At 47.5% G+C, this 144,179-nt stretch overlaps 1 long non-coding RNA gene across 3 annotated transcripts; it reads right to left on the reverse strand.

The window, feature by feature from the left end:
• Window positions 1–17,564: 17,564 nt before the first annotated feature.
• On the reverse strand, window positions 17,565–104,531 carry LOC119977835. 3 transcript variants are annotated; one of them, XR_005463288.1, is made up of 3 exons: window positions 104,436–104,531; window positions 38,558–38,710; window positions 17,565–17,981 (listed from the first exon to the last, which is right to left on the reverse strand). It is a non-coding gene; the product is annotated as an uncharacterized LOC119977835 (long non-coding RNA). The 3 variants fall into 3 exon arrangements; XR_005463289.1 differs by lacking the exon at window positions 104,436–104,531 and adding an exon at window positions 72,177–72,229; XR_005463290.1 differs by lacking the exon at window positions 104,436–104,531 and adding an exon at window positions 40,231–40,266.
• Between the last annotated feature and the right edge of the window lie 39,648 nt (window positions 104,532–144,179).

The following is a 144,179-nucleotide window of genomic DNA, read 5'->3' on the forward strand; positions in this document are numbered from 1 at the left end:
CCTGTAACCTCACTTAACCTGCACACCTTTGGACTGTGGTAGGAAATCGGAGCACCTGGAGGTAACCCACGCAGACACAGGGAGAACGTATCTCGCCATTGACGTGTCAACCACATCTGCAGTAAAAGAGCCATAAAATAATCGAATGATTTCAGCACAAAAGGAGGCCATTAGGCGTATCTGTCAGGTTGTCAGCAAGAGCAACTCAACTTGTCCCACACCTGCCTTTTCACCATATCCCTGCTTTTTTTCCTTTCCAGATTACTAACCAATTCTCTATTGAAGGCTTTGGTTAAATATGTCTTCAACACATTCTCAGGAAGAGTATTCTAGATTTTAACCACTCACTGCATAATAGCATTCCCCACCCCCCTATGTTACTGTTGTTTTTTTGCCCATCATTTTAAATCAACATCCTCTGGCTCTCAATCTGTCTGCCAATGGGAACAGTTTCTTCTTATCTACTCTGAGCCGGCCGCTCATGACTTTGAATGAAAAAAGAGCATCCTGAGGGCTTTGAAAAAATTTAAATTAGGCAGCAAACATGGACCATAAAGGGAAAAAATGGGAAGGTGTCTAAAAGGCTGGTTTGAGTGTGGATTTTGAGGAAACTATTAAAGGAAGTGGGGGAGAGGTAACGAGATAAAGACATTTTCAGAGAGATTCAGAGAGCGAAGCCTTTAATGATCAGGAGAAGGCAGGGATTGCACAAAAGGGCTAGGATCAGAGGAGCAAAATGTGCTGACAATGGGGCATCAAAGCCTCGAAGAGGCAATGGCTAGAGACCATGAAGGGATTTGAGAAAGACGACAGGAGAGGATAGGGAGCCAGTCCAGGTCGGGGTAATCATAGGATAGAAGGTTAGGAGGGTGAGACAACTTTCATTTTTGATGAGTTGGAGTGGGAGATGAGAGATGTGAAGGCAGTGGAACAATCCAAGTCAGGGCAAAGATTTTGGTGGCAGTGGAGGAGTCTACGTGAAGTATGTTATGCAGGTGGAAATAGGCAGTGATGGTTAGTGTGTTTGAAGATTAACTTAGGTTTCAACAAGTTGTTAACATTATGCACAAGCTGTTCAGACAAAGCAAGCACCTGAAAGGAGGTGGAATGCAGCTTGGCGGTAGGGTCTGGACTCTTTGGGCCATGCTTTGTTCTCAGCAAGAAATAAACAGTGTTAGCTGTTCACTACTCACTTGCACAAATACGTTTGGTGGGATTTTGCACGAGAATGTGCTGCAAATTAAAGTGGCAGAATAGAACAGAATCCTCCACAAGTGATCTGTGTGACCAGAGCAAGCAACTGTAGATCTTCTTCGTGAACCAGATTGGAGAATTGTTACTGGGCGACACAGAGTCTGAAACATGAAGTGCCAGTTCGAATATTTAATTTAACATCAAATCAGTTTCAACAAATCAGACAGAGAGAAAGAAATTTTTAGAGTTTCAGATAAAAGTGACAAAAATTTTTTTTAAAGTCTTTTTGAAAAGCGTGGGTGGGATTCTCCATTTGCCGACACCTAAATCGGGAAAGGCAATTGATTTTGATGGTGAAATTGTGGCGGGCGCCGGGTTCAAGCCAAATCGCAATTCTCCGGTGCCTTGACAGCGGTGTAGATGCATTGCATTCCGCACTTACAGTAAATACGGTTGTCCCCGTATCTAAGGAAAGATGTGCTGGCCTTGGAAAGGGTCCAGAGGAGGTTCACAAGAATGATCCCTGGAATGAAGAGCTTGTCGTATGAGGAACGGTTGAGGACTCTGGGTATGGGCTCATTGGGGTTTAGAAGGATGAGGGGGATCTCATTGAAACTTGCAGGATACTGTGAGACCTGGATAGTGTGGAAGTGGAGAGGATGTTTTCACTAGTAGGAAAAACTAGAACCAGAGGGCACAATCTCAGACTAAAGGGGCTATCCTTTAAAACAGAGATGAAGAGTAATTTCTTCAGCCAGGAAATGATGAATCTGTGGAACTCTTTGCCGCAGAAAGCTGTGGAGGCCAAATCACTGAGTGTCTTTAAGACAGAGATAGAAAGGTTCTTGATCAGTAAGGGGATCAGGGGGTTATCGTGAAAAGGCAGGAGAATGGGATGAGAAAAATATCAGCTGTGATTATATGGCGGAGTGGACTAATTCTGCTCCTATGTCTTATGGTCCTATTAGTGGGCCTGACCCGGTGTTTTCCGGGTCCTCCACGATTGTCCACCGGGGGGAATTCCCAGCGGCAAAAATCGGAAAACTGGTACCGGGTCTGCTGAGGGGGAAAAAGGGGGTACGGAAAGTGTCCACTGGCCGGGGCATCTGCTGCCAGGGTTGCCGGCGGCGGGGGGGGGGGAGGGGGGGGGAATAGAAGTTGGTGGCCAGAGGTGGACTGTTGGGTCGGGATGCACAGGCATGGAACAACATTGCTGCAGGCTGCAAGGCAGCCATGCAGCTGCGAACATCGTCGATAGCCCACTGTGAACCTGATGCCACTGGTCGTGTGGCTGTCCCTCCACCCCACCCCACTGGATGCTCTCTGGCCATGCTGACCCATCAACAGGATGGGTGTGCTCCAGCACAACCAGTGCCATCTTGTTGGCTGGGATGAGTGAGTGTGGGGAACAGAGTGTGTATATGCAGCTGCAGCTTGTCAATTCCTGGGTGTCAATCTCGAACCCGCCAAATCTGGCACCATTCTTCATTAGAATCGATTGTGTCCTACATGGCACCGGTGCTAGCCCCATAACAGTCGCTGAATCGGTCCAGATGTAGCACCAGTTTTGCTGTCGTAGAAGTCCACAAGCACTGCCCCGGCATCAACACTTGGGGTGGAATTCTCTGCACCGTCACACCCGTTTTCTGGTGCGGCGTGCCCCCACCGGCAACGGGATCCTCCCTCCCAGCAGCCAGCTAATAGGGGTTTCCCCATTGTGGGCACCACGCTGTCAGGAAATCTGTGGGCACGAGTACGCTACCGGCGAAATGGACAATCCCGCCAACGGAGAATTCAGTTTTTCGTCTCAGTAACAGAGAATCCCGCCCCATATTTTTAACAATCTCCAACAATGATTAAAATGTGAAAGAATGAGACTTGTTGGAATTAATTTTCAGTGCAGGTGACGATGTTTGGCAGTAATTCAAACTTAGCTTTCTGTTCAAAGGATAGTTACAGCAGAATGGACAGGATTTGATTTTTCTGGCAATTTAGTATCAAGCTGTTCAATGTATTTGAACAATTAATCAGATGTGCGATAGTGTTACAGTTCATGGAGGAGTTGGGCCTGTCAGAGAGCAATATCCAGATTTCTGCATTTGTCAGAACTGCTGGTCTGACTCACTGCTTGATAACAATGAGCGCTAATAACATTAATGCTATTTCTACAGCAGATTTGACATATGATTGGCTGGGGTTCGGCAGGGAGGCTGAAAATTGTGGTTTTGATTTCCTGGTACGGGAACTGGAATCTCAAATTCACAAACCACAATGGCGTCAAATAATCGTGAGCTTTGCAGTCAAACATGAGGCCATTCATTCCATTGGATCGTGTGCAGACACTTTGCTCAAGCAATGCAAAGCTAACCTCACCATCCCTCTGTCTCTCCCATATGTTCTTATTTAAATATTTGTTTGCTGCTGCCTTGAATAATAATAAAGGCTTTTGCCAACAGAGGTAGGATTGACAAACCTGGACAGTTGGATCTTCAGTTGGATTTTGATTAGTCGCAGTGTTTATCAATCAAAAAATTGTGAATCCTCAGTTCTGAAAGATGTGTTGAATTTTCTCCAAGTTTAATTATTTGGGTTGTTCAAGCTAATGGGGGTTTCCCATTGTGGGCACCACGCTGTCAGGAAATCCATGGGCATGAGTGCGCTACCGGCAAAATGGACAATCCCGCCAACGGAGAATTCAGTTTTTCGCCTCAGTAACAGAGACTACTATAAAGGCGGCTAATGAGATAGGACCAACATACTTATACACTTCTGACACTATTACTGCAAATTCACAAAGTGCTTGAAAGAAATATGTTGTTTTGAGGGACTATAAAGAAAGGTTTATTTTGAATAAAAGGATTTCATTGTTGCTGAACACACCAAGGACTATATTTGCATCTCTTTGATATGATTCATAAAAAAGTAGATACAAGATTTTTAAAAGTGTCATACTGTCAGTTGAAAACTCAAGGCTGTGTGCTTGGTGTTCTCTGAACATTTCCCCTCATCAAAAACGGATTCCTAAACTGCAATGAAATGTGCAGAAGAAAAGCAACATTTTACTTGCCATGACCTGGGTAAAAGTCATTTCTTAAAAACTCATCCAGAATAATGAAGGACGGCAAATAATCAGAAAGAGTATATTCAGTCTGCAGTTCGACTCCAATGTTGTTGACTTTTAATTACTCTCTGAAGTGGGCAAGAAAGCCATTCAGTTGTGTTAAACTACTACAACCCGCAGACGATCCACCTAACGTCTTCCAGGAGAAACTAGGGCTGGGTAATAAATACTGGCCTTTCTCGTGACACCCACATTCCAAGAATTAATTTTTGAATAAAGCTCCAGGGCAGACCTGGAGTTTAATATGCCCAGATTTTTAAGTATGATCATAGCAATGACTGAAGTGAATATGACCAAGGAGTTCTTTTTTGTCTCAGCTAATGGGCGTAGCAACCATTGCGAATATCGTGCAATAGGAGGAGTTACGGGCAGGCTGAGTGTACAGGAAGCACAGGAGAAACTGGGCTCACAGCCAAGAGTTGTATTGCAAGAGTCAATTAACTAGGTGTGGGAGAGACGTAGATGCAGGCTTAGGTAAGAGGTTGGGACTGAGAGGTGCTGTTTGATTGAAGACAACTGCAGGGAGAATGTGTCATTTGTACTGCACAAAAGTAGCAGGGAAGATCACCTCAATCCTCCACTTTCTTTCCTCAGATTTCCTTTAGACACCAACAGGGGGCAGCTCAGGAACCAGTTGCATTGCTCGGCATGAATCTATTATGCAGGTGATGGAAGCCTTATGTCGCATTGCACTGAGTTACATTAAGCCCTGAAATACCCAATCAGGTCGTAGGCACCTAAAGCGCCACCAAATTTGTAAATTCTTCATTGAGTGGAGTAAAATCAAAGGAGGCCTTTGGCATATCTTTTAAGTAGACCCAGCATTTTGCAAAGGATAGAAGAATGGAAATGCTGAATCCTCAGTTATCTATGCTGAATAATGCAACCAGAGCCAAGGATATTTCTGCATAGCCCCTATGCCTTTGTGGAAAATAATCACAAAGATGTACATGGCCAAAACCTTGCTGGACGAACATTTTGGCAAATATTTTAGATGCGTGGAGAGGGAAGAGTGGATGGCCATCCAGAGAAGATTTTTGAAATGATTACATGCAGTGCTCAACTTTGTTACAAGGCACGGCGCTGAGGACCCGGGTTCGAATCCCGGCCCTGGGTCACTGTCCGTGTGGAGTTTGCACATTCTCCCCGTGTCTGTGTGGGTTTCGCCCCCACAACCCAAAAGATGTGCAGGATAGGTGGATTGGCCACGCTAAATTGCCCCTTAATTGGAAAAAATAATTGGGTACTCTAAATTTATTTTTAAAAACTTTGTTACAAGGCCTCATCATGGGCTTACCCGTTGAAAGGTCATCAACCTGAAACATTAACTCTGTTTCTCTCTCTACAGATGAGTGTTTCCAGCATATTCGTCTTTATTTCAGATTTCCAGCATCTGCAGTATTTTGCTCCTGTCTTAAACTGAGGTCCGTGATTGCCTCTGCCAGAGATCCAATGGCACTGGTCAAAGAGGAGCAGGGAGGTCTCTCTTGGTCTCCTGGGCAATACTCATCCCTCAGTCAATACCCCAGAAATTGAATATTTGATCATTTGAATAATTTTCTATTCTGGAACACATAGGGCTGGATTCTCCACCGGCAGGATTCTCTGTTTTGCCGGCGCCCAGGGCTTTACCGACGGCGTGGGCCTGCCACAATGGGAAACACCGTTGACTGGCTTGCGTAAAGGAGAATCTCGCCGGTGGGTCGGGGCAGAAATGTGACGCGGCGGGGCGGGGAATTCAGCCCATTGAAATGAAATGAAATGAATGAAATGAAAATCGCTTATTGTCACGAGTAGGCTCCAAACGAAGTTACTGTGAAAAGCCCCTAGTCACCACATTCCGGCGCCTGTTCGGGGAGGCTGTTACGGGACTGTTACCTGCTGTACGAGGCTTACGAGGCTGTTGCCTGCTTCATTTATGTAAATGATAATTATGACTGTTGCCTAAATCTTCTGGTCCCACCCATCATGGGAATCATCATGGGTGGGATGGACAATTCGACAGATGAGCGAAAGATCCACTGGCTTCGGGCAAGTATTTCTGGTCCCAGGACGGGTGGTACCGAAAAATCCCACCCTCTATTTCAAAAGACTATTCAGTGGAGGGGAAAGATTGTGGGCGAGATTCTCCCTTTTGGGGACTAAGTCCGCCGGCCGGAAAACGGGCTTGAATCATTCCGGACTATTTCCTGGAAAGTCTGGGGTGATTCGCCATTCGCCATGGGGCTAGCACAGCCCGGCGTGCATCCCGCAGATCTGTCTGCTGGCGGGGCCTGCTGCCCAGGCTGCGCATGTGCACGGCTGGCAGCCGATTCTCGGTCCATGGAAAATCGCTTCCCTGCGTCGGAGCGGCGTGGCGGGATTCTCACGCCGCCCTGGCGATTCTCCGACCTGGCGCGGGCTCGGAGAATCCCGGCCGTTACATGAATGCAAAGCATTTTTTGAATCTTTCTCACACTAAAGCCCATCAAGCTTTGCATTTGTGTGTAACTTGGGGGTAGCTATCAACAAGTTGAACTTAAACCCTCTTCACTTTGGCCCCTCATCAACCATTCCAGTGTCATCCTTCCATTACTGGAAGGGTATGTTAAAAGCTTTAGGTGCAGTAGGGAGTTGCATAAGCTCTGGCATTGCTAATTTGGTTCAAATGGGCTATTTTTGTTTTGCAAATACTATGTAATACTTTATGCTAGACTTTGTGCTTCCTCCACAACCTCATTAGTATCAGAATTTCTGAGCTGGCGTCTGAGTCAAATATGAATGGTTGGCAGTTGCTGCTGCTGTGAGTCTATGCCCTGACCTGTTTAACAACATATATAATGAATTTCAAAATTTGTCTATTGTAGGCTGGAAACGCCTGTCGGTTTGACTTTCATCTACAAATGTAGCTCTTCCACTTTGCGTCTGTACAACACTACAAATAAGTCCTAAGTAAGGAGGAAAACATAAGCCTACCGCTTCTCTTTCATTGCCCAGCCCAGTGTGACTGCATTCGCTTGGTTCCACACTTGTTTGGCAAATGTTTCCCAAACCAATTCCAGCAATGTTGTCTCTCCATGTCTCAGTTACAGCTCGACATCCAAGGACCTTTGCCACTTCCTCTTCTTCAGTCACACGATGCCCCTTGGTGACACCATCCAAATTAATGGGTTCAGCTTTGGCATACGCACTGGCAACGCTCTACCTCAATTGGGTGTGCCACGAATTCATTCAGTTAAACATTGAAATGACTTCTTTGACCTCCAGTCTCAAGCTTTGTGCCCTTGCCACCAATTTCATCTTTCTCTCCAGTCACTGTCTCAGGCTGAACCACACTTCAGTGTCATATTTGACTCCAAGGTATAGACATAGACATAGAACATACAGTGCAGAAGGAGGCCATTCGGCCCATCGAGTCTGCACTGACCCACTTAAGCCCTCACTTCCAGCCTATCCCCATAACCCAATAACCATAACACACCTACCCTGCACGTCTTTTGGACTGTGGGAGGAAACCGGAGCACCTGGAGGAAACCCATGCAGACATGGGGAGAACGTGCAGACTCCACACAGACAGTGACCCAGCGGAGAATCGAACCTGGGACTCTGGCACTGTGAAGACATAGTGCTATCCATTTGTGCTACCGTATGCATCCAAACTCAAATTCTCTGTATCACACAGATCACTTACTTCCACCCCCTTGATTTTGCCTGTTTCTCAGCCAACCTGCTTCTAGATTTGACTATTCCACTACTGTGAATTGCACTTTCACATAGCCGTCCGTCAGTCCAGAAGTAAAACACTCGAACACGTTGGTAACGAATATTCGTTTATTCACGGCCGGGACAAATCTCTAAGTAGTCGGGGAACCACCTTCGAGAAGTGCCAAAGTCCCAGAGTACGGACTGTCCCTTTATACAATCACAGCTTAGAGGTGGTCCCCTTAAATTCCTAAATACACCAATGATTTGGCAAGGATCCAGAACATGTACTTATATGGAATTATTATCCTCGAGGTAGGCTGGTTACTATGACATAATCATTAGCATGTTCACTAATACTGCTGCTGCTAACGGTTTTCTTATCCTATCTGTCCATCAGGTCCAACTTCCTTATCTCCTTCCCTCTCGTGCTCCTGAGTCAGCTCTTTCACATTCCAATGTCCATTGTCTCAGTTGACAAGGTTTTACACACTCATCTTTGCTGTCTCTGCACTAACAGACACTAACAGACACAGAGATCTGCTCCCATTTCATTCCCTCAACCTTTTAACCTCTTTTTCACAGATACAGTAATATAAGAAATGATAGTAAAAGTTTCTTTCAATACATAAGAAACAAACGTCAGGCCAAAGTAGACATTGGGCCAATTCAAACTGATTCTGGAAGGCTAGTGATGGGAGATGAGGAAATGGCTGGAGAACTTAATAAGTACTTTGCGTCTGTCTTCACAGTGGAAGACGTTAGTAATATCCCAAAAATTATAAAGGGTCAGGGGGCTGAGTTGAGTATGGTTGCCATTACAAAAGAGATGGTGCTAAAAAAGCTAAAAGGTCTTAAAATTGACAAATCTCCTGGCCCCGATGGGCTACATCCTAGAGTTCTGAGGGAGGTGGCTGAAGAAATAGCGGAAGCGTTGGTTGAGATCTTTCAAAAATCACTGGAGTCAGGGAAAGTCCCGGACGATTGGAAGATCGCTGTTGTAACCCCCTTGTTCAAGAAAGGATCAAGACAAAAGATGGAAAATTATAGGCCAATTAGCCTAACCTCGGTTGTTGGTAAAATTCTAGAATCGATCGTTAAGGATGAGATTTCTAATTTCTTGGAAGAGCAGGGTCGGATTAGAACAAGTCAACATGGATTTAGTAAGGGGAGGTCGTGCCTGACGAACCTGTTAGAATTCTTTGAGGAGGTGACAAGTAGGTTAGACCAGGGAAACCCAGTGGATGTGGTCTATCTGGATTTCCAAAAGGCCTTTGATAAGGTGCCACACAGGAGGCTGCTGAGTAAGGTGAGGGCCCATGGTGTTCGAGGTGAGCTACTGGCATGGGTTGAGGATTGGCTGTCTGACAGAAGGCAGAGAGTTGGGATAAAAGGTTCTTTTTCGGAATGGCAGCCGGTGACCAGCGGTGTCCCACAGGGTTCAGTGTTGGGGCCGCAGCTGTTCACCATATATATTAATGATCTGGATGAAGGGACTGGGGGCATTCTAGCGAAGTTTGCTGATGATACGAAGTTAGGTGGTCAGGCAGGTAGTGCTGAGGAAGTGGGGAGGCTGCAGAAGGATCTAGACAGTTTGGGAGAGTGGTGCAGGAAATGGCTGATGCATTTCAACGTGAGAAAATGTGAGGTCTTGCACTTTGGAAAAAAGAATCCAAGCATAGACTACTTTCTAAACGGTGAGAAAATTCATAATGCCAAAGTACAAAGGGATCTGGGAGTGCTAGTCGAGGATTCCCTAAAGGTAAACATGCAGGTTGAATCCGTGATTAAGAAAGCGAATGCTATGTTGTCATTTATCTCAAGAGGGTTGGAATATAAAAGCAGCGATGTGCTACTGAGCCTTTATAAGGCTCTGGTTAGGCCCCATTTGGAGTACTGTGTCCAGTTTTGGGCCCCACATCTCAGGAAGGACATACTGGCACTGGAGCGTGTCCAGCGGAGATTCACACGGATGATCCCTGGAATGGCGGGTCTAGCATATGAGGAACGGCTGGCGTTCCTGGGATTGTATTCATTGGAGTTCAGAAGGTTAAGGGGAGATCTAATAGAAACTTACAAGATAATACATGGCTTAGAAAGGATGGACGCAAAGAAACTGTTTCCGTTAGGCGAGGAGTCGAGGACCCGTGGGCACAGCCTTAGAATTAGAGGGGGTAAATTCAAAACAGAAATGCGGAGACATTTCTTCAGCCAGAGAGTGGTGGGCCTGTGGAATTCATTGCCGCAGAGTGCAGTGGAGGCCGGGACGCTAAATGGCTTCAAGGCAGAGATAGATAAATTCTTGATGTCGCGAGGAATTAAGGGCTATGGGGAGAATGCTGGGAGGTGGAGTTGAAATGCCCATCAGTCATGATTGAATGGCGGAGTGGACTCGATGGGCCGAATGGCCTTACTTCCACTCCTATGTCTTATGGTCTTATGGTCTAATCCACTTCCACACTACTCTCGCGGCAGATCTCCCACCCTCCATAAGCTTCAGCCCAAAAAACCTTTGCAGTACATATCCTATCCGCACAGGATCTGTTCACCTATCACCAGTTCCAGGGAGTGGGTTGTTCAGGGGATCCTTTGACTTGACTGCCTGCCACCCAACTGGCCTTATGTCCTGTGGCTGGGTGTTCCTGGAGAGTGAGCATGTGATTTCCATCAGTACACTTGAGGCCTCTTCAATGACGAGTGGACACTGGAGGTGGGTTGGGGGGGGGGGGGGGTTGGGGGGGGGGGGGGTTGGAGAGTGGGACGGTGGCTGCGGTGCACTATCAAATACAGGAACAACATTTCAATTTAAGCTATTACGTTTCCTTTCAAGTTTTGGTTTGTTTCTGTCTTGTTTTTGTGACAGTGGGGCAGTAGTGCCCCTTTCAAATGGGGCACTTTATTGGTAATGGGTTTACTAAAGGGTTACCATCGAGGAGGTCCATATTTGAGTCCAGTCAGGACCCCCTGTATGGTTAGCAATGTTATTAATGAGGGCGAAGCCTTTCCAATTGGAAAAACCAAGAGTGCAGTTACATGAACTAGATCCTAACACGTGGGTTCCGGGGGTTTTTTACTTCCCGGAGTAAGCAGACTGATCCGGTCTGGGGGTTCTGAATATAAAAGAACGGGGGTGTGTGATCTGATGGGTAGGGTGGCTGTCGCCCAGCAGTAAAAGCACGTAACTTGTAACCGGCGCTTTGCCAGTCCTGGGCTGCATTCCTGTGGTTAACAGAGGAGGACTTGGAGAACCTGGTTGGTAAGGCAAAGTGATTAGATACTGTCCTGTTCTGGTATATAACCCATTCAGCCGTCTGCTCTAATGAAAAAGGAACAGGCACCAAGGGAACGCCTCCATGGGAATGGGTTTACAAAAGGGGAGTCATTCAATCCTTGCTGAGCTGCTTTGATTTTCAGTAACCCAATGCGTCTTCCATAAAATTCTCAATTTTGGATTTGAATCTCTTCATGGTTTTGGCCTTTTCCATCCCTGTAACCTTGTTCTGTCGTGCCAGTCTATGAGAACTCTGTGTTCCTCTAGCTTTTTCCTTTTGTGCATCGCCAGCATTTGGTCATATCAGTTGTCTAGCACCTACACTGTGGAATTCCCACTTTGAAACTTTCCACCTCCTTAAAGCCCATCTTTTCCTCCAAGCTCAACTCGCCTGCTATTTGGTTCTTTTGTTTGGTATCCACGTTTGTCAGTTTGTACCTTGCTGAACAGCTTTTGGGCTATTTGCCTTCATTAAAGGTGCTTGAGAAATGCAAGCTGTTGTTGTATAGCTGCTCCCTCACATGTTTATACGGAAAACTGGTACAAGCCCAAGCAGTAATTAGACGAGAAAGAGAAAATGCACTGCGCTTCCAACTGCTTTGAAGACAAACACTTTCGCACGTGATGAAATGGATACTGTAATTTTAATTTATGTCACTTCAAGTGTCTTCTTTTGATCTGACAAGCTTCTGACAGAAACAATAAAGAACTTGAGTTTAACAGGCCAGGTAACCGTGGCAGGGTCTGAAGCAGCCTTGTTTCCCTAATTTCCTCTGTCTTTCTCTTGTTTACTTTTCTCACTTCAGTTCACTCCTGTTTTTTGTTCCCCCTCCCAGGTCTCCCTTAATCCCTTTCTCCCATCCCCTTCCCATCTGTAGTACCCTGGCTGAAGTAACCAGCCAAGTGTAACTTCCTTAGCGACCTGCGTTTCAATGGAATCTTAATGCAACAGTTTTAACAAAGAGATCAAGGGACACCTTAATGCTGTATGGAGCATCCTCAAAAGACACAAACAGTCCATATTTCCTCTTCCACAGCTAAACGGGGTTTAATGCAAAAAGGGCCGGGGGATGGCTGGTGGGGGAGGGGACAGGGAGGTGGTGGTGATGGGGGGAGGGGGGAACAGGTGCGTTCTTTATTACCTAGTAGAACAACAAGCCCCTGTATTCAGTTAGCTCACTGCAATGCGAGATAAGCAGACCTCCTACTGTTGAATTATGACCTAGCTTTCAAAGAGATGCCCTCAGGATCTGTGGCGATCCTTCAAACAGCTTGAAAAAAATGAAGCATTTCAAAAGAAAGCCTCACCGCTGCTGGGCTTGTCAGATTACAAGGACTTTATTTTATTCGGACCTTTAAGTGGGTCAGCAATAGGAAAAAGTTCAATGTCAGCTGTCGCCAAAAAAGTGCTACTGTTATTCATAATTTTTACTCTGTGTTTAGTCATTGGTGGGAAAAGTAGGTAGTTGGATTTGGGAAATTGGAGCTGGCCAGGCAGTTGTATAAGGAAGGAATAGTGTATAAGGAAGCCTCTATAGTGTCACCCTGCCCTGCCTCAGCTGTTCTGCTGCTGGAGTCCTCATCCTTGCCTTCTTTATCTCTGAATGACTATTCTAACACACTCCTGGGCAGCATCCCTTGTTCTACTCTCTATAAGCTTCAGGTGATCTAAATCACTGCTGCTCATGTTCCAACTTACACCAAGTACCATTCACACATTGCCCCTCTGCTTGCTGACCTCCTACTGGTTCCTGGTTAAAAATTCTCGTCCTTGTTTACAAACTTTTCCGTGGCCAGGCTCCTTCTGATCCACCCAAATCTCCTCCAGCCTTACAATCTTCCGAGATAACTGTGTTACGCTAATTTTGACTCCTTGGGCATCACTATCTCCAGCATTTGTGGCCATGCTTCAGCTGCCCTAAGCTGTGGAATTCTCATTGTAAAATTCTCTGCCTCTCTACCTGTTTCGCTCCTTTAAGATATTCCTCAACCCCTACCTTCTTGACCAAGCTTCTGGTCCTAATGGGCCTAATATCTTCTATGTGTCTCGGTGTCATATTATTCTTTTAAAGTCTTCCAATTAAGGGGTAATTTAGCGCGGCCAATCCACCTAACCTGTAGGGGTAAGACCCACACAGACATGGGCAGAATGTGCAAACTCCACACAGACAGTGACCCGGGGCTGGGATTGAACCCAAGTCCTCAGCGCCATGAGGCAGCAGTGCTAACCACTGCAGAACCATACCGCCTGTCTCAGTGCCACATTTAAGTCTCTGTCGAATAACTTTGGGAAATTTTATTACAGTTGCTATATGAATACAAGTTGTTGGTAAGGGCATGCGCAAAGTTCTCATCTACCTTCCTCATTAAGGGTACTTAAATAATCCTTGAATCCATAGATTGTAAAAGGAACATAGGGACAAGAGTAGGCCATTCAGCCTCTTGAGCCTGCTCTATCATTCAACCAGATCATGGTTAATGTTTTTCCTTAATACCATTTTCCTGCACTATTTGTATATACCTTGATATATGTCCCTTGATATATGGTGGGGATTGCGGTGTTGTCGTGACATGCTCATACTGATGGAAGGGGGGGTTGACCCAGAAAACCCCAGTGGGAGGAGCTGAATTGCATTGCGGAGGGGGGCTCAGCTGCTGGACCTTGCCATTGGGCCTCCTGCTCAAAATTGCAGGTCAATAGCAGGATTCAGTCGGGAATCCCTCACAATCCCCGCAACAAAAATTTGCATGGCGAAGGATGGTGACTACCCCACGGATTTATTCCAGTGTGAGCACAAAGCGGGTGCGATTCAGTTTCGATGGGAGAACATAGGGCGAGATTCTCCATTTCCCGCCGCCGATTTCATAATCGGCTATTGAGCGGAGAATCCATTTTTACGACCGAATCGGGGCTGGCGGCTGTTTGGCACAGATTGCGCATGCTCCACCCACTCCAAAACAGCATCATCGCAGCACGCGCTGCCTGCCGTTGAGACAGCCTCAGGATCTGACCTGAAGGCCCTCCCCCGAATTTCCGCCACCCGATGGGCCAAGTTCCTGACCGGTTGATGTGTGGTCTCAGCAGTCAGGAACTGGCATGGCGGCTGTGGACTGTGTCTAGCGCCGCCATAATTGTGGAGGAGCCGTGCTACTGGCTGGGGGGGGGGGGGCTTTGGCGAGGGCTGGGGGGACTGGTGGCGGTGGTCAGGGGGTGGAGACGTGGTGCTTGGGGAGCACTATCTGGGAGGTCAGGTCCGTGCATAGCTGACGCCATGTTGTACGGTACGACCGCTGCAGGTCGTTGCCGCCGCATGTGCGGCCATGCACATGGCAATTCTCCGGCCGTTTATTTCATGGAGGCCGGGCGTTTTCCATGGAGTGGCTGCTAGCCCCTCACCGGTCGATGGATTGGTGCTGGGTTTGGCACCGATTTTTCCCCCAAAAATGCCACAGATCCTCCGGACATAGTCTCAAAATCAGAAAATCCAGCCCATAGTCTCCCAAAGGGAGAATTCTGGCCCAGATGTAGTCTCACCAATGAAAAATGAAATGAAAATTGCTTATTGTCACAAGTAGGCTTCAATGAAGTTACTGTGAAAAGCCCCTAGTCGCCACATTCCGGCGCCTGTTCGGGGAGGCTGTTACGGGAATTGAACCGTTTTGCTGGCCTGCCTTGCTCTGCTTTCAAAGCCAGCGATTTAGCCCTGTGTTAAACAGCCCCGTAGTGCTCTATACAACTGCAGAAAGACTTCTTTACAGCTGAACTCACACCCCCTTGCAATAAAAGTCAACATACCATTGACCTTCCTAATTGCTTGTTGCATCTCTAAGTTAGCTTTGAGTGACTTATGAACAAGAGCGCCCAGGTCCCTTTGAACATCAACACTTCACAATCTCTCACCATTTAAGAAACACTCTTGCCGGGATTCGGCAGGATCATTCAGTCCTGCCGAAATCAATGAACCTTTGAATGGCTGCAGTGGGGCGGAAAAATTCTGCCATCTGAATTTCCTGCCAAAGTGATAACTTCACATTTTTTCACATGATATTCCATCTGCAATGTTCTCTCAGTCCGTCTAAGTCCCCTCAAAGTATCTTTGCATCGTCCTCACAACTCACATTCCCACCTAGTTTTGTGTCATCTGTGAACATGGAGATATTGTCCTCGCCTCCAAATCATTGAACAGCTGGATGCCCAAGCACTGATCCTCATGCTACCCCACTAATCACAGTTTGCCAACCTGAGAGTGATCTATTTATTTCTACTCTCTGGCTGGGAGATTCTGCCCTTCCACGACAGGTCCCATCACAGCAGATGCAGCATGCCAACCAAAAGGCTTTGGCGGCACTGGTAAATCCCGCCGGCCTGTGAGCTTAGAGTATCCCACCCTCTGTTTTCTGTGTGTTAATCAATTCTCAATCCATGCCAATCCCATGTTCTTTAATTTTGTTTACTAATCTTGTGTGATCTTATCAAAAGCTTTCTGAAATCTAAATACACAACATCCACTGGTTCTCCCTTATCTATGCTGCGAGGTGCATCCTCAAAAAACACTAACAGGTTTATCAAACATGATTTATTTTTCATAAATCTATGTTGACTCTGCCCAATACTACCATTATTTTCTAGGTGTCCAGTTATCACATCCTTTATAATGGATTCTGGCATTTTCCATATACTGATGTCAGGCTTACTGATCTGTAGTTCCTTTGTTAAATCATGAGGGTACATTTGTTATCTTACAATCTGCAGGAACTGTTTGCAATCTATAAATCTCTATCCATCTCCACTTCCTCTTTCAAAGCATAATGATGTACGAATAGTGGTTTAGTAGTCCAGAACTTGCATGTTGCTGAAAAATGACATTTTGTTAAAACTATTTGTCTTGCACCCATCAGAACAATCGTAAGAATACCAATGTTGGGGGAAAGAAGAACTTTATACTGCATGGGAAGCATCGCTTGAAAATTTAAACCAGGCAGCTTGACTGTGACTGGTCAAGGCATTGCCCTCAGGGCATTCGGAGTCAAGGGTGGGATTCTCTGTCACGCTGCACCTGCTTTCTGATGTGGCAGGCCCCCAAGATTCTTCATCTCGCCAGCCAGCCAATGGAGGTTCCCATTGTAGGCAGTCCCACACAGTGGGGAAATCCCCGGGCTGCCGGCGAAATGGAGAATCCTGACAGTGGAGAATCCAGCTCAAGGTGCCTGGTTTAAATTTTAAAGCAGTGTTTGGCAGTTGACTGTCAGTCACCATTAACTGGTACATTCCCCATGGCAATGTCTCTACCAATCAGGGCCCACTTGCCAACCAATCCACACTCACTTCTCATACAATATAAAGCTTTTGCTTCTCCCGACACTGTTTTTCTTGTGATTGTCCTGATGAATGCAAGATGAACAGCTTCGACAAAATGTCTTCTTTCAGCAATACACATGATGGTGTGCACTATGATAAAGAGGAAAGGGAGGCAATGAGGTTTGGCCTTCAGTTTTAGTGTTATCTTTCTGGAACTGCAGGTGTTAAATATAAAGATGTCCAATATCGGGATGCATAGTGGTATTTGGTTTTACAATCATGGTGGGTAGTTGGAAGTACATTCATCAAGGTTTAAATCTGCTTTTCAGTAAAATAATCCATTGAGAGTGTTAAATCACAAACATAAATATATCCTTCTTTTCCTCATTGAAGAGTCTGTTTGTTCCCCTTATGACTCAACATCTCACACTTCTGTTCCAGTCAATCACTTTCAATCATGCAGGGTCCTCAAAGGTCCTCACTAATAGCTCGCTATTCAGTGTCAAAGAATGTGGAACAGCGACATGTTGACATTTTTTAAGCATCTCCTTTGAATCCCAAAATATCCATGGATTTTCTTTGCTGTTTTAGTGAAATTGCTGCCTTGCATCTTGATGAATTGCCTCAGGATATTATTGTGACAAAAGAAAAATAACCTTTAAAAGTTTCTGTGACTTTAATTAACTATCAGATTGGTAAAATTCAGCAACTGTAGCAGGTGGAGACATTTAGATAAATGAGACCAAAAATTTCCTGATCTTAATCACAGAAAATATAGGTAATACTAGTGAGACAGAATTCACTGTGTGTTTACAGAACAGATAATTGATCTTCACTGAAGTTTTCGGCTTTGCGATAAGACCGCAAGGGCTGGGTATAAAACTGAAATATTGATATTTTAACTTTTCAAGAACTGGAGTAATGTTTCTGCATTACAAATAATGACAAGTAATGCTTTGTTCATAGTTGTTTTTTGCATTTACTGACACATGAAATACTCTTCAATGTTAAGTCTTTCTTCAATCTTCCCAATTTCATAATGACATATTTTAGAACTTGTTTTATTGTTTTTCATATCATATACATACATTAATAATCCAAAAAGTTACATTTATCCAATTATCACCCACCTCTAATGCCAGCCAGATAATGGCGCATTCTGATAAGTTCCATTGGGTCATCCATAAGATTAAGATTGTATCTGATTGACATCTATGCTATTCTACACTTTAACAAGGACCGCACAGCTGAGGGTGAGTTCTGAGTTTCCAGTCTGATGAGACTGTAGTATTCCAAAGACCTCAAAGCAGTGATGAGCAACCTTGGCTAGTGAATCGAACCTTGGCACATGAATCGCCCTCCTTCATCCTAGTTGACCGCAAGATTGAAATCAGGTTTGCTGACTAACCATGACCCTATGAATAAGATAGCAAGTTGTAGAAAATGCTCAGTTATTCATACATTAATAGAACTGTCATGAACTTTAAATGATGCAAACAAAATAAATATTTATGCTTCTCACAATATTGTGTGTAATCAGCATGTACCTCACTTCCCGTGCCCTTGCTTTACATGTACATCAATTCAGTCATACCGGTAGGAAGAAAAACGACGCCGACAGAAATCAGCAGAATATGGCAACCCTGCGCGTGGGCAACGGTCAACAAAATGTTTTGTGGGCCGCACTCAGGACCCAGGTGGGCTGCATGTGACCCCTGGGCTGCAGGTTGACCACCACTGCTTTACACCCTGAAAGATTGAAGCTGCAGATCGCAAATAAACATTTCAGTTATCAGAAAGTATAACACTTGGGCCTGGATCATCATCTCTGAGGCCTGGATATTCATCACTGAGGTAGATAGCGAGGGTTGGAAAATTCCCACTTGCCTTGGGAGAATATCCCCGCAAAGGCGGAATCTGCATTACCGGAGTGGATGTGGGATGCAGTCAGTCCAGCTGATGTAGGAAAGAGGTAGCTATCGCTGCTGCTGGGTATGGATGGCCGCTGTTTAATAGGCCTGCCTTGATGTTGTAGGATTTTATCACAGCTGGAATGAAAGCAGCAAGCCTCCCAGCCCTTACCCTTCAAACCCCCTCACCCCCATACACACCTCATCCATGCCACCTCATGCCCATAATTCTGAATCTGTTGCCCCATCCACTTCTCATGGCCCTTCATGCCCCAATTGGAAATTATGGCACTTCCATGCCCATTGAAAGCAGATATCAGAGAGCCAGAGCTGTCATTCTAACAATGTTTTCCCCGGGGCTCAGGTTCTTCATTTGAGTAATGGACTTCTGGACACCCTGCCAAGCCTCATTATATATTCATTATATATTCTTTGCTGAGAGCCACTCACCTTTTAAAAGATCCCCTCTTACACACTATGGTTCACCCTGAGGTGCCATGAACCACGACTCATTAAATACCTGCTCTGGCTCCATGATAATTGTGGAAGACTAGGACACAACTATTGCTGCAATGGGGCTGGCTAGGTCAGGAGTGCTTAGTGCAGCTCATGACTCGGATCAATCCACACCCTTAAAAGGCACCCCTAATAATCACATAGCCCAGGAATTGGCTTGAGAATTCCAGAATCAGGACCTACCTGCTATTTTTAAAGGGCTCCTGTGTTGTCCCAAATTGGCATAAACCCAGGCCTTGAGGCCTGTCAAATCTTCACACTTATTTGGGCATCCAAATGTAAGTATTTTGGCCAAATCAAATCATATTTTCCTATGATTATCACTCCCAATTATATACAAGACCAAATTTAACATGTGATTTCATTTTTATCGAATGAATGGGCCAGACTGAATAACATGCATGATCATCAAATGAGATATATGTCTATTGATCCCAAGGCCAAGATTTCCTGGCTCTAACACCATTGCCATGGGTGGGATGGGAGAATTTGGAGTTGGTGTTGGGGCCGGATGATCCCTACCCATGCATCTGGGATCTAGCCACTGTACAAAGTTAAGTTTTTTTTAAAGAATCAAGAATGTGACTAAATGACCGAGTGGGGAGATGTTTCTTGAAGTTGTTAAGTCACGCTGGGGTTATGGCAGGGTCTGATATTTTAGATTTTAACCCAAGAACTCTAAATCTTGCTTTGAACTAGTGAAACCACGTTTTGGGAATTCTCAATTTGCCCATTTCAGCCATGTGGCTGAAATGTGGCTCATTAATGTGTTATTTCAGGATCTGATGATGTAATTCATATTTCAACAAGATTCTAACCTAGGATCATGGTAATATGTAAAGCTGGTGGCAGACAGAATGCAGGATTAAAACAAACCTATGTAAGTCATCTTCTAATTAATAAAACGTTTTGTGTGTACTAAAAGAAGTAGGAGCATTTCCTTCCTTCCTTTCCATAACCATGGTCACCACAGATCCTGCCCAGTCTTGCTGAGGCCTATTTCCTTGAGCCACCAGTGCTAGTCTCCAAACGGATGATTTTCCACTCCGACCCATTGACCTCCAGCCATGGGTATGAGCCAATATGGCATTATTCAACTGAGGTTGATGAGTTATTATTACCCGGAAACCTCACTGACACCATCTTGGGAGCTTCCCACCTGGTGGTACAGTGCCACCACTAGTATGAGTTGCAGTTACAGAGTGACGAGTTTATCAGAGAATACAATCACAGGGTGGAGTTCACTCCAGCCTGCTGTCGCAAGGCTTGATGCTGTAAATTACGTGGGAAGGATATCAGCCTGCTGGCAGTTGGAAATCCTCCTGGGTTAAGTCAGAGGTGAGAAGGGGGTCCATGCTCACAACTCCTCTGCTCCAGGCAGGATGTCAATTGGGCTCATTAATGGGCCATTTGACACCAAGTAACCCTGAGCCCACCGAAATTCAGTTGCACAGCTCTCTCAAGCCTCTGATGGCCACTTGGCAAACCCTGTTGGGTTCGTGGTGGTGGTTGGGGTGGGGATAATGGGGTCCCTCTAGCACTCAGTACCTGATTGAGGCATCTGTTATTGAGAAGGGGTGGGGCACTGAAATCCACCCTCCTGCCGCGGCCTCTGATCCCCCTGCAACCCTGCGCACCCCGCCATTCCCCCCCCCCCACCCCAATTTCCGGCAACCCCATCTGTACAGCCGCCATCCGGTTCAATTTTTCTGCATTCAGGGATCCGGTGACGGTTTCTGGTCAATGCCTGAGATCATTTCTGGCAGCAACCACCGCTCCCAGTGCCACTGCTATTAATGGAGAGCTGCCCACCTCTGATTGGCTGGCAGCTCTTTGGGGTGGAATTGCCTGCAGCGGAGTGCAAAATTCTCTGGGAAGGGCTGACGCAAGTCAGTCAAATACCTGACAGGCACTTAATTTCCTCAGGCCTCTCCCACAGAAGGTGTGCAGGCTTCCCAGCAGTTCTCCAGCCAGTGGACGAGACCGCCGCCACCTCCCCCTTACCCAGTTTAAATCCTGGCTCTAAGAGCAGAATCTTCTGCACGTTAATCCCTACCAGAAATGCAGGACCATATGCAGGTTGGAACCCAGTTTCTTACATGGAGAGACTCTCCTTGCTCCAGAGCCATGGATTGGATTGGATTTTGTTTATTGTCATGTGTACCGAGGTACAGTGAAAAGTATTTTTCTACGAGCAGCTCAACAGATCATTAAGTACATTAAAAGAAAAGGAAATAAAAGAAAATACATAATAGGGCAACACAAGGTACACAATGTAACTACATAACACTAGCATCGGGTGAAGCATACGGGGGCGTAGTGTTAATGAGGTCTGTGCACATGAGGGTGGTTTAGAAGTCTGGTAACAGCAGGGAAGAAGCTGTTTTTAAGTCTGTTCATGCGTGTTCACAGACTTTTATATATCCTGCCCAGTGGAAGAAGTTGGAAGAGTGAGTAAGCCGGGTGGGAGGGGTCTTTGATTATGCCGCCTGCTTTCCCCAGGCAGCGGGAGGTATAGATGGAGTCAATGGATGGCAAGCAGGTTGGTGTGATGGACTGCGCTGTGTTCACGACTCTCTGAAGTATCCTGCGGTCTTGGGCCAAGCAGTTGCCATACCAGGCTGTGATACAGCCAGATAGGATTCTTTCTATGGTGCATCAGTAAAAGTTGGTAATGGTTAATGTGGACATACCGAATTTCCTCAGTTTCCTGAGGAAGTATAGGCACTGTTGTGCTTTCTTGGTGGTAGCGTCAATGTGGGTGGACCAGGACAGATTTTTGGAGATGTGCACCCTGAGGAATTTGAAACTGCTAACCATCTCCACCTCGGCCCCCTTGATGCTGACAGGGGTGTGTACAGTACTTTGCTTCCTGAAGTCAATCACCAGCTCTTTAGTTTGCTTGCATTGAGGGATAGATTGTTGTCGCTGCACCACTCCACTAGGTTCTCTGGGGTTTAACATCCTGCCCCCGCATTCCCTGATCAGTCACTGAGAGCAGGCGGGCTGTCATGCTGGATCTGATAAAGGAAGGATTTCTAAATAAAGATGCCCCATCATGATTTGCGCAGACTCAGCAGCATTTGGATTGTTGACGTTGCAGCAAGCACAGGAAGACAGAGGAAAATTGGAAAGCTTGCCTCCTGAGTCTATCTGTCAGCCGTGGGCATGATTATCTAAACAAAACGAATTGCTACCACCGGCGGGAAAATCGGTTACGTTTTCCACTGGCCTTGGCAGTGCTAATGAAGCGTGATTCAACCACTCTTTGGCTGAAAAACATATCACCCACAGGAAGCACACTGGGCCAAACTCTCCAGGCATGTAAATCGCCCAAATCAGGGTGAGCTGTTCACAGCTGACAAGCGGGAACATCATTTAAACATTCCCTTCAGCAGTGCCAGCAGCCTCACTAGGAGGATCGTAGTACAATGTCATAAGAAGATGAATGACCTCCTGAGAGCTGCAAGGGTGAGTACCCACTTGTCTCCTCCTGGCATCCCTCCTGTCTCTTACCCCTGGTATATTATCATTAACTCCCTATCTGCTATCTCACAGTCTCCTGATACTCAACCTCCCAGCACTATCCTTAGAACCCCCCCCCCCCACCCCGAGTACTCCCCATCATAACCCCTCTCCAACTTGCAACTGTGCCCACACATGCCACCTACTATAAACTTCTGAACCTATCAGTATTCCGCCTCACAATGTCCTCTTTGTGTCCCCACAGGAGAAGATAGCCCATAAGATGGGAGAGCAGAGAAGTCAGGCGGAGGTTGCCCAAGATACAAGTCCTTAACCTCGATGAGGAAAAGGGTGATGGAGATTGCAGAGGAACGAGCAGTGAAATATAGGAAGGTTGGCCTGCACTGGGGGATCCACTGCTCCTTACTCCTGATTACCTGTCTCAAGGGAATCTCTTATTTCCAACACCGTTGTTCTTCCTCACCGCTGACCCCATGTACCTTGTCTTACAGGGTCACCATCAGATGAAGCTGGGCCATCCGGGGCTTCCCCCTCCTCCCTGCAACTCTGCAGACCACCCAGAAGCAGAACTCCAGGGACGACACAGATTTTTTGTCACAACTTTCATCTGTATCATCCACCAGCACTGAGACACACAGGTCGGTGGGACATGGTAGTGTACGGCTTCTGGGTCATTATCTGGTGCACACCACACAGCTGCTGTCGCACATCAACTGGAGGCGGGATCTTCCAAGGGAGCGGGCAGTCGGAGGTCTGCTGGATGGACACAGTTGAACATGAGCTAGATGCTGGGACTCTGAAAAGGTCATCCCAGCACTGATGAAGATGTAAAGGCAGAGCCGGGATATCTAGGAGGGGGTATCAACGACATCCGGCAATTGCAAGGACATCTGGAGGAGCCCCGAAGCCTTGAGGCACAAGAAATGGTGCTGACATTCTGTGGCACCCAGGCCAACGCTGCAAGGGTGGCATCCGCAGTGGAAAGCTTGGAGGAGATGCTGGTGTCGAAGACTTGCTCCACTCTCTGATTGCCGCGGCTAGTTCCCATGCCAGTGCAACCCAGGCACAAATGGGCATGTCCCAAATGCAGATAGTCATAGCTTAGCTACTTCAAAGTATGGTTGAAGGCATCGAGAACATGGCCCATTCACTGAGGGATATGTCCCAGATACAGAAAGGCATTGCTGAGTAGCATCGAAGCTCGGCCTAGTCACAGAGGACCACGGCTGAGGGCTTCAGAACCATGCTGCAGACATTGGCAGGCCTCCAGGACCAGCAGCGCCAGGTGCCATTGAGCATCTGGAGCTCACTTCAGCTGCCCTCTGACTCATGGAGTAGCCCATGGGACAAAGAGCACGCCACAGAAGGAGGAAGTATTTGAACCCATCCCGGGGCCTTCGACCAAAGAGTCTCTGGCAGTCTCCAGTCCGTCTTAAACCTCTGCTCCTGCCACTGGCACATCTCCTGGGCAGCAGGCAGAACAGGGTAACATGACCACACCTGTGGCACCAAGAAGTCGGTTAGGACTCTCCAGGCCCATATACTCCAGAGGACACCAGCCACTAGCAGCACAGGCCGAAGGGCTCAGAATGCAGCAGTCTGCCCCCAAAGCTTACATTCTGGGGAGGTAGAGGTAGCACGGGGCAAAGAAAAATGAAGTTAGAGGACCACTGAGTTTGCATGGGTGAAAATCACACATTTTTAGTTAGGAATTTAAGATAAGCACTGCAAAGGATCCACATGAAAGATTTAACACATCAATCTGGCAAGCCTCTGACTTTCTCTGCTTTCTCACAGGGGAAGGATTATCAGCCCATCAGACCGGTGAACCTCCCACAGGCCCTCCAGCCTCAGTCAGAAGTGACAGCCCATGAGATCACTAGAATCTGGCATTTTGAAATGAGAGCAGCAGCACTTCATGAGCCCAAAACGCACACCCTTTCCCCACCACCCTTAACAGTCACCATAAAGATTGTGACCCCATTCGACACTCGGGCATGAGCTGGGGAGTCAGTGCGCTGTCATCAGAAAGACAGGAGGCAGGCTTAAACAGAATCTGAGGAGCACTACAGCCTTCCTCACAGCGAGTCATCATCACTCTCCTGCCTTGAGAAGAGACCCGCTGACAGTGCCAACCCAGGCCCATTACCCTGGTAAGATTTCAAATAGACCCTTGCGATGGGGGCGGTGGAGGACGTGTCATGGGAGGGAGGGAAAAGCTTTGAAGGAAATGGGGGACAATGGTCGGAGGAAGGGGAGGAACATGGGTCTGGGAAGGGGAGAACAAGGGTTGTGGGAAGTGGGATAACGGGATCAGGCAAGGCTGGGATTGAAGGTAAGTGGGTGAGATGTTTTGAGCTGCTGGATACAAAGCATCCCAGCCTTTAAATCTGGAGACGATAAGGTTTTCCATGGTCTTCCAGCCCTGTCGACCTTGGCCATCGGCTTTCCTCACAGGATAGAATAAATATAGTTCAGAAGGAGGCTATTGGGGCCATCGAGTCTGCACCAACCCTCCTAAAGAGCACCCTACCTAGACCCACTCCCCTGCCCTCTCCCCGTAACCCCATCTAACTGTTTGGACACGAAGGGACAATTTAGCGTGGCCAATTCACCTAACCTGCACATCTTTGGACTGTGGGAAGAAACCGGAGCACCCGGAGGAAACCCAGACAGACACGGGGAGATTGAGCAAACTTCACACAGACTGTCACCCGAGGCCGGAATTGAACCCAGGTTCCTGGCGCTGCGAGGCAACATGATAATCACTGTGCCAACATGCCGCCTCGACAGCAGTGACTAAGATTATAGCCAACTTGACTGACTATCTGAAAATTCATCATGAATCTGTGAGGAAGTTGAGAAGGACAGAAAGAGATGTCCAGCAAGGACATCGATCGTTAGACCCTCTAGTCCTCCCAAAACTCCTACTACTCTTGAGCCTGAAGGCTAACCAACCATCGCCATTCCCAATGCCCAGCGCAGCCTTAAATAGCAGCTTACACCTTGCTTACATGGTCATGGAAAATGCCCCATACTCCTTTGCATTCATCCATGGCCCCCCTGCATAGCTGACACTTCCATTCACATCATCAGGAACGTTGTACCCTCATTTGCTGCTGAGAATAGACACCCCTCTGAGGCTTCATGGCTCCTGGATCCAAAAATGCAGTTGTAAGGTCGATGGGCAGGGAAACCAACCCACCCCTCACTATGCCTGGCCCGCGACCCTCAGACCCTGCCTATTACAGCTTCTTCCCCTGACCCTTACTTGGAGATTGAGGCAGCTTAGATGAATGATCAATGGTGAATGGATCTGGAAAGAGGTACTTAACTAGCAGGAATGTGGAAGGGCACAGGTGCTTACAGAGGACGCTCAGACCTGAACATCACAACACTTTATCCCTGTCAAGTAGCCACATTCCATACAGTGGGGCAGTCAGTGTTCGATCTTTGACTAATAATAGGAACAATAACCTTTTATTGTCACAAGTATGAAGTTACTGTGAAAAGCCCCTAGTCACCACATTCCGGCGCCTGTTCGGGTAAGCTGGTATGGGAATTGAACCCTCGTTGCTGGCCTTGTTCTGCATCACAAACCAGCTGTATAGCCCACTGAGCTAAACCAGTCCTCCCAGACAAACAGCGATTGGAAACCCCCGGACTGAGGAATTAGTTAATTCAGCGATGAACATTATGTCAACGTCATATTTGATAGTTATCTTGACTTCCTCACATCTCATGTTTACCAACCTTTAGCCTATCCAATATCTTCACTACCTCCTCCTTTACTATGATTTTGGCAGTATCTTCTTCCTTGGTAAAGACAAAAGCAAAATACTTATTCAATGCTTCAGCCACGTGTCTTCCTTCATACATAAGGCTTCATTTTTGGTCTTCAATCAGCCTCATCCTTACTCTGACTAACCTTTTAATAGTTACATGCCTCTTGAAGACTTTTGGATTCTATTTTATGTTAGCTACCAGTATCTTCTCATACTCTCTCTTTGCCCCTCCATTCGTTCTCTCTAATCCTTTTGCTCATTCCTTTTTTGCTTCCACTCTGACCTTTCTATATTCAGCTAATTCTCACTTGTACTATCATAGAATTTATAGTGCTGAAGGAGGCCATTCGGCCATCGATTCTGCACCGGCCCTTGGAAAGAGCTCATGACTTAAGCCCATACTTCCACCCTATCCCCGTAACCCAGTCTAACCTATTTGGACACAAAGGGCAATTTAGCATGGCCAACCTACCTAACCTGCACATCTTTGGACTGTGGGAGGAAACCGCAGCACCTGGAGGAAACTCACGCAGGCACGGGGAGGACGTGCAGACTCTGCACAGACAGTGACCCAAGCCGGGAATGAAACCTGGGACCCTGGAGCTGTGAAGCAACAGTGCTAACCACTGTCCTACCGTGCCACCCCCCCCCCCATCAACTCGACATCTGTCATATGAATCCCTGTTCGCTTTATCTTTACTCTCTTTTGTCTTTCAGCGAGATCTGTCTTTGAGCAACCTCCCTTTCCCATTCATATGAATGGATCTTGACTGTGCCCGAACCACCTTCTCTTTAAGGTAGCCCATTGTTTAATGACAATTTTGCTTGCTGATCTTTGATCCCAATTTACCAAAGGCAGATCTGTTCTCATTCCATGGAAATCAGTCTTCATCCAATCAAGTACATCTATTCTAGATTTATCCCTGCCTTTTCCCACAGTCAATCTAAACCTTTATTTTGTTCTTTTCTCCTTATGGTATTATGATCTCAGTTCCCTAAATGCTCCCCTCCTGACATTTGCCCAACTGACTCACCTCAGTTTGCAGAGCCAACAATATCTCCTTCCTCACTGGGCCAGCAACACGTTGATCAAGAAGATTCTCCTGAGTACAATTTTCAGAAACTCGCCCCACTGTCTGGTACAATATTGACACTATTATTATCCCAGTATATATAAGGATATACTGGGTGAGATTCTCCGCTCCGCCAGCCGCGTTTACTGACACATGGCATCCCCACCGGCAGCAGGATTCTCCATTCCTGCAGCCGGCCAATGGGGTTCCCCGTTGTGGCCACCCCACGCCGTCGGGAAAGCCGTGGGGGTGCACTGCCAGTGTGCCGGAGGATCCCACCACCAGAGAATTTCACTGGGTGTCTTCCATTTTCACTATGCTATAGTTTTTGTACTTTTCTATACGTTTCCTGCAAATCTGCTCATCCATATCTTTTCTGTTTTCTTGCTTTCTTTCTTTCTTTCTTTTTCTTTCTTTCTTTCTTTCTTTCTGTCTCTCTTTCTTTCTGTCTTTCCATATGTTTCCTGAATGCTTTATACACAGGAATATTTAGTAACCAGTCCTGACCTTTTCTGGGGTGGTGGGAGCGCAGGTCTCTGTAAACCACAATATCATGGGTGGGATTTTCCAGCAGGTCCCTCCAGCGAGATCTTCCTGTCCCACTGACAGCGACCCCACCACAATAGATACCTGTAAACTATGGTGAAAATATTGAGAATATAGATTTATTTTGTCTAATTATTCTGCTATGAAGTGCCTTATTATGTTAAATGCACCATATTAATGAGAGTTGTGATTAATTTATAAAATTGCTGCTTTGTACATCAGTAGTGGTACAGTCATATTTTGTCCTTTTTACTTAGATTGTCACATGTTGCTTTAATTTCTGTCTTCCAAAAATCTTAAAGGATAAAAATATCTAGGTCTCATGACAACACATTTTAATTATCCATTTTAATCCCCATTTTCACACCAGCTGCTTAGGAACCTTGCTGTTGTCCTGCTGTGCAGCCCTTTTCTCATTGAGGGGGTGGAGGCGAGGGGAGGGGCGATGGGCTTGTCCTCATGGGATCGATGGTGCTGACCACTGCAGTGTCTCTCCCTCTCTTTCATATTTCCTGTGGGTTTCTGCCTAATCAAGCAAGTGTGAGTAAACATGGTGCTGTTTTCACTGCAACCCCTAAGGAATAATGATCATGATTAAAAGAGTGAGTCACTAAGATTATAAAACCTTACAACCTGCTAATCATAGTGATGTAGGTTTCAGATCTATTTTCCCTTAAGAGGTGGATTTAAGTTGACAAAAATATGAAGCTTACAATGGATGTTCAACGTACAAACCATATTTAAATACAAGTATTCCTTTCCAGGTGCGATTGATTAATCGGAAAGGATCTTATTGCTCGGCTAGATGTCGTAATCAAGAAGTTTAATTTTTACCGACTGATCTTGTGTGGGCATAGCATTCATGAATGTGGATTTAGTTTACAGGATAATCAACTAGATTGCTGACTAACAAAGGGCAGAATGAATGGGTTGGTGAAAGAACAGGAAAGGACATTGTCTACTGAAATGCTCAGCAGATCCAGCAAGTGATTTGTAGTGGAGTGCTATAAACTGCGTTTCGATTGTGATTTTCATTTTCTCTAGTCCCAAATAAAATAATGAATGAGACATCATGACTGTCTGTCTGCACTGGAAAGTTTGTTTGTTCCAAATTTTGTTTACCAAAAAAGGTGAGACCTAATGTAGAACTATGTCAATGTATAAACTAAGGTGGCGGTGACAGAAGTGGGGTTAATACAATTTTCTGAATGTTATTTTTTTTTGGATTATCATAGATTATCATAGAATTTACAGTCCAGAAGGAGGCCATTTGGTCCATCGAGTCTGCACCAGCCCTTGGAAAGAGCACCCCACTTAAGCCCATGCCTCCACCCTATCCCCGTAGCCTCACCGAACCTTTTGGACACTAAGGAGTAATTTAGCATAATCAATCCACCCAACCTGCACATCTTTGGACTGTGGAAGGAAACCAGAGCACCCAGAGGAAACCCACGGAGACACGGGGAGAAAGTGCAAACTCCACACAGACAGTGAACCGAGGCCAGAATTGAACCTGGGACTCTGGAGCTGTGAGGCAGCAGTACTAACCACTGTGCCACCGTGCCGCCCTTCTTCCATTAGCAATACTCTATAGTTTTAATAATAATAATCGCTTATTGTCACAAGTAGGCTTCAATGAAGTGACTGGGAAAAGCCCTTGGTCGCCAAATTCTGGCGCCTGTTCGGGGAGGCTCCGGTACGGGAATTGAACCCGCGCTGGTGGCCTTGCTCTGCATTACAAGCCAGCTATTTAGCCCACTGTGTTAAAACACCCTTTCCCTATTCAGTTTTCTGTCATAACATAATGTTCATGGCTGAATGAAATCATTCCGCAGTCCGGGGGGTTTCCAATCACTTTCAGCCCTCTTTGGCTAAAGGACGCTGTAGAGCCCTCAATATTCGAATGTTACAGAATGAAAGTAAGCCTTTCAGTGCATCACGTTTGTGCCAGTGTTTTTCTTTGCATGAACCACCTAAACTGATATTGCCAGATTCAGCACAGAGCAGGGTTCTTTGCCTCACCCAGTATGTTTTAGAGCTATAAAGATCACTTGGTAATTAGGAAGCTTCCATGCAGTGCACTTTGAGCATCATAATTTTCAAAGGGAATTTTCCAGGTCAGTAAATTTAATAAATTTAGCATGTATTATGCTGTAAAGACTGAAGGAATTAAAGAGTCTCTTGAGGCCCCAGAATGATGGACAGGAAGTGCGTGCAAATATTCAACCAGAAGTGAGCTCATCACCATATTTGGTAAGGACAAACCAGAAGCATTTTCTGTTCTTGCCTGAAGCCGGCATTAATTTATTTCCAAATGCAAATAATGGTCCTTGCTGCAATGCCGGTTTGCTTTGAGGCAGCCAATTCAACCCTTAAACATTGAATATATATGAGAAGGTAAGCACAGAGCTTCACAATCCTGATTGCTGCCAGTCCCAAGATCTGTGACTTCCAGGCTTAGCATTCACACCCGATCCCTTATTCTGCACCTCCCACAATTCTCTGATACCAACTTTGATTTCCCCTATCCTCCTACTTCTAATGCTGAACTAATGATCTCTGCCGTCTAGCACAGTGGCACTAGCCCTACCTCCTCCTTCAGTACTGTTTTCATGATGATGAAATCTGAGGGTTGATATCCAGGCTCCTTAGACTGCACATATTTTGCTCAACAGTACAATGCTGGGCTGTGGGGAGCCCAAATGTGAGCAGTCCCAAAATTCATTCTATGAGGCATAGTGCCTGAGATGTTGTCACTATTTTTAATATAAGCCAGGCTGACCAGATCTCCTCGGCCTCAGGAATTCTGGTACCTGAAAGAAGGAGAGTGCTGCTACATAGTGGAGTGCTTTTACAGCCTTGCTTGTGGGCATGGAGGAGCAGGTGTGCTTCTTCCCAATTTCAATTTCACCAGCTTCCATTCCCACTATTGAATTCCTCCATAGCAGCATAGGAAATAGGAGCAGAGTAGGCCACTATCCATTGAACCTGCTCCGCCATTCAAATAGACCATGGCTGGTCATGTGATCACTGATCAGTTCCCCACAATCAGATCCCTTCCTGCAATCACTAATATCTATTCAATCATCCAACTCTGTCCCGATATGCCTTTGAACACCTGCAACCTTACACAACATTCTTTGACAGCCCCCGCCCCACCTCCCCAATTCCACAAAGGGCAATACGCCCTTGCCTTCTTCTGTGTCGTGTACTCTTCCACAGTCTTCTTCTTCTTCGGCGATTCCTCGCTAACAGGTATGATTGTCCACCTAAGAAACTCCTTGTTACTGGTCATGGGTTCCGTGGATCCTTGCGTGACTGGTGAGCCCCATCTTAGAGCTGCATCTGGGACTGCACGCTTGGCAGGTGTTTCTGGGAGGTGAAATTGGTCCCTGGACTCTAGGTTACCGGTATTCTTTTCCCAGGCCCCTTTTCCAGGTCTCCTCTTGCTGTCAGGTGTCCTTGCAGAATTGTGTCCCTTCAATCAAGAGGTTTCTCCAAGTAGGTCTCTTCTGAGCAAGGATCCCCCAGGCATTGACATCGGTGTTGAGGTAAGTCTTCAGGGTGTTTTTGAAATGGTTCCTTTGTCTTCCTGTTTTTCAGAAACCTTCCTTGAGCTGAGCAAAGATGATATGCTTTGGAAATTGGGACTATCCTAAGCACATGACTGCCCCAACAGAGTTGATTTTGGATGATTATGGCCTCGATTTTGGTGCTCTTGGCTCCTTCAAGGACACTGATGTTAACACACCTGTCCTCACAACTGATGCGGAAAACCCGTCTCAGACAGTGTTGACGGTACATCTCCAGGGCCTTGAGGTGGTGCCTGTACATGTTGGAGAATCATTTAATTGAGCTGAGCCAAAGTAGCTGGAGTTCGCCCATCGTGTTAGTACTTGAGCCCGATTTGACAACTCAATCCTATACAGACTACCTGAAGGTCAACGCCATCTCCAAAACAGATTTGTATCCATTTCCCAAGTTGGAGGATTGTATGGACAGCATAGGCAGTGCCTCGTGCCTTTCAAAAATACCTTCAACACCCAGGGCTAAAGAGATATCCACCTTTGTGACTCCAAAGGGATTATATCAGTGTAAAAAGATCTGTTCGGCTATGACAATACACAAGTTATATTTCAATGACTCATGATTCAAGTAGTGGCTATGGTGCCCAACTGCGTGGTCTATTTGGACAATGTGGTAGTTCACAGTGGCACATGGAAGGAGCATGTAGAACAATTGGAACAGTTATTTAAACAACGCCTGTTGGCCAATTTAGACATCAATCTGGCTAAAGGCAAGTTTGGCAGAGGAGAGGTGACCTACCTGGGGCACGTTGTGGGACAGGGATGAGTGGTATCCAGAACAACCAAGGTACGGGAGCTATTAGATTTCCCCGTTCCCAAAGCAGAACCGGAGATTACTATTTAAAAAAAATTTAGTGTTGTCAATTGATTTTTTCCAATTAAGGGGCAGTTTAGTGTGACCAATCCACCTAACCTGCAAATTTTTGGGTTGTGGGGGCGAAACCCACACAAACACGGGGAGAATGTGAAAACTCCATACGGACAGTGACCCAAAGCCGGGATCAAACCTGGGACCTCGGCGCCGTGGGGCAGCAATGTTAACCACTGTGCCACTGTACAGTCCAAAGATGTGCGGGTTAGGTGGATTGGCCATGCTAAATTGCCCATAGTGTAAGGTTAATGGGGGGATTGTTGGGTTACGGGTATACGGGTTACGTGGGTTTAAGTAGGGTGATCATTGCTCGGCACAACATCGAGGGCCGAAGGGCCTGTTCTGTGCTGTACTGTTCTATGTTCTATGTTCTATGTACTGCCTGAAACGGGAGATCATGAGGTTATGAGAAAATCTGTACCTAACTTCAGTATAATAGCGTTATCTTTTACCAACAGAATGCCAAACACCTTTTGAGAAATTGAGGGCCATATTGGTAAGTGAACCAGTGTTGGTCACCCCTGATTTTTTCAAACACTTTAAAATGGCCACGGATGCCAGGGACCTGGGGGTTGTGGTAGTGTTCCTACAGGATGATGAGTCTGGAATAGAGAGGCTGGTAGGATACTTTTCAAAGAGACTGGACTGGATTCTCCGATAGCTGACCCCAAAATCGCGTTCATCGATCGGCCGGAGGATCAACGTTCACGCCAAAATTGAGGGCGGCACCGCTTTTGCGATGCTCCGCTCCCTCCAAAGCGGCGTATTCTAGAAGTATGCCGCATGCTGTATCAGTGGCCTCAGGACATTGCCTGGTACTCTGCCCCCGATGCTCCGCCCCTGACCGGCCGAGTGCCTTACGGTTTAGGTAGCTCATGCTATTATTTGTCGGGAACTCGAGTGGCGGCTGCGGACTCAATCCAGCACCGCCACAGTCAGAGGAGAGCCGATTCGAGGGCAGGGGGGACTTTGTCAGGGGCTACAGGCACTGTTGGGGGGTGGTCCGGGTGTCGCAAGCCGGCTAAAGGGGGGACACTGTTTGGCAGGCCGGATCCGCATGCGGCCGGCGCCATGTTGCACGGCGCGGCTGCTGCAGGCTGCCACCTTGTGCATGCGCGGCCATGGACCTGCCAATTCTCCAGCAGTATCGGCAGCTAGAGTCGGGTGCTCAACACCGCCTGTCTGCTTGCCTCCCTCCAAACGAAGATCGGTTGCCGTTTTGCGCCGGTTGTAAAACGTCACCGTTCCCACGCTGGCGTAAGGACATAGCCTGAATAGCGGAGAACCCAGCCCACTAAGTTTCCTCAGGGCGGCATGGTGGCACAGTAGTTAGCACTGCTGCCTCACAGCTCCCGGGACCTTGGTTCAATTCCATCCTTGGGTGACTGTGTGGAGTTTTCACTTTCTCCCCATGTCTGCGTGGGTTTCCTTTGAGTGATCTGGTTTCCTCCCATAGTCCAAAGAGGTGCAGGTTAGGTGGATTTGCCCTTAGTGTCAAAAAAGGGGTTTACTGGGTTATGGGGTAGGGTGGAGGGGTAGGCTTAAGTAGGGTGCTCTTTCCAAGGGCCGGTGCAACCCGATGGGCCGAATGGCCTCCTTCTGCACTGTAATGATTCTATAAGTTTGTGCCAAAAAAAGTACTTCACCATTGAGAAGGAAGCCTTACAAATACTACTAGCCCTTCAGCATTTTGAAGTTTATGTCCAACATTTTAATAAGCAATTCCTAGTCGATACTGGCCATAATTGGCTTGTGTTTGCTGAAACATATAAAACTTGGAATGTAAAACTGTTCTGCTGATGTTTATTGTTGCAACTTTTCAACATGAAAATTGCACATATTCCTGGAAAGGACAATATTATTGCAGATGCATTGTAATGAGTTTAAGTGCAGATAAGGGGCAGATGAAAAATTGGGGGAACACATGTCGTGGGAAAGGAAGGACGAATTGATGTGTCTATTGTGTTTCGCCAACCTGGAACCTGGGTGCCTTGGCACTGACAGCCTGGCAGCTGGACTATGCCCCTGGCACCCTGACAGTGCCAACTGGGCACCCTGGCAGTACCAGGTTGGCACTAGCAGGGTGCCCAGGTGCCAGAGGAGTGCCTGGGTACTACCCTGCCCTGTTCCCGACAACCTGTCAGGCTCTAAAGGACTCTGAGAACCCGCGGGTTGCCATCACGTCTGGTCCATGCTTGTGGAAACCTGTACTAATCAGCGTCCAGTTTTGGCCTCACAGGTGTTGCCATTGACACCCGGTCATCAGCCTAATGGTTCACTTAAATATCATTATCTGGCTTGCGCCTAGTGTGGGCATGATCCAGATCACTACGGGCATAGTAAGTCAGGTGACGTGCGATCGGTCTGGTGACCAGGATGAAGCCCGAATTGTGGCACTCGCAGGATTCAACCGTCACACCCGATTCCGCACCGGGAGCAACATGGTGGCTGAATCGTGCCCTCTGTTGGAACAGCCTGTTTGCCAGACTGTGTTTCCAGGTTTTGTTTTTGGAAGGGAGAAGCCAGACTCTTGAAAATGAAAATGAAAATCGCTTATTGTCACGAGTAGGCTTCAATGAAGTTACTGTGAAAAGCCCCTAGTCGCCACATTCCGGCGCCTGTCCGGGGAGGCCGGTACGGGGAATCGAACCGTGCTGCTGGCCTGCTTGGTCTGCTTTAAAAGCCAGCGATTTAGCCCAGTGAGTTAAACCAGCCTCTGTCACTGAGTGGATCGTAGGAACCAGCTTTGTAGGGACTCAGTTCGATCGATGTATTAGAAACTGGGTGGTTGACCAGAGACAGTGTTCTGCCTGACAAAAATTAGTGATTGGTTCCTGCATGATTCTTTCTGAGACAACTTGGCAGACGTGTTTAAATCTTGGAAGTGAAAGTGACTCTCTCGTTCCTGCTTGCTGAAGTGAAATAACTGCTCTATTGCTCTGAAAGCAGTGACTGCCTAGCACACCCTTTGCTGTAAACCTGAAATGATGTTAAGTCGGTAGAGAAAGTAGACAACCTTAGAACATAGAACGGTACAGCACAGTACAGGCCCTTCGGCCCATGATGTTGTGCCGACCATTTATCCTAATCTAAGATCAACCTAACCTACATCCCTTCAATATACTGCTGTTCACGTGCCTGTCCAAGAGTCGCTTAAATGTCCCTAATGACTCTGACTTCAACACCTCCGCTGGCAGTGCATTCCACGCACCCACCACTCTCTGTGTAAAGAACCTACCTCTGACATCTTCCCTATACCTTCCTCCAATCACCATAAAATTATATCCCCTCGTGACAGCCATTTCCCCCCAGGGGAAAAGTCTCTGGCTATCCATTCTACCCATGCCTCTCATCACCTTGTACATTTCTATCAAATCACCTCTCTTCCTTCTTCGCTCCAGTGAGAAAAGTCCTAGCTCCCTCAACCTTTCTTCATAAGACATGCCCTCCAGTCTAGGCAGCATCCTGGTAAATCTCCTCTGCACCCTCTCCAAAGCATCCACATCCTTCCTATAATGAGGGGACCAGAACTGGGCACAATATTCCAAGTGTGGTCTAACCAGGGTTTTATAAAGCTGCAGCAAAACCTCGCAACTCTTAAAATCAATCCCCCTCTTAATAAAAGCCAACACACCATACACCTTCTTAATAACCCTATCGACCTGGGTGGCAACTTTGAGGGATCTATGTACGTGGGCCCCAAAATCCCTCTGTTCCTCCACACTTCCACGAATCCTGCCGTTAACCGTATATTCGGCATTCAAATTTGACTTTCCAAAATTAATCACTTCACATTTATCAAGGTTGAACTCCATCTGCCACTTCTCAGCCCAATGCTGCATCCTGTCACTATCTACAACCCCACCAACATTTGTGTCATCGGCAAATTTACTAACCCCCCCTTCGACTTCCTCATCCAAGTCATTTAGAAAAACCACAAAGAGCAGAGGTTCTAGAACAGATCCTTGCAGGACACCACGGGTCACTGACCTCCAGGTGGAATACTTTCCATCCACTACCACTCATTGTCTTCTTTCGGCCAACCAATTCTGTATTCAGACAGCCAAATTTCCCAGCAACCCATGCCCCTGACATTCTGAATGAGCCTACCACGGGGAACCTTATCAAATGCCTTACTGAAATCCATATACACCACATCCACTGCCCGATTTTCATCAATGTGTCTTGTCACATCCTCAAAGAATTCAATGAGGCCCCTCACAAAGCCATGCTGACTATCTTTAATCAAACTATGTTTCTCTAAATAATCATAAACCTACCTCTCAGAATTCTTTCCAGTATTTTTCTCATCACAGATGACTGACTAAGACTGACTGGGATTTCCCAGGGAATTCCCTATTCCCTTTCTTGAACAGAGGAAAACATTCGCCTCCCTCCAATCATCCGGTACTGCTCCAGTGGAGAGTGAGGACGCAAAGATCATCCCAACGGTGCAGCAATCTCCTCCCTCACTTCCCGTAGTAATCTTTGGTAAATCCCATCTGGTCCAGGGGACTTATCTATCCTGATGCTTTTCAAAATTTCCAGCACATCCTCCTTATTAATATCAACCTGTTTGAGCCTATTAACCTGGTTCACGCTGTTCTCACGAGCAACACGTTCCCTCTCTCTTGGGAATACTGAAGCAAAATATTCATTTAGGGCCTCCCCCACCTCCTCAGATTCTAGGCACAAGTTCCCTCCACTATCCCTGATCGGCCTTACTCTCACTCTGATCATCCTCTTATTTCTCACATAAGTGTAGAACGCCTTGGGGTTCCCCCTAATTCTTCCCGCCAGGGCTTTTTCATGCCCTCTTCTCACTCCCCTAAGTCTATTTTTGAGTTCCTTTCTTTTTAAAAATAAATTTAGAGTACCCAATTAATTTTTTCCAATTAAGGGGCAATTTAGCGTGACCAATCCACCTACTCTGCACATCTTTTGGGTTTAGGGGCAAAACCCACACAAACATGGGGAGAATGTGCAAACTCCACACGGAGAGTGACCCAGAGCCGGAATCGAACTTGGGACCTCGGCGCCATGAGACAGCACTGCTAACCACTGCGTCACTGTGCTGCCCCTTGAGTTCCTTCCTGCCTACCTTGTAACCCTCTAGAACCATGCCAGATCCTTGCTTCATCAACCTTACATAAGCTTCTTTCTTCCTCTTGACGAGAAGCTCCACTTCTCTTGTCATCCAAGGCTCCTTCACCTCACCATTCCTTCCTTGTCTTAGTGGGTCAAAACTTTCCAGCACTCGCAGCAAGTGCTTCTTAAACAACCCCCTATTACTGTTGTGCATTTCCCTGAGAACATCTGTTCCCAATTTATGCTCCTCAGCTAATGTCTAGTAGCAGTATAATTTCCTCTCCCCCAATTAAATACGTTCCCATACTGTCTGTTCCTATCCCTCTCCACGACTATGGTAAAGTTCAAGGAGTTATGGTCACTGTCTCCGAAATGCTCTCCCACTGAGAAATCTGACATCTGGCCTGGTTTGTTGCCCAGCACCAAATCCAATATGGCCTCCCACCTCGTCGGCCTATCAACAAATTGAATCAGAAATCCTTCCTGGACACACCTGACAAAATCTGCTCCATTCGAACCATTTGCACTAAGGAGGTTCCAGTTAATATTAGGGAAGTTGAAGTCACCCATGACAACAACTCTGTTACTTCTGCACCTTTCCAAGATCTGCTGCCCAATTTGTTCCTCCATCTCTCTGCTGCTATTGGGGGTTCTATAGAAAACTCCCAATAAGGTGACTGCTCCTTTCAGAGAAAATCATCTCAAGTCTAAAAGAAGTATTAAAACAAAAGCCTGAACGTCAGAAAGATATTGACTGCCAGAGAAAACCATCTCAAGCCTAGAAGGAAGAAGTACCAAAACAGAAGCCTGAAAGACATTGCCTGGAAGTCATCCCAATGCATCAGAGCTCCTTATCTTTTTATTTTCATTAATATTTCCTTTCCCTTTTCACCACCCTTTCCCCTTTGTCTTGTTTGTCTGTGTGTGTGTGTGTGTGTGAGTGGGGCGAGCTTGGAAGGGGAAAGGTTGGCAAAGGGGTAGGAGACAGTCAGTTACATTTTCTTTCCTTTTAATTATAGTAGAATATATAATAAAATGATACTTGCGTTTTGAAGTTACACGCCTGGTTACAGTAGTTTATTGGACTCAACCGAGGACCTCAAATATTTTAAATAAAATCATATTTCACCTGTGTTGTGATGCCGGATCAAGTGGGCCTGGAATTGACCATGCAGTAGCCCAGGGTGTCACGACACAGTGAAGAGGAAAAACCAAACTCTGGGCCATTTCCATGATCACAAAATGGGTATTGATTTGGCTCACAGAATGAATCTGCTGTACTCTGCAACAAAAAAAAAATGATTGTTCCAAAGTCAAGATGCTAATGTACATTTAATGCATCAGTAATGAGGCTAAATCCTGCATGCAATGCAATAGGGATTAGCTCAGTTGTTGGCGGCAGGGTTTGGATGCAGAATGAGATCGTACGAACCAATTTTATTAATGAACTTGTAATTGAACTGATGCAGACAGGGTTTAGCAGCACTGACAATCTATATAAGCTGTTAGTTTAAGATTTTAAAACCATCTCTAATGTTACGTTTCTCTGACTTATTTGTACATATTTCTGCCACTCCCACTGACTGGTAAATGAATTTACTGTAAGTTAAATACTGCAGTCATTATATTATCATGCCATTGCCCTCAATGGAGGATAAATCACCAACCCTGTCATTGTCAAAGTGTTCAATGCATGTATTTGTATTGCAAAATAGTGCACGAACTGAAGAATGCCTTGATCACAATAATTTCTGACATTGCATTGATGCCCTGTTGTCTTTCACAACTGACAGTCAGTACAAACTGGGATTGCACTTAATTTATTGCCATGGTTTGGGGCTAGATTCCCTGTTCAGTCTCTAGTGGAACATCACCCTGCTCTAAAAGCTTATGTTGGCATGTGGCCGAGATAGCACTTCACTTTGGCATCTCTTCCTCAACACCCTGGCATCCCTTGTTCTTCATATCAAAGGCAAGTTTATGAATCCGCTCCAACTCTGTGTGCCATCAAAACATTTTGTGGATTAATTCCAGAGTAGAACAACCTCCAGATGTTTGAACTGAAATATATATCCCATTTGTGACTTTATTACATTTTTAGCAATTGACTGCTCGAAAATATGAAGCAAATAAGGAGTCATTTAAGGCATGGTGCTTATAAACTCCTCAATTTACCCTAATTTGGCATCATCCAATGATCTGTACCAAATTAAAAGAAATAATTTAAAATTGTGATTGGATTTTTTTTTGAACGACATTACATTACTTTGCTGACTATTGACATGGGTTGTACATTGAGTGCATCTTTTCAATGTATGATAAATAAACTCCAATAAATCCCTTTTCTTTTTTGACTTTTGCTAATGGAGATTTCTTCTTTGTGCCAGAGTGACAAGGTTCCCACCAGTATCTTTCTCCTTCCTGAATTCCAGTTGTATTTAACTGGGTGCCTGCAGATTTTCCAGATAAGTTCCTTGACCAATGGCCATTGCACAAATCATCTGTTTTCCTAACCCTTGAATCTACTCTGTGGGCGGAAATTTAATTGTTAATGCCAAAATCAGCTTCTCGGGTCATTTATTTAATTATTGATTATGGAATCTTGCAGTGCGCACATCTCATACATAACTGTGACTTACACTCCAAAAGCTTTTCATTGGTGGTGAAGCATTTCAGTTGATCCTGAGGTTGGGAAAGGTGCTAAATACATTCAAACCTCCTTCCTCTTTTCCTTCCTTCCTGTCTTTCTTCTGCTTCTGATTCTCCCTCTATTCCAACCAAGAATTTGTGAGGGGTCCTCACCTTAAAAAGGGATAACTGGAAAGTTCTCCTTCAGTTCACACTTATTCCAGACTACTAGGCATGGCTTTTCCCTGCCAACAGACAAAAAAAATATTATTTTTTTAATGGTTTATCCATGCGATATCAGCATCGCTTGCGTGACCTCCATTTGTTGCCTATCCTTAATTTTCTTTGAGGATGTGCTGAAGAAATATATAGATACATAGAAGATAGTTCTTATGTTATAGTTATGTTCTTATATTCTTATGTTCTTATAGGAGCAGGAGGAGGCCTTTTGACTCTTCGAGCCTGCTCCGCCATTTATCATGATCATGGCTGATCATCAAACTTAATGGCCTAATCCTGTTTTCTCCCCATAACCTTTGATCCCATTCTCCCCAGTGCTATATCTAGCCGTCTCTTGAATATATTCAATGTTTTAGCATCAACTACTTCCTGTGGTAATGAATTTCACAGGCTCACCACTCTTTTGGTGACAAAATCCGAAATGGTTTACCCTGAATCCTCGGACTGTGACACCTGGGGTGCGATTCTCCGCTCCCGGGAAAAATCGTGAAGGCTGTCGTGAACTCGGCCGAGTTTCACGACGGCCTCGGAGCCCGCTCCTCTCACCGAATTCACCCCCACCTGGGGGGCTAGGAGCGGCACTCCGTTATTCTCGGCCGCCGGGCCTTGACGCTTGCGTCAAGGCGGCGCGCCAAGAATGACCCAACGGCGGCGCGCCTATGTGACGTCAGATGTGGTGGCTTGATCTTGCGGGGTGGCAGAGGGGAAATAGTGCGACCGATTGAGACGCCGGCCCGCGATCGGTGCCCACCGACCGCGGGCCTGTCCCCTCCCGAGCACAGTCGTGGTGCTCATTCCCCACCAGGCCCCCTACAAGCCCCAAAACGGGAATCTCACGGCGATTTCACGAAGGCAGCCGTCGTGAAACGGTCGCGAACGGCAGGCCGCTCGGCCCATCCGGGTCGGAGAATCACCGGTCGCTGTGAAAAACGGCGAGCGCCGATTCTTCCGAGCGGGGGCTGGGAGAATCGCGGGGGGGCGCCAGGGGGTTGTGAAATTAGTCGGGGGGCCCTCCCGCGATTCTCCCACCTGGCGAGGGGAGCGGAGAATCACGCCCCTGGTTCTGGACACACCTAATATTGGAAACATCTTCCCTGCATCTACCCTGTCCAGTCCTGTTAGAACTTTATAAGTCTCGATGAGATCCTTCCTCATTCTTCTGAACTGCAGTGAGAACAATCCTAACCTAGTCAATCTCTCCTCATATGACATCTCGCCATTGCTGGAATCAATAAACCTGGGAATCAGTCTGGTAAACCTGCAATGGACTGTTGCCACTTTCTGGGCAGTGGTGGCTGGTGGAGAGAACGAATGTTTTAGCTGGTGGACGGGGTGCTTTGTCCTGGACGGTGTCAAACTTCCTGAGTGTTAGATATATTTAGAATTTAGAAGAACAAGCACAGTGATATTCAAGCACCCAGTCAAAATACTAATTTGTAGGAGTCCTTGAACAAGCAGCATGCACGTAACTTAGTTAGTAGTGTATTCGCTAATCTAAATTTACAAGATTTATATACAGCATAAGAGGTATATTTTGAAAAGGAACAAAATGGATCGAGTAGCAACATCCTGTAACTGAATACTTTGCCGACTGTCTCAACGAATTGCATGAGATTGTGTGTGATTTTGTTCTTCACTCAAATACCAAATGTTAAAATTAGGCAAAGTTTGGATGCTCAAACCGTGGCAAAATTCATGACTGAAGAAAATGTATTATGTACTTTCTTGCACAATCTATGGACATAAGATTTTGCTTGGACTTGCTTGGCCACCTTCGTGTAATCATTTCAAAAGGTAGGACGTGATCAAATTGCCTCTTCTTCCCTGGCTCAGTGATGGGACAAGGCCGTTAAGTTTCATGAGAGGCCTCTCGCGGGATTTGCGACACTTGGAATGCCTAATGAGATCTAACGAGATGTCATGATCTGGATCTTGCCCTAGCTGGATGAGATCCAGATTAACATAATTAAGTGAGCCATTGGGCTCATTTAAGTATGTCAGCGCCCGATTCTCCCAAGGCCCAGTTACTAATGCCTGCCCCTGGGAGACCTCACCATAGCGCTGTTTAGCACTGGTCCACATAAACATGGGTGCTCCGGTTTCCTCCCACAGTCCAAAGATGTGCAGGTTAGGTGGATTGGCCATGATAAATTTCCCTTAGTATCCAAAATTGCCCTTAGTGTTGGGTGGGGTTACTGGGTTATGGGGATAGGGTGGAGGTGTTGACCTTGGGTAGGGTGCTCTTTCCAAGAGGCGGTGCAGACTCGATGGGCCGAATGGCCTCCTTCTGCATTGTAAATTCTGTTACCAGGTGTAATTGCACTTGGGGGAGGGAGGAGGAGGGGTAGCCCAGGCCATCGGAGGCCGACGGGTGGTTGAGCTCTGGGCAGGGTGGTACCCTGGCACTCCTCCTGGCACCTGAGAACATTGGCATTGCCAGCATGGCACCTTGGCATGTCAGGGTGCCAATGGCACGATCAGGATGCGGTGCTGGCAGTGTCAAGGTGCCCAGGCACCAGGTTGCCAGTGCCAGGAATTGGGTCTGGGTGCCCTGCAATTAAGACGTGATGCGAGGGGGTCTCCAGGACCCCCGAAGAGGTAGGTTGGGGCAGTGGGGGTTCCAGAGGCCATGGTGGGTGTCCGAGGGGATATTGAACAATCGGACAATATTTTAAAATGGTGCTCAGCTCGTCGGTGCAGGAAGTGAGGTAAGTGTGGCCTCGGTGGGCGTTCACGACTGGGGCCAAGAGAAACAACAGCGTCCCATCAGATAGAGTGGTCATTCTCAACGCTGCAGGTTCCAAGGCAGACCCTGCTATACGCACCCAAAACGGGACTCTGTTTTTCAAATGTTAAATCGCGCTCGTAGTCTCAAAACAGAGGGTCTCTCTTTGCTCTCGAGAAGGAAAATTCTCTTTTTCAGCACATTCTTGAGTGCGAACTTCATTCCAACATGGAAATCCCACCCTCTTGCTCCTTGCTACAATCCTGAACTGAAATTGGTTGTATATATAATTGCAAACAGCAACCCTTTAACAGCTGTTGATTCCTGAGATATGTCACGGGGCAGCACGGTAGCATGGTGGTTAGCATAAATGCTTCACAGCTCCAGGGTCCCAGGTTCGATTCCCGGCTGGGTCACTGTCCGTGTGGAGTCTGCACGTCCTCCCCGTGTGTGCGTGGGTTTCCTCCGGGTGCTCCGGTTTCCTCCCACAGTCCAAAGATGTGCGGGTTAGGTGGATTGGCCGTGCTAAATTGCCCGTAGTGTCCTAAAAAAGTAAGGTTAAGGGGGGGGGGGGGGGGTTGTTGGGTTACGGGTATACGGGTTACGTGGGTTTAAGTAGGGTGATCATTGCTCGGCACAACATCGAGGGCCGAAGGGCCTGTTCTGTGCTGTACTTTTCTATGTTCTATGTCACCCATTTGTGTGACATAGATCTGAATTCTCCGGCCGTTGGGACCCTTTCCCACTGGCAGCACACTCCCATCCATGAATTTCCGGTGGCATGGGTTGGCTTCAATCTCATTGAAAAGCAGTGGGAAAGGTGAATTCCGCTGTCAGTGAACGGTGTGCCGCCGAGAAACAGACGACCGGATGACCGGATAATCCCATCCACGTCCCTTGAGCAATCCCTGTCGGACACTTTTAGTGATTATAACAATAGGCAGACTTCAGCAGATGATGCATTGTCCATTGAACATCCAAATTGCATGCCAGGCAAGGCAATTCTGCACAATCAACCCCAAACTATTCAGCTTGACCCATACGTTTCTTCAGAATCTTCAAACTAGCTAAATAAAATACGGTTGGATTCTTTACTGTTTTCTAAGTTCTGTCTTTCCATCTTATTCCAACATGTAGCCCACCAAATGCTCAAATGTTTTGGTTATCTACGCATTTTTTTTGTGTGACACGTGGGCCTTGCGAGAATCTGTTAACGATTATCTTCTAAAAATATTTTTAGCTGTTCAGTTTGTCTTGACTGCCTCATTTGTGGAGATAGTTTGTTTTTATCTCCGCCTGATTTTTAAGAGTTCAATTTGCTTTGTATTTATTCATGTACAAAGGTTGTTTTAAAAAGGAGCAAGGAGAGCCAGAGCCTTTACCAGGGAGGAATCAACAGACTTGCTGCAAAATTGACACAGCTGTAAATTGCAAATTTTACAATTCCATCCTCCAGCTGAATGATAAACTGAACATTTGGCTGATCTTCAGAGTTGGTCTTGATATTTTGGCAGCTCACCATGAGAATAGTTATGCTTTTATCCAGTCCAACACCTGGGCTTTTTATTCCAGCCAATTCAAGTTACCATTGACCACTGTATTAATCTGTATTTAATCACCAAATGCTTGATATTTTTCAAGGGAAATCATTACCCTCCAGGAAATGAAAGAATTTGTGATCTAGCTACAAGTGGATCTAAAAGTTTCACTAGAAAACTAAAAGTATATTTTATGAATCATTTATAGAAAGGATTCTTAAGCAAATTATATATTGAGAGACAAAATACTGACCAGAAGCTATTTTTTGAACACTACCATCTTCCTACAACATCCAGCTGTTTCTTAGCTGTATCATGTTTCCTGGACTCAAGCATATTTCTGAGGAATCTCTTTCTGTTGTCAGAGATTATGGGATGGATTCTCTGTCATCCGCCACCGGTAGCGTGTTGCCGATCCAGTAGAGAATTGGGCATTGGTCAAAAACTGTATCGGCACCCGTCACTGATCCTGTTCAGGTCCACCGCCGATGGGGGCAGCGAGCTACATGCCCTGCATTGGTGGGAGGACACAAGTGGGTCATTTACACCCATTTGCATCCCATTAATGGGCTGGAAGCCCAATTTTCCACATCCCCGTGATGCCGCAAGCCTCTCAGCCAGTATTCATGCGAACGTGGATTGGCCCAGGCATGATGGGTCAAGGGGGGGTAAGTGTGTAGATGCCTCCCAAAGTACATCAGAGCCCCCCTCCAAAAATACCAATCCTGCCCCAGACACCCCCAGACCCCATCAGATCTCCCATCAGAAACCTCATCAGAAACCCCCAGCCGACTCCCCCAGCACCCCATCAGACCCCTTCAGTCCTCCTTCAGAACCCTGCAACCACCATTCAGATCCCCCCATTAGACCTTCCCATCAGGCCCACAATAGAGACCTCCATCAGACCTCAACATGAACCCCTCCGTCAGCCCCCCCAAAAGAGATTCCTAACATAGACCCTCCCATCCCAAACCCTTGCCTGAAGAGCAACCCAGTCACTTAAAAGGGCTTCAAATCCCTTAACAACCTTTGAAATGAAGATCTTCCATTCAACTTCACAAAGCAATACATTGCACTAGCCAGTGGTTGACAGGTTTATTACTCGTGACAGCTGCTTGGTGTATTGTTCATTGATCTTTCCTCTCATGCTTCAAATGCATCTCCATTACCCTGCTTTTATGCAATCAATATTTATAAACACTCTTGCTATGATTGACAGCCCCTCAACACATCAACGGCATCCTACTCTGAGAAAGAGGAAGGGATTTCATGTGCTTTGAGGTGTACAGTATTGAACTTTCGAGGAAGCCTCTGACATTTGTAACAGCTGCTGCTTAAAACACATCTGTCTGAGGGAGCAGATGTTAGGAAATGGTAAGTGAAAATGCAGTGATGTTTCAACCTACCGCCTGGACTGGTCTTCTGCTTTCAAGCAGGGGTCTCTGGAGGGTGGGGGAAGGCAGAGAAAGGTCCTGATGACGGTCTCTGATGGGGGTTTCTGATGGGGGGGGGGGTCTGATGGGGAGTGTCGCTGTTGGGGGTCCGAAGGGGGGTAGGCAGAGAGAGGGTCTAATGGGAAGATCTGATGGGGGTCTCTGATTGGATCTCTGATAGGGGGTCTGATAGGGGTCTGAAGGTGAGTCTGATAAGAGGTCTTAGTTGGTGTCTGCTGAAGGTTGTCTGTTGGGAGTCTCTGTTAGAGTGGGCCAGATGGGGGGTTGATGGAACTCTCTGTTGGGGGGATCTGATAGGGGATCTGATGTGGCGATATGAAGAGGAGCTGGAGGATCTAATTGGGGGGGTCTGATGGGGAGATGGTAGGTGGGGGTTGGGTCACACTTATACGTGTATGCTGTTGGGGGGGGGGGGCGTAATTCCCATGGTGGTGGGGAGAAAGATGCCCCTTCCTGTCAGTGGGAGGGATGGCTGTATTTGCATGGTGGGGGAGGGGGTTAGTGCTCGGCCCCGTTGGTGGGCTGCCCGCTCAAAATGGCAGCCTGATACTGGCATTCAGAAGGAATCCAATGTTCTCCGATCCATGCGTAAATTTGCAAGTAGAAGGGAAGTGAATCACCCCTGGGTGCCACCCATAGCTCCAATGAAGATCAGGAGCAATTCTACTCCGGCGGAAGCACTTAAGGCGGGATTCTCCGTGGCCCGACGCCGATATCGTAATCGCTGATTGGGCGGAGAATTCCTGCTTACGACTGAATCGTTTGCGCCGCCTGTTTTCGGATGCTCCGTCCTCTCCAAAGCGGCGTCATCGAAGAGTACGCCGCACGCCGTTGGGGGCGGCCTCAGGACATTACCTGAAGGCGCTCCCCCGATGTTCCAAGTTCTCGACCACGCGGGGCACGTGTGCTCCCAGTTTTTGGGAAACTGGCTGCGAACTGCGCCCAGCGTCACCAAAGTCGGACGGGTGCCATGCTGCTGGCCGGGGGGGGGAGGGGGGGGGGTTTCGTGAGGGCTAGGGGGACGGGTCAGGGGGGAACCGGGGGTCGCCAGGGGGTGTCCAGGCGGGCACTATTTGGCGCTACTCACTGTTCACACTGTTGTCAATGGAATTTTTCCATTAATGTCAACTCACACTGTGGGTGTGCACTGCCGGCTGTTCCAGAGAATTAAAACTCCAGTTAACTGACAGAGAATTCTGAGGCACTTACATTGGTCCTTCATTTATCCTATTTACCTCGTCACTGCTCTTATTCATTCAACAAAAGTTAGTCGACCTTCACATTTACCTTCAGTTGCTCTGCACCTTCACATTTATACTCAGTTACTCTGCACCTGTACATTTACCCTCAGTTGCTCTGCACCTTCACATTTACCCTCAGTTACTCTGCACCTTCACATTTACCCTCAGTTACTCTGCAGCTTCACGTTTACCCTCAGTTACTCGGCACCTTCACACTTGGTTGAGGGAAGGGCAGAACTGGCAACTGAATATCCCAGGGTATAGATGCTTCAGGAGGGATAGAGAGGGAGGTAGAAGAGGTGGAGGAGTTGCATTACCCATCAGAGATGATATCACAGCTGTGATTAAGGAGGGCATGATGGAGGATTCGAGCACTGAGGCAATATGGGTGGAGCTGAGAAATAGGAAGGGTGCAGTAACATTGTTGGGACTTTACTACAGGCCTCCCAAAAGCGAGCATGAAGTAGAGATACAAATATGCAGACAGATTAAAGAAAAATGTAGGAACAATAGGGTGGTTGTGATGGGAGATTTTAACTTCCCCAACATTGAATGGGATTCGTGTCGTGTTGGAGGCGTAGATGGAGCAGTTTGTAAGGAGCATCCAGGAGAGTTTTTTAGAGCAGTATGTAAATAGTCCAACTCGGGAAGGGGCCATACTGGACCTGGTATTTGGGAATGATCCCGGCCATGTGGCTGATGTTTCAGTCGGTGATTACTTTGGGAATAGCGATCACAATTCCGTAAGTTTTAGAATACTCATGGACAAGGACAAGAGTGGTCCAAAAGGAAGACTACTAAATTGGGGAACGGCAGAGTATAACAAAATTCGGCAGGAGCTAGGGAATGTGGATTGGGAGCAGCTGTTTAAGGGTAAATCCACGTTTGAAATGTGGGAGTCTTTTAAGGAAAGGTTGATTAGAGTGCAGGACAGACATGTTCCTGTGAAAATGAAAGATAGAAATGGCAAGATTAGGGAACTATGGATGACGGGTGAAATTGTGAGACTAGCTAAGATGAAAAAGGAAGCATACATAGGATCGAGGCAACTCAAAACTGATGAAGCTTTGGAGGAATATCGGGAAAGTAAGATGAATCTCAAACGCGCAATAAAGAGGGCTAAAAGGGGTCATGAAATATCTTTGGCAAACAGGGTTAAGGAAAGTCCCAAAGCCTTTTATTCGTATGTAAGGAGCAAGAGGGTAACTAGAGAAAGGATTGGCCCACTCAAAGACAAAAGAGAGAATTTATGCGTGGACTCAGAGGAAATGGGTGAGATTCTTAATGAGTACTTTGCATCGGTATTCACAAAGGAGAAGGACAAGACGGATGTTGAGGCTAGGGATGGATGTTTAAATGCTCTAGGTCAAGTTGTCATACGGAAGGGGGAAGTTTTGGGTATTCTAAAAGACATTAAGGTGGATAAGTCCCCAGGACCGGATGGGATCTATCCCAGGTAACTGAGGGAACCGAGGATTGAAATAGTTGGGGCCTTAACAGACATCTTTGCAGCATCCTTGAGCACGGGTGAGGTCCCGGAGGACTAGAGAATTGTTAATGTAGTCCCTTTGTTTAAGAAGGGTAGCAGGGATAATCTAGGGAATTATAGACCTGTGAGCTTGACGTCAGTGGTAGGCAAACTGTTGGAGAAGATACTGAGGATAGGATCTATTCACATCTGGAAGAAAATAGACTTATCAGTGATAGGCAGCATGGTTTTGTGCAGGGAAGGTCATGTCTTACAAACCTAATAGAATTCTTTGAGGAAATGACGAAGTTAATTCATGAGGGAAGGGCTGTAGATGTCATATACATGGACTTTAGTAAGGCGTTTGATAAGGTTTCCCATGGTAATTTGATGGAAAAAGTGAAGTCGTATGGGGTTCAGGGTGTACTAGCTAGATGGATAAAGAACTGGCTGGGCAACAGGAGACAGAGAGTAGTGGTGGAAGGGAGTGTCTCAAAACAGAGAAGGGTGACTAGTGGTGTTCCACAGGGATCCGTGCTCGGACCACTGCTGTTTGTGATCTACATAAATGACCTGGAGGAAGGTATAGGTGGTCTGATTAGCAAATTTGCAGATGATACTAAGATTGGTGGAGTTGCAGAGAGCAAGGAGGACTGTCAGAGAATACAACAAAATATAGATAGATTGGAGAGTTGGGCAGAGAAATGTCAGATGGAGTTCAATCCAGGCAAATGCGAGGTGATGCATTTTGGAAGATCAAATTCAAGAGCGGACTATATGGTCAATGGAAGGGTCTTGGGGAAAATTGATGTACAGAGAGATCTGGGAGTTCAGGTCCATTGTACCCTGAAGGTGGCAACGCAGGTTGATAGAGTGGTCAAGAAGGCATACAGCATGCTTGCCTTCATCGGACGGGGTATTGGCAGGTCATGTTACAGTTGTATAGGACTTTGGTTAGGCCACATTTGGGAATACTGCGTGCAGTTCTGGTCGCCACATTACCAGAAAGATGTGGATGCTTTGGAGAGGGTGCAGAGGCGGTTCACCAGGGTGTTGCCTGGTATGGAGGGTGCTAGCTATAAAGAAAGGTTGAGTAGATTAGGATTGTTTTTGTTGGAAAGACGGAGGTTGAGGGGGGACCTGATTGAGGTCTACAAAATTATGAGAGGTATGGACAGGGTGGATAGCAACAAGCTTTTCCCAAGAGTGGGGGTGTCAGTTACAAGGGGTCACAATTTCAAGGTGAGAGGAGGAAAGTTTAAGGGAGATGTGCGTGGAATGTTTTTTACGCAGAGGGTGGTGGGTGCCTGGAACACTTTACCAGCGGAGGTGGTAGAGGCGGGCATGATAGCATCATTTAAGAGGCATCTAGGCAGGTATATGAATGGGCGGGAACAGAGGGAAGTAGACCTTGGAAAATAGGCAACAGGTTTAGATAAAGGATCTGGATCGGCGCAGGCTGGGAGGGCCGAAAGGCCTGTTCCTGTGCTGTAATTTTCTTTGTTCTTCACATTAATCCTGTTACTCTGCACCTTCACATTAATCCTCAGTTACTGCATCTCCACATTCATCTTCAGTTGCTGCACATTTACATTTACCCTCAGTTACTCTGCACCTTCACATTTTCCCTCGGTTACTCTGCACCTTGACATTTACCCTCAGTTACTCTGCACCTTCACGTTAATCCTCAGTTACTCTGCATCTTCACATTCACCCTCAGTTGCTGCATCTTGACATTCACCCTCAGTTACTCTGCACCTTCACATTTACCCTCAGTTGCTGCACCTTCACATTTACCCTCAGTTACTCTGCACCTTGACATTTACCCACAGTTACTCTGCACTTTCACATTTACCCTCAGTTACTTTGCACCTTCACATTTACCCTCAGTTGCTGCACCTTCACATTTACCCTCAGTTACTCTGCACCTTCATATTTACCCTCAGTTACTCTGCACCTTCACATTTACCCTCAGTTACTCTGTACCTTCACATTTACCCTCAGTTACTCTGCACCTTCACATTTACCCTCAGTTAATCTGCACGACATTTACCCTCAGTTACTCTGCACCTTCATATTTACCCTCAGTTACTCTGTACCTTCACATTTACCCTCAGTTACTCTGCACCTTCACATTTACCCTCAGTTACTCTGCACCTTCACATTCACCCTCAGTTACTCTGCACCTTCACATTTACCCTCAGTTACTCTGCACCTTCACATTTACCCTCAGTTACTCCGCCACTTCACATTTACCCTCAGTTACTCTGCACCTTCACATTTACCCTCAGTTAATCTGCACGACATTTACCCTCAGTTACTCTGTACCTTCACATTTACCCTCAGTTACTCTGCACCTTCACATTTACCCTCAGTTACTCTGCACCTTCACATTTACCCTCAGTTAATCTGCACGACATTTACCCTCAGTTACTCTGCACCTTCACATTCACCCTCAGTTACTCTGCACCTTCACATTTACCCTCAGTTACTCTGCACCTTCACATTTACCCTCAGTTACTCTGCACCTTCACATTTACACTCAGTTACTCTGCACCTTCACATTTACCCTCAGTTAATCTGCACGACATTTACCCTCAGTTACTCTGCACCTTCACATTCACCCTCAGTTACTCTGCACCTTCACATTTACCCTCAGTTACTCCGCCACTTCACATTTACCCTCAGTTACTCTGCACCTTCACATTTACCCACAGTTACTCTGCACCTTTTTATTTACCCTCAGTTACTCTGCACCTTCACATTTACCTTCAGTTACTCTGCACCTTCATATTTACCCTCAGTTACTCTGCACCTTGACATTTACCCTGTTACCCTGCACCTTCACATTTACCCTCAGTTACTCTGCACCTTCACATTTACCTTCAGTTACTCTGCACCTTCACATTTACCTTCAGTTACTCTGCACCTTCACATTTACCCTCAGTTCCTCTGCACCTTCACATTTACCCTCAGTTACTCTGCACCTTCACGTTTACCTTCCGTTAATGCAGCTTGTTGCAGATAAGACTGTGATGCTTTTTCTCTCGGGTGCTCGCGAACAGTCTTCTTGCACCCGACTCGGTGATGTGACGAGGCCGTTATATCACACGAGAGGCTCGTCGCTTGATTTGCGATGCCGGAACCCCTCGCAAACGTAACTGGGCGTAATACAGATTTACATATTTATGTAAGTCAGTAGGCTAATTATGTCTGTGCCAGATTCTCCTGTGTCCCTTGAACTAATTCTCGCGCCTGGGGGACCTCACTATGCCGCCGTTTGGCACTTGTCCACACAGACATGGACTAGACATAACATCATCGGGGAGGTCTCCCAGGCCATTGGGTGGGGTTGCTGGGTTACGGCGATAAGGTGGGGGTGTGGGCTGACGTAGGGTGCTCTTTCCAAAGGCCGGTGCAGACTGATGGGCTGAATGGCCTCCTTCTGCACTGTAAATTCTATGATTATGTACCCTGGGGTGGTCAGTGACAAAGCAGGGTGGCACCCTGGCTCACTCTCTGGTGCTGTGGCACCTTGGCACTGCCACCCTGGCACTGCAAATGTGCCTGGGTGGCACCGGCAGGCTGGGAGGGGCACTGCTAGGCTGGAAGTGCCAGGGTGCCTGGTGCCTCTGTGGCACTGCCAAGGGCCCCTGCACTGAACGGGACTCTGACGATGAAAAGTGGGATGTGGGGGGTATGATGTGCGGGGAAGTGAAGACTAGGTATGAAGGAGCCTCCTAAAGTTTGGGGTGGGAAGGGTGGGTGTCCTGAAAGGGGGGGGGAGAGCCCAAATGGAGTGAAGGGAGGCTTGAAAATTGAGGTGGGGGGGGGGGCTTCAGCGACCTCATAGCTGGGTGTCCTCACTTGGGGGTGTGTGGGGTAATGCCCACGTGTGCCTGGGGGTGACATTGCAAGTAGGTGGAAGACCCTCAAGCACACTTAGAGATGGGGGGGCACCCTTTCAAAATGGGGAACCAATCTCTGAGGAGCTCGTCTGGCCAGCAAGGCACCCATCTTCCACACGCGCACACACACACACACACACACACACACACACACCTGATTATAAAATAAATTAAATGCATTTAAGTCTCACAAGTCCACAATTCATTATCACTTTTTCTTCTCTCAAGATGAAGGCCTGAAATATTGCAGGCCTGTGATTTTCTTTTTGGTCCATTGAAGACATAAAAGTTTATGAAGATGGATCCGCCGTGGCTTACTGCTCGCAATGACAGTTTTCTCTGGCTTCACTCAAGATGCAGTCAAACCCCTGAAGCAACAACTTGGGTTGGTTCGTCAAAAAGGTCAGCCCAAAGTCTCTGTCTTTGATGGACCTCTGGAAGATTCCGGTTCCTTTGCTGGTGTGGAACCTTTCTCCTTCTTTTAAAACTGGATCTTATTACATTTCAGAGATCTGTCCCTGTCATGTGACCATAGCATCTGTTTTATAATGTCCTATACAGGTGGGGTGGGATATTCTGTACCACCCTTGGCGTGTTTCGCAGTGGCAGAGGGACCCAAAGTGGCTGGTGGCAGGATCATCTGGTACTGCTGCTGTCAACAAGGTTTCCCATTGTATGTTGCTGGTGCCGAAAGTTCACCATTGGCCGCAGCCGGAAGGTCCCGCTGGCAGGAGTGGCTGGAAAATTCCGGCCAAGGTCTCTGTGCCTTTCCAATAGACATAAAATGGTGTCAAGTTTCACTCATTGACGTATTCTTGTGATGGAAAGGACTTTTTTACACCTTGTTTTAGTTCCACTCCATAGCCTGGGAGAAGTCTATTGTCAATGCGTTTCTGCAACTATTTTGATAAAGGCAGCTAATAATTCACAGGAAACATTTGTTGTATGGTAATGCCTTCTGTATAAATTATCCTGAATGGTTTCTTGAATTTAATTTATTGACCAGACAAGCAGGCTAGATTCCAGGGCCTTGTGCACTTCCATATATATTGACAGAAACCAAAAATGTCACCTGTTCTCTGAACTTTATTTTGTTTCAAGAGCAGAGTGTCTCTTCTCCATTTTGTTTTCAGGTAAAATGTTCAGTTCAAATAAATCAATGAGTCCATAGTGTATGAGTGTGCCAATTTTCCCATTCATCTTTAGCTACTTAACCTTCCCATTCAACTTCAGCCCAACACTTTTGCATTGCACCATTGAACATAGAATCCCTACAGTGCAGAAGGAGGCCATTTGGACCATTAAATCTGCACCAATCATCTGAAAAAGCATCCTATCTCGGCACAATCCCCCACGGTAGCACTGTGGGCGGAATTCTCCGCTCCCGCGATGAATCGGGAAGGCCGTCGTGAACTCGGTCGAGTTTCACGATGGCTCTACACGGCCCGTTTCCCGAACGATTCTGGCCCCGGAAATGGGCTAGGAGCGGGGACACGGGAACCACGTGGGGAATGACGTCAAAAGCCCGCGACTCCTGAATGACGCCAGAATGGCGCACGAGTGACGCCGCTCCGCGTCGTAAAAGGGCGCGAGCGACCAAAACCAGTGAGGGCCTGACAATGACGGAGCCACGGAGGGCCGCGCCGAGGTTCGGGGAGACTGACCTCGAGACCCTCCTCGATGAGGTGGAGCAACGGAGGGGCATCATCTGCCCTAGAAGAGGGCATCGCCACCCTGCCAGCATTGTGCGACGGGCCTGGCGTGAGGTGGGCATGGCAGTCAGTGCTGTGGGGCAGACCCCTCGGTCTAGGGAGCAGTGCCGCAAGAAGCTCCACGACCTCACCAGGGCCCCAGGGTAAGTGCCACGAGGGTGCCCCCGGGTCACAAAAATCCCCCCCCCCCCATGCCCCTCATCACCCACCTCCCCCCCCGGGCACCAGGGGCAGGAGGAGGGGGGAGGCCAGAGTGAGTGGAGGGTGGGGAGGGGAGGGCCAGAGTGAGTGGAGGGTGGTTAACAAAGTTGTCACAGACGCACATGAGCGCTGCGACCCCCTGGAGAGATGCCATGGTGTAGCTGCAACTGTCCCCCCAACCTGTGCCAATATCTGAACGCCCTGATGTTCCCTGCCGAATTGTGATGATCTATCCATGCCCCCCCCCCTCCCAACAGGACAAGACTGCTCACAACAACCAGGAGTGGAACAGGACCGGAGGGGGTTCACCCATCATGCACCCCCTGACAGTCTTTGAAGAGAGGGCACTGGACATTGCTGGGGGACCTGGCACCCGGGAGGTCGCGCAATGCGAGGTTGGAGGTGCAGAACCAAGTGAGACAACCCTGCATGACAACACCACCCCCAGCCCATCCTCTGTCCCCTCACACTCCACCCACTGGACCCCCCATCCTCTGTCCCCTCGCACTCTACCCACTGGACCCCCCATCCTCTGTCCCCTCACACTCTACCCACTGGACCCCACATCCTCTGTCCCCTCTCACTCTACCCCTGGACCATCCTACGCCCGGCCAAGCGTGCCTAACTAACCCCGTATTATTCTCTTCCCTAGGGCGTGCTGACGAACGTCCAGGGCCGTCTAGTGCCACACACAGGCGCCCATCTGCCACGACCACCGCACCCAGGGCCGCACGGCAGAGGGTGGCAGGAGGTCAGCCAGGAGTGCCATCCTCCCAACCCCGGACCCCCGAGCAGGACGCACAAAGGACGGCGACACACTCCACAGAGTCACCTGAGGGAGAACCAGACTTGAGCCGCGTGCAGCCTGCGCTCGAATATGACTGGGACCAGGACACTGTTGGTTTTATGACAGACGAGGACCTAGAGCTTGCGGCAATTCTATCTCCCACACCATCCACCATCCCAGAGACACTCACTTCGGTTGGGCAATTAAGTGATGAGGCTCCTGGGTCACGGTCTGGTGTGCACCACACAGCTGAGCCGGTACAGCAGGTGGAGGTCGGAGCAGCTGAGAGGCTGGACGGTTGGAGGGCAGCCCAGGCCTAGCATTCAGCTGGCTCCCAGATGTTTCCCGGGTTCCTGGATTTACTCGACCCATGTGGATAGCCGATGAATTTCGAAACCCAGGGACAGAATGACGGGATGAGGGCCGTCTTCCAGCAGCTGCAGATGCAGTTAGAGGAGTCAAATCACGTCCAGGAGAAGGGAGTGGTGCCGCTCATGGCAGCCACCCAGGCCGTACCGGATGGGTGGCGTCCACGGTAGAGGCCATGGGTGAAACGGTTTCGGCCATGGGTCAGGTTCTGCAAGGCGTTGGGCTTAATGTGAAAGCGTTATCCTCGGCCCTGGACAGGGTTGCCCTCTCACAGGCAGCAATGTGCCAGAGCCAAAACGACATTGCCGGCGCGCTACGGGCCCTGGCCGAGTCTCACCAGGTCATGGCCCAGTCCCAGCACGCCATGGTACAGTCCCAGCAGGCCATGGCACTGTCACAGCAGTCAATCGCGGAAAGCATCAACCGCCTGGGGGGTCCAGGGGGTGGAGTGTGAGGGGACAGAGGATGGGGGGTCCAGTGGGTGGATGGTGTCGCGCACTCACAGGTTGAGGTCGCACAGGCCCTGGCGGGAATGTCTCACTCCCTGGACTCCATATCAGCGAACCTTCGGACCCTGCTCGATACCGTTGCAGGCCTCCAGGACTGGCAGCGGCAGGTGTCGGTGGGGCGACGGGGCACCTCCCCGCTCGCACCTCCATCCCACAGTGAGGCCCGGGGGCCACCGGGCTCCCCGAGGGAGGAGGAGGTTCTGGGGCCCGTCCCATTAACTCCATCACGGGACATCCCTGAACGCGCGGCCTCCCCCGTCCCATCCCTGGTGCATCGGGTGGGCAGCGGGCAGAGCAGGGTGGCACCACGTCATCCGAAACGCCCGCGGAGCTGCCTGGCTGATCAAGGCCGGGTCGCCCCAGGAAACGGGTGCTGGCGGGGAGCCATGACGCAGGGGGTGATTCTTAGCAGTCCGCCTCCACTCCTGCTGTATCATCTGGGGATTCACTTAGATGTAGTGGTAGGGTCCGTAAGGCAATGAAGAGGGACACATAGTAAGTTGGCACGGGTGAAGGGTACAGTTTAGTTGTTGGGGCCAGGGCATCTGTACATAATATTCACCATTAAACTCACTGTTGCACCTAACTTGTAAGTGTGATTTTTCCGTTGACACAGCGATCGTGATGGTGACCGAGTGTCGCTGGGGTTGACAAGCGGTGAAACTTCGGTGCCAGCTGTGCAGTCCCTTCCCCCCCACCCCCTCCCACAGCTACCCCATGCGGGCACGTGATGGAGTGTTCCTGACGAACTCAGCGACCACCAAGATGGATGGTTCAGCTATTGCCATGAGTCAGACTTTGTCTAACGATTCTGAGCTCACAGCTCATCGCAGAGCAGGCTGTCAACATTCAACAAGGCATTAATCACACCAGCTGACACAGCCATCAATGTCGTGCCATACCGTTGTGCAGCAGTAGTAAGGGTGATCTCGAAGTGGAGCAGTGTACGTGGAGCGGGGGGCCCGGGGGGTGGTGGTGGGAGTTGTGTGCTGACCGTCTGCACGACTGGCGATGCAGGTGGTAGTGGTAGTGTTCAGCGATGCTGTCGCGCTTGACGCGTGAATCTTGCTGCCACCAAGGCATTGCGTGCTCGTTGTCCTCGCTGGTGCCGTCGTGCAGCCTCCTGGACATTACCAGCACCCGGGACGTGTCTGTGTGCTGCGCCCAACGCACCACCAACCTCCTCCACCTCCTCCTCCGTCTCCGTGTTGGCACCACTGCCAGTGGCTTCTCCCTCCGACTCCACCACCAGGGCATCTTCCCTCTGCATCGCGATATTGTGCAGCGCACAGCAGACCACTACAATGCGAGCGACCCTGTCGGGCTGGTACTGCAGGGCCCCTCCGGAACGGGCCAGGCACCTGAACTCATCTTCAGGAGACCAAAGCAGCGCTCCACCACACCCCTGGTTGCTGCATGGGCCTCATTGTAAAGGGTCTCCGCGTTGGGCTGAGGCCTCCATATAGTCGTCATCAGCCACAACCTCAGTGGATAACCCCTGTCACCCAGCAACCAGCCCCTCAGCTGGGGGGGCCATCCCTCAAACATATCAGGGATGAATGACTGCGCATGAATGTACGCATCATGCACACTCCCTGAGAACCTTGTGCACACGTGCATGACCTTCATGTAGGGGTCGCATACCACCTGGATATTCATGGAGTATGTCCCCCTCCTGTTTGTGAACACTTACCTGTTGCCTGCAGGTGGGCGCATGGGGACGTGAACACAATAAATGAGCCCCTGGACCATCGGTATCCCGGCCACGTTGGCAAATGCACGGCTCGTGCGTCTTGACTTGCTCGGTCCTCGGGAAAGATGATGTGGCGGTCGGCGATGCCATAGAGGGCGTCGGTCACATCCCGGATGCACCTGTGCACCGATGACTGTGAAATCCCGGATAGGTCCCCGCTCGGAGACTGGAAGGAGCCAGTCGCATAAAAGTTAAGTGCCACCGTTACCTTGACGGCAACCGGGATCGCATGTCCTCCTCCCGTTCCACGTGGGGCGAGGTGCGCCACGAGGTGACAGATATGTGTCACCGTCTCTCTGCTCAACCGGAGTCTCCTCCTGCAGGTGATGTCCGGCATTGTCTCGAAAGAGATCCGGCCACGGTCCACCCTAGGCCTCGGTCGTCGCCTCTGGCGCCTTGGCTGCACCATCAATGCCTCCTCCTCCTCCTCCTCCTCCTCCCCCCCATGCTGCTCGACGACGGGCAACTCCTCAGCCATTCCCTCTGCTGCTGCAGCAGGCCCTGCATCCACTGTGGGATGTGGCCGTGGACGCGGCTCCATCTCCAACTGCAGTGCAGCGGCCCCAACCACTGCGCTGAACATAGCCGTTCAGTTTGAATACATTTTGCTCACCTACAAAAGGGTGGTGGGGGGGGGGGGGGGGGGGCAGAGAAACGACATGTTAGACGGAGGTTATTCGACACCTCGGCAGCTGCCTGCCACGGGATACCTGTGTGTCCCGGTGGCCTGGTCGCGCTGCTGACACGCGGCCAGCCTAACCCCTGGTCACTTTCTGCATCCAACAGGCAGTTAACAACACGTCCTCCCCACCGGTGCATCAGTGGGCTGTGGCCATCAGCCACAGGGCAATCAGCGGCCGTGTCCTCGTGACCGTCCAGCCATGGCAGGGCGGCTGAGATGTTGCATCCGGGGATGGACGACCCAATACACTCCACTCACCCCCTCTCCCCCCCACTTCTCCCTCTCCTCCCCACTTCTCCCTCTCCCCCTACTTCTCCCTCTTCCCCCCCACTTCTCCCTCTTCCCCCCCACTTCTCCCTCTCCCCTCTCCCCCTCCCACCTCTCCCTCTCCCCTCTGCCCCCCAACTTTCCCCAAATCGCTGGCTTTGAAAGCAGACCAAGCAGGCCAGGAGCACGGTACGATTCCCGTAACAGCCTCCCCGAACAGGCGCCGGAATGTGGCGACTAGGGGCTTTTCACAGTAAATTCATTTGAAGCCTACTCGTGACAATAAGCGATTTTCATTTCATTTCACTTCTCCCTCTCCCCCCCACTTCTCCCTCTCCCCCCCACTTCTCCCTCTTCCCCCCCACTTCTCCCTCTTCCCCCCCCCCCACTTATGCCTCTCCCCTCTCCTCCCCCTCCCACTTCTCCCTCTCCCCTCCCCAATTTCTCCCTCTCCCCTCTCCCCCCCCCCACTTCTCCCTCTCCCCCCCCCCCCCACCCCCACTGGCCGCTGCGTTCTCGGGGATGCCTTCCCCAGTTTGCCGAGACTCCGGGACGGTCCGCTCACCTCCTCACTCCTCGTCAGCCAGCACGACTGGCTGGCGACTTTAAAAAGCAGGTGTGATTGGCGACTTCGTGACCTTGTGTCACGACGTCGGGACTTCGGCCCATCCGGCCCGGAGGATAGCGGTGGTGCCGGGGAATCACCTTTTTGCCTGCATCGGGCGATTCGCCATGGTTTTGCGCGCGAAACACGATTACAAAAATTTGGCCGGTTGGGAGAATAGCGGGAGCGCGTAGGACCGGCGTCACAGGAAAAAACGGCACGGCCCGCTATTCTCCCAACCGGCGTGGGGTCGGAGAATTGCGCCCCGTAACTCCAGAATGCGCAAACTCCACAGACATTCACCCAAGGCCGAAAATGGACCTGGGTCACTGTGAGGCAAGTGTGCTAGCCACTGTGCCACCATGAACGCAGCAGAAGCCAGATTCATGGCACCGTGGCCGGCTCTGCTGTGCAGCAGGGCAGGAAGAAAAATGGCAGGGCTGTAGTGATAAGGGGACTCGATCATAAGGGGAATAGACAGGCGGTTCTGTGGACGCAATCGAGACTCCAGGATGGTATGTTGCCTCCCTGGTGCAAGGGTCAAGGATGTCTCAGAGCGGCTGCAGGACATTCTGGGGGGGGGAGGGTGAACAGCCAGCTGTCGTGGTGCACATAGGCACCAACGATGTAGGTAAAAAACGGGATGAGGTCCTACAAGCTGAATTCAGGGAGTTAGGAGTTAAACTAAAAAGTAGGACCTCAAAGGTAGTAATCTCAGGATTGCTACCAGTGCCACGAGCTAGTCAGAGTAGGAATGTCAGGATAGATAGGATGAATGCGTGGCTCGAGAGATGGTGCAAGAGGGAGGGATTCAAATTCCTGGGGCATTGGGACCGGTTCTGGGGAGGTGGGACCAGTACAAACCGGACGGTCTGCACCTGGGCAGGACTGGAACCGATGTCCTGGGGAGGTGTTTGCTAGAGCTGTTGGGGAGGGTTTAAACTAATCTGGCAGGGGGATGGGAACCGATGCAGGAAGTTAGAAGGTAGTAAAACAGGGACAGAAGCAAAAGGAAGTAAGGGGGAAAGTGCAAGACAGAGAAGACATAGTCAAAAATCAAAAAGGGCAACAGTACAAGGTACAGTGACTGAGGGGAGCTCAGTGAATAGGCCCAGTAATACTAAAAGGAGTAAAACAGAGGTAAAAAAACCAACATAAGTGTACTTTACCTGAATGCTCGTAGTATTCGGAATAAAGTAAATGAGTTGATGGCGCAAATCATTGTGAATGACTATGATTTAGTGGCCATTACTGAAACATGGTTAAAGGATGGTCACGATTGGGAGTTAAATATCCGAGGGTATCAAACTATTCGGAAGGACAGAGTGGATGGTAAGGGAGGTGGTGTAGCTCTGTTATTTAAGGATTACATCCGGGCAATAGTTAGGGATGATATCGGTGCTATGGAGGATAAGGTTGAATCCATTTGGGTGGAAATCAGGAATAGTAAGGCGAAAAAGTCACTGATAGGAGTAGTCTATCGGCCACCAAATAGTAACGTTATGGTGGGGCAGGCAATAAGCAAAGAGATAACTGATGCATGTAGAAATGGTACAGCAGTTATCATGGGGGATTTTAATCTACATGTCGATTGGTTTAACCAGGTCGGTCAAGGCAACCTTGAGGAGGAGGTTATAGAATGTATCCGCAATAGTTTCCTAGAACAGTATGTAATGGAACCTATGAGGGAACAAGCGGTCCTAGATCTTGTCCTGTGTAATGAGACAGGATTGATTCATGATCTCATAGTTAGGGATCCTCTCGGAAGGAGTGATCACAATATGGTGGAATTTAAGATACAGATGGAGGGTGAGAAGGTAAAATCAAATACTAGTGTTTTGTGTTTGAACAAAGGAGATTACAATGGGATGAGAGAAGAACTAGCTAAGGTAGACTGGGAGCAAAGACTTTATGGTGGAACAGTTGAGGAACAGTGGAGAACCTGCCAAGCAATTTTTCAGTGCTCAGCAAAGGTTTATACCCACAAAAAGGAAGGACGGTAGAAAGAGGGAAAATCGACCGTGGATATCTAAGGAAATAAGGGAGAGTATCAAATTGAAGGAAAGAGCATACAAAGTGGCAAAGATTGGTGGGAGACTAGAGGACTGGGAAATATGTAAGGGGCAACAGAAAGCTACTAAAAATGCTCTAAAGAAGAGTAAGATAGAGTATGAGAGTAAACTTGCTCAGAATATAAAAGCACACTGCAAAGGTTTTTACAAATATATAAAGCAAAAAAGAGTGGCTAAGGTAAATATTGGTCCTTTAGAGGATGAGAAGGGAGTTTTAATAATGGGAGATGAGGAAATGGCTGAGGAACTGAACAGGTTGTTTGGGTCGGTCTTCACAGTGGAAGGCACAAATAACATGCCAGTGACTGATAGAAATGATGTTATGACAGGTGATGACCTTGAGAGGATTGTTATCACTAAGGAGGTAGTGATGGGCAAGCTAATGGGGCTAAAGGTAGACAAGTCTCCTGGCCCTGATGGAATGCATCCCAGAGTGCTAAAAGAGATGGCTAGGGAAATTGCAGATGCACTAATGATGATTTACCAAAATTCACTAGACTCTGGGGTGGTCCCGGTGGATTGGAAATTAGCAAACGTGACACCACTGTTTAAAAAAGGAGGTAGGCAGAGAGCGGGAAATTATAGGCCAGTGAGCTTAACTTCGGTAGTAGGGAAGATGCTGGAATCTATCATCAAGGAAGAAATAGCGAGGCATCTGGATAGAAATTGTCCCATTGAGCAGACACAGCATGGGTTCATAAAGGGCAGGTCGTGCCTAACTAATTTAGTGGAATTTTTTGAGGACATTACCAGTGCAGTAGATAACGGTGAGCCAATGGATGTGGTATACCTGGATTTCCAGAAAGCTTTTGACAAGGTGCCACACAAAAGGCTGCTGCATAAGATAAAGATGCATGGCATTAAGGGTAAAGTAGTAGCATGGATCGAGGATTGGTTAATTAATAGAAAGCAAAGAGTGGGGATTAATGGGTTCTTCTCTGGTTGGCGATCAGTAGATAGCGGTGTCCCTCAGGGATTTGTGTTGGGCCCACAATTGTTCTCAATCTACATAGATGATTTGGGACGAAGGCCAATGTGTCCAAGTTTGCAGATGACACTAAGATGAGTGGTAAAGCGAAAAGTGCAGAGGATACTGGAAGTCTGCAGAGGGATTTGGATAGGTTAAGCGAATGGGCTAGGGTCTGGCAAATGGAATACAATGTTGACAAATGTGAGGTTACCATTTTGGTAGGAATAACAGCAAACGGGATTATTATTTAAACAATAAAATATTAAAGCATGCTGCTATGCAGAGAGACCTGGGTGTGCTTGTGCATGAGTCACAGAAAGTTGGTTTACAGGTGCAACAGGTGATTAAGAAGGCAAATGGAATTTTGTCCTTCATTGCTAGAGGGATGGAGTTTAAGACTAGGGAGGTTATGCTGCAATTGTATAAGGTGTTAGTGAGGCCACACCTGGAGTATTGTGTTCAGTTTTGGTCTCCTTACTTGAGAAAGGACGTACTGGCACTGGAGGGTGTGCAGAGGAGATTCACGAGGTTAATCCCAGAGCTGAAGGGGTTGGATTACGAGGAGAGGTTGAGTAGACTGGGACTGTACTCGTTGGAATTTAGAAGGATGAGTGGGGATCTTATCGAAACATTTAAAATTATGAAGGGAATAGATAGGATAGATGCGGGCAGGTTGTTTCCACTGGCGGGTGAAAGCAGAACTAGGGGGCATAGCCTCAAAATAAGGGGAAGTAGATTTAGGACTGAGTTTAGGAGGAACTTCTTCACCCAAAGATTTGTGAATCTATGGAATTCCTTGCCCAGTGAAGCAGTTGAGGCTCCTTCATTAAATGTTTTTAAGGTAAAGATAGATAGTTTTTTGAAGAAAAAAGGGATTAAGGGTTATGGTGTTCGGGCCGGAAAGTGGAGCTGAGTCCACAAAAGATCAGCCATTATCTCATTGAATGGCGGAGCAGGCTCGAGGGGCCAGATGGCCTACTCTTGCTCCTAGTTCTTATGTTCTTATGGTGACCTAACCATCAGTTACGTGTTTTCCTATCACCTGAAGCTTTAGCAGTTGTTATATCATTGTGATTGGAGCAACACTATTAGGACAACCTTGAAAAGAAATACAAACTGGTACCCATGTATCAATCGATTGCTTGCTTGGCAGAAAAGGCTGTGTGGAACAGTTGAATAGCTGCTTTTTTAGGTTCCAAAGATTATTCCCGAAGCTCAAAGGTCAGAGGTGGCTAAGTGTTGACATAATTCTGTGTTATTTAATTGAATAATGAATCAACAGCAGCTTTGAGTTTGGTTAGCAGCCTGCAGGATAAGGGAAACAGATGTATTGCTTGCTGTGACACAGAAAACATCAGCAAGGTGATTCAGAGGCTGATGGGGACAACACCAGTTTCTGAGCAGGAATCGGAACATACAGTTGTAAGTGTGGAAAATGGACAGCTTCCACTTCCCCGACGTTACAACAGTGACTCCACTTTAAAAGTGCTGCATTGACTGTAAAGTAGTTTGAGACGTCTGGTGATTTGGAAAGTGCTAAATAAATGCAAGTTTTTCTTTGTTTTCTTTTCATTTCTGTGGCGAAATGTGGCTTGCGGTAATAGAATCCCAATCATCACATTCACGCGTATTACAGAAAATGTCACCAAGGAAACATCTGTGCTTTGCTGTAGTCCTCACTAATGTATCCATTATCAAATAAATTAGGCATATTGTTGCGGATGCTTCTGGAAGTAAGGAAGAGTGTAACGTCACCGCAAAGGAGCAAGCACATCATGATTTTTTTCATTGTGGCAGGTTTTATATCAGATCATCTGCAGAACAATCGATAAACATGACACAGCATATCTGGAGTCTGTTAGAGTAACATACACAGAAAGATAAATTGAAGTAGCCTGCCAACCAAATTATAGATCTTGGAGTTGGCTACTCCTGTCGGCCTCTCTGGGATGTGTCGATGTGTCTATACCTATATTATATACATGTACATAAGAAAGAAAATCACAGGGTTTTGCGACACTGATGATAGCTTGGGCAATAAGTAATTAAGATTTTCTATTCTTGAAAATAAGCCTTAAGGAAAGGATTGAAATTACTTTGCAAGTGCCTTTTTATCTGTCAGTTTAGTGTATAAATATCCCCAAACCTATATTTATTTACTCAGAGGTGTGTTGGAAGTGGTATATACTTTTCAGGAATATGTGTACATTGAAACTTGAGTATTTCACTCACTGTCACTTTGCGACCGATACAGTACTCAAGCACTCTTTTGATCTCAGGAATTGGAGATGCTTTGTGAGGCATTGGTGATGATACGTATACAAGCATACAAACTATGAGCAGGGGTAGGCCATTCAGCCCCTTGAGCTTGCTCCACCAGTCAATGAGGCATTATCTCCGCATTCCACCGAACCCCAATAACCTTTGACTACCCTGTTAGTCAAGAAACTATCTACCTCTGCCTCAAAAATATTCAATGACCCTGCCTCAGATGCTCTCCTGGGAAGTGAATTATAAAGATTCATGACCGTCGGAGGGAATTTTTTAACCACGTAAGGAGAGACCAACTTAATTTTAAACTGCACCCCCAAGCAATAGACACTGCCACAACATCCTTTAGCATCTGCCTTGTCAAGCCTCTCAGGATCTTATGCGGGGAGTTCTCTGGAGCCGATAGCCAACTGTGGGAATCTCGATGGCTGGAAGAATTGGGCAGGAGTAAACAAAAACCATTGCGGGCAACCCATTGCGAATCTCCCGGCCTTCCCCGCCGCCCCAATGAGGTTCCCGTCCTGATCTGGTGGGAACATGTAAACATCTCACTCAACCTTATTTTAAACATCATTATTGGGCAGTTCACCGGATTCACCTGATTCCTACGCTCCCCCCCCCCCCCCCCCCCCCCCCCCCCCCCCGGCTGGGGGTCCCACTGATGTGAATTGGTATAATGGACGGTGTCAGTGTCCCTGCTGATTTCATCTGTGGGAAGTGCACCCGACTCCAGCTCCTCAAAAACCATGTTAGGGACCTGGAGCTTGAGCTGGATGAACTTCGGATCATTCGGGAGACAGAGGGGGGTCATAGATAGAAGCTTCAGGGAGGTAGTTACGCCAAAGAATAAAGATAGATGGGTGACCGTGAGAGGGGCTGGGGGTAAGCAGTCAGTACAGGGATCCCCTGTGGTCGTTCCCCTTAGTAACAAGTATACCGTTTTGGATACTTGTGGGGGGGGGGACTTACCAGGGGTAAGCCATGGGGTACGGGCCTCTGGCACGGAATCTGTCCCTGTTGCTCAGAAGGGAAGGGGGGAAAGGAGTAGAACATTAGTAATTGGGGACTCAATAGTCAGGGGCACAGATAGGAGATTTTGTGGGAGCGAGAGAGACTCACGTTTGGTATGTTGCCTCCCAGGTGCAAGGGTACGTGATGTCTCGGATCGTGTTTTCCGGGTCCTTAAGGGGGAGGGGGAGCAGCCCCAAGTCGTAGTCCACATTGGCACTAACGACATAGGTAGGAAAGGGGACAAGGATGTCAGGCAGGCCTTTAGGGAGCTAGGATGGAAGCTCAGAGCGAGAACAAACAGAGTTGTTATCTCTGGGTTGTTGCCCGTGCCACGTGATAGTGAGACGAGGAATAGGGAGAGAGAGCAATTAAACACGTGGCTACAGGGATGGTACAGGCGGGAGGGATTCAGATTTCTGGATAACAGGGGCTCTTTCTGGGGAAGGTGGGACCTCTATAGACAGGATGGTTTACATCTGAACCTGAGGGGCACCAATATCCTGGGGGGGAGATTTGTTAGTGCTCTTTGGGGGGGTTATATTATCTTTTTCTTGAGTGAATACTGACGAAAAGTATTCATTTAGTATCTCGCTTATCTCCTCAGCCTCCACACACAACTTCCCACCACTGTCCTTGACTGGCCCTACTCTTACCCTAGTCATTCTTTTATTCCTGACATACCTATAGAAAGCTTTTGGGTTTTCCTTGATCCTACCTGCCAAAGACTTCTCATGTCCCCTCCTTGCTCGTCTCAGCTCTCTCTTTAGATCCTTCCTCGCTTCCTTGTAACTATCAAGCGCCCCAACTGAAACTTCACGCCTCATCTTCACATAGGCCTCCTTCTTCCTCTTAACAAGAGATTCCACTTCTTTGGTAAACCACGGTTCCCTCGCTCTACCCCTTCCTCCCTGCCTGACTGGTACGTACTTATCAAGAACACGCAATAGCTGTTCCTTGAAACAGCTCCACATATCCAGTGTGCCCAACCCTTGCAGCTTACTTCTCCAACCTACACATCCTAAGTCATGTCTAATGGCATCATAATTGCCCTTCCCCCAGCTATAACTCTTGCCCTGCGGGGTATACTTATCCCTTTCCATCACTAACGTAAAGGTCACCGAATTGTGGTCACTGTCTCCAAAGTGCTCACCTACCTCCAGATCTAACACCTGGCCTGGTTCATTACCCAAAACCAAATCCAATGTGGCCTCGCCTCTTGTTGGCCTGTCAACATATTGTGTCAGGAAACCCTCCTGCACACATTGTACAAAGAACGATCCATCTAATGTACTCGAACTATATCTTTTCCAGTCAATATTTGTAAAGTTAAAGTCTCCCATAACAACTACCCTGTTACTTTCGCTCTTTTCCAGAATCATCTTCGCCATCCTTTCCTCTACATCCCTAGAACTATTAGGTGGCCTATAGAAAACTCCCAACAGGGTGACCTCTCCTTTCCTGTTTCTAACCTCAGCCCATACTACCTCGGAAGAAGAGTCCCCATCTAGCATCCTTTCCGCCACCGTAATACTGTCCTTGCCTAGCAGCACCACACCTCCCCCTCTTTTGCCCCCTTCTCTGACCTTACTAAAACACCTAAACCCCGGAACCTGCAACAACCATTCCTGTCACTGCTCTATCCATGTCTCTGAAATGGCCACAACATCAAAGTCCCAGGTACCAACCCATGCTGCCAGTTCCCCTACCTTATTTCGTATACTCCTGGCATTGAAGTAGACACACTTCAAACCACCTACCTGAACACTGGCACCCTCCTGCGAAGTCAAATCTGTGCTCCTGACCTCTATACTCTCAATCTCCCGTACCCCAAAACTACAATCCAGGTTCCCATGCCCCTGCTGAATTAGTTTAAACAGAGGTGCGTAGGGAAGAAGTGTTGGCACTTCTGGACAAGGTGAAAATAGATAAGTCCCCGGGGCCTGATGGGATTTATCCTAGGATTCTCTTGGAAGCCAGGGAAGAGATTGCTGAGCCTTTGGCTTTGATTTTTATGTCATCATTGGCTACAGGAATAGTGCCAGAGGACTGGAGGATAGCAAATGTGGTCCCTTTGTTCAAGAAGGGGAGTAGAGATAACCCGGGTAACTATAGGCCGGTGAGCCTCGCGTCTGTTGTGGGTAAAGTCTTGGAGAGGATTATAAGAGATACGATATATAATCATCTAGATAGGAATAATATGATTAGGGATAGTCAGCATGGTTTTGTGAAGGGTAGGTCATGCCTCACAAACCTTATCGAGTTCTTTGAGAAGGTGACTGAACAGGTAGACGAGGGTAGAGCAGTTGAGGTGGTGTATATGGATTTCAGTAAAGCGTTTGATAACGTTCCCCACGGTCGGCTATTGCAGAAAATACGGAGGCTGGGGATTGAGGGTGATTTAGAGATGTGGATCAGAAATTGGCTAGTTGAAAGAAGACAGAGGGTGGTGGTTGATGGCAAATGTTCAGAATGGAGTTCAGTTACGAGTGGCGTACCACAAGGATCTGTTCTGGGGCCGTTGCTGTTTGTTATTTTTATAAATGACCTAGAGGAGGGCACAGAAGGTTGGGTGAGTAAATTTGCAGACGACACTAAAGTCGGTGGAGTTGTAGACAGTGTGGAAGGATGTTGCAGGTTACAGAGGGACATAGATAAGCTGCAGAGCTGGGCTGAGAGGTGGCAAATGGAGTTTAATGTAGAGAAGTGTGAGGTGATTCACTTTGGAAAGAATAACAGGAATGCGGAATATTTGGCTAATGGTAAAATTCTTGGTAGTGTGGATGAGCAGAGGGATCTCGGTGTCCATGTACATAGATCCCTGAAAGTTGCCACCCAGGTTGGTAGGGTTGTGAAGAAGGCCTATGGTGTGTTGGCCTTTATTGGTAGAGGGATTGAGTTCCGGAGCCATGAGGTCATGCTGCAGCTGTACAAAACTCTGGTACGGCCGCATTTGGAGTATTGCGTACAGTTCTGGTCGCCTCATTATAGGAAGGACGTGGAAGCTTTGGAACGGGTGCAGAGGAGATTTACCAGGATGTTGCCTGGTATGGAGGGAAAATCTTATGAGGAAAGGCTGATGGACTTGAGGTTGTTTTCGTTAGAGAGAAGAAGGTTAAGAGGTGACTTAATAGAGGCATACAAAATGATCCGAGGGTTAGATAGGGTGGACAGTGAGAGCCTTCTCCCTGCGGATGGAGGTGGCTAGCATGAGGGGACATAGCCTTAAATTGAGGGGTAATAGATATAGGACAGAGGCCAGAGGTAGGTTTTTTACGCAAAGAGTGGTGAGGCCGTGGAATGCCCTACCTGCAACAGTAGTGAACTCGCCAACATTGAGGGCATTTAAAAGTTTATTGGATAAGCATATGGATGATAATGGCATAGTGTAGGTTAGATGGCCTTTAGTTTTTGACTTCCCATGTCGGTGCAACATCGTGGGCCGAAGGGCCTGTACTGCGCGGTATCGTTCTATGTTCTATGTTCTATCTGTGAGATGAAAGTAAAAGTCTTCCCTTTACTATGGTTGCAAAAGTTGATGTGTTTTTTTTCACAGTCATTTCATTGCTCTTTACCGCTTTCAAGCCCATATGCATGCCTAGAAGGCTAAAAGCTTTGAACTACATTATTTTCTTTCAATTTCACCGACCATTGCATTTCAAAAACCTTTTTTACAGACCCACACGGTTTCAAAGGAAAAATAGGGCCGCACGGTAGCATAGTGGTTAGCACAGTTGCTTCACAGCTCCAGGGTCTCAGGTTCGATTCCCGCTGGGTCACTGTCTGTGCGGAGTCTGCACATTCTCCCTGTGTCTGCGCGGGTTTCCTCTGGGTGCTCCGGTTTCCTCCCACAGTTCAAAGATGTGCTGGTTAGGTGGATTGTCCATGCTAAGTTGCCCTTAGTGCCCAAAAAATGTTAAGTGGAGGTTACTGGGCTATGGGGATAGAGTAGATACCTGTGCTTCAGTAAGGTGCTCTTTGTAAGGGCCGGTGCAGACTCGATGGGCCGAATGGCCTCCGCCTGCACTGTAAATTCTATGATTCTATTCTATGAAGTATTACTGTTCTTTATTTATAATGCTCTTTAGGGGCCAATTAACTTTAAACTACTCCTCTTTTTGAACAGCTGCTCTTTCTAACCACAGTTTTTTTTTAAAAGTATTTTTTCTGAAGAGCTTCTTAGAAACACCAGGGCCGGAATCTGCGACCCCCGGGGGGCCCCCGCTGCAATTCTCCGGCCCGTGATGGGCCAAAGTCCCACCGCTGACAGGCCGTTCCCGTCGGCGGCAATCAAAGCACGTCTGGTGCCGGCGGGATTGGCGGCACGGGCGGGCGCAGGGGTCCTAGGGGGGCGCAGGTCGATCTGGCACCGGGGGGTGCCCCCAGGGTGGCCTGGCCCTCGATTGGGGCCCACCAATCGGCGGGGGTGCCTGTGTCTTGGGGTCTCTCTTTTTCTTCCGTCCCGCCATGGCCTTCACCATGGCGAGAGCGGAAGAGACCCCCTCCCCTGCGCATGCGCCGGTATGACATCAGCAGCCACTGACCCACCGGCGCATGCGCGGACTTCCGCCGGCTGGCGAAGGCCTTTCGGCTCCATCTGGCGGGGCGCCAAAGGCCGTTCACGCCGGCCAGCGGAGTGGGAACCACTCCTAGCCCCTAAAGGTGCGGAGAATTCCACACTTTGGGGAGGCCCGACACCGGAGTGGTTCACGCCACTCCGTCCCGCCGGGACCCCTCGCCCCGCCGGGTAGGGGAGAATCACGGCCCTGGTTCTCTATCTGAGTACTGCCCCCACACCTCTCATTCATCTCATATAAAATACTGACAGGGTTGGTCAGGCTGGATGCAGAGTTGTTTCCTCTAGCTGTGGGTTCTAGAATAAAGGGTCGCAGTGTCAGGATATGGGGTAAGCCATTTGTGGTGGGTGGCACAGTGGCATAGTGGTTAGCACTGCTGCCTCACCAGAGACCCAGGTTTGATTCTGATTTCAGATGACTGTCTGTTTGGAGTTTGTGCATTCTTCCTGTGTCTTCGCGGTTCCCTCCAGGTGCTCCGTTTGCAACCCATAGATGTGCAGGTTAGGTGGATTGGCCATACTAAATTGTTCCTGGGTGGATTTACGGGCATGGGGGGGGGGGGGGGGGGGGGTGGGGCTAGGTGGGGTGCTCTTTCAGAGGCTGAATAGCCTTTCTATGCAAGTAGGAATTCTATAATTCTATGATTCTATGATTTAGGATTGAGATATGGAGAGATTTTTTCACTCAAAAGGTGAACCTATAGAATTCTGTATCACAGGAGGTTCTGGAGAGCAAATTACTGAATCATTGAATAAATTTAAGAAGGAAATAGATAGATTTCAGGACTCTAAAGGTGTCAATGGGTATGGGGAGAGTGCCGGAGTATGGCATGGAGATAGAAGATCAGCCATGATCATATTGAATGGTGGAGCAGGCTCGAAGGGCAGAATGGCCTAGTCCTGCTCCAATTTTCAATGTTTATATTTCTAGAAGTTGCAATATTTCATGATAATTTAAAGCAGATGAATATTTAAAATGTGTTCATTGGCCCCTTATAGAGCTTTATAAATAAAGAACAGTAATACTTCATAGAATAGAATCATAGAATTTACAGGGCAGATGGAGGCCATTCGGTCCATCAAGTCTGCACCAGCCCTTACAATGCGTACCTTACTGAAGCCCACGTATTGATGACTGATGCCATATTTATTTGCCAAACTGATACTCAGCCGCTGATTACAATATCATACTATTAAAACCTCCCATCAAACTAAGGTTAGCTAATCTGACTGCAGTTTAACCTGAAGTTGTCCTTTAAAATCGATCTGCTTTTATTCTCCTTCCAAGTAAGTTAAATTCTGAATTACTTAATTTTACTTAAGTTAAATCCAAGTAAGTGAATTTTTGCATTCACCATGGAAAAATATATTTTCAGTCAGCATCTTGTGACGCAAGTACATTTTTACACAGTGCTTATTATGTGCTGTTTTGCTTTACGATACAAATTTGCATTGCAGCACCAAGACAGGAATTAAGGCTGTGTTAATGGTTGCTTTAACTGCCTTGCTCTTTTAATCTGTTCTAATTATCAGGTTGAGGCAAAACATTGCACTTAGAAAACGAAATATATACTTGCATTTATAAAGTGCCTTTCACAACTCTATACCCTTTACAGCCAATGAAGTACTTCAAAGAATACTCACTGTGGTGTATAATTACAAATCGTTTCTAAAAGAAAATTAACTTACATATAAGTTACTCGTCCAGCAGGTAAGGATGTTGAATTACTTTAAATTGGGAAAAAATCATTGTTTTTAATCTCACCTTCAGTAAAAAAGGATTCTGTGTTCATTATAACATACGAGCCATGTCACCCTGGTGCTTCAATGAGATTTAGTACTGATGCAAAGTCGGATCAGGGTTGAGTTATAATTGATTTCTTTATGTGTATACATTGGAACAAAATGTTATTTTCTGTTGCCGAATAAAGCATCAAACTAATGTAAATGGTATTTGAAGAACTGCACAAGGGAAGTTCAATATTATCGATTATTTTGACTTTTGCTTGTTTGGGATTGAAGATTTTGTTGTCTGATCTAGCATTAACGTGAAAGACAAACACCCCTAGGGTTGTACTGCTATTCCAAATCAGAACAATGCTCAATTAAATATAAAGGGTGACAAGAAGGGCAACACAGATCCATTAGGAAGCTGTCTGGTCTGAGGGAATCCAAATACAAAGAATGGCTTGAAAATTGGAGCTGCTTTCATGAAAGAGCAGATGATGGGCGATTTGATTTAATTGTTTACAATTATGGTGGGATATGGGAAAGAGTAAACAGAAATGGACTAATGATTGAGGAAGCCAGAATGAGGAAATATAGTGATATGGCTTATGTAAGTGATTTAGGACACAGAGCAGAGAGAAACATTTTACATGGAGGGTTGTGTGCCTGTGAATTGCATATTGGAAGTTCATACAATGGGCTAGAATTTGCGGGGGGGGGGAAACAGCGTGGAATTCTGCCATCGTGCCACGGAGGGTTTGGTGGCAGGCAGGAACGGAGAATCTAGTGGGAGATATTAGACGGCATTTTGACTGTGCCGAGATAGTTGCGCTGCATCTGTATTAAAAAATGGACTTCGGTCGTCCCCACCCTCGGTGCCTGTATGCTTCGCGCTGGAGATTAAGGGCAGGAAAATGTCTGCCCCGAGGGTGTAAAATGACATTGCAATTCTCTCAGTGGCAGGTTAATGGCAGGTCAGTCTTCCCTGGCTGTTGGTGTGAATTCCATTCACATCTCATGCATGTTCAGTAAAACAGCTCCAACATCCCGTCAGGCCTTCAGATCTTGTGTCATGCCTAAATTACATTTATGTGAAACCCGATTGCTAAAGTGTGGCGTGCACAAGGTGACCCTCAGTTCACCAGAGACTTTGAGGTGAATGCAACAAAGCCTTTCAGCTATAGTGCTGGGCTACTCCTGCCCTCCAACTCCATGCTGAGCTGGTCTTTGTACATTGAGAGGCATGCGGACACTGTGGAAGGGAGGGTCGAACTCCATCCTGGTATACAATGCAGCACCACTATCTCGACACACAGGCAATATGGCATCTTACAAAATTGAGAGTTCTGTCTGGGAAGGGTATGATGAAATATGGGAGGACCGCTAAGCGGGGCTCTGGGGCTCCTTCTTGAAACGCATGCTCGCTCGTTGGTGCTGTTACAATGGGCAGGATCCAGGTCAATTACACAGGACACAAGCTTATTGCCAAGGAAGCAAGAGTGAGCCAGAATTCTAATTATGTGCTTTTAAATGCATAGGCATAACTCAATCAGCCTCACATCAGATTTGTAAAAGCTACATAGTGGCAGCCAAGAATGCAGCTTTGCTGAGTGAAGTCTATAACGAAGGGGGCACAGCTGGATCAGAAGGCGAAGGAAGGAAAGGCATCTACACGCACAGCTCCGGCAGGAGGCTGGAGGGCAATGTCAGGGGAAAGGCAGGAGCATCAACAAGAGGCTGAGCATCAGAGTCCCTGGCAGCAGAGACGACCGGCAACATCAAGGGTCTATCATACACAAGTGTATTTTCTACAAATGAGTGAGAGACAGTACAGGACAAGGCTGTGATTGTCCAGCGATCTAGTCCAATGAAATGACACATGCTCTGAGAAGACCTGACACCATGTGCATTTTGGAGGCTTTCCTTCAGCCAGTGGCCTGAAGGTGATGGCAGAACATAATTCCCAGTTCCTGGATTTTTCCAGGGAGCAACAGCGGGCATGTTCAGCATTTCTCAGTCAGGAACACATTGGTGTTGATGACCAATGCCCTTTACAGGAAGGGCCATCATGATGTAAACTTTGCTCTGGACAAGGATCGTCAGGCACAGAGATTCACATGCTTTGCAGCTATCTCTGCGTTCCCAAGAGTGCAGGGAGCAATGGACCGCTTCCATGTGGCTCTACGGGCTCCCTGGCAGCAACCCTTAATGTTCATCAATGCAAGGGTTTCCATTCATCAATGTGCTTTTGATGTGCGACCACCGAAAGCAGATGCTTCACATTTGTGCATGGTTCCCTGGGAGTTGCCATGACTCCTACATCCTCAGGCGCATGGGATCTTCGAGGCACCAGAAACTTTGCACGGATGGTTGCTACCAACTTAAACAGTGGCTCATGGCTCTGGTACGTCACCCTCAGAATCCAGCTGATAAAATCTACCATGCTACCCTCACCACCACACACTCACCCATAGAGCAGACGACAGGTCTTCTAAAGATGCGATTCAGATGCCTGGATGACTCGGGTAGCTCTCTGAACTCCAGATATGATTTGGTGCATCATTGCGGTTGGCTGTGTCCTTCACAGTCTGGCTGTGCAGAGAGGCGAGGCACTGGCAGAAGGTGAACTGGATGAGGAGGAGCCCGCCAAGGACAATGAAGATGAGGAGGTGCAGGAAGCGCAGGAGGGTGCTGAGGGACAAAATTAATGTACTGATGCCATGGAGGAGGTGCGATGTGCCCGTAAAGCCCTCATAATTGAAGGTTCCAAGAGAAGGAAAGTTAAATCCGCTGATCAGGTGCGATCTCTTCTCACCATCCAAGTAATTTTGTGACTTCTGAGAGAATAACCAATCACTCTCTGTGAGGACGGGTTCTGCATTCACACTTCGGAGTTCATGACTTACTAGGGTCCAATCTTAGCTGTGGTCGTCAGTGTCCTACTAATGCACACTCTGTCAACTTAAAGTTCAGCAGGGAAGACCAACAGTGTGAGTTGAGACTGGATACATCCGATGCCATATAAGGAGGCAAACATTTCTGCGAAGGAAATGTGGACCAGCTTAGGGCATTCATTCTATAGTGCATTTGCGTAGATACACTATCAGTTAGAAACCCAGATGCGCAGTCAGATATCTGATGAGCACTCCTCAGCCATTGTTATTCCTTGAGGACATTGTCAAAAAAGACATATCTCCCTGACAACACACAAGGATCTGGTACAAAATAGCATTGCGGTTGACAGACATGAATGCTCATCTTAAAAGGGGAAACTGAGTGCGAGGAAGGATGAAGCTCAGAATAAGAGGATTGCAAAGATCCAAACCAAAATGCTTTCATCTGACTTTCACAGTCAGCACGGTTTAGGGCAGCACGGTAGCATTGTGGATAGCACAATTGCTTCACAGCGCCAGGGTCCCAGGTTCAATTCCGGCTTGGGTCACTGTCTGTGCGGAGTCTGCACATCCTCCCCGTGTGTGCGTGGGTTTCCTCCGGGTGCTCCGGTTTCCTCCCACAGTCCAAAGATGTGCAGGTTAGGTGGATTGGCCATGATAAATTGCCCTTAGTGTCCAAAATTGTCCTTAGTGTTGGGTGGGGTTACTGGGTTATGGGGATGGGGTCGAGGTGTTGACCTTGGGTAGGGTGCTCTTTCCAAGAGCCAGTGCAAACTCGATGGGCCAAATGGCCTCCTTCTGCACTGTAAATTCTATGAATCTATGACATGTCAATGGAATGTTTTTCAAAAATATGCCATTTATTCACAGTGATAGAGCACCCATAACCTTGAGGTTATGTCAAAATTATTTAGTTTGCTTAACCCTACCACTATATCTTGGTTCAACCCTGACATCCACAGCAAGGGGGAAGGCAGCCTGCTGACTGCTACAACTTGATGACTGTGATAATTTTGCCAGATATTCTCTGGTGGCCTGAGCCCTGGAGGTGCTTGGCCTCATAAGGGTTGGTGTTGGATCAGGCAGAGGTGACTCTTAGTGGCTGCACACCCTTGGAGTGTCCTGAGTGGAGGCCCCTACGGTGTCCGGCAGATGCTCATCCTCCGTGTGGGTGCCAGAAAGCACAGGCATAACTCTAGCAGGAGAAGGTGCGCTTGGAGGGAGGTCAAGGTGCCTCGCCTTGGTGCTCACATGTCAGATTATGATATTAGACAGAACACGGAGGGACCTCTCCATCGTGCACTCTACTCTGACAAGTGACTGTCCTGTGTTCCGCAGCCTCCCTTTACATCTCCACCAGTGAATTGTCAGCTGCTTCCACATGTTCATCATCTGACTGGCACTGAGCAGCTGGCTGGTATCCAGCATCATAGAATTTTTTATTTTTTATTTTTTTCCCAGTGTTAGAGACTTGGACTGTTCCTGCCTCCGACTGCTGTGAGGATGTGTCTGTGAAGTGTTCTCTACAGAGTGACCCCGATTCTAACCTTGAGCTGTGCCCTATCGAGGTGTGTGTATCTGCGCTGCTGGAGGGAGCGGGCGAGTGCAATGATGGGTCTTCCTGAGCCACCTCATCCTCAGGATTGCTCCAGGAGCTGGGAGTGCTGCTGGGCTGACTAGCTAGCTGTGGTCTGGTGATGCTTCAAGTGCAGAAAAGGTGGATGAGCTGAAGCTAATTCAGAGTACATTGCATTCACTTTGAATTGCAAAATTTGGTGAAATGAAGGAGCTGAGATCCATAATAAGTTGTTGTGGGAGGCCAAGCTCTTTGTCGTTATGGGAGCGACCCCAGTCCTTGCCACTAAGCTCTGCAGCAACCTGCTCAAACTTGCTGAGGGCAAGTACCTCTGCCATGCCTCCCCCTGTCTGGGCTCCCTCATGTTTGTTGTGCATATGTTTGGCCCGTGTGGAGACAAAAGACAGATGTGATCGGAGGGGACAGTACAGAGGTTGGGTGAAATTAAAATTTTAAATTGAAAACTTGGACACATTGGCAGAGAGGAAGACAATGAATTCTAGAACAGTTAAGAATCATGTGTGGGCAGTATTTGATGGGGCATAGGATGGGAGTAACAAAGTTTTGGAAATTTATGGAGGTTGGAGAGACTAGCCATTGGAGCATTGTGATAGTTTTTTGAAATAAATTTAGAGTACCTAATTCATTTTTTCCAGTTAAGGGGTAAGTTATCATGGCCAATCCACCTACCCTGCACATCTTTTGTGTTGTGGGGGTGAATCCTATGCAAACAGGGGAGAATGTGAAAACTTAAAACGGACAGTGACCAAGAGCCGGGATCGAACCTGGGACCTCTGAATCATGGGGCAGCAATGCTAACCACTGCACCACCGTGCTGCTGAGCATTGTGATACGCGAGTCAAAAGGTGACATTGGCATGGTCAAGAGGCTTCAACAGCGGGGGGGGGGGGGGGGGGGCAAGAAGTTTGGACTCTCTTCTGCAAACGATAATTGATGCTCAATCAAACATTCATTTTAAAACTGAGATAGATAGAATTTTGTTATCCAATGGATATGGGGCAAAGGACGAGCAAATGGATTCAAGTCAGGCACCAGCCTTGATCTCATTGAATGCTGAAATAGGTTGAGGGGTTAAATAGTCTACTCCTGTTTGAATGTTCTTACAAAGAGGTAGAGGTGTATGGTGCTGGTGATGTGCAGGTAGGCTATCTTTCTAATGGTGAAAATGTGGAGTTGGAAGCTCTTTTTACAAAAGGAATTGGATACATGTTTTGTTGGTAATGGGATGAATGTTTATGACCAAATGTTTGAGTGTTGCTGTGATAATGGGAAGAGGGGAGATACTGTTAATCAGCAGCAGAGCAGAATTGAGTAGTTAAAGTACAGGGTTGCAGGAATATTCTTGAATTTCTTTATTAATGTTAATTGTCAATGAATATTAATGCAGGTCTTGCCCTTCGGAAATTAAATGGGTCATGATGGAGTTGATTGTATATTATTAGGGAATGATCAAATTACTGGAATGATATCTATGGTGCCAGGTTTCTCACTGTTCCTCCTTTAGTATAGGGAATGCAGACTATGGACAATGCTGGAAATACTCTGTTGAGCTCAGGACCATTGATGTAGATCAGCCATGATCTAGCTGAATAGCAGAGCTCGCTCAAGGGGGCTGGATGACCTTTCCTGTTTCTACATTCCGAGGTCATTACCCAGTAAAGCGGATGCATTTGCATCAGGAGGTTACACGTACCAGCCTGAATCCTGGATTTGAGCACACAATGCACATACATCCTTCCTTTCTTTCTTCCTATCCTTTCTCCTTCCCTTCTCTGTCACAAAGAGTAAGCAGTCCATGCAATTTGACTGGATGCTTACTTATCAGTAATATTGGAGGTGGTCGAACTCGCAAAACTTTGTACTGCCTCAGCACTACTGTTGACTGAAAGTACACCCCTGAGGCCATCTTTCTCCTTTAATGAAGACACTTACAATAACAAACAAGCCAGTTGGCATCAGTATTGTTTGTTTACTCCATCAAAAATGAACTGTCCATTATACTGGGTGTCTGTCAGAGGTTTTTAAGAGTCCAAAGAAGCAATCAATGAGTTTGAATGAACAGTTTGAGTTTGAGTTAAACTCCTTGATTTGATTATTAGCTAATGATCCACTGACTGCCATACTCTGGATTTATCTTCCTGTTATAGCTTAATGTCAAAAGTTAAGGGGAATTATTGTACCTGTGGAGATGCTATCAATTGAAGGAAGTTAATTTAATGTGGGATATTACAAGTTTCAATGTCTGTTTAAATAAGAACCCATCAAGATGTTCTAAAAATAAATCGGAAGGTAATGGATTTCTTGCTGTGGCAATAAGTTTTAGTGCCTTTGTAATCAGTGCCCTTCTATACTTCAATGACAATTGTGCAGCCCCCATTCTCCTGAGGTTTCTTGCATTTCCTTCATCTGTCACATCACAACACACCCCGAGTTAAAAGGAATGCTTCATTAATTGGCTGAATTAGATGAGAATAGCCTGCAGCTCAACTGTAAGGCTGCCATTGTGCTACGATGGGTATTTAAAAAAAAACTGTTTTCTTTCTCCTGGCAACTCTGCATCACAGGTGAAACTAATTGTGTACAGACTGCTTTGGCTTGCAAATCTTTGCAGGCTGCCTGTTGGGAAGACCCAGGATGTCAGTGCTGCTGTTCACAGCAAAGCTGTGAAAACAAACATTGAGGTATCATAAGTGCTGATGACAGAAACCCCAGCACAACAAACAGACCTTGGTCTAAAGAAAGCAAGAACTCTGCCCTCATCCTCCACATTCCCTCCCCTGCCCCCCCCCAACCAATGTTACTGCCTTCAACCTCTCATGTTCAAGCATCTGCAGTGCTCTGCCACTCCATTGGATCTATGCTTTATTTACTTTAGCTATGACTTGGTTGGCAATAGCTGGTAATGTTTAAGCTGAGTTTCCTTATCTTGACATAGGTGATATTGAACTGGAATTCTGCCCGTATCTGTGCTGCATTTCAGATGCGTTGATCATGGTTTCAGTGCACTGATAACTAACTTTTCTAGTAATGGAATCAAGGATACTGATTATGATTTCCTTTGGAGACAATGGCTGGCTAGTAATTGTACTTGTGCTTGAAACATGGAGCAAATGAGTGCAATGATTAGCACCAGGCTTTGCCTGGATTTGGAGCTGATCAATATGGGCCATCTAAGCTGCCAGTAGCAACCCTCAGGTAGATCCTACAAGAGGAAAGGAGGGAAACACAAGTTTCAAACACAGGCCCACAATGAGAGCCAAAAAATGTAATCAGAGATGCATGGAACCTAATGAAGAAAGCTTTGCACAGTTTGTGTCCAATTTTGCATAAAGGTCCTGATATAATCAGTGGACCCTGATGAGCAGATTCAAATAGCTCCCCATTTGAACTGGGGCAAATGCCTAAAAGTTTTTGATCGAAAATGATGATCGCGGAACTTCAGGTGCAAATCAGGTACGGGAGATTTGATTTCTCCATTCGCCTAAAACACTGGCAAAACAATGTTGCATAGTCCAGGATACCTTGATGTTCATTTTTATTGAGACTATTATAATGCACCTTTGCAGGAAAGCATTATGACATCATTAGAAGGGAAATGTATCATGTCATCCAGTCATAGCTTCACTTTTGCTTTGAGCAGAGCACAGACGCACACAGTTCGGATGCCTCCAAACTTTATCTTTATGTATAACTGTTCTCATGTGCCTAATCTTAATAAATGAACATACAATATGTTTATATTTTTTATGAGCGATTGGTGCCTTGCATCTTGTACAGTAAATAAGCCCAAGGTATTGTTATCATTGTAATAACACGGCATGATGATCAGCCGATGTAAGATAAGTGGCAAGAAGATTAAGTCCAGGTATGACATGGCAAACAGTCTAGGAGTGCACTACATGGCATGCAAAAAACACTTGGCATTTCAGTCAGACTGCATTGAAGTCACAGTATCAGAGAGTGTTGAAAATGCAGTGTGCTGACTGTGAAGAAAAGCTTTGATGACACAGCGCTGAGCTAGTGCTCAGATAAAGAGCTGGAAAGCAGATGGATGCTTCATGTTGAGATTGAATCACATAGCTTGTCAGTTCCATAAGTAGGACAGCTCAGCTAGAAGGAATAGCATCAGGTTAGCTCAGTCAGAAAAGACAAGTGACAAGGGTTTAGGCCGGATTTAGAGCGGGCAAAGGAGGGACAAGCAAAAAAAAAAGTCACAAAACTTGGGCCACAGAAGGTTGTTGCTATAATGGGTGGTTTCAGGAGCTGTTAAGCAATGAATTGAACAAAAAATAAAGACGCCATTACTCTATGGTACGTTCCCATCACAACTTGTCTTCATGGGTGGAGCTTTGGAAAAGTACGTGAAAGCAACACTATTCCAAGGTACTACAGAAGAAGGAAGGTCAAAGGGATATTGTCGCAATGTCTTAAAAATTCCGCAGTTTGAATGGGATGCAGCTGACCTACTATCCAAATATCTAAACACATACAAAGCTATACAATTGGATTCTCCGGTTCGCCAACCCCATTTTCCTGCACGGCATGTTGCTGCCGGCAGCGGGATTCTCCGTTAATGCAGCTGGCCAATGGGGTTTCCCATTGTGGCCCCCCCAAAACCATCAGGAAACCTACGTTGCCGGTGGACCGGAGGATCCCGTTGATGGAGAATTTTGCTGTAGGTTTCTTAATTCAGGTGTGTCTAAACCAGCAAGCAAGACATGAAAATTGTTTTTTTAATTTAAATAATTTTTATTCAAATTTTTCAACAACAAATTTTCTCCCAACAGTTAAAGTAAACAAGGTGTAAAACTAAACAGAAACAGAAATCCCCCCAATACAAAGTAATAAATTAATAACTAATAACAATGCAAGAAAGAAAAAAAAAATAGCAAACACACCGTCGCAAAAACAAACCCACTTAACAAATCCCGAACCCCCACCCCCCGGTTGCTGCTGAAACTTACCACCCTCTATCTCTCCGCCAGGAAATCGAGAAAAGGCTGCCACCGCCGGAAGAACACTTGTACCGACCCCCTCAGGGCAAACGTAATCTTTTCCAGCCTGATGAACCCGGCCATGTCATTGATCCAGGCCTCCGGGCTCGGGGGCTTCACGTCCCTCCACTGTAAGAGAATCCTATGCCGGGCTACTAGAGACGCAAAGGCCAGTGTACCGGTCTCTCTAAGACATGAAAAAATTGTCGCTCCATTTGGAATGGAGGTCTATGCAGTTTGAACACATGTTTAGTAGAAGAGCTGAAGGATGGACCCAAAAGATATAGGCTAGATTGAAAGACAGATTTACAATCAGGTTAAAGTTCCATATTCATTGATTAAATTTCACGTTATTTCAACAACAGCCTGCAAAAAACCATGGATCAATTTGGCAGCAGACGCAGAGGAAAGGGTATCTACTATGATTCATCAAACTCAGAGCTAGCAGACGGAATTGTTGATTTGGTGATTGCAAGCACTCCTATAGAAACATTCTAGAAAGATCTGCTAGACTGCCCCAAAACGTATTGCATCAAAGAGCTGCTCGAAGATGACCTTAAGCACAAAGTGATCCTTATAGGTTGACAAAGCTTACAGGTGCTGAGTACTAAGAGTTCAAAAATTATTGGTAAAACATTTCCGAATATGTGTGAGAAGTGGAATATTGATCACACTACTTCTTCACCCAATTAACTCAGATCTGATGGCGTAGCTGAATGAATGATTCAGATGGTGAAATCCCTAATTCTCAAACATAGGCAAACCAAGCAAGATCTATATATTACAATGTTACATCCGTGAGTGACACATTTAAGTTGAACTACTCCATCGCCATCATCGCTCATGTTTGGCAGACCAGCACATAGCCTAGAACATAGAACATAGAACAGTACAGCACAGAACAGGCCCTTCGGCCCTCGATGTTGTGCCGAGCAATGATCTCCCTACTCAAACCCTATACCCTATCCACCCTATACCCGTAACCCTTAACCTTACTTTTAGGACACTACGGGCAATTTAGCATGGCCAATCCACCTAACCCGCACATCTTTGGACTTTAAGTATTGGACTGTAGCAATTTACCTACTGTTACTCATTCTATTCTCTCAGAAACTAATGATCAACTTTTAAAACTGCAAGACAAGATGAACAATATGCACGACAAAGAAGTAGGTACAGAATTGTCAAATTTACAGTTACGACAACAAATTTGTATCCAGGATCACACAAAAGGGATGTGCAATTACTTCACACTTCTCTGCATTAATTGTCATCTGCCACTTGTCTGCCCATTCTAACAATGGATGCATCTTCTAGTGGCAGACGTTGGCTGCCAACAGGACCAAAGTCAATGGTGTTTTACGTGGCTTGCCCATCCCATTGCTGGGGAACCTGCTGTGGGGGGGTTGCCTTCAGTGGGAGTGAAAGATGCCGTTGGTGAGAAAGGCCCAAAACTCCCATCCAATAGACGGTTCTTCAGTTTCGTCCTTGGCAGGACCCATTGTGAGTGAGAATGGAAAATGTGGCATTTGAGGCCAAAAATCCATTCACTTTCAGCGGCACTGGAAAATCCCAGCGTGAATGTGGTCGGAAGATTTTGGCCAATGTGTCTATGACCTTTTGAATATCTACACTATCCTCCTCATAGTTTACAATACTTCCAAGTTTTGAACTCTGACCTGTACATCAAGGTTTAGATCAGTAAAATTTATCAGGAAAGGAGGTCCTAACACTGATCGCTGTGCAGCTCCACTATTAAACGTCCTCTGGTCCGAGAAACAACCGCTACTCTTTATTTCCTGTCACTCAGTCAATTATGCATCAATTTTGCTACTATCCCTTTATTCCATGAATTCTAACTTTGCTCTCAAGACGTGGACCTACAGCCTGACTCCAAAGAAGAAAACTAATAGCTGTACCATGATGACGGTGGTAGCAATCAAATGAATTTGATGTTAGAAAACGAGTGGACTAAAGAATGTCATTTGGACATTAAGTTGGATGAATTATGCACACAGGATAAGAAACCAAATTAATTGTCCTTATTTTGTATTACCAACTGTAATGATGAACAAGCCTAATCATGTACATTAACAGCAATATTTGCAAAGGTACATCAACTATGTGTACCTCAAAGACACTTGATTATTATAACCTTGTGTGGATCCTTGTAAGGTCATATTTGTAATTCAAGTGTAAATATAATTAACACAGGCTCCTGGTACAGATCATCATTTGCTATTGGAGCATAGCAAAGAAATTATGAATTAGCATGCCACATTTTTCCATCTAATAATTTCTGTACTGGAAGTCATATTTATTGAAATTATTTTGTTCATGTTCTGAAAGAATGTTGATGTGTGGTCATGGGTTCAGAGGAGAGTCGCTTGGATGATTCTGGGACCTGGGAAAGAAAATCTCAGCACTTGAACGTGTTCTTGTTGGAGATAATAAGACTGAGAGAGATTTTGTGCGCCAGGATTTTTATATAGTGAGGAGCATGAATCACGAGTAGAAGAAAGATATATCGTAGATGTCAGCTGAAAAGAACAAAAGAAACCAGCCTTGAGGGACATTGTTTGGTGAATATAGAAACTTTAAAAAAAAATAATTTTTATTGAAAAATGTTGTATTTATATAACAACGAACCGCAATAAAATACCAACAATAACAATAATGATAACAGTCATAAACATTCGCCCATCCTCAATGAACAACAAAACATATTAACAACAACTTAAATTAACACAATATTAAGTTAAATAACCATAGAAAAAAATAGAAACAATACCGAACCCCCCCCCCCCCCCCCCCCCCCCGACCCGGGTTGCTGCTGCTATTGACCAAGATACAGAAAGTCCAGAAAAGGCTGCCACCGTTTATAGAACCCTTGTACCGAACCTCTCAGGGCAAATTTGACCCTCTCCAATTTTATAAATCCCGCCATGTCACTGATCTAGGTCTCCACACGTGGGGCCTCGCATCTTTCCACTGCATCAAGATCCTCCGCCGGGCTACTAGGGACGCAAAGGCCAGGACACCGGCCTCTTTCGCCTCCTGCACTCCCGGCTCCACCGCAACTCCAAAAATCGCGAGTCCCCACCCTGGTTTGACCCTGGATCCAACCACCCTCGACACCGTCCCCGCCACCCCCTTCCAGAATTCTTCCAGTGCCGGGCATGCCCAGAACATATGGGCATGGTTCGCTGGACTCCCCGAACACCTGGTACACCTGTCCTCACCCCCAAAGAACCTACTCATCCGAGTCACAGTCATAGGGGCCCGATGCAGCACCTTAAATTGGATGAGACTAAGCCTCGCACAGGAAGAGGAAGAGTTGACTCTCTCCAAGGCATCCGCCCATGTCCCATCCTCTATCTGCTCCCCTAGTTCCCCCTCCCATTTAGCCTTCAGTTCCTCCACTGATGACTCCTCCACCTCCTGCATTACCTTATAAATGTCAGACACCTTCCCCTCTCCGACCCACACCGCCGAAAGCACTCTGTCCATCGCCCCCCGCGAAGGCAGCAAAGGGAACTCCTCTACCTGTCGCCTGGCAAACGCCTTTACCTGCAAGTATCTGAACATGTTCCCTTGGGGGAGCCCAAATTTATCTTCCAGTTCCCCCAGGCCCTCAAACCTCCCGCCAATAAACAGGTCCCTCAATTTACTGATGCCCACCCTTTGCCACCCCCTAAATCCCCCATCAGTGTTCCCCGGGATGAACCGATGATTTCCACCTAATGGAGCCTCCATCGAGCCCCTTGTTTCCCCCCTATGCCGTCTCCACTGTCCCCAGATTCTTAGGGTCGCTGCCACCACCGGGCTCGTGGTATACCTCTTAGGAGAGAGCGGCAACGGCGCCGTTACCAGGGCACCCAGGCTCGTACCTCTACAAGACGCCATCTCCATTCTTTTCCACCCCCCCCCTCCATCACCCATTTACGCACCACTGACACATTGGCCGCCCAATAGTACCCCAAAAGGTTGGGCAGCGCCAGCCCGCCTCTGTCCCTCCCTCGCTCCAGGAAAATCCTCTTCACTCTCGGAGTTCCATGTGCCCACACGAAGCTCAAAATACTGCTAGTCACCCTCCTAAAGAAGGCCCTGGGGATGAAGATGGGCAGGCACTGAAAGAGGAACAAGAACCTCGGCAGAACCGTCATTTTGACGGACTGCACCCTCCCCGCCAACGACAATGGCAGCATGTCCCACCTCTTGAACTCCTCCTCCATCTGATCCACAAGCCTGGTGAAATTATGCTTGTGAAGAGTCCCCCAGTCCCTGGCCACCTGCACCACTAGGTACCTAAAACTCTCCCCTGCCCTCCTAAGCGGGAGCCTACCAATTCCCTCCTCCTGGTCCCCAGGGTGCACCACAAACACCTTACTCTTGCCTAAATTTAGTTTATAGCCTGAAAAGGTCCCAAACTCAGCCAGCAGCTCCATCACCCCCGGCATCCCCCCCACCGGGTCCGCAACATACAGTAACAGGTCATCGGCATACAACGACACCCTATGTTCCTCCTCACCCCGCACCAAACCCCTCCACCTCCCTGAATCCCTCAACGCCATCGCCAATGGCTCGATTGCCAATGCAAACAACAAGGGGGACAGGGTAAAGCCGGAAGTACTCCGACCTCCTCCCATTCGTGGCCACACACGCCATCGGGGCTTCATATAGCAGCCTCTCCCATCTAATAAACCCTTCACCAAATCCAAACCTCCCATAAGTACCCCCACTCCACTCTATCAAAGGCCTTCTCCGCATCCAGCGCCACCACTATCTCAGCCTCCCCCTCAATCGCCGGCATCATGATGACATTCAACAACCTCCGCACATTCGTGTTCAGATGCCTTCCCTTCACAAAACCTGTCTGGTCCTCGTGTACAACCCCTGGCACACAGTCCTCTATCCTGGTGGCCAGGATCTTTGCCAGCACCTTGGCATCCACATTAAGGAGAGATATGGGTCTGTATGAACCACACTGCTGGGGGTCCTTGTCCCTCTTTAAGATTAAAGAAATCAGCACCCGCGACATCGTCGGGGGCAAAGTACCCCCTTCCCACGCCTCATTAAGTGTCCGCATCAGCAAGGGGCCCACTAGGTCCACAAACGTTTTATAAAACTCCACCGGGAACTCATCCGGCCCCGGCGCCTTCCCTGACTGCATCTGCCCGATCCCCTTAACCAGCTCCTCCAGCTCAATCGGCGCCCCCAACCCCTCCACCTGCTCCTCCTGCACCTTCTGGAAAGATAGCCCGTCGAGAAACCTCTCCATTCCCCTCCTCTCACCGTTGGCTCCGACTGGTACAGTTCCCCGTAAAAGTCCTTGAAGACCTCATTCACCTCTACCCCCTTCCGCACCACATTCCCACTCTTATCTCTCACACCAGCAATTTCCCTAGCCGCATCCCGCTTGCGGAGCTGATGAGCCAGCATCCTACTCGCCTTTTCACAATGTTCATACACTGCCCCTTGTGCCTTCCTCCACTGTGCCTCTGCCTTTCTAGTGGTCAGCAAATCAAATTTAGCCTGTAGGCTGTGCCTCTCCCCCAACAATCCCTCCTCTGGTGCCTCCGCGTACCTTCTATCTACCTCCAGCATCTTCCCCACCAGTCTATCCCTCTCACTCCTCTTGCTCCTCTCCCTGTGTGCCCGGATGGATATCAGCTCCCCACGAATCACTGCCTTCAAGGCTTCCCAGACCATCCCCACCCGGACCTCTCCCGTATCATTCACCTCGAGGTACCCCTCAATACTTGCCCAGACCCTCCTGCACACCTCCTCCTCCGCCAACAACCCCCCATCCAACCGCCACAATGGGCGCTGGTCCCGCACCTTCCCCACCTCCAACTCCATCCAATGCGGAGCGTGGTCGGAGATTGCAATGGCCAAATATTCGGCCTCCTCCACTCTCGGAATCAGTCCCCTCCTAACCACGAAGAAGTCTATCCGAGAATAAACCCTATGTACATGGGAGAAGAAAGAGTACTCCCGTGCCCTCGGCCTCACAAACCTCCATGGGTCCACCCCTCCCATCTGGTCCATAAACCCCCTCAGTACCTTGGCCGCCGCCGGCCTCCTACCGTCCTTGAACTGGACCGATCCAGTGAAGGATCCAACACAGTCTTGAAGTCCCCCCCCCCCCCATAATCAGACCTACCGCCTCTAGATCCGGGACACGTCCCAGCATACGCCTCATAAAGCCCGCATCATCCCAATTCGGGGCATACTCACTAGCAAGTACCACCTTCTCTCCCTGTAGCCTGCCCCTTACCATAACAAACCTACTCCCCTTATTCGCCACCACCTCAGATGCCTCAAACGACACATTTTTCCCCACCAGAATCGCCACTCCCCGGTTCTTCACATCCAACCCGGAGTGGAAAACCTGCCCCACCCACCCCTTCCTCAGACGGACCTGGTCCGCCACCTTAGGTGGGTCTCCTGAAGAATTGCCACATCTGCCTTTAGCCCCCTCAGATGAGCAAGTACCCTAGACCGCTTCACCGGCCCATTCCTCTCGCATTCCAGGTGACCAACCGGATCAGAGGGCGTCCCGCCCCCCTCCCCCGCCAACTAGCCATAGTCCGTCGACTGCCCGCCCCAGGCCAGCACCCCCCGCCCGACCCAGTCCCCACGGCGACAACACCTCACCTCTGTCCCCCCGGCCCACACCAGCTCCTTCCTGACCCTACCAGCAGCAACCCGGTATTCCCCTTTCCCCCCCCCCCCCCCCCCCCCCCCCCAGGCTAGGAACCCTCCTAGCCACAAACCATCCTCCATTGTACTTCCGTGGGTCAGCTAACTTCTGCTGACCCCGGAAACCCCCGCCAAAAATCCGACTCCTCCCAGAGTGGGATCATCCCCCATCCTGTCACTCCTCCATGCATCGCTCCAGCGTGGGGAGGAACCAGTTAAGGCCCCCCCCGTCATCATCTCCACCCCCCAGCCCCGCAATGTGGGAAACCAGAGGAAAGCCCGCGCTTTCGCACTGCCCCACCACACCCTTCTGACGCAGCTCCCAAATACCAGCCCCACTCCATACCCCCAACCCTATACAGAATACAACAAACCCTCCAACCCCCCCCTGCACAATACAAAACTCAAACAATGCCCTCCAACAAAAAACAGAACAACCCCCCAATAATAACCATATCAAAATTACAAAAGTACAGAAAAAACACAGCAACAGCAGAAACCAGCAATAAAGCATTACAACCGACCCCGCAATCACCAACCCCTAGTTTGAGTCCAGCTTCCCCGCCCGCACGAAGGCCCGCGCCTCCTCCAGGGAATCAAAATAATAATGCCGCTCCAAATAAGTTACCCACAAGCGCGCAGGCTGCAACATTCCAAACTTTATTTTCTTCTTATAGAGCACCTCCTTCGTCCGATTAAACCCGGACCGCCGCTTAGCCACCTCCGCACTCCAATCCTGGTAGATCCGTACTACCCCATTCTCCCAATTGCTGCTCTTCACCCTCTTGGCCCAGTGCAGCACACACTCCCGATCACTGAACCGGTGGAACCTCACCAGCAGCGCACGCGGGGGTTCATTTTCCTTAGGCCTCCTGGCCAGTACTCTGTGGGCTCCCTCCAGCTCTCGGGGCAGATGGAAAGATCCTGCCCCCACTAGCGAGTTCAGCATCGTGGCCACGTAGGTTGTCAGATCCGACCCCTCCAGCCCCTCCGCAAGGCCCAAGATCCTCAGATTCTTCCGCCTCATGCGGTGATCAAGCTCCTCGAAGCGGTCTTGCCACTTCTTATGGAGTGCCTCGTGCCCCTCCACCTTACTCACAAGGACCACGACCTCCTCCTCTCATTCAGCGGCCTGCACCTGCAAAGCCTGGATGGCAGCACCCTGGGTCGTCTGAATCTACGAAAGCTTTTTATTCTTTTCCTGCAGAGAGCTCAGCACCTCAGCATTAAAATCTGCAAAACAGCGCAGGAGAGCAGCTTGCTGCTCCTGCGCCCACAGCCTCCACTCCTCTGGTGCTCTGCCGGCTGCCATCTTGGAATCCTTCCCCCATTTTGTCTGGGGAGCTACTGCCGTTTTTTACCCCTTTCCACTCTGAGTTCGAGTCATGAAATGTGGAGAAAGTTGATCACCACACCTTCTCCCACCGGGAGACGTCGGAAAAATTCCGTTTTGGGCTCTAAAAAGAGCCAAAAAGTCCGTTTGAATCGGGAGCTCCCAAATGTGCGGCTTCCTACGTCATCGCCGCCACCCTCAGTCGTGAATATAGAAACTTGATTTGCAGCAAAAGCAAATAGTGCTGTGCCAATCAAATCCATCAGAAAGGAACTAGATCATTACTCGTTTTAAGAAAAGTTTTATACTTTTAAGGATATACGTCAGTAGATAATTAAATACTCCGGGGAGTAAGAGGGCTTTTCTGTTCCTGGGACCATGGAAATAACAAAGTGTCATCCAGACTCGTAACGTTAGCTCTCTTTTTTCTCCACAGCTGCTGTCAGACCCACTGAGATTGTCCAGTACTTTCTGTTTTTGTGCCCTGGAAAAAACACCTTGTCCCTGATTGTTTTGTACAGATTAAAGGAGGTGAAGGGATTGGTAAACATGGGAGAGATGAGCACCTCAAAAGTAATCTGTTAGAGCTGATCAAAACCTCACCCCAATTTACTTTTCATTCAAATTAATGGAATCAGAATCAGGCAGGGAGTGAAGTCAAAAATCTGTCCCTTCTGCTTTTCTGAATTAGCTTTTGTGAACACAGAGATGTTCAATCCTCTGAGGCTCTGTGGACAATAATAGGGTAGATTGTACCTGGTGGGCAGAATTTAATCCGGCCCACATGATTAGGTTGTTGTGGAGGGGGAGGGAGGTTCCATTAGTATGCATAGAGTTGTGAGACGGTGAGGGGCTGAGGCGCATGGTAGTGGTAATGTGGAAGGCAGTGGGCTGCTTTCAAATTGACTCCTTCACTCCCAGCAATTCTGTAAGGAATGGGAAGACATTCCTGCCCAGAGACCCATTGAAGCCCTTTAGTGAGTAATTAAGGGCCACTTAATGGACTTTTTCCCCAACCACTGGAAAGGAGGAGGCCACAAAGCAAGACCCGCCAGTAAATGTAGCTGGACTCATTATGGGCTGGGTAGGGTGGGGAGTGGGTGAGGGGAAGGGAGCGGGGCATTTGGTTCCTTCTTCATCAGGCACTTTGTGCCCCATGGAGGCCCCCATCTCAGTGGCAAGGTCTGCCCCTGTCATCTGCAGTGCATGGAAACAAACATCGAGCGAGGCAGCACGGTGGCACAGTGGTTAGCACTGCTGCCTCACGACGCCGAGGGCCCGGGGTCAATCCAGTCTCTGGGTCACTGTCCGTGTGGAGTTTGCACATTCCCCCTGTGTCTGCGTGGGTCCCACCCCCATAACCAAAGAGATGTGCAGGATAGCTGAATTAGCCACGCTAAATTATCCCTTAATTGGAAAAAAAGAATTGGGTACTCTAAATTAAAAAAAAAAGAAACATACATCGAAAATAGAAGCAGGAGTAGGCTATTAATCTCTTCAAGCCTGCTCCGCCAATGAATATGAGCATGGCTGACCATTAAATTCAATACTCAGATCGCACCTCCCCCCCCCCCCCCCCCCCCCCAAACCATATCCCAGATCCTTTTAGCTCCAAGAGCTATATCTAACTCCCCTTGAAAACACATGTTTTGCCCTCAACTACTGTCTGTGGTCATGAATTGCATGGATTCACCACTCTCCGGATGAAGAAAATTCTCCTCTCCTCAGTCCTAAAAGGTTTACCCCTTAATCTCAAACTATGACCCCTAGCTCTGGACTCCCGCACCATTGGGAACATACTTTCGGAATCTACCCTGTCTAATCCTGTTAGAATTTTATAAGTTTCTGTGAGACCCCTCTCTCACTCTTCTAAAATTCAAAGATATAATTCCAACCGACCTAGTCTCTCTCCCATCCCAGGAATCAGCATGGTAAACCTTCATTGCACCCACTCCACAGCATGAACATCCTTCCTCAGATAAGGACACCAAAATTGCATAAAATACTCCAGATGTGGCCTCACCAATTCCCTATACAATTGCAGTAAAACATGTCTATTCCTATAAAAGCAAATTACTGCGGATGCTGGAATCTGAAACCAAAGAGAAAATGCTGGAAAATCTCAGCAGGTCTGGCAGCATCTGTAGGGAGAGAAAAGAGCCAACATTTTGCATCCAGGTGACTCTTTGTCAAAGCTTTGTGTCTGTGTGAACTGACCCTCTGCAGGAATGTGGCCAAGTAAACCCCATGATGCCTCTGCAAATTGTTATACTCCATCTTAACTAGGATTTATATATTCTTCGTGTAATAGCGAATAATGTGTATTCAACATAATTATAATGCAGGTGCCTCTGCCTTGGACTCATTTGAACAGGGTCCGAGCACATATCCCTGCAATAGTCCATTGGTCGCTGCCTGCCAATCGGAAAAAGACCCATTTATTCCAACTCTTTGTATCCTGTCTTCTCATCAGCTTTCTGAAGACACTACCCACAATGCCATACGCTTTAACTTTACATAATAATCTATGTGAGGTCTAGTCGAAAACCTTCTGAAAGTCTAAATAAACCACAACCATTGGTTCTCCTATGTAAAGCATGATTCCCTTTCATAAATCCATGCTGATTTTGTCTGATTATACCACTGCTTTCCAAATGTTGAGCTATGAAATCCTTGATAACGGACTCAAGCAACTTCCCGACTGCCGACATTAGGCTCACAGGTTTACAGTTCCCTGTTTTCTCTCTATCTTCCTTTTTGAATAGCAGGCTGACATTAGCTACCCTCCAATCTGTAGGAATCATTCAAGAGCCCAAACATTTTTGGAAAATGACCACCGATGGATCTACTATTTCTAAGACCACTTCCTTAAGTGGGATGATTATCAGGCCCTGGAAATTTATCTTCCTTCAATTACATTAAGAATGAAAGACAAGGGCAGCATGGTGGCACAGTGGTTAGCATTGCTGTCTCATGGGACCGAGGTCCCAGGTTTGATCCTGGCTCTGGGTCACTGTCCATGTGAAGTTTGCACATTCACCCTGTGTCTGCGTGGGTTTCGCCCCCACAACCCAAAGATGTGCAGGGTAGGTGGATTGGCCATGCTAAATTGCCCCTTAATTGGAAAAAATGAATTGTGTACTCTAAATTTATTTTAAAAAAGAATGAAAGGCAAGGCCAAAAAACACTGAAAACCCCCCACCAATGGCTTAGAATGAAGCATCAGCACCTGCACCTGCCTTCAGGTGGAGCACACATGAATGTATATGCTAAAGATAGGACTGGAATAACTTCCACTTTGTGGGAGCTGGTTTTGCTTAGATCTATGGCCTACTGCAGTACATACTCTTTGAATTAAGAGTTAATTTAACTTTAATTCCTCCTCAGATTGCTCACTGTCATAACTAACGAGACTGTGGATATGAGCTAAATTTCTATTTGTATTTGGTAATATAAGTAAAATTGCCATGACTACTTTAGTTGGAATGGAATCGAGTAACAGCATGACCAAGTGTTCCTGGAGGATTATTTATATAATAACACACAGGTTACAAATTGTGTTTAAAGCTGTTAAGTAAACACTAGCCTCTGCTGTGAGGTTGTACATTTGATTGTTTTTATGCCATTTAAAATGTAGGCATGTGATGCATAAAATAGTACAACTTTTACTGTGTATATGACCTTATGCAAACAGACTTCTTTCAAGAGGGTATTTATTGTTAAAGGTGTTCAGCTTTGGAAGAATTTCATTGAGAAAAACCTAAGAACATGGTGACGAAGTGCATGATTGCTAACAAAGTCATGTGTTTGCGAATCCTGACTACCCTCCACTTGATTAAGCTAGCTGGAAGGAGAATTTGAAGAATTTGCCAATGTTTAAATGGTCAATAATCATGAGGGGCGGGGTAAAATGGCCAACGTCAAGAGGTGCCTGTGGTAAATTGAATTGTTTGATCATGGAGTGGTTCTGATAGTGATTGTGGATAAATGTAGCATTTAAGCCATGAAAATTATGCAACCGTGAGAAGTTCCACCCAAATGAGGACTATGAATTCAGCCTTGTGTGTGAGCACAGGTTTCTTTTGAAATGAATGGAGTGGGAAGTGTGGGCGAATGACAAGTATTTGCATTTCTCCCTTTGCAGCTCATTCCACATAAAAATTGAATAAGGGATGCTGAGTTCCGTCATCTTTGAATTACTCAACTTTGCCAACGTGGCAGTAACCGGTTGCGTAGGCAGTTACAATTACCTGGGTGATTATCTGTTGCCATCCTGTCTGGATTCAGTCCACTTCAAGTTTAACCTGTTCTTCTGAGGCAACTGCCTTGAAGTCAGAAAGGTCCATATTTAAATGTGTGGATTGGTGTCCTCTAATATTATCAGGATCAAACTTTCAACTTTGGCCTGACCAGCAGAAGGCATTTTTAAAACTTCCTACTGGCTCCTGAAGGAGCTAGAGTGCATCTTTGGGCTCTGTAAGGTATGCTTAGGCCTCCTTCCTTCTCACAGACCCTGTTCAAATCTCATCCATGTGACTTACCCTCTTGCCGAAGACTTTCATTGTGGTGCTAGCTAGAGGTCTTATGTAGCATAAACCTCTAGCCAGTTACCATTTCCTGCCAATTCCAGACCACATTGCTGACCGGCCAAGGTATTTAGATCACCTGTCTGCAGATGTTAAAATATGTAAAAGCATAATGAGGATTGAAGTAAAATCAGACTTAGAGTATCTGCTCTTGTTGAATCAAAGTCTTAGTCACTGAGTAATAGTAAGTAAAGTCGCCATAGTCCCAAATGACCATAGGCTGGTGGTGATTTAACCTGTGGATCACCACACCTCGGGCAAATGGTAAACTTGAGAAGGCGTGGCCTTCATGAATAACCTCAGCTGACACGGGAATTGAACCCGCGCCATTGGCTTCACTCTGCAGCATGAACTAGCTGTCTGGCAAAATGAGTTAACTTGGCCCCCAAAGATACTGAGTAGACCACTGGTATTAGACAAATTCCATTTCCAGTATGATGGTTTGTAAATTGCTATTGAGGAGGGAAAAGCTGGAAGAGACTATTTAAAAAAAGTTTTAAAATTTAGAGTAGCCAATTATTATTTTTTCCAATTAAGGGGCAATTTAGCGTGGCCAATCCACCTCACCTGCACATCTTTGGGTTGTGGGGGTGAAACCCACGTAGACATGGGGAGAATGTGCAAACTTCACACAGGCAGTGGCCCAGAGCTGGGATTCGAACCCGGGTGCTCAGCACCATGAGGCAGCAATGCTAACCATTGCGCCACTGTGCCACCCGTGCCCCCTATTTATATGCACTTTGTGTGAAATTATCTTCCCCCAGCTTTCTTCAACCAGTATTATTGATGAAAGCGTTCTTTTGGTCTGGTTTCATGGATTCTAAAAGATTAAAGGAGGAATAACATGAAGAACTAGGTTTGCTAGCTGTGATTAGTACTGGGGTTCTTATTTTCTTATAAAGCAATTAGAACAACCTAGTTTTATATAACATCTTCAACGTAGAAAAACAGGTCAAGGTGCTTTGGAGATGCAATTAACATTCGTTGTGGAGACACCGAGGTTATTTACACTGTTGACAAAATAAATAACGCTTCAAGGCTCGAAAGCTCCAGATGAATCTGGTCTGTAGCAATGCAGTGAAATCATGGGATGTAAAACAAGAGCAGCAGAACATCTGAGGCATGTAGCATCTCATGTGGGACATGGTCCAAGTGGACATCCTGATAGAAATTTTAGTTGTACTGAGAGATGGAGTAAAAGGATGGACAAAGGGCAAAAATTTGTGTTCACAATCAAGAAAGAGGGAGAAAACTAGGAGGTGAGCCAACAGAATAGGCGTAAGAGAAACCTGGGCTTTAAGTCTTGAAGGCGCTTGTTAATGTTGAAAAATTTTATGACTGATCATTTTGGAAATGGGATTGGTATAACACCAGTGATCTACTCAATTACTAAGCCTTAATAGGATGTTTATTTTGGTTCAATCAGAGCAGATGCTTCTAACACTGTCAATCTGATTCGATTACAGGGTAGTATCCTCTTTACGATTTAGCACTCTCATATATCAATGGCATTGTGGTTAGCACTGCTGCCTCACAGCTCCATGGACCTGGGTTCAATTCCAGCCTGGGGTGACTGTCTGTGTGGAGTTTGCACTTTCTCCCGGTGTCGGCATAGGTTTCTTTCGGATGCTCTGGTTTCATCCCGCTGTCCAAAAATGTGCAGATTTGGTGGACTGGCTGTGCTAAGTTGCCCCTTAGTGTACAAAGGTGTGCCAGTTAGGTGGGGTTACGTGTATAGGACAGGGGAGTGGACCGAGGTAGGGCGCTCTTTCAGAGAGTCAGTGCAGACTCGATGGGTCGAATGGCCTCCTTCTGCACTGCCAGAATTAAATGGTTTTATTCAATCTCGAGCAAGATGAATTTTAATATTATACAGTGTAAGTGAGGATTAAACTGTTATGTAAGTGTGGAAAAGTTAAAAAGTTAAAATAGGAATTGATAAAATGACAAAAGTAACAAAACTGGTTGTACAGTTGATGCTTGTACACATAGTGACAGAAATGAGCACGTAGCTAGTTACTTCACTGAATATAAAAGAAGTTTTCTGGTTGAATGCTAAAAGATACCCTAGTGGATTTGTTAACTAAGAAATCTGTGATTCCCCAGCTATTGGTTATACGGAGTATTACGTGAAATTTATAGGTCGCAAATTTTGGGTTACACTGTTATTCCTCATTCTAAGGGATGCAATGTCATTTGTCTGTTCTGTTTTCATGTCTTTCCATACCTTGTTTCACTTTTGGGTCAGGCCTCAAACAAATGACCTTCAGGAGGAATGCCAGAACCGCCACGCTGGTTTAATTTTCTCTGTTAGGAGGTAAAGTCAAGACCCACCACCGCACCCTGTCCCTGAGAGTGGCAGGCAATGGCCAAACAACTACTGGGGGGAAAAAAACAGACAAGGAAATGGCTCAGAATGAAACATCAGCAGACTACGAACCAAGCATCTGCCTTCAGATTGAGCACACATGAATGAATATGCTAAAGATAAGACTGGAAAATACATCCACTTTATGGGACGTGGTTTAGCATTGATCTATGGCCTATTGCATTACATTGAATTAAGAGTTAATTTTCAATTTAATTCCTCCTCAGATTGCTCACTGTCATAACTAACTTTATGGGCTAAATTCTAATTTATATTTGGTACTGTAAGTAAAAATGCCTTGACTACTTAATCATGGAATGGCATGGAGTGCCAGCAATGGAAGACCAAGGGTGGCATTTTGCAGTTTTTTGGCAGTGTCAGTTGGGTGGGAAAAGCGGATTGTAGCCCACCAGCTGGACTACAGACTTTACCCGCCATATTTTATGACACTTTGCCAACCCAAGAGGCATGTCCCACTAAGTCATGCTGGCTGCATAAATGCCTAATGTGCATATTGAATTTAATATAAATGGTGATCCTGACTTTTAAACTTGGGAACCCCATTACATCATTGACAGGGGACAGGGATAACTTTGTGGAGAAATCCTGCTGGTGTAAAAGCTGCTTTGGGTCTCCCACTTGATTGTCCACCATCTCTGCCATTCCTGTCCACTAGAAACACGGGTGGAAAGTCCCACCTCAAGTGTTCCTGGAGGATTATTTATACAATAGCGTATGGATAACAAATCAGATTTAAAGTTGTTAAGTAAACACTAGCTTATGGTGCAAGGCTGTACATTTGAATGTTTTTGTGCCTTTAAAAATGTCGGCATGTGATGTATAAAATCGTACAACTTTTACTGTGTATCTAAACTTATGCCAACAGACTCTTTCAAGAGGATAAATATACTGTTCAAGGTATTCAGCTTTGTAAGTATTTAATCAAGAAAAACCTGAGAGCATGGTGACAATAACTCCTAACAAAGACATGGGTTTGCGAATTCCTGACTACCCTCCACTTGATTAAACTGCCTGGAAGGAGAATTTGAAGAATTTGCAGATGTTTAAATGACCACTAATCATGAGGGGCGGGGTAAAACGGCCAACGTCAAGAGGTGCCTGTGGTAAATTGAATTGTTTGATAATGGAGTGGTTCCGATAGTGATTGTGGATAAATGTAGCATTTAAACCATGAACATTGTGCAACCGTGAGGAGTACCACCCAAATGAGGAATATGAATTCAGCCTTATGTGTGAGCACAGGTTTCTTTTGAAATGAATGGAGTGGGAAGTGTGGCGAATGACAAATATTTGCATTTCTCCTTTTGCAGCTCATTCCACATAAAAATTGAATAAGGGATGCTGAGTTCCGTCATCTTTGAATTACTCAACTTTGTCAACTTGGCAGTAACCAGTTGCGTAGGCAGTTACAATTACCTGGGCGATTATCTGTTGCCATCCTGTCTGGATATCTGTCCACTTCAAGTTTAACCTGTTCTTCTGAGGCAATTGCCTTGAAGTCAGAAAGGTCCATATTTAAAGATGTGGATTGTTGTCCCCAATATTGTCAGGATCAAACTATTTTAACTCTGGCCTGACCAGTAGAAGACATTTTCCAAAACATCCTTCTGGCGCCTGAGGGGGCAAGAGTGCTTTTCTTGGTCCATAAGGTATGTTTAGGCCGCCTTCCTTCCCCAGAGGCCCTGTTCAAATCTCATCCGTGTGACTTACCCTCTTGCAGGTGACCTTCTCTGTGGTGTTCGTTACAGGCCTTATGTAGCAAAATCCTCCACTGGAATCCTTCAGCCGATTCCAGACCATGCAGCTGACCAGCCAGGATCTTCAGATGTTAGAATGTGTTAAAACAATGAGGTCACAAGCCTTGAAGTAAAATCAGACTTAGAGTATCTACTTTTGTTCTTTCAAAGGTTTAGGGCATGATTTAATGGGACAAAAACAGAGACCCATTTCAGGTGTTTCGTGGTGGCTGCAGCGCCAAAAAACTCCCTACTATTTAACAGTACTTTTTTACTTTTTTTGCCCTCGGCAGGGAATGCCCGTTGAATCCTCACTTACATCCGCTCCTGCACAGATGAGCTTAGCTTGCCAATGCAGGAAGACCAACTCGTGGATCGGGACGCCATTTCTAAATGCCACCCTGATCTTTTCACCACTCCCGCTGCACTCAACTAACCTCTTATGGGTCCTCAAGCCACCCCTCACCCTACCTTTTAAGGGCAAGGCAACTCCAGGCCCGATCCCTGGCCTGGGCAAATTGGCACCTAGGTACCTTGACACTGTCAGCCTGGCAGTGCCCCTGAAAGCTTGGGAGTCCCCCTGCCAGCTCGCAGTGGTACACAGGTACCCTCACAGCGCCAGTGGGAAGGGCCGAAAACCCTTCCCCTCGTTTCACTTAGGGGTAAGGGGTCAAACAGATGACCATCAAGAGATATGCCAGAACAGCCACCCAGGGCCTGGGTCCCTTGTCGTCGATAACTCTCCCTGAGTGCTTTATTGGCAGCTGCCACCACTCCTGATGGCATTACTAACAATGAAGACCTGTTGGCCTCTGAATCGCTGGTAGTAATTGGTGGGCAACATTTCTAACAGTGGGGTTCTGAATCCCAGGGAATTCCCAACGCTGCCCATTTAAATGCCTGATAGGCTCATAATTCTGTTGGAATTTTTCCAATGGTGACCATCACAGGAGGCCCCCATTGGCAAGATTAGATTCTGGCCCTGAGATGTGAATAAAAGAAGAGAGATGTTCAAGTTTGGATGAACATCATACAGCAGATACAGTTCTGTAGCTTTGTTCTTCAATTCACTAGTGAATCTTGATTTTAATTTTCAAAAGAACTAACTCATCCATCCTAGTCATAAACATGGGCCGGGATTCTCCAATCCCGTGGCCAAGTTCTGACGCCGGCGTGGAAAGCGTCGCGAGCCACTCCGGCGTCAACGGGGCTCAAATGGAAGGTATCCACCCCTTCCCAGTGGGCTAGTACGGCGCTTGAGTAGTGTCCGCAGATCCGGCACCCGAAAGCCGGCGCGCCACGGCCGACGCAAGTCCGCGCAAGTTCACTACAGCTGATGCGTGTCCACGCATGCGCGTGGGTTCCCGTCTCTGCACCGCCCCCCGGGCAATATGGCGGAGCCCGACAGGGGCCCGGCACGGAGGAACATAGGCCCTCCATGGAACTAGCCCGCTCTCCGATCTGTAGGCCCCGATCATGGGCCAGGCAACCGTGGAGGCCCCCACCGGGGTTGGATCCCCCCGCCCCCCCCCCCCCCCCCCCCCCCCCCCCCACCAGGACGGCCCGCGCAGCCAGAACTCCGAGGTCCAGCCGGGTGGGACCATACGTAACTCACGCCGGTGGGTCTCGGCCGAACTCGCGGGCACTCGGCCCATCGAGGCCAGGAGAATTGCCGGTGGGGCCTTGGCATGGCGGCGATCCTACGAGCGCCTGAGAATTGGCACCGGAGAATCGGCAGGCCGGCATCGGGGCGGCGTGGTGCGATTCTCGCGCCCCCCGGCGATTCTCCGACCTGGCATGGTGTAGGAGAATCCCGGCCGTGAACGTGGTAAAACTGAGGAAAGGGGATAAAATATCAACTGTAAAATATAAGCAGTAGACATTTCAACAAGATTTTGGAACAGTGTGTGCCGTGTATTGAGGATTTGATTTGGTCCTCAACCATTTTTGATAATAGACAACTGATTTTATAATGCTGCTCTTGTATTTTTGCACTGCAGAAGAATATTTCTGAACCTGGTTTAAACATACTGGGTGGGGCATGATGGCGCAATGGTTCACATTGTTATCTCACGGCGCCGAGGACCTGGGTTCGATCCCAGCCTCAGGTCACAGCCCGTGTGGAGTTTGCACATTTTCCCCGTGTCTTCATGGGTCTCACTCCCACAACTCAAAGATGTGCAGGCTAAGTGAATTGGCCACACTAAATTGTCCCTTTATGGAAAAAGAAAATTGGATTAAAATTTTTTTAAAAAACAATGGGCGGATTCTCTGCTCTATCGCCACCTGCTTCCCAGCCACGCACCGTTACTGCTGATGGGTTTCTACCTACCCATTATTTGTCAATGGGATTTCACATTGTAACCACCCCACGCTGCTGCGAAAATTGCTGGCGAGGGTGCGCTGCCGGCGGGAAAATTGAATCGCAACAACCGGAGAAATCTGGCCACTGTTTGATGTGTTGTGATGTTCATTTTCCAATTTTGATCCCTCAAAGAACCTGAAGTACATTTACTGAAGCATCTCATTCAGGATTTCAAGTTACCTTCACTGGTTGGAGGATAGGCCTCAGTACGAGAAATGCAAAATGCTTTGCCCACTGATGTTCTTGGAAAAATAGCTTACATTTAAACAGCGCCTTGCACAACCTCTGGAAATCACATAGTCAATGAAGCGTCTTTAAAGTGTATGAAATGTTCTCATCCAGAAGATGCCTTCATCCACGCAGAGACTTAAAAAACTCTCAAGGGAAAACAGTTTGGATTCTGCAATAAAACACCTGACAAAAATGAATATTTGATATCCAGAGTAATGAACTTACAGCTTGAATTCCCTAAGTATCTGCTGCTCTTTTCTCCTCGCCCCCAAACCCCAGTGCTCCATCTAATTTCAGGCAGGATCCAGCCATAATTTCCCACTTTTCATGAACAGTAACGTCAAGTTGGTAAAGCTGCCAATAAAGTGGATTCTGCTGAAAGGGGAAAAATTTCCAATTATACATCCTATTATTCCTCTAGTCAAAGGGCTAAGTTTTTGCATTGATAAGTTCCTCAGGGTAGTGTCCTCGGCCCAACCACCTTCAGCTATTTAACAATAATCTTTCCTTCCATTATAAAGCGGAAATGGGATGTTCACTGATGATTGCACAATGTTCAACACTATTCACATCTCCTCAGATAATGAAGTCCATGTCCGTGTCCAGCAAGACCTAGATCATATCCAGGTTTGGGCTGACAAGTGGCAAATAACATTTTCATCCCACAAGTGCCAGGCAATGGGCACCTCCAACAAGAGAATTTAATGATTTCACTTTGACATTCAATGGCATTACCATCACTGAATCCCCAACTATCAACATCCTGGGGAGTACCATTGACCAGAAACTGACTTTGACCAGTCATATAAATACTGCAGCTACTGGAGTATCCCCAACATTGAAGTACTAGTCACTCTAGACCAGCTGCAATGGGCAGGGCTCACTGCCCATATGCCAGGCACAAGACTCCCAAAACAAGTGCTCTACTCTGAGCTCTGCAATTGCAAGCAATCACTAGGAGGGCAGAGCAAACACTACAAGGACATTCTGAAAGCCTCTCTAAATAAATGCAACATCCCCATTGACATGTGGGAATCGCTTGCCTTCGAACACACAACTGGAGTAAAAGCCTCCTCGAGGATGCCAGTCACCTCAAATATCGTAGGGTGGAGCACACAGAGGCCAATTGTAAACAGAGGAAGGAAAGCACAGAATCCAGAGCGTCCCACCCACCCACCTCATCAGACATGTGGCAGAGTCAGCGGATTCAGGATTGGACTATTCTACTACCGCAACTTCCCAGAGTTGTAGCAAGTCATACTCGACGCTGAGAGACTGCCCAAGAAGAAGAAGCAACTACAAGAGCAGCTCAAAGGCTAGGAAATCTGACCCTCAAAAACCTGCCCACCATCAAAAAGGCACAAGTCTGGAGTGTAATGGAATACTCTCCACTTGTGTGGATGAGTGCAGCTCCAACATCACTCAAGAAGCTGAACAATTTGCAGGACAAAGCACCCCATTCACCACCTTCAATATTCATTCCCTACAATACTTCCAAGGTTCTTTCACTAGCTCCTTCCAAACGTGCAAATTTTACCATCTAGAAGGGCAAAGGCAGCAGACACAGGAATGCCACCACCTGGAAGTTCTCCTCCAAGCCACATACCATCCTGACTTTGAACTATATCTCCATTGCTTCACTGTTGCTTGGTTAATATCCTGGAACTTCCTTCCTAACAGCACAGTGAGTGTTCCTACAACACATGGACTGCAGCAGTTCAAGAAGGCAGCTCACCACCTCCTTCTCAATAGCAATTAGGGATGGGCAATGGTTGCTGGTCTGAGCAGTGATGGCCAAATTCCGTGAATGAATTAACAAAATATATCGCTGTCCTGCCCTTATCATCGTTCAAATCAGGATCAGTTTGTTCAGCAGTCAAAGCGTTAAAATACTCTTTATGCTTTGACATGGGTAAAGTTCATTTGGAATAGAACTTTTATTCATCTGCAGGCAAATGATAAGGTTCTTTGTAAGCAGGGCGTTAAAACTGGTGGACTGTCAACATTTCTGACATGGCAAACAATTATCATTATTACTTCAGCTCAGACACATAAATGATGCAGCAATTATGACTATGTTGTCTGAAAACGCCATAAATTAAAGCAAGGAGAAAACTGAATTCCGCACATTGAAACAATTCTCAGTGAAATTAGTTTCTTTCTCATACCAAGACTGGGTTGTCTCACAGCCCTTAATTTTGAAAATGTGCAGAAAGAAATTAAGACGGTAAACCTATGAGAGTTTAAAAAAACTCTAATTATTCTTTTGTTGAACATGAGAATCCGATAGTAACCCCTACCCCTCAAACAACAAGGTGTGAGAGGGTCAGGAAGCAGTGCTCCAAAATGAGATGCATGGAATGAGACCCCAACTCACTACATTTGCGCCCACCACCATTTTATGGAAGGGACATCAGCGGTATTTGAATGTCCTGTCATGGAGAGGAACGGAGCTTCATTAAGACATTTTAATCGGGCTTTCGCAGGAGACCTAGAGCTGCTGTATGGGTTTCTCAGAGGTTGGGAAACTTGACTTTGAAGTGGAGATGGGAGCTGCCGAGTCCCCAAGGTAGGTGGCTCTTTCAACACTCCTTTTGGGTGAGGAGGAGAAGGAATGCTCCATCCAGGCCCTTCAAGGAAACTTTCAACCTCCCCAGCTTAACCCAAATGTCTCTTCATGCCAGCCCCTATCCCTATTGTTCCCTGCTTCCACCCCTGATTTTTAACAGTTTTGTGGAAAAGTAACCCCAGGGGGTTTTGCTCACAGAGATTGCTATCTCTACTTTGGACGTTTAATGGCCATTTAGCGGTAATTTCCTGCCGATACTCAATTTTTAGGTTGGCGAGTATGGGTGCGAGTAGGGTGAGAAACAGAAAACACCTTTCCCCATCTTAGGCAGGAAGGTGGATGATACCTCAATCTTATGGCCCCTTCAGAGTTGGGGCACCCTCTCCTCTGGGAGGTAATCATAGGTAATCATAGAATTTACAGTGCAGAAGGAAGCCATTTGGCCCAACGAGTTAGCACTGACCCACTGAAAGAGCATCCTACCCAGCAACACCCCCCCCCCCCCCCCCCCCCATCCCCATAACCCCACCTAACTGCTGCATCTTTGGACATTAAGGGAACATTTAGCAGGGCCAATCCACCTAACCCGCACACATTTGGACTGTGGGAGGAAACCGGAGGACCCAGAGGAAACCCACGCAGACACGGGGAGAAAGTGCAAACTCCACACAGACAGTCACCCGAGGCCAGAATTGAACCCGGGTCCCCTGGCGCTGTGAGGCAGCTGTGCTAACCACTGTGCCACTGCACAAGTGAAATGGGTGCTCTCCAGGCAGCAGCTAAATATGGGCAAGTAGCAAAAGTGTTGGAAACAAATAATATTTATGTGACTCAAAAATTAAATTGAAACCTAACAATCAAACAGGCCCATATGCATATATTTGTAAAAGTGCAAACCTTCACTCTTCCTCTCCCGAGCATTTGTATGTGGTGCAACTGCTGTTATTGCAGCAGAGGTATAGGCTGGCTGCTCATATTCCTGTTTTGACTGATAAGATGGTCTTGCTTGATGTCCTCTGGGTTTTGGAGTCCGGGAGGGGCCTAGTAAAGGCTGCTCCACTTGTTCTTGGGATACAAGGCAGCATGTGATTACAGACCGGAAGGGTGGAGAAGCAATGGGTGAGAAGTGGACGCCCTTTGAGCCAATTGCCGATTCTCATTTCCCCTTTCACTTTTGTCCTTCTGAGAACACTCCAATGCTTTCCTACAAGCAAGAAACTAGAGAACCCCGTGCCATTGATCAGCAGAATGATGACTGGCCAAAGCTAGGGTTTGATCAATGCCATTTAAGGTGGCATTCAAAGTGTGCAAGCCATTGGTGAAGGCTTGCATGCAGTTGTTTGATTGCTATGATTGATGCTCTGTGCAGGTGGCCATTCTTTCAATGGATAAGACATCATCGCATGGGCCTGCAGCATCATGTCACTCATAAGAGCAAGCACAGTTTAGCTGCAAACCCTGTCAGTATATTGCACATTCTTAGCTCGTGCTCCAGGAAAATCTTTGCGGAGGGCCCCCAAAGCTCAGCATCTGTACCCACCTGGCTTGGAGCATTCTGAACCCCCCAACACAGGCTCTCTACTGCCGTGTGTGTCTCCGGCATCTGCTCTTGCTCACCTATGATATGTGATTTACCATGTGAAAACTCGACTAGCTTCACTCATGGTGGCAATTAAGTGTGAGTATCTGAGCTGGTGCGTAACCTGGATGACTCCTGTGACTGTATTTCGGATAATGACTTCTTATGAGGTGTCACTGTTGTCATCAACTCCTGGCAAACGCTTGAAGGGATGGGGAAGATTAAGGTGGTAGATTAGAACTTTTACGGTAACAAATGTTTTAATTGATCATTGTGCACATAATCATATCTCACTGACTGTAACATCAAGTCAACATGAATGACTGTTGTATTCCATCTGGCTGTATGACATTTAGCTTTGTCTCTAAGCTGTGAAGAGACCTTCAGCTCCTCATCTTTAATGGCAAATCACGCCAAGATTCCACTAATCTCCAGTGGCTCCCACTCAGCAGGTGTTAGTAGCTATTGCTGGAAACCCAGCTCAGATTATCTGCCTCTCCCAGGTGTTCTGTGCTCTCCTGCAAGGAGAGAAACATGAGATAATGAAATGAGTTGAATGGATAGGTGAACCACATTTGTTGAGGGTAACTATTAAGGAGAGGTGTGTCTGCTGGTCGGTGAATAGGCAGGTGGTGATCTTGGAATGCAAACTAGGTTGTTGCGAAGGAAAATGTGCCGGATTAGGCTTGAGGGTGCAGAGTAAGGAGGATGCAGTTGAATGTGCCATTGTACTCAGATATTCTGCCCCAGTTAGGTCATTGAACTGCTTTTTGCACTGAATTCAGGAGTGTTGCTCCGCATTCCTCTTGCTCATCTCTGGAGCAACCTCCAGCCATCCCTTTTAGCTTTCACTGCCAAGCTACTTCTTCCTTTAAGTAGAGGAGAATATCAGTCCATTGAACCCTTACAGCTCCCATCATCACACCCAGGGAGCTATAAACAAAGTAAGTTATAAGGGGGGATTTTTAAATCAGTTTGAAGCTGGATTAAAGGTAAGTAGACACACAATTTGGCACCAGGGGCAGACGTGCCAGTTCACTGTCACAAACCCAACATCAAGCCATTTCAAGTGAGGATGACTCAGGGTTTGCTGCACACTGCTTCCTTGCGGGTTGCCAATTGAAGCCAATTAATGATAACCACAGGGCTTGTTAAGGTCTCATTCCCATGCCAATTGAAATTTTCAGTGAACAATGTGGGTGGCCAGTCACATTGGCCTGTAACACGTCCATATTAGCTTGGTGAGCTCAGGGCATGGAGACTAGGAGGCAATGGATCACACAAGGCACCCTCCCCACACTCACAACATATGATGGATGCCAAGCTACAGCTTGGACCCCTTCAGGATCATGGCTGCTGCAGCAGTGGCTTTTAAAAATAAATAAAATGAACTGACACAAGCTTCTCCCTCTGTCTCACAATCTTCAGATTGTCAGCTCTCACCTTAGCCAGTGGACCTGCCAATCTCTGATTGCTGGAGGGCCATTAGCCCACCCTGCAGTGTCTTGAGCCGGTTCGCTATCCCTGATTGGATGGTGAATCTGTTCCCTCACCTTTAATTGGCTGCAGCTTAAAAAATCCCATTGAGTGTGCCGAAAGCAAGCTAGGCTGATCAGGATGTGAAACTGGCCCCCATTTCCAGTTTTCAATCCTTTATTGAAAACTTAGCCCTATTGGCGCAATTCTCTCAAAAAGGAACAATGTTCCCTGGCGACCGCATTTAGTCGCAGTGCCGAGAAACACATGGCTATTCAACATGACTCGCAATGTATAAAGGGCCTGAGTGGGGAACGTGTGGCCAAGGCCACACATAGTATGGTGGGGAGATCCACTCGCCAGAACGCCCCAGTGTAGAGAGAGATTATGTTGGCATCCAGATCTCCGCGGCTCCCTGAAAAAAATCCCTTACCTCCAACCCCAGACCAAATGCATGACGGGAGGGACCTTGGCCTTCCCCAACACCCATGTGGGTACCCCCAGCCCAATCATGCGCATGCAAAAACTGCCAGCTTGGTACTTGGCAGTGCCAACCTGACTCCCTGGCAGCTGGCAGTGCTACCTGGGTACCTTGGTAGTGTGCATTGTGAGCGGAATTTACATCGCAACATCTTACTAGGTCGTTTTGGATCTCACGAGGTGTTGCAAGCCGGGTAAATCCCAGGAGATGGGTCCTCTAACCTTTATCGGCCACACTGGCTTTTCCAATGCAGTTGGCCATTAAATTGTGACCATGTCTCTCTCTTTTGTAATTCTCTTCACTGCTTTTCAAAGAAACGTGACAAAGAAATGAAAAATGAATCTTCAAAAGAGAAGCAAATCTGACAGAGAGAAATGTCAGGCTTTTGACTTCAGTTAAGGTTCATTTGAGAAGAACATCTACGGTGATGGCAGACTACTCATGTGTTCACCTCTGGGACTTGTGAGCAGCTTCTCCAACGTTCAGAGTGGATAATTCCATCATCAAGCACACAGAATATGAAGACATTTGCCAAGAAAATCTTATCTTCTTTTGTGTCCCTCATTTGGCTTAGCAATGTTTGGCCTCCTTGCCAACATAATAAACACAGTGAATAACGTGAGGGTTTTCTTAAGAAGTAAGTTCAGTGACACCGCTAGGATAATTGGAAATAGGAGAAAAATCATTTAGTTACGTGAAGAGATTGGAGGGGAAAGCAAAGTGTGTGCTGACTGAAATTTATATGCTCCTCCCAGCAACAAATTGAATAATTTCTCTCTTGTAGCATTTGCAGACAGCTGCTATGCATTTGCTTGCTTCCCATGTGTTAGGTATTGGATAAGTATTTCCCGTAACAAATTAATTTTGAATAAACATAATTTGAGCTGAATCTGCTACTGAAGTATTAAAGCTATATTAGATTACCTTGCGGAGAATACTGGAAGCTGGGATTTTGTGTATTTTAAAAACATTGGGTTGGGATTCTTTGCTGACAGCTGCCAGTAGCGGAGTTCCGTTGTGGCAGAGAATTCAGCGTCGGCCGGGAAAAGTTCGCCGATTCCCTTACGATGCTCCAGTGCCCTGCTGGCAGTGGCATCAAGATTCACACCTCATTGGGTCAAATTGACCCATTTGCATCCTATTAACAGGCTGGGCACCAGATTCTCCAAGCCTGCATGAATCTGCAATCCTCTGGGCCAAGATTCATGTGGGCAAGAATTGGAGGAGGTATTTTCAGCATGCCTCAGGCACGTTGCACCTTGCAGTGGCCAAGGAAGTAGTTCTTTTAAGGAATTGCCTCCAAAATCCATCAGAGGGCCACTCTCACCTCCCCACAATGCAAATCCTGCCCACTCCATCCTCACCAGATCCCCCCCAACACCACCCCCTACCAGAGACCCCTCCAGAAAAGAGACACCCACCAGAACCCCCATTATAGAGACCCCCACCAGAACCCCCCCATACGAGAGACATCCACCAGAACCCCCCATTATAGAGATCCCCACCAGAACCCCCATTATAGAGACCAGAACCCCATGAGAGACCAATACCCCCCATACGAGAGACACTCCCATTATAGAGACCCCCACCAGAATCCCCCCCATATGAGCGACACCCACCAGAACCCCCCATTATAGAGACCCCCACCAGAATCCCCCCCATATGAGCGACACCCACCAGAACCCCCCATTATAGAGACCCCCACCAGAACCCCTCCCCCCCATACAGAAGACACCCACCAGAATCCCTCCCCCATAAGAGAAACCCTTCCTGGAAACTAGAGAGTAATCCAGACAGAGATGGTGAAAAAAAAATCATTTTTTAAATCATCACCTCTGCAATACACCTGCAGACGCAGGCAGAGAAATCAACACCTTAAATTCCCAGAAAGGGAAAACCACATCAGCTGTGTTTAAACTCCTCAGCATCAACGGGCCTCTTCCTAGGGGGCTAGAACGGCGCCAGAGTGCTGTGCGCTGCCCTGGCGCTGAAAGCCAGCCAGCCATGGCCGGCCTGGGTCCGCGCATGCGCGCCACTGCCGTCTCCTCCTATGTTTCTCCGCACCGGGCCCCTGTAGTGTTCTGCCATGTTGCCCGCAGGCCGGCACGGAGGAACATAGGCCCTCCGGAAATGAGCGCACCCGTCGATTGGTCGCCCCCGCTCACGGGCCTAGCCACTGTGGAGGCCCATTCCCAGGAGTCGGATTCCCCTGCCGTCCCCCACCAGGACGGCCCCCGCAACCAGAACGCCGTGGTCCCGCTGGGTAGGACTGTACGTAAATGACAGCGGTGGGACTCGGCGGACACTTGGCCCGTCAAGCGCGGAGAACCGTTGGGAGGGGGCGCTTTCAATGGCCCTCGTCCGGCGCTGTGGCGACCAGAATATCGGCGGCCTGCCGTCGGAGCAGCGCGGGGTGATTCGCGCGCCCCACCCCCCTTCCCCCGGTGATTCTCCGACCCGGCGTGAGATCGGAGAATCCCGGCCAAGGTCTCTCCATATCATAGTAGCCTGTAACTTCCTGGATCCCCAGCAAATAATTCGGCAGTTACCCCAAAGATGAACATGGGGAATAATTCCCGGAAGTTCCCAGGTAAGGGTTTACTCAGCAATTGCCCAGAAGTGCTACCTTCCCCTGGACAATTCCTTTGCTCTGGGAACCATCCTACAAGGTGATTTAAATCATTAATGTTGAATTGTTCAGTCAGTGTTAAACTAACTGTTACTCTGAAAGAGTTAGAAGAAATAAAACAAAGTCTCACTTCAGTGTAACTATTTTAAATACCCAGATTAACCCTCGCATTGGTCGCCCACCACATTCCTGACCCCACAGAATATTTGCCCCCTTTGTCCCCCCCACAGTATTCCACTCCCCACCCTACCGCCACCTGCACAGGACTCTTTCCCCCCCCCCCCCCACCCAAATGATCTGACTCCCCTGACCTAGCTTGACCCAGCTTGACCCAGTTAGATCACCCTTCCTTGACCCGACACTGCCAACTTGACCCCCGTGACTTGAACTAGCTGGACATATCCCCTGAACCCAACTCAACCCAACCCGGCCCAATCCCTCCTCCCCCCCCTGCCCAACCTGACCTGACCTAACCCCATGATCTGATCCAGTTAGATCGCCTCGCCTTGACCTGACCTGGTTGGATGCCATCCCCACTCCCACCGCCTGATCCAACCTCACTCTCCCTCTGCAGATACGGTCCAGAAACTAACCCAGGGTCAAATAGAATGCCAAGAATTCTATGTTCTTCCAATTGTAGCCTCTTGTCCATTCCACACTCCTTTGCCCTGTGCATTCAGATATCCAAGCCCCAAGCTCTGGAATTCACTCCCTGAGTGTTTTTGTCTCATCACCTCACTAACCTCTCTTGAGACCCTTCTTCAAACCCAACTCATTGGCCAAACATTTAGTCCTCTGCCCGAATTTTGTTTCTTTGCATTTCTATTAGAGTTTTGTGTGATTACATTTGTGTGTTTTCCAATGGTAAAAGCGCTGTGGAAATTATTATGGCGCTCCCCTTTAACTTGAGGTACAGCATTGGGCAACAGTCTCCACTTGAATTCAATATTTTTAATTGAAATGAGCAGCATGAAACCTCACTTTTAAACTTATAATGTTGATCAAACCCAGCATACAACGTTGCTACTTCAGTTTGTTTGCAATGTAAATAAATGCAAATTCTGCAAACTTTTTGTCAGTAAGTAAATGAAGACCATGATGGCATTGTAATAAGACAAAAGACAAATGATTCTACTTGCAACATTAGTTTGAGGGTAAATTATTTCAAGGATTATAATGTTTTCCTCCATCTAAAGGATGATGAAGAGTGTGAGATGTCCCTATCCCGTGAATTACATTTCTTGGCTTCTTTTGGTATGCTGGAGGGAAGCAAAACAATGATCCGTCAGAAGTTTTGTGTTACCAGGCTGTACTTGAGTCATCTGGAGACACCATCAGCATTCCTCTCTCCAACAGAGCTAACCAGCACCTCCCATCTGGTACCACGGAACAGGAGAGGACTAAAATAGAAGTGCAATTAATGCGCTAAGTGGGGCATTCGGAACACATTCTTGCATCAGGGCTTTGGGCTTCTGTAAGTAACAAAATCTAGCGCCATAAAATCAGCCAACATGTACGCTTTGTGACTGCAATAATCTATCCTATTGACATGATCAATCAGGTAGAGACTGAATCACCACACCATATATAGTTAGTGAGGTGCCTCGGCTTTGTCAGTTGGACAGCAAAACATGATTTACTTTACCCTGAGTAAAGAAGATTGACATGTCATCTGACTGATGTAGCCAAATGTTCAATGGATTCAGTGGTGTCGATACAGAACAATTATTCCTGCTGGTAGGGGAATCAAGAATGAGGGGGACACCATTTTGAAATTAGAGCCAGGTACCCAGGAGAGAAATCAGAAAACATACTTCATCCAAAGGATAGCAGAAATTAATCCTCCCCCCAAAAAGGTTTGCAATTTCTGGGATAACTGAAGTCTTCATGGCGAAGATTGATAGATTTTTGTTAGACAGAGGTGTAAAGCGATATGAGATAATGAAAAATGAAATGAAATGAAAAATGAAATGAAAGATAAGGGTGGGTAAATGGGGTTGTGGCATAAATCAGCAATGGTCTAATGGAATGGTGGCATAGGCTGAAGAGCCTATCCTATTTATATGTTCTCATGTAAAGGATCTTTGTGATCTTCAAATTGAAGTTACCTGTATGGCAGCAATAAACTCTGCAAAAATACAGGATTTAAAATACAGTCCATATGGGACTGTGTTTTAAGTGAACGATGAATTTGTTACCTTAAGGGAGATCGGGTGTGTAAATTTAGTATCTCCTGGCTGGCAATGTTGATGCTACCCCTGTAAAATATTCTGAAGCAATAGTATTTATTGTACTCGAAATCTTGCAAAATGATGTCTGTGCCTGCAGTGTTTCTACATTGTTTATTCGGTCCCTGCGCAGCATACCAATTAAATGAACTAATACCGGATCCAAATTATCCTCTGCATTCCTGGACAGAATGATTGTGAGATTGTGTATGCTTAATCCCTTCTGTGGGATATTGAAGTCTTGCTCAATTCTGTCGATCATAATTTTGAATAACATACCAAGAAATACCTATGCATTTTTTTTCAGCAAAACGGGAATGGAATTCTAGACATGTTCAGGCATTTGAAACGCCCTTCAAGTGGTCTAAACAGTTTCCTGACATATTTGGTGTGCAATGTGCCAGAAATATGCCAGTCTCAGTTTGTGAGACTGCAACAAGCAATGTGGGGAGACTGTACGGCTGTGACACAGACTGATGATGGTGTAACACATTTCATTGAAATGTCAGTTCATCAACGTACAATAGATGAGTGAATAAGGGGAAAAAAAGTGTCCGCCTAATAGTGCTGATGTTATGCTGGGATTTTCTGAAAAACTAAAGGATCTGGTGCTAACTATACACGACATGACGACTGAATTGATTTTAACCTGAATGGAACGATCTTGCATTTATCCATGAAAACTCTGATTTATCCCTGTGCTTTGAGGTTCCTACTCCTTAGAAATTAACAGTAACAGTGGTATAAAATATCCCTCTGTCTTATGCACAGAGCTGCGAAGTGGTGAAAATGTGCTTAAAGAAAGAAGGAACTTGAATTTATACTGCATCTTTCATTACCCCAGGATGTTGCAAGGTGCATTACGGCCAGTGAAGTACTTTTGAAGTGCAGTGCTATAATCTCAAAAAGTAGCAGCCAATTTGTGCACAGCAAGATCCCATAAATAACAATGAGATAAATGCTTGAAGGATACATATTGGCCAGGCCAGTGGGAGAATTCCACAGTGAATGTGCCATGGGATCTTTTGTGCCCCCTTAAGTGGGCAGACAGCAGTGCCGATAATGCAGCCCTCCCCTAATGCCGCTCGGAAGTGGACACGGGTAAAGTATGTCAAGCTTTTTCTACTGATTGAAAATAAATGGTAACAAGGCTCAGGATTATCAATTTAAAAAAATTAAGGAAAAGTTAGAATTTATTTTTCACACAGGATTATTGGAATTAAATGTTTCACCACAAGTGGCTGTTGAGACAAAGAGGCTGAATATAAAAGGATTTGGATGGTGAAATGGTACTGAAGTAGTTGTTCCACTTGACGAGGTAATCCCAACACATTAGGCTAAATGCTCACGTGTCAGAAGTTTGCATGATGCTCCAAAATTGTTTCAAATGTTCTTTTTTCAATATATATGCTTTTCCTTTACAATTTTTGATACAGGTAACGTTCTGGAAACATTTTGTTATTTGAATAGTAAGCTTGCTGGAGGGGATGGAGTATGTACTGACTACTTTGAAACAATTTGGTTGTGGCTATTGAGGTGTCTCTCAGTAAACAGTCACAGCATAGTTTATATTACACTCATAATAGCAGACGGGAAGGTACCAATAATTGCAGTGGCTAGGACTAAGATTACAGAAACTAAGATGAGTGGATGGGAGACTGTGCTTTGCCAGTAACACTGCTGTTCTGACTGACAACAGACTGTTGGGTTAGGGGCAGATATTGTGGAACCAACAGGAATGACTGGCTGATTGGTCCAGACATTCCGGCAATGGGCCAAATGACTAGGTAGCAATAATCCAAATGTATTATTGTTAAGTGATGACAGAGGAATAAACTGGATCCGGGGGGATATTGTTGCATAGAGTGGGAACAACATCCTGTGATTGATGAAAATAGCACACAGAACACAAACCACTTCGATCTTGGAATGATTGGCAATAAGGATGCAGTCTGGGGAGATGTTAGAAATAGCAGGAAATACAAGCAGCCATCTAGAGATTAAAATGTTTTATTGTACTGTTCACACTAGTGGTTTTGACAAGAATATGAGAAGCACGTTATGCCAGTATAACGGGTTAATTTGAGTAATTTAAACATTTAATGCTACCAGCGAGGGCCACTTAGTAATACATCTAGGAGAGAATTTGAACTGCACTGCTTGTGAAAATTTGATGGTGTGGAATGCTCTTAACTCTATTGATTGAGTAAAATCTTGTTATTTTTCTTAAACCAGAGCTGAGCTTTAAATTCCTATGGTACTGCAGTCATTGTGCTGATAAAAACAGTAATCCAGACACTTTGTTGTCAATCTGAATGCAAGTTCAAATTCTACCTTGGCAATTTAAGTTCTGTTTTTACAAATTCTGGTAAATCAGTAAAAAATAAACGGAAGAAATAGGAGTTCGACCAGTGTTTTTCAAACTCTTTTTCTGGGGACCCATTTTTACCAACCGGCCAACCTTCGGGACCCACGCCGGCCAACCTTCGGGACCCATGCCAGCCAACCTTCGGGACCCACGCCAGCCAACCTTCAGGACCCACGCCGGCCAACCTTCGGAACCCACGCCGGCCAACCTTCGGGACCCACGCCGGCCAGCCTTCGGGACCCACGCCGGCCGACCTTCGGGACCCACGCCTGCCAACCTTCGGGACCCACGCCAGCCAACCTTCGGGACCCACGCCAGCCAACCTTCGGGACCCACGCCGGCCAGCCTTCGGGACCCACGCCTGCCAACCTTCGGGACCCACGCCAGCCAACCTTCAGGACCCACGCCGGCCAACCTTCGGGACCCACGCCAGCCAACCTTCGCGGCCCATGCCGGCCGACCTTTGGGACCCACGCTGGCCGACAATCGCGGCCCATGCCGGCCGACCTTCGCGACCCACGCCAGCCGACATTCGTGACCCACCATTTTCTCTTACCTTTAATGCGAGAGTTGAACCTGCTTGGTCCTCATGATCTTACTCCAATTAGGTTCACAGGAAGAGAGGGCTATGCGCATGTCAGGTGCAGAATTCAGCAGGTTCCTTTGTGCTGTCTTCATCTTTGTGAGGACGGAAAATCCAACCTCCCACATGCAGGCTCTTGTAAGGGCAAAAGCTCTCCAGCAGGTTTAGTTGTGAGATCCTGGCCTGTTTGTGTCTCTAGCCCTCTCTTATAACAAAACAATCCATTTTAAATGTTACTTGTTTGCTGCTGACAACATGGAGGAATCGCAATCGCGCCCAAAGCACATGACATCAGCGTTCAGGGCACGTGACCTGCCCTCTGCCTCGCTTCAGGCAGGAAGATTACAATGAATTTTTAAAAAATCTTCTGCATCGTCGTGCTGGCGTGAGGAGGAGGTGGTGTATCTCGCTTGATCCGATGAGCGGGCAAGCATGCGCAGTGCCCCCACATTTCTTTATCTGGTCGCGGCCGTCGTTTTCAAAGCCGCTCACAGCCCGCATTGTTAAAAGCCGGTTGCTGCGGCTGTTGCGCGGAAATTCACGTGATCGGGAATGCCGCGACGGACGGCTCCGCGACCCTCCCGACACCAGCCCATGACCCACCTGTGGGTTGCCACCCCCACTTTGAAAATGCCTGTGTTAAACTATTCAGTCCTTTGAGCTTGTGCCACCATTAAATACGATCATGGCTGACCTTTTAACACAACTCCTCCTTCCTACATTCCATAATTCCCCGAGTGCTCAAAAAACTATCAATCTCTATCAGTTACGAATACACTCAGCAATTTAAAATCCACAGGGATTCTGAATGTCCACAACCTTATCATTCTGAAAATTACTCCTCATTTTCACCTTGAATGGCTGACACTTTGTTTTGAGACTGTAACCCTTAGTTGCAGACTCTCCAAAGTGGAGAAATTATTCCAGCATCTGACCTGTAAAGCTCCTGAAGAACCTAAGTTGTTTCAGTCAGATCACCTATTACCTTCTAAATTCTCGGGAATGTAGGGCCCATCTACCCAGTCTCTCCTTGTAGGATAGCCCTCTGATCGAAGTAATCACTGCAATGCACTCCCTCAGAGTCAAATAAATGCTTCCTTAGGGTAGGAGACCAAAACTGTACACAAAACCCCATGCCCTATGTGATTATCGTAAGAGTTCAACAGCTAGAAATTATTGTGCCCCAGTTTATGGGTGCGGGCATCACAATTCAAAACCATGCCAGTTCCTAAAGTGTTTGGCAGCATGTAAAATTTGGCACACGCAGTTACAGCTGCAAGATTATAGTCGGGGCATGTACCTCTTGCTCTGTTACTTTCAACTGCATTTTGCCAGCTGCCCTCATGCTCAGGAGAGAGCCCAAATGGCATTGTACAGAAATCACTTGGTGCTGCCAGCCTGCTCGTCTTCAAACCAGGTGGAGGTACAGAGGAGTGTTGAAAGATTGGGGCTGCCTTTACAAATGGTGACCCGATCCGCGGGTAGTTTTCCTGCACTTAAAGAGTGGCCTCAACGGGGAGTGTTCATCGCCGAGGTCAGAAAAACAGTGAAGTGCTGTTTGAATAACAGGGGGCGGGATTCTCCGAAAACCGGCGCGATGGCTGGGACCCAGCGCCAAAAACGGCGCGGATCACTCTGGCGTCAGACCCCCTCAAAGGTCGCGAAGTCTCCAGGCCCGAATGGGCTAGCAGCAGCGTGACGCCATTCGCGACGGCGTCACCCGCCGTGGATGCGCCGCGTCACTTGACGCGTAATCAACGCCGCTTGGCGCCACAGCACAAAAGACGGCCCCCCTCCCAGAAGACCCACAAACATGGCGGTCCGCCGCGCAGCCCCGAGGTTCCAGGAGCGCGACATCGAGGCGCTCTAGGATGCTGTACAAGAGAGGAGGGAGGCCCTGCATCCCGGACATGGCCGCAGGGTCGCCCACGCCTCAGCCGGCGCCTGTGGAGGGAGGTGGCAGAGGCCGTCAGCGCTGTGGCTGTGACACTGAGGACTAGCACCCAGTGCCAGAAGAAGGTCAACGACCTCTTCAGGGCAGCCGGGGTGAGTTCCCCCCCCCCCCCCCACCCGATGTGCGGCACACCACAGGGGAAACCAACCCTAACGCTAATCCAACCCTAATGTGCTGCGCACCTCTGCCAATATATACGCAACCGCTGACGTGCAGTCATATACCTGTCTAACACTGTTGCCCTTTACCCCTGCCACCCACCCGCCCGCCCTCCACAGGAGAAGCGCGCACACAACAACAGGGAGTGTGAGAGGACCGGAGGGGGCCCAGCTGATGAGAGACCACTCACCGTTCATGAGGAAAGGGCCCTGGAGCTGGCAGGCGGACCTGAGGACTGGGAGGTTGCCGATGCAGAAGTCGGGGCCAGCCAGCAAGTGAGCCACCCACGGATCTTCCCCCTCCCCCTTATCCCCCAAATCCCCTACCTCCCCTCCCCCAAATCCCCCCTCCACATATCCCCCGATCACCGCCCGCGTGTCTACCCATGTATGCTGTATTGTGTATTGCAGGATCAAACGTCGAGTCACCCGTCCCCGCGGATGCCGACCGCCCGCAGGCCCCCCCCGGGGCGGCCACGAGAGAGGGAGAGACCTGGAGCACCATGGAGACGACGCCCCCGTCTCGTGCGGGTGGGGCGATGCAGGCGTGTGAGACCCAGCGACAAGGGGGGCAGCCACAGGCTCCTGTCGCAGCCGAACCAGGACAGTCCTAACCAGGATACCCCTACCCAGGACAGCCCTACCCAGGACAGCCCTACCCAGGACAGCCCTACCCAGGACACTCCTACCCAGGACACTCCTACCCAGGATATCCCTACCCAGGATAGCCCTACCCAGGACACCCCTACCCAGGACAGCCCTACCCAGGACACCCCTTACCCAGGACACCACTACCCAGGACACTCCTACCCAGGACAGCCCTGCCCAGGACAGCCCTACCCAGGACACTGACACACATGAGATTGAAAGACAGGACAGTGACACACAGCGGATGGGTGGAGACGAGGCGCCACCCCAGGGGACCATGGACTCGGAGTCTGATGATGAGCACGCCACAACGCCACTGCTTTCTCCAACACCCTCCACTATCGCAGAGACACTCACCTCGGTTGGGCACTTTAGCGATTAGGCTTCTGGTACACTCACTGGTGTGCACAACACTGCCGTACCGGTACAGCAGGTGGAGGTAGGAGCAGCAGAGGGGCCGGAAGGTCGGAGGACATCCTGGCGCAAGCGAACCTCTGCCGCCCAGACGTGTCCCGGGTTCCTGGAGTTACCACACACACCCATATACCCGATGCAGCCACCAAACCTGGGACGAAGGAAGAGGATGATGGCTGGCTTGCGGCGGCTGCAGATGCAGGTGGAGGAGAACACCCGCGTCCAGGAGCTGGGAGTGGTGCCGGTCATGCGTGCCACCCAGGCCGAAACCGCAGGGGTGGCGTCCGCAGTGGAGGCAATGGGTGCGACGGTGTCAGACATGGGGAGCAGGATGCGAAGCCTGGGGAGTTCCGTGAGGGCATCGTGTGTGGCCCAGGACATGGCTACCCTCTCACAGGAAGCCATGAGCCAGAGCCAGCGGCAGATGGCAGAGGCGCTCAACGCCGTGGCCCAGTCTCAGCAGGCCATGGCGCAGTCCCAGCAGCAATGGCCCAGTCTCTGCAGGCCATGGCCCAGTCTCTGCAGGCCATGGCTGAGGGCATTGGCACCATTGCCCAGGTGCTGGCCGGCGTCGCCCAGACACAGACAGGGATGGCCAACTCCCTCAGCTCCATGGCTGCAAATCTGCAGACCCTTGTCGATACCAGGGCGGGACTCCAGGACTGGCAGCGCCAGGTGTCAGGGGGGCGTCAGATGGCCGGTCCGTTCGTACCCCTGACCCATGTAGAGGACCGGGGGCCATCGGGCACCCCGAGGGAGAAGGAGGTGCTGGGGCCCGTCCTGGGTCCCCCTGTAGGGGAGGTCCTGACCAACGCCGCACCTCGGACTCCCCCCCCCCTTCTGTCCCAGGTGCATCTGGTGGGCAGCGGGCAGGACAGGCTGGCAGCTCGCCATCCCAGTCGCCCGAGCTGCAGCCTGGCCCATCTAGGCCGGGCCATCCCAGAAAACGGCCGCCAAAGGAATCCCGAGTCACAGGGCAGGAATCGCAGGAGTCTACCTCCAGTTTTGCTGTACCGTCTGGGGAACCACCTAGGTGTAGTCAAAGGGCCCATAAGGCCAAACAATTAGGCACTGAGTAAGTTGGCACGGGTGCAGGGCACAGACAGGTTTTAGGGGCTAGGGCACATGTATGGACAGTTTGTAATTAAAATCACTTTCACACCTACAGAAGCTGCCTTTGTGTTCTGTCCGAAGCGTGCGGGGGTGTCATGTACGTTGAGCGCTAGTGTGTGTGTGTGAGGGGGGCCTGACGTTGGTCCTAGGTGAGTGTGGCCCCCCTCCACTTGGGCTGCCCTCTCCATCCCCCCGGGCAGAGGATGGGACTGCGCGCTGCAGTGTCACGGCCGCATGCAGGGATGGTCCGGCTGGAGGGTGGTACTGTGGTCATGGGTCAGACATTGTCCAACGATGTGGAGCCAGGAGCTCATCGCAGAGCGGGTCGTCATCATCCTCCATGGCCTGCAATAGACACGCTTCCACCGGCGACCGTGTGAGCCCAGCCCGTTGTGCCGCAGGTGGATGTGCAATGGAGGGGTGGTGTGCATGCGGGTGGGGTGGGGGTGGTTGGTGGTGGGTGGGGGCGGTTAGGGTCAGGGCAGATGGGCTGGACATGGACAGGTGGCTGCCCACCGTTACCGGCTGGGCCAGCGGGCACGGGCAAGGCTGATAGCCGCCCGGTTCACTGACGAACATTGTGCCGTTCGTTTTTATATTATTTGCTAGTTTACCCTCATAGTTTATCTTCTTTCTCTTTATTATTTTTTGATAATATTTTGTAGTTTTTAAAAAATAGTTCCAGTCCTCTGGCTTACCACTAATCCTTGCCACATTATATGTGTTTTCTTTCAGTTTCAGACCATACTTCACTTCCTTGGTTAACCATGGTTGATGTATCCCCTTCCTAGAATCCTCCTTCCTCACTGGGATATATCTTTGTTGTGAGTCATGAACTATTTTTAGAAACGTCTGCCATTGCTGATCAATCATCTTTCCTGCTAAACTTTCCAAGTCCACTCCAGTCAACTCTGCCCTCATTCCTTTATGATTATCCTTATTACAGTGCAGCACAGTTTTTTTCTGACCCACGTTTCTCACTTTCAAATTGAATGCTAAATTCTACCAAGTTATGGTCACTGCTTCCTCGGGGATCTTTTACTCTGAGATTGTTTATTAAACCTGCCTCAGTACCACATTACCAAATCCAAACAGCCTGATCCCTGGTTGGATCCATAACATATTCTTCTAGGAAAGGCAGCACGGTAGCACAGTGGTTAGCACTGGGGCTTCATACCGCCAGAGTCCCAGGTTCGATTCCCAGCTGGGTCACTTTCTGTGCGGAGTCTGCACGTTTACCCCGTGTCTGCGTGGGTTTCCTTCGGGTGCTCCGGTTTCCTCCCACAGTTCAAAGACGTACAGGTTAGGTGGATTGGACATGCTAAATTGCCCTTAGTGTCCAAAAAAAGGTTAGGAGGGGTTATTGGGTTAGGGTGGAATGGAGGATTTAAAGTGGGTCGGTGCAGACTCAATGGGCCGAATGGCCTCCTTCTGCACTGTATGTTCTATGTTCTATGAAACTGTCTTGAATACAATATATGAATTCTTCCTCATGGCTACCTCTGCTTTTTTTCCCTCAATCTACATGAAGGTTGAACTCGTCCATGACTAAAGTACTGCATTTTTCACATGCCTGTATTATCTCCTGATTTATTCTCCATCCTACAGTATAGGTACTGTTTGGGAGCCTATAGACTACTCCCACCAGTGTCTTCTTCCATTGCTATTTCTTACCTTCACCCATATGAATTCTACATCTTCTGATCCAAGATCATTTCTTGCTTTTGTGCTTATTCCATCTATATCGTACTAACAAAGGTAGCCCAGCACCATTTCCTTCCTACCTGTCCTATGGAAAAGTCACATACCCCGGAATACTTAGGGCGGAATTCTCCGCTCCCGCGAAAAATCGGGAAGGCCGTCGTGAACTCGGCCGAGTTTCACGACGGCCTCGGAGGCAGGTTGGCCGGCTCCAACCCGCGCATGCGTGGCTGACGTCACGACGGCTGAAGGCTCAAACCCGCGCATGTGCGGCTGACGTATTCCCCTCCGCTGCCCTGCAAGACGTGGCGGCTTGATCTTGCGGGACGGCGGAGGGGAAAGAGTGTGTCGCTTTGAGACGCCGACCCGATGATCGGTGGGCACCGATCGCGGGCCAGTCTCCTCCCGAGCACGGCCGTGGTGCTCAATCCCCTCTCCGCCCTACACAAGCTTCAAACGAGCATTTGGCACCCATGTTCACGACGGCAGCGACTAGATGTGGTTACTGCCGTCGTGAACTGCCATCCGGGCCGGAGAATCGGCGTTCGCCGTGAAAATCGGCGAGCGGCGATTCTTCCGAACGGGGAGGGTGGGAGAATCGCGGGGGGCGCCGGGGGTGGTCGTGCCGTGAGTCGCCCGGCCCTCCCGTGATTCGCCCACCCAGCGTGGGGAGCGGAGAATCGCGCCCAGCGTTCCCAGTTTTGGATCTCCTTGCAGCACCGTCTTTGTACTGGCTGTAAGATCATACACATTAACCTCATTTTCATAGAATTTACAGTGCAGAAGGAGGAAATTTGGCCCATCGAGTCTGCACCGGTTCTTGGAAAGAGCACCCTACCCAAGTTCAACACTTCCACCCTATCCCAATATCCCAGTAACCCCACCCAACACTAAGGGCAATTTTGGACACTAAGGGCAATTTATCATGGCCAATCCACCTAACCTGCACATCTTTGGACTGTGGGAGGAAACCCACGCACACACAGGGAGGATGTGCAGACTCCGCACAGACAGTGACCCAAGCCGGAATCGAACCTGGGACCCTGGAGCTGTGAAGCCATTGTGCTATCCACAATGCTACCATGCTGCACAATTTTGCTAACAATTTTGTGCTGTTAATTAATTTATTTTGTGCCGAACGCTATATGCATTTCAGTAAAGACCCATTAATTTTGCCCTGTTATTTTTTTCCCTTTTAACCCTATTTGTTGCTGTTTTTTTAAATGTTTGTACACTCTATTCCTTCTTGTCACACTCTGGGTATCATTACCTAAATAGCTGCCTTGCAATGCTGCCATATCCCTTTGCTTTGTAAGCCTACATATCTCCTCTACAGAATTAGAACATAGAACATAGAACATAGAACAGTACAGCACAGAACAGGCCCTTCGGCCCTCGATGTTGTGCCGAACAATGATCACCCTACTTAAACCCACGTAACCCGTATACCCATAACCCATTAACCTTACACTACGGGCAATTTAGCATGGCCAATCCACCTAACCCGCACATCTTTGGACTGTGGGAGGAAACCGGAGCACCCGGAGGAAACCCACGCACACACGGGGAGGACGTGCAGACTCCACACAGACAGTGACCCAGCCGAGAATCGAACCTGGGACCCTGGAGCTGTGAAGCATTGATGCTAACCACCATGCTACCGTGAGGATATTGTTGAGAATATTGCGGATGAGATTTGTTCCCACTTTGTGCTTCTTCTCAACGCCCACATCAGTCTCATTGTGCAAACTGGCATGATTTGCAAGCTGAAGATGACATGACCATGCAGTTCTTGCTTGCTATTCCACCCCTCAGCTTCCTCTTCTAATTTCTTGCTTTTAGATACCCAAGAACTGTTGCCTGGCAAGCCGAAGGAAAAGAGGATATGTAATGTATAATGTCTTACACAATCACTGTATGTCACATACTGCGTTAAAGCAGGAAAATACTGTTGGAATGCACTCGCAGTTGTAATGGAGGAGGTGAGGCACTCAACTTGTGCTTTGCAAACTCCCACAAACAGCACTGTGATAATGACTACATCACTTGTTTTTGTCATGTTGATTGAGGAATAAATGTTGGCCAGGATACTTAGGATAACACACTACCGCTTCAGAATGGTGCTATGAGATCTTTTCTATTTACCTGAGAGGGCAGACAGGGCCTTGATTTAATGCCTCACTCAAAGAAAGCACCTCTGACAGTGCAGCACTGCACTGGAGTGTCAACCTTGATTTTTGTGCTCAGCATTGCCAGAGGCCTGGAGGTGGAAGGAGGATCAGATAAAACAACACAGTACCAATGAAGAGGCCCTGTCAATTGATCTCACTGGAACTGCATGTACCTTGGAGGCAAGTATGGAGTGTGTATCAGCATGCGGTGACTCTTCCAGGCATGAGGGAGTTGCAGCCAAATCTGAGCAATGGATGGTTCCTGTGTCAGCTGAGCAGAGGGCGAGGTTCCACATGAGTTCAGCAGAGGACTCAGATGAGAACCATAGCCTACAGGAGAACACTGATAAACATGCACGTCAGTATTGGATGTGTGGCCTGGTCTGCTGGACAGCCTCCTATCACCATCAACCAGAAGGAACCAGCTCCAGTTGGGTGAGGGCATCACATAGGCCTTGTCCTTCCTGCAGCATCTGCTTCAGCGCCCTGTCATGCTGCAGACAAAGAGGCACTGTCATTGCTGTCCCAAATACCTGTGTCAGTTTTTGTGTGGACAGATCACCTATTCCTCAACCCTCTCTGTGAGGATGGAGCAACACTCCCTGACAAATCCAAACCTCTCCGTAGCACTTCCAAAAGCACTCCAGGGTACCTCCAGTAACATTGCAACAGCAGAAGCTCTTTTGCAGAAGTTAATCACTCACTCAACAACAAGGGTGAAGCTGCAAGATAGTCCCACACTAATATTTCTTAAAGGACCAGACACCCAGATTGCAAGCAAGATAGTTTTTAAGAACTTCTGCTATTGCAATGTTACTGGTTAACTTTGCCTAATCATATTGTGAATTTCTCAGTGTGCTGTTGCCACTTCCTTAATAATAGATTCCAGCATTTTCCTGATGATTTATGTCAGGCCTACTGGTCTGGAGTTCCCTCTGTTATCATGAATATTGGGATTACTTTTGACCATGGGGACAATTCTAGATCGAGGGAATTCTGAAAAACCAAAACCAATGCCTTCACCATCTTTGACATTAAGCTCCTTTCAAAACCAATTACGTTCACCACGTTTTTGCTCATCTCTCTCAATCTCTTGCTTCTTAGCTCTCCACTCTTTAAGTTGCTTTGGTACGTTTTTGCACTAAAGGCAGGTATAAGTCATTGTTGTTTATTCCATGAGTCAACTAGACCTTTGAGTTACAAAGGTCAACCTCAAATCCTGGGCACCAACCCGATGAACAGATCCCCATGTGATACAATGTCTGCAAAGTAAATCTCGATTAAACTGATGTTTCAAAAATAACCTTTATCTGACCTTGCCTTGTTGAATTGTTGTGCCTGGTTTCAGTTGGGACTCATTTTAGAGAGCGGAGGAGTGATTTGCAGCATCTCCTGAACCCCTTTATGCTGATGCAGTCCTTCACTTTCAGGATTAAAGCTGTTTATTGTGCAGTTGGTTTACATATTGTTTGCGTACTGGGTAAAACTTTAGAGTTGCAACTCTATAATTACATTTTGCAGTGAAGGGTCTTATTAGAATGATCTCACAGTCGGAATAAGTCCCGGTTGCTATGTTACCAAACTTTGTTCCATTTTGAAAAAAGGCATAATCCAACTAATGTTTAATAATTATCACATGGACAGATGTTTTAAAATTATTTGCCTGAAAGAAGTTTAAGCTTTATCACAATAGGTTGTTTCAGTGTGGCATCTCATTCTTGGGTTCTGTAATGTCATAAATGTGAAAATATTTTTTAAATATTCTTTTCAGACACAGACATTCAGGCAGAGATTTTTTTGTCAAGTTAGGATGACTTTGTCCATTTTTCAAAAATGGTGGGCGGCCCCAATTCAGAGATTCCTGCCCCAATTCCCGTTTCTTGCTCCGCGGAATGTGACGTCAATATGGACAATCTGCCAGCACGTAGAACTCCCCTCCTTGTTGTATTATTCTATTGTGGGAGTGGGTAGTTTAAACTCCACCCACTCCAGAATCGTAGTGGAGTCAGGCTCCTTCAGTCAGTAAGCCTGCTTTGTGGCCTCTCATAGGAGGCGTGAATTCCAGTCCCAGGTGGGCATTTACATTTTTTTTGAATGGATTTTTAATGAGTGACTTTTCTTTTTCTCCAGGAAATATGTTGGAATGGGAACTTTATTATATTGTTACAAGTTTATTTTCTTTTCATCTCCATTTCAAAGATATGGCCCTTGGGCTCTGCCCATAGAGGATTCTGGGTGAGTGGCTTTGGATGCATGAGTGGATAGAGGGGGCATGAAGAATATGAGGCAGCATGGACAATATGAAGGGGCATGGATGAGGTAGGAGTATGAGGAGTCATGTGAATATGGGGATGAATGGGGACATAAGGGAGTATGAGGGGGCATGGAAAGTGCCTGAAGGTATGGGGCAGCATGGAGAGGGCATGGACATATGAGGGGTACGGGAATATGAAGGACATAGAGGAGGTTGTGGAGTTGATGGAGGATTTGGGGGAGGCGCGTGTTGGTGGTGGTGAGGAGTGAAGTTTTGTCTGCCTGATATTCATAATTAAAACAGGGCTGATTTCCAAGATGTGGGTGTTTCAGTCTGTTGGCTTCACTATCTATCTGATTATGTTGCTGGCTTAGTCTTGCCTCCATTCTGCCCGCCTCCCTGATACTGTGGGCAGGATTCTCCCATGTTGTGCCAGCTGGGAGAATCGGCGTTCGTGACAATTTTTCACGCGATGCCGGTCCGACGCCGTTCTGCCATTCCCCCAACCGGCGAGAACGGCGTCGTCGAGGTCGGCGCCGTGCCTATCGGAGAATCGCCCGAGACACTAAGTATGGCGCTTCTCTGGGTCCCCCGAAGTCCCGACTGCACAATCCCAGGTCACGACGTCGCTGCTCACCCCGCCAAATAAATTCGTCAGCCAGTCGTGCTGGCTGACGATCAGGAGTAAGGTGGTGAGCGGCCAGCGTTCCTGGAGTTTTGGCGTCCACGGCCGATGCTGGGGGGGGGGGGGGGGGGTGGGGGAGGGTTTTTGGGGAAGGGTGCCACCATGCTCGGGGGGGGGGGGCAGAGGGAGGAGGGGGACGGGAAGGACACAGTCAGGGCCGTGGGTGGGGGGGGGGGGGGGGGAAGAATGCAATCAGGCCCGTGGGGGGGGAGGGTGGATGGGAAGGATGCAGTCAGGCCCATGGTGGGGGGGAGGGAGGAGGGGGGAAAGAAGGAGGTGGTTGGGGAAGGGAGCAGTCATACCTGTGGGGTGGGGGGGGGCGGGGCGTGGAGGGGGAGGAGAGGGGAAGGGAAGGATGCAGTCATGCCTGTGGGGGGGGGGGGGAGGGAGGAGGGGAAGGACACAGTCAGGGCCGTGGGTGGGGGGCAGGGGAAGGATACAGTCGGGCCCGTGGGGGATGGGGGGGAGGTGAAGGATGCAGTCGGGCCCATGGGGGGAGGGGGGGGGGGGGGAAGAAGGAGGTTTTTGGGGAAGGAAGCAGTCATACCCATGGGGGGGGCGGGGAGGGAGGAGATGGGAAGGAAAGGCAGTCGTGCCCGTGGTGGGGGTTGGGGCGGGTACAGTTCTACATTGATCCCTTGTTGAGGTACAGTTCCACATTGACTTTTAAAATCATTTTGGGTATCTGGGTAACTATCATACAGATCTACACCAATCCCCATGGAACTTCCCCACTGCCCAGTGCCTGACTTCACCCCTCCCCCACGGGACACCCCTCAACCTCTGAACACAATACTCATGACTACCTCGGCCTCCCCTCCCCGTTCGCTCCCCTATGGGACTACCACAATCCTCAAGGGACACCCTTCCACCTCCCATAGGATTCCCTCTCCCCCAAGGGATTCTACTCAACTCCTGAACCCCAGGAGGACTCCGCACTAACCCCCTCCCCCTCTCCAACCAACTGTTTGATTCCACTCCCACCCCTCCAGACTCTCTGACCAACCCCCTGCTGTCGTTCACCACTTTGGCTGTCCTACCTCCATCACTGCCCATCACATATTTTAACCACTTATCTGATGAACCTGCCTTGTCCCTGGCTTGAAAGTGGTTGGATCTTTTAACCTCCCTGACTTATAGCAGCCAGTGCCTCCAAGTGTCCGTCTGTACAGCCCTTGGCAGCAGGCCTCGGCTGAGTCGGAATGTTGGGCGACAAAGGATCGGAAGAATTTGAAGAGTCGGAGCGGGGTGGCATTCCGACTCTAATTGCCACTCCGCGGAAGTTCAGGTTATTCCACATTAGTTTTTTGTGTTAGTTAATGGGAGTAGCAGTTTTATTTTGTTATTGAGGGATGTAGTTACCTGAAGAAACTAGAGTTATATAGTAACATACATCTTTTCTCAGCAAAACAAAGTATGCCAATTGCTCTGAAAGGAAATGTAGTTGTATCAGAAGTTGCATGGTTTACTTGGAATTCTATTATAATTTATATAACCTCAAGGTACCTTTTAAAAAGTGTTGGGAATGATTTGCTCACTGAATGTAGGTTTATTAGGTGTGGAATGCTCTGTAGTAAATTCTTTGCAACACTACTTTTCATGAAAGTCAAACAATGGCAGTACCACAAAACAATCACCAATGATCTGGTAAATTGCTTGCAAGGTCCGAGCCTTTAAAGCCAAGGAGAATTCCTGACCTGGCAGCCTTTAGACATTAGCACAGGAATTGTGGATTCATAGGATTTTCCAAATTACGTGAGCTGTGGTGAAAAGTTAAAGTCTGGGGAATTTGCTACGTGGTCGAAGTTTAGAGGAAAGATTAACTGAACAACGAGGTTGCAGTGCGCAAAATATTTGCTCCAACAATTGATTCCGAAAGTGACATAGATTTCAGGCAAAATTTAAGTCAATCATTAATTCGTTATCAGAACTGAGATCATAATCCGTGGATTATATGAGTCATGTTAAGTAGAAAGAAAATAAGGCCGCTGAAGGAATTTATTATGCCATCACTGTTTGCTGAATATGTCAAAACATCTTAGTTGCAACACTCAGGAGAATCTGAGGCTTTTGACATGAACAATGAACAATGCTTAGTGTTGCCAAACTGGTTTCATGCCTGAAACCTCAAAATATCTCATCCCCACCCTCAACCCCTAATTCTATCATAAGTTATGATTATTGCTAATAAGTAACCAGTATGCACATAGAAGTAAGTAGTGGCTGCTCAGCATAATTTCAAGCAATTTAACTTTTTTTAGCTGCATTCAGCTGGTGAAACTAAACTATGTAGGAGCAGGGTTCCTCGATAGCCATTTCTAGATTGTCAGATTGAGCAATGCATGGATGTTGCCTCCATGGATTTCCAGTAAGCTTGTGACAACGTACCACATAAAAGGTTGGTTAACATAATTGAGACTCATGCAGTGGAAGGGTCAGTGCCAGCTTGGATAATGAAAGAACAGAAAACAGCGAGTCATGATAAATGGTTATTTTTCAGACTGGAGAATGCAAAAAAGCAGTCTTCGCAAGTATCGGTGCTAGGACACTGCTCTTTTTGATGTGTATAAATCACTTGGATGTTAGAATTCAAGAGTATATTTTGAAAATGTTACAATGAAAAGAAACTTGAAGATATGACAAACAGTGAGGAATATACCAATTGATTGCAATAGTACCAGAGGTAGGTTTGTAGAATGTGCAGACGAATGGCGGAGAATACAGAGATATGTGAGGTGATGCATTTTGACATATGAGACAGGGAGAGGCATGAGAGACTGGATGGCATAATTCTAAAGAGTGACTGAAGTTGATGTGCATAGATCTTTAAAGTTGACTTTTTGAGCGAGTAGTTCGCAAGGGCCTTTATAAATAGACATTGGCCAGAATTTTATGCTCCCTTATTGGTTGGTTTATGCTTTTGAACCAGAAAGAAATGTATAACTGTCACAATGCATACACTTATTTCTTACACATTAGCCATTGCCTATCCACCATTATGCCTTCCAATTAAGTTCCCTAATCTCGCTTAGTGAACTCATGCTTCATACCTTCGTAGTTTCCTTTGTTTAGATTAGGACCCACGTTTAGGAGTGGACAACTTCACCTCTCCATCCTAATAAATAATTCTATCATGTTTTGGTCACTGTTCCTCAAAGGACCCTGCACAATAAGATTATTAATTAACCTCTTTTCATTCGACAATGTCAAACTGAGGATAGCATGTTCCCTAATTTGTGCCTTGGTGTACTGGTCTAAATAATCATCTCGTACACACTCCAAGTTTCATTCGCCACAGTATTATTACTATTTTAGTTTACCTAGTCAACATGGAGATTAAAGTCACCCATGATTACTTATATCTCTAATTTTCTGTTTAATGCCATCGCCTACCTTACCACAACTGTTTGGAGGCCTGTAGACAACTCTCACTAATGTTTTGTACCCCTTGTCCCTTCTTAGCTCCACCCAGGCTGATTCGACATCTAGATTTTCTAAGCCCATATCGTGTCTGACTATTACACTAATTTCATCCTTAATTAACTCCAATTCACCTAATTTTCCTTTTTGTCTTTCCTTCCTCAATAAACCATCCAGCTTGTACAGGTTCCACCTTTTCCAGAATCGGTCCCAATGTCTCAGGTATGCCTCAGGGGCACCATGGTGGCACAGTGGTTAGCACTGCAGCCTCACAGCACCAGGGACCTGGGTTTAATTCTGACCTTGGGTGATTGTGTAGTGTTTACTTGAGAAAGAACGTACTAGCACTGGAGGGTGTGCAGAGGAGATTCACTAGGTTAATCCCAGAGCTGAAAGGGTTGGATTACAAGGAGAGGTTGAGTAGGCCACGACTGTACTCGTTGGAATTTAGAAGGATGAGGGGGGATCTTACAGAAACATATAAAATTATGAAGGGAATAGATAGGATAGATGCGGGCAGGTTCTTTCACTGGTGGACGAAAGCAGAACGAGGGGGCATAGCCTCAAAATAAGGGGAAGTAGATTTAGGACTGAGTTTAGGAGGAACTTCTTCACCCAAAGGGTTGTGAATCTATGGAATTCCTTGCCCAGTGAAACAGTAGACGCTCCTTCATTAAATGTTTTTAAGACAAAGATAGATAGTTTTTTGAAGAATAAAGGGATTAAGGGTTATGGTGTTCGGGCCGGAAAGTGAAGCTGAGTCCACAAAAGATCAGCCATGATCTCATTGAATGGCGGAGCAGGCTCGAGGGGCCAGATGGCCTACTCCTGCTCCTAGTTCTTATGTTCTTATGTTTGCATGTTCTCGCCGTGTTTGTGTGGGTTTCCTCTGGGTGCTCAGTTTCCTCTCACAGTCCAAAGATGTACAGGTTAGGTGGGGTTATGGAGGTAGGGCAGGGGAGTGGGCCTCGGGAGGGTATTCTTTCAGAGGGTCGGTGCAGACCTGATGGGTTGAATGGCCTCTTTCCGCATTACAGGGATTCTATGAACCCAAATCCTTCGCTCCGACATCATCTCTCCAGCCACACATTCATCTGATCTATTCACCTATTTCTGCCAATGCCAACACATGACACTTGGAGTAATCATGGAATTATTACTTTTGAGATGCTGCTTTTTAACTTATTTCCTAGCTCCCTATATTCTACATTCAGGACCTCATCCCTCTTTTTACATATGTCATTGGTACCGATATGGACCATGACACCTAGCTGTTCACCCTCCCCCTTCAGAATGTCCTGCGGCCGTTCAGTGACATCCTTGACCTTGGCACCAGGGAGGCACACACCATTCTGGTGCCAAGACTATGACCACAGAAATGTCTATCTATTCCCCTTACAATTTAAGTTCCTACCACTTTGCTCGCCTGCACTTTTTTCTCCTCCTTTGATCAGCTGAGCCAATTGTGGTGCCATAGGCTTGGTTCTTGCTGCATTCCCCTGAAAAACCACCTCCTCCAACAGTATCCAAAATGGAAAAACTGTCAGGGGAAGATGGATCCAGGGGACTCCTGTATTATCTGTCTAGTGCTTTTTCTCTGTCTAGGAATCACCCATTCCCTTTCTGTCTGTTTACTGTTTACCTGTGGGGTGACCATCTCACTGAACGTGCTGTTCATGAAGATCTTATCCTTGCGGATGCTCCACAATGATTCCAGCTACAGCTTCAGCTCTGAAACAAAGATTCCGAGTTGCTGTGGACACTTCCTGCACACTTGGTCTCCCTGGACACTGGAAGTGTCCCTGATTTCCCACATCACACAAGAGGAGCATTTCATGTGGACGGGCTACCCTGCCATGACATCCCCTTAAATTACTCGCTCCACTTTTACATCTTCTAGTTTAGAAAATATGAAGTACAGTAGAAATGCTCACCAGGTCCTACATACCAAAGCCATTGGTCGTTTTTCAGAGGAAAGGTAGAAATGAAAGGAACACCTCCTTGCCCTCTTCACTGAACTCCCTCAATCACAACACTCCAACCTAATCACTCTAATGCAGCCCAAAGCAGAACTCCAAAGTTTACCTGATGAAGGATTGACTCCCTAGTGATTCCAAATAAACCTGTTGGGCTTTACCCTGATGTTGTAGGACTTCTTACTGTGCCCATCCCAGTCGGTATCTTCACATCATGGTGGAAGATAGCAGAGGTTGAAAGACAAAAAAAATTGATTTTACGGGTCCAAAGAGAATGGTGATGGGGCAGGGAAAGAAACGATGAAGTAAAAGATGTGTCAAAAATAAGAGAAAAAACAAAACATGTAAAAACTAGACACAAAATGGACACCACCACATGATCTGAAATTGAGACCTGAAGGTTGTAACATGCTTCATCGAGAGAAGAGGTACTGCTCCTCAAGCTTGTGTTGAGTTTCACTTGAACACTCAAGCAGGCCGAGAACAGAAACGCCAGCATGAGAGCAAGATGGAGAATTAAAATGCCAGGTCACCGAAAGCCCGAGGTTATGCTTGTAGACTGAACAAGGGTGTTCCAAAAAGTGGTCACCCAATCTGCCTTTGGTCTCCCCACTATTTCACCTGGCATTCGTGGCTTTGGCTGGTGAGGTCAGAGGAGGGTAAAAGGGCAGGTGTCACATCTCCTGCATGTATGTGGAGAGGTGCCGTGGGAATGGGAAAGGATGTTTGAGGTGACTGAGGAGTGCACCAGGGAATCACTGAGGGAATAGTCTTTTTGGACTGCTGAAAGGGAAGTGGGAGGCAGGAGGGGAGAAAGATGTGTTTGGTCGTGGAATCACACTGGAGGTGACGGAAACGGCCGAAGATTATCTGTTGAAGTTGGAGGCTTGTGGGTGGAAGGTGAGGACAAGGGGGAAACTATTGCAGTTCTGGCAGGGATGGGAAGGCATTAGAGCAGAAGTGCGTGAATTGTGGCAGACACAGTTGAGGGTCCTGTCAACTACAGTCATGACGGGAGAGTCCTTGGTTGAGCAAAAGTGCATAATTGGCTGAGACTAAATTTGAGATACCGAGGTGTAAATTTCCTAATATAAACAGCATCGCATTCGGTTACTGCTCGACCTGTTTAACATTTGGCTCTGGTTAACATTTCCTATTTAATGCCCATCATTTTTTTAAAATAAATTTAGAGACCCAATTATTTTTTTTTTCAATTGAGGGGCAATTTATCGTGGCCAATCCACCTAACCTGTACATCTTGGGTGGTAGGGATGAAACCTACGCAGACACGGGAAGTATGTGCAAACTCCACACAGGCAGTGACCCTGGGCCGGGATCGAACCCGGGTCCTCAGTGCCATAGGCAACAGTGCTAACCACAATGCCACTGTGCCACCCTTTAATGCCCACCATAATAACTGTGTGACATCCCTGAAGAATGTTAAATATCCTGGCAAAATGTGGGAGGAAATGTTAAACATGGGGTACTCTTGTCACTAATAAAGTATAGTCCATTCCTGGGGATTGCTTATTGTATTTATTCTTTGAATGGACACCTCAAACAGCCAGCATGAACACAGCTGAACATGAGATGCCAAGCATGGGAAAGTATTAAACAGATCGTATGGTTATCAAAAGCAATTTGTTTGTGTTGGGAACGCTTTCTGCCTGTAGCTTCCTGAAACTCAGTGACTGATCACACGTTATTGACCTGGATACTCAGGCACAAAAATCCATATTTGTCCCAACTGTAATATTAATCAGTTCAGAACTCACTCCTTTACCCCCAGGGTTTGTTCTTCAACACTGACTGCTAAAATGCTTTTGTTGCATGTTTTACACTTCAACTCACCTCAACATCACTTTGTTATTGGGTCGTACATCTTAATGATCAATATGGCAAGCACCGTGTTTGAAGGATTGAACTCTCATTTAAAACATTTAATTAGTTAATTATTTATTTTTATTTATTAATGTCGCATGTTTAGTGATTTTAGTATTGTTCCGTATAACCGCAGCGACCATTTTCAATAGATCAAATAAACTGAGTTTCCAAGTAATAAAGCTAACCATTATTGTTTCTCATCATTTATTTTTCAAACGTTCATTGTTTTTTGCTGAACAGAGAGTCAAAGAAAATTGTAATGCTGCTGCTCCCAGCTTGTGAAGGAAATTGAGAAATAAGAGATATGATACCAATAATCACAATTTACTCACAAGACTGAATTTTCCAGGCCCCCACCGCTGGTGGAATCTTCTAGACCGACCAACGCCGATCCCCTGCGGGCGGGAGGGGAGGGGTTGCTGGCAGTGGGATGGGCGAGTAATGTAAAATCCCACAGAATTTGGCAAGACCGGAAGACCCAGCTGTAGCTAGAAGAATCTGGACCTCAAGAATGCATTTGCGTACGGAGAGAGGAACAGAGGGCATGATTTAACGTTTGGGGTCAAGAATCCAAAGTTGGAATCATTTCCAGGTCCTGACCCCACACAGGGTTGTGGCGAGGCGGTGTGGAGTTGCTCATTGGCTGGAAGATCAGTTTGGCAACTAATTAGTATTTTAGGGTTAATCAACTGAATAGAAGAACAGAAATTAACTGAAGGGCCAATTAAAAGAGGTCGCTTCTAGTAAGAATACAGCCCAAAAATAACAAAAGAGAAACGGAAACTGAAAAGCATCAAATCAAAATGTGAAAACAATGGTCGCTAAAGCAATCCAACCCCTGCGGTGCCCACCGAGCACGGAATGGCAGCCAATTAGTGGCGGTGGCTTTGGAATGAAGGCAAGACTCTTAAATTGTGAGCCTGATTTAAAGGCACAATAGTAGCCATTATAGCAGCAGCCGTCTTGTATCGCAATAGAAAAGCAAAGTCAGCAAGAGAAGAGACAGGGGGCCTGTCTTTGAGATCATGTCGGAGGTAGTACATCAGACGTGAGGAGCATTGTTCCCAGAGGATAGCGGGAGAGAGCCATCCAGCAAAACTTAGGATGCTTTGCTGGAGATGGCAGAACACACCAGTTTTCTGGCAGACATGTGCGCAGTGGCCTTCTTCACTCAGGCAAAGTGAGTGCAATGCAAAACCCCGACTACAGGCCACCAGGTCTGCAGCCATCAGCTGATATGCCAACTGAGCATCCGAAGGGTGCATGCTGCTCCTGGACATGGGAAAAATGTGTGCTCCAGGTAATTAATGACAGAGGCCGAACACTACTGAGGATTTGGCAGTACTGATATATGCTGCTTAGGAGCCACTGGCATCAGTGAAAAGGCCAGCGTTGCCCTATCTTTGCAAGGAATGCAAGGAAGAGATGGGTAAAGGAGGAGCAGTGCCCCAGTTGACTATCCTCATGGCTATGGAGGAGATGGCAATGGATGTAGCGGGGATAGAACTGCAGGATGAAGAGGGTGATGGAGAGATGGGAATATCTGGAGAAGCAGGTGAAAAGATAGTGAATTCAACAGACGAAGGCGATGGGATACATTCCCGTCTGCCTGAAAACTCAGCTGTATTGGGAAGCTCTGCTGCCACAGGCAAGTTCTCATGATCTTGATCTTGTGCCTGTTGTGGAGGGAGAGTATCTGAATTCACCAGCGGCATCATCAGAGTTCTTATCGGTGCCGCTTGAGAGACATCACCAGGATGACTGTTATTCCTTGAAATGAGCAGAGACGCAGAAGTTCTTAGATGTCACAATGCAGCTCACTATGTTATGGAAAGTTACTGCATCCATTGAGCAGCATTGTGACATCTGAGATCTTCATAAACCAGGGCAGAAGACTTCATAACTTAATTAGATAGGTGCAGCCTCCTGTAACACGAATTTACTGATGTTCCTAGATAACTTTTTCTTTGGCAGTACACTCCATACAAAGAGCATGGCCTTCCTTGCCTTCCTGTCCCTTGTTCCTCTGCCTTCTTTGTGCCCAGAGTTCTGCATCTACTCATGAAGATGTTAATCCTCACTGTTGCTTGTTCTAACTCTGAATGCTTTACTCCCATGTCCCATTTGCTGCCTTGATTACAGTCAGTTACACTCACAAAGATTAATGGACACCCTTCTGATCACGGAGTGCTTTCTGGAGGGTCATGGCCCTCTCCAAGAGTGACTGAACACGCACAAGCTACTTGCTTCACTCACCCTGCTCATTTGATAGCAACTGTGTGCCAATGAATGAGTGGCCCTCTCTGCCCCACAGGTTTTTATAGACCAAGTTAATTGAATCACTGAGTCACAGAAGTCTTGTGGTTCAGAAGAAGGCCATTCTGTCCATTGTGAAAACACCAGCTCCCCAAATGCGAATGGCGTTGTCAGTTCCGTCCACTTGGACTGCTCCTGATCCAATGTGTAACTGTGTCTCCCCCCCAAAATTCCAAACTGGCCTTTGATGAGATGACAACAAGCTTGTTAACAACATTAATTCGGCAATAATCTGAATCAGGTGGGTTTCCAGATTCCAATCTCTGCTCTCCTGAATAAAATTGCTGACAGTCAGAATGACGATGTCAAGATGGCACAACAGTCAAAGATGCAACATTACACCCTGCCCACCTCTGTTCTTGCTCCCATACTGGGATGGAAATTCAACCCAGAATTAAGGGGGTGGATTCTCCATTGCCTACCGATGGTACTGGGTTTCCCGATCCGACTGAGAACGAAGCATCGGCCGGAAAACAGAATCAGCACCAGGCACCAGTCCTGTTCTGATGCTCCAGTCTCCTACTGGCAGCGGCATCGAACTGTTTGCTTGTGCCAGCAGCAACATGAAAATCGGCGCTTTGCAGCCATTTGAATCAGATCAATGAGCTGGAGGCCTGATTCTCCAGGCCCCTGTGATGCTCCAACCCTCGTGATTCACACAGCGTGAATTGGTTCAAGTTTTTTCAAGAGTGGCCCTGACGTGGTGGACCCCCCATTGGGCAAGGGGGTCAGTGCATGATGGAGGTGCTGCCCCAAAGTCCATCAAAAGGTCCCCCCAACATGCACATCCTGCCATCCCTGACCGACTGACCCCCTCACAGAGCCCCCCAACCTTTCCCATCCAAAGGATCCCTCATCAGATCACCCCCATCAGATGTCAACAGACCCTCTCATCAGACCCCCAAACTAATCCACCATCAGAGAACCCCAAACAGAGACCCCATCACACCGCCCCCCCAACAGACCCCTCCAATGGAGACCCCCAACAGAGATCCCCATTATGGACCCCCATCAGCCACTCCTGCCTAAAAGCTGAAGGGCACTCCAGGCAATGAAGTGAAAAATCATTACATTTTCACTTACCCTCCCTAACATCTGCTGCCTCAGACAAGTGTTCAAAACAGCAGCTGTTATAAGTTTCAGAGGCTTCCTTAAAAGCTCAGTATACTTAAAAGGGCCTCAAATCCCTCAGCAGTATATGAAATGCAAATCTTCCATTCAAATTCACACAGCAATACATTGCATTCGCTAGTGATTGACATTTGTATTACCCCAGTGACAGTTGCTTTGTGGATTTTTGATTTTTCGTTCCCTTCACATTGAATGCATCTCCATTACTCTGCTTTGATGCTAATCATCATGTTTATAAACCCTCTTTCTACGATTGACAGCTCCTCACCACATTAAAAACAGCTAAGGGCTTTGCCTTTCTTTTTTTCACAGCAAAGAGCTCTGTTGGGGGTTTCCATCGGGGTCACTGTTTGGGGGCCTCTGATGGGGGCCTGGTGAAGGGGTCTCTGTTGGGAGTGTCTGATGGGAGATTCTGATGGGGTCATGGGGGGGTGGGTCGGGTCACCCTTATGGGTCCGTGCTGTCAGGGGGTGACCCGTTATTCCCGAGTTGGGGGTGGGGGTGGGGGAGGATGACCCTACTTGTCAGTGGACAGGGTCGGAGGTCAGGATTTGCATTGTGAGGAGCAGTGGGGCTAGCCGCTGCACCTAAGTATAGGGCTGCCCGCTCAAAGTGGCGGCGATAACCCAGAATTCTGACAGAATCCAGTGGGGTCCCCTCCATGCAGACATTTGCATAGAAAAGAAGAGTGAATCACACCTGGGCCCTACTCCTAGCACCAGCAGAGACCATTTGCGAGTCTCTGCTGGCGGGAGGGAGTAATCCAGCCCTAGGTTTCAGGTTGATGACCAATGTAGAACAGCAGCTTGTATTCTCTGCAACGCATGAGTCGAGTGGATGAAAGGTTCTGTGGAGCACCAAAGCTGTCTGTCACTTTTTAAGTGGTAATGTTTCATTTGTGGGGTTCAGAAATTCTCACAGCACTCTTTCGTTCCAGAATGCTGCACTTGCCTAGTAACTGATAAATGATCACTTATATATAGATGTTGCTATTTTCTTTCCTCTTTTGTTAAACCACCTGGCTTCTGGCAAGTGGAGATTTTGCTCTTTTTATTCTCCGGATGTGAGCATTGCTAGCGAAGGCAGCATGTATTGCCCATCCATAGTTACCCTGAAAAGGTGGCAGTGCGTCTGGTGAAAGTACTCCCGCAGTGCTGTTCATTCACCACTGAAAGAAGCCAATCAGCCCATTATGCCTGTGTCAGATCTCTGAAGGAGCTATCCCGTTTGACACATGTCCCTGCTCTTTCCTCATAGCCCTGAAATGTTTTGCTTCTTATGTATCCCTTTTTGAAAGTTACCATTGAATTTGCTTCCACTGCCTTTCCCGGAACTGCAAGGCATTTTGGATCACAACACACTGTGTAAAAAATAAGTCTCCCCCTGTCACCTCTGCTTCTCAAGAAGTCCCGATAATTATCTTAATTCAGTCCCGTCTGGTTACTGATGCTCCTGCCAGTGGAAACAGTTTTCCGCCCATCTATTCTTTTAGAAACACTCATAACTATGAACATCTTTATTAAATCTACCCCCAAAATGTTTTTTGTCAGATGGAGAGCCTAATGTTTTTGACCTGGTGACAATGAAGCTATCGTTTGGTCCTGTGGAATAAAATATCTAATGTTAATTATGAAGCTCATTAGATAGACGCATGGATAAATTAATAGATATTCAAATAAGGGGATCTTTTTATGATGTCACCTGCTGTTCGGCAGTAATGTTAAATGAACGCGAAAAGGGCAAAGTCAGTATTTTCATTTTTGCCCAGTGAAATCCGATAAACTCTCTCCACAAGGTACTTATTGCAACAAATAATTCCATGGGTGTAGAAAATTGATTTGGACCTAACCCAAGTACTTTGATGAGGAGTGAACATGACTTTGTGATATCGAAATATAAAGGAAAGCAACACAATTCATTCAGCTAAAGTTCAAGAATGGATTCTGGTTTAAAAATGATTCCCCATTATGCCTTTTAAAGTTTGAATTATTGTGCAATTTTTTGCTGCTAAAAATGCTCCATTGAAAGAATGAAATGGAAACTGCCTACTTGCTAATATGAATTTTTGTACTTTAATATTACTTTGACTGTTCTCCTGTGAACAACAGAAGATTATCTCGAGCATCTTATCCATATTGAAGCTGAGAGATATATTACCAATGCTCTATTTTATAATGCCTGTAAAAAGTCTCGGCTGAGGAGAAAAAAATTAAATCTTGCTGATGATCACAGCAGAAAGTTAATGAAATTTCGCAGGGCTTCGTCTCATTATGTTGCTAAATTCTCAGTTTCACTCAGTTGGGGTGCTGCGCAAAGCGGTTGTCTGACATTACAGCTGGGACATTTTGGGCAAGGGTATAAAGAGTTTTACTACCCATCTGGTCATGCCCTTTTAGACCAGAGTGGATTTCATTGCACGCCATCAATTAAAAGTGGTGAAGCATTTCTTGTCTCTCCTGGAATAACGGCCTTTAAACACAACCACAAAAAAATTGGCCTTCTAAGTATCTGCCAAACAATTTGTTTCTGTGACGGTTCAGTAAGTATATTGACTGCTGATGTGGCACTGGGCCACACAGTGCAGGAAGGTCAACAGTCTGTGCTGAGTTGGCTACTTTCAGGTGAATGATTTTGAGAATGTGTCAGATAGTCTCAGCGACTGCCCAGTGTAAGAAAATAAAAATCAGCCAGAGTTGTTGAGACTCAATTTAGTATAATCTGACAGGAGGTGTGTGTGGATGTTGGATGAGAACATCAATGCTGTGATGCCTCCAAGGCCGAACAGTCCAGCTGGTCTTATTGTCCAGGTTTGGATGTTCAAAATGGCTATTTGGTTGAGGAGGTTGCTGCAGCTCACAGATTCCTATCCCTATCCAAGTGGAAAGTGGGGGGGGGGGGGGGGGGGGGAGTTGAAAGAATCTGTGTGCAATAATCTGTCAAAAGTCTTGGATATAAGACACATGGTGGTTTGGATTTCGTCAAAGGTATTCTGCCTATGTAGATCAGTGCACAACAATCTTTTAGTGCATGATGTACCATCAATTGGACTTGAGACACGATTAAGATCCAAACTGTGGCTTTAATCAGCTAGTTGTTAGCCCGGTGGTGACTACAGAGAAATGCCGACCGCCGGGAACTCTGGGTACTTGTACCCCGCCTCGGAGGCGGGGTCTACTTGCCTCTCGACCAATTGGTGAGCAGTCACATGACTAGTCCCAGCCAATCGGGTGAGAGGCACATGACCAGCCAGAGCCAATGGGAAACCCATGCTCTTCACCAATGGCAGTGCTCACATTCATACCACCACAGTGCAATTACCGTCAGCAGCAGCAAAAGCATTTGTAGAGCAGTGTTGTTGCACGGAACAAAACTGGAGTATTATTAGATATTCAATTCAGCATCTCTGTCGCAAGGCCTCGCTTATTTAATGGATAACGTTTGTCTTTAATTGAAAATGATGCTCAATTTGTTGCACAATGACAATAGTTTTTTTCTCCTGATGGATGAAAGTTTGTTTCAGTTTTATCACACAGTTTGCTGCAGATTTGTTATGTTCTAATACTGTGCAGAATGTGCTGTTTTTGTGCTTTGAAACACAGATTAGAATTTTCGGCTGACCATAACCCTGCCCATTGAGTAACAAATTCATCATGTGCTCCTCAACCTTTCCAGGCATCGGAGCAGGAGAAATGTTCAAGTGGCTGGTGAATTGACATTTTTATTTGTTTAGAATGAGGAATGTCAGGTTGCACATTTTATGTATTGGTTTATAAAGCATCCCAGTCTCCTGCTTCAATCATCTGGCACCTTATGGTCTGTGCTTTAAGCTTCATTTCTGATGCTTGCCAGGGCCATTACAGTCCTGTGAAAATGCAACACTTCATTTTCCCAATGGTTCATACATTGAAGTGAAGTATGTACTTTGAGCCCAGAGGCAAGATATATCTCCAAATGTTCAGAACACACTGGCAGATGTTACCAAGGAAAGTGCAAAGCGAAGGCTTCACTGATTAGCTTTTGGTACACCAAGCATGCAAATATTTTCTAGCTGGTTAAGTGTGTCGCAGCCGTACTGCCCGATTAGCCAGGTTTTTTGATAGGGTGTTACAATCTGCGGATACGTTCTAACAACAGCTTTATGCCACATGTGCAAACTCATTGGGTTAGAGACACCCAGACTTGACCGAATCTCAAATGATGCCGTTCACATTAAGTCGAATGCAGGGTACAGGCAGCTGAAAACTTTTCTCATTGTGAAGGCGGTCTGTTGCAAATATAATCCATGGTAGCTGAGGAGTAAAGGGTTAACGCTAATGATAGCTGCTGAGCAAGTGCGCAAGGAGCAGGATGATAGTGATGGCACTCATTAAGAGAAGAAGAGAGAGCAGCTGTAGTTTTGTCTAGATGTTCTGTAGCTTTATAAACATTTTTTAAATATAAATTCAGAATACCCAATTCATTTTTTCCAATTAAGGGGCAATTTAGCGTGGCCAATCCACCTGGCCTGCACATCTTTGGATTGTGGGGGCAAAACCCACACAAACACAGGGCGAATGTGCAAACTCCACACGGATAGTGATCCAGAGCCGGGATAGTACCTGGTCACAGCTATGCCGCACGTTTTGGCGACACTGATCTAGAACGACTGCTGGACACGGTGGAGACCAGACATGATGCCCTGTTCCCCCGGGGATCACAGAGGGCTAGCCACTGCCCCATTGGAGGAAGTGGTGGCGGCCGGAAGCTCAGGGAGTGTGACCAGGAGGACCGGTACCCAGTGCTGCAAGAAGGTCAATGAGGTCCACTGGGCTGCTCGGGTGAGTTTGCACTGGACCTTCAACCTTCCCACTCCCTCCTAACCATACTTCCCCCTCCATACTCCCCATCCCCCATCTCAGCAAGCCCTTCCCTGTCCCCCCACGAGTAATCATGCGTGCGGTTAAACATGCCCTCTCTGTGTCCCTGCAGGGGATGTTGTCCCATATCCGACAGGAGTGGTCCCAGACGGGAGGTGAGGTGCTGGACATCAGAGTCCTCATCCCGCTATGAGGAACAGGCTCTGGAGGTAATGGGTGGCTGAGGAAAGATCAGTGACCACTGTGGAGGTCGGTGCAAGTTGCAGAGGTGAGGATTCACCGATCCCCAGCCAGATGACCTGCCAAACATAAGTCCATACAGACTGACCCATCCCACTGACCACATGTCCATTCTCCTGCAGGGATTGCAGCCATTGGCACTGGCCCATCTCGGGTGCCCTCCCCACGACTCCCAAGAGAAAACGTCAGCAGAGTTTTAAAGATGCCACCATAATAGTCGCAAACAGCTGTCATCCCCACCCTCCACCAACACAGAGACACGCACCTCGGTGGGCACATTTCTGGGACACATTCTGGTGAGCACCACAAAGCTGCTGATGCACATCAGGTGAAGGCAGGAACGCCCATGCGAGACAGGAGAGCCTGGCGCATGACGTCCGCAGCATGAGTGGAGGTCACCAAGGTGCGGCTCAGTTGGTGACGGCCAAGGCTGAGCCCCTCGCCAGCATGTCCCAGCCGCTGGGAGACGTCACCCAGTACCAGTTGGATCTTGATGAGACACTGCAGCGCATGCCCAGTCTCTGGTGGGCATAGGCAAGCTGTTGCAGAGCATGTCCTGGTCGCTGGGGGACATGTTCCAGTTGCAGGTGGGCATTGCTGGAGATCTCCCAGCCACTGTGAGGCATTGCCGAGGGCATCAACACTGTGCTACAAACATTAGGGAGCTGCCAGGGCTGTCGGAGCTATATGACACAGGGACAGATGGGGACCAATCCAGCTGCCCCCTCCCCCAAGATGATCCCCATGACCCTGTGGGCACCAACTGGGTGAAGGGGGCACTGGGTTTCGACCAGGAGCCATCAAATAGAGTTGTAACAGTGGCCACCAGAACCCTCGAGTTCCAACCTCCTGTCAACGGCACATCTCACAGTCAGCACTCGGTTCAGTGTGGCACGACAGGCAAGTGCCACTGGCAAGTGCGCCCAGGCCCTGTGGGTCCGGCCCCAGAGACCCCAGAGGACACTGGCCAGGGGCATCGAAGGCCACGGGATGCGGTAAACAGTTGGCTGCCTCCACCTCTGATGTGCATCCTGTGGACACACCTCAACGCAGTTGTAGAGCATGGAAGGCACTGGGGGGTAGCATTTTGAGGCATCTCATGCACCGTGAAATGACAGCGTGGGTGCTTGCATGGCCTCCTTGTACCGGGTCTCTGCATCGGCCACTGGCCTCCATACAGTGGCATCATCAGCCATGTCTTATCCCCAAGAACCAACTGGCCAACCTGGGGTGGCCCTCAAAGAGGCCAAGGATGTCCAACGGCTCGAGATATAGCTGTCCGGCTCACTCCCAGGGAAACGTGCACACATATGCATGATTTTCACGTGGTTGCGCACAAGCTGATGTTCAGGGAGTGGAACCCCTTCCCTTTAATGTAGGGCACTCCAAGACGGCCCGATTAGGGCAAGGCGACATGCTTCCCATCTATTACCTTCCTGCATCTGGGGCATTATGGCGATGGCAGAAAATCCTGCTGCCCGGGCAGGTTGTTGGGCTTGGTGCACGCCAAGGTTTATACAGTTTTCTGCCCAGGTAAACAGGGCATCCTTGGACTGCTTCTTGTGAGGTGCCACACGAGTCCCCGCTCGAGCCCTGGAATGATCCTGAGGCGTAGAAGTTCAGGGCTGCGGTGACCTTGATGGTCACCGGGAGCTGGTATACTCCTCCTTCACGTGGTGCCACGTCCGCAAGGACATGGTACAGGTGCCGCACTATCCCCATGTTGAGACGGAGCCTCCTGTAGCACACATTGTGCATCATCTGTTCGGAAGGCCAATGATGCCTGTATACCTGGGGCATCGTGGCCTCCCCCTCTGGGTCCTTGCCTGGCCTGATGGCTGGCTGGGTCTTCAGGATGTAGGTTGGGGCCCTGCACAAGGGCCACCATCTCGAGTCTCTGTCGACGCTGCTCCTGCTGCCTTTGCCTGGCCTGCCAGCAGCACTGCTAGGGCAAGTTCTGTAGGGTCCAAGATATTGTCCATTCTGTGTAATATTTGTAAGGAATTAGAGAGGGTGTGAGACTAACAACCAGCAGTGTCTTCAATCCCTGGACCCTCCATTCTCCCATTGCTACTCACATTGTCACACCCATGCACCTCCAGAGGCAGCATACCCCAGACCCTGTACCTTAGACATCCACAGGCAAAGTTATCTGGATCGGGCGCTGGTCCCCTCACCGATACCCATACCCACCCTCTGGTCCCTGGAATGCCCAGCGCTGGGACCTAGGTTTTCGGATCTTGGCCATCGTGTCCTAGGTGTTTCCCCCCACAGTTCACAGGCCTTACGGTCTGATTGTGATGCTGGGCAATAGCTCCCACTTGCTACATGGCACACCTACCTACAGGAATTCACTTTGGTTGTGTAAAGTGCTCA

This window comes from Scyliorhinus canicula, chromosome 14 (genome assembly GCF_902713615.1).
Source record: "Scyliorhinus canicula chromosome 14, sScyCan1.1, whole genome shotgun sequence".
NCBI classification, from domain to species: domain Eukaryota; kingdom Metazoa; phylum Chordata; class Chondrichthyes; order Carcharhiniformes; family Scyliorhinidae; genus Scyliorhinus; species Scyliorhinus canicula.